This window comes from Amblyraja radiata, chromosome 22 (genome assembly GCF_010909765.2).
Source record: "Amblyraja radiata isolate CabotCenter1 chromosome 22, sAmbRad1.1.pri, whole genome shotgun sequence".
NCBI classification, from domain to species: Eukaryota; Metazoa; Chordata; class Chondrichthyes; order Rajiformes; family Rajidae; genus Amblyraja; species Amblyraja radiata.
In genome coordinates, this window is record NC_045977.1 from 42,861,498 (window position 1) to 43,005,676 (window position 144,179).

The 144,179-nt window shown below is 49.0% G+C and overlaps 4 protein-coding genes across 8 annotated transcripts in view; all 4 read left to right on the forward strand.

The window, feature by feature from the left end:
• LOC116986014 (rho GDP-dissociation inhibitor 2-like) overlaps nucleotides 1-13,474 on the forward strand; it is a 13,637-nt gene extending 163 nt beyond the window's left edge. The window contains exons 1-6 of one of the 5 annotated variants that reach the window (XR_004415392.1): nucleotides 1-30; nucleotides 2,799-2,882; nucleotides 4,893-4,969; nucleotides 5,433-5,496; nucleotides 12,492-12,847; nucleotides 12,918-13,474. The exon at nucleotides 1-30 is cut by the window's left edge and continues 163 nt beyond it. Coding sequence is in view for 1 of the 5 variants with exons in the window: in XM_033041195.1 (XP_032897086.1) it covers nucleotides 1-30; nucleotides 2,799-2,882; nucleotides 4,893-4,969; nucleotides 5,433-5,496; nucleotides 12,492-12,691 (455 nt within the window). In the remaining 4 variants the exon portion in view is untranslated. Of the gene's footprint in view, nucleotides 31-2,798; nucleotides 2,883-4,892; nucleotides 4,970-5,432; nucleotides 5,497-12,491 lie in introns of all 5 variants that reach the window. The other 4 variants (XR_004415393.1, XR_004415391.1, XR_004415394.1 and 1 more) reach the window with 4 other exon arrangements.
• Nucleotides 13,475-19,890: 6,416 nt separating this feature from the next.
• Nucleotides 19,891-38,077, forward strand: LOC116985456 (protein disulfide-isomerase A2-like). The gene is made up of 11 exons (XM_033040246.1): nucleotides 19,891-20,179; nucleotides 23,405-23,611; nucleotides 25,821-25,954; nucleotides 26,496-26,633; nucleotides 28,195-28,311; nucleotides 29,196-29,321; nucleotides 30,906-31,100; nucleotides 32,580-32,700; nucleotides 35,106-35,287; nucleotides 37,779-37,883; nucleotides 37,991-38,077. The coding sequence occupies exons 1-11, from the start codon at nucleotides 19,945-19,947 to the stop codon at nucleotides 38,075-38,077; spliced, it is 1,647 nt and encodes a 548-aa protein (XP_032896137.1). The 5' UTR covers nucleotides 19,891-19,944.
• Nucleotides 38,078-39,408: 1,331 nt separating this feature from the next.
• Nucleotides 39,409-59,933, forward strand: LOC116985457 (protein disulfide-isomerase-like). Its single transcript, XM_033040247.1, has 11 exons — nucleotides 39,409-39,610; nucleotides 42,937-43,143; nucleotides 44,494-44,627; nucleotides 46,375-46,512; nucleotides 49,326-49,442; nucleotides 50,221-50,346; nucleotides 55,119-55,316; nucleotides 56,166-56,286; nucleotides 57,685-57,866; nucleotides 57,958-58,029; nucleotides 59,710-59,933. Exons 1-11 carry the CDS (start codon nucleotides 39,409-39,411, stop codon nucleotides 59,761-59,763), a joined length of 1,551 nt encoding a protein of 516 aa, XP_032896138.1. The 3' UTR covers nucleotides 59,764-59,933.
• Nucleotides 59,934-97,480: 37,547 nt separating this feature from the next.
• On the forward strand, nucleotides 97,481-118,692 carry gpr139 (G protein-coupled receptor 139). Its single transcript, XM_033041196.1, has 2 exons — nucleotides 97,481-97,706; nucleotides 117,277-118,692. The coding sequence occupies exons 1-2, from the start codon at nucleotides 97,580-97,582 to the stop codon at nucleotides 118,209-118,211; spliced, it is 1,062 nt and encodes a 353-aa protein (XP_032897087.1). The 5' UTR covers nucleotides 97,481-97,579; the 3' UTR covers nucleotides 118,212-118,692.
• The last annotated feature ends 25,487 nt before the right edge of the window (nucleotides 118,693-144,179 follow it).

The following is a 144,179-nucleotide window of genomic DNA, read 5'->3' on the forward strand; positions in this document are numbered from 1 at the left end:
CTCTGCTTGGCTGCTCCCCCATGGATCTAGGTTAGTATTCACTCACGCCCCTGCTGCAGTAACGGTGACCCAACCAACTGACCACATCAACACACGCATCTCCTGCCTTGATAAATCTTACTTCGATTTTCTTTCATCAGTACTAGATGGTGTGAGCTACAGGGAGAGGTTGAGTAGGCTGGGACTCTATTCCCTCGATGCGGGGTGATCTTATAGAGGTGTACAAATTCATGAGTAACCATGCAGGTACAACAGGCAGTGAAGAAAGCCAATGTTGGCCTTCATTGCAAGGGGATTTGAGTTTAGGAGCAAGGAGGTCCTTCTGCAGTTGTACAGGGACCTGGTGAGACCGCACCTGGAGTATTGTGTGCAATTTTGGTCTCCTAATTTTAGGAAGGACATTATTGTTATTGAGGTTAATTTACCAGGTTAATTCCCGGGAAAGCCAGGCTGACATAGGATGAAAGAATGGGTCGACTGGGCTTGTATTCACTGGAATTTAGAAGGTTGAGAGGGGATCTTGTAGAGACATGTGAAATTCTTAAAGGATTGGACAGGCTAGATGCAGGAAAAATGTTTCCGATGTTGGGGGAGTCCAGAACCAGGGGCCACAGTTTAAGAATAAGGGGTCGGCCATTTAGGACTGAGATGAGGAAAAACTTTTTCACCCAGAGAGTTGTAAATCTGTGGAATTCTCTGCCACAGAAGGCAGTGGAGGCCAATTCACTGGCTGTTTTCAAGAGAGAGTTAGATTTAGCTCTTCTGACTAAAGGAATCATTTGTTTTTATGAGAGGAATAGATGGGGTAGATGCACAGAGTCTCTTGTCCAGAGTAGGTGAATCTAGAACCAAAGGACATAAGTTTAAAGTGAGGGGGGAAGATTTAATAGGAATCTGAGGGGTATCTTTTCCACACAGAGGGTGGTGGGTGTAAGGAACGAGCTACCAGAGGAGGTAGTTGAGTCTGGGACTATCCCAACGTTTAAGAAACAGTTAGACAGGTACATGGATCAGACAGGTTTGGAGGGATATGGACCAAACGCGGGCAAGTGGGACTAGTGTAGATGGGACATGTTGGCCAGTATGGGCAAGTTGGGCCGAAGGGCCTGTTTCCATTCTGTATCACTCTATGACTCAATGAATTATTTTCCAAGCATGAATGACAAGATGGGGAGTCATAGTCATACAGCATGGAAACAGACCCTTCGGCCCAACCAGTCCATGCCGACCAAGATGCCTCATCTGAGCTATTCCCATTTGCCCGAAGATAGAAACAAAATGCTGGAGTAACTCAGCGTGACAGGCAGCATCTCTGGAGAGAAGAAATGGGCAATGTTTCATTTCGAGACCCTTCTTCAGACTGAGAGTCAGGGGATGAGGGACACATAGAGATATGGAAGGGTAAGGTGTGAAAACGAGACATCAAAGGGGACGAGGGTCGAGGAAATTGTTGACTAGATCTTTGTTAGCTGAGGGGAAGGTGACAACGAGGCAGACAATGTAATATTTAATCAGGAAGACAGTGGAACTAATTGGAGAACCAGGATGGGGAGGGGATAGAGAGAGGGAAAACAAGGGTTACTGGAAGTTAGAGAAGTCAATGTTCATACTACTGGGGTGTAAGCTGCCCAAGTGAAATATGAGGTGCTGTTCCTCCAATTAGCACTGGGCCTCACTCTGATAATGGAGGCTCGGGACAGAAACGGCAGATTGGGAATGGGAGGGGAAGTTAACCCTAACCCTGACCCTAACCCTAACCCTGACCCTAACCCTCATGCAGCAGACCCTGACCCTGACCCTGCCCCTGACCCTGACCCTGACCCTAACCCTAACCCTAACCCTCATGCAGCAGACCCTGCCCCTGACCCTAACCCTGACCCTGACCCTAACCCTAACCCTCATGCAGCAGACCCTGACCCTGACCCTAACCCTCATGCAGCAGACCCTGACCCTGACCCTGACCCTAACCCTAACGCAGCAGACCCTAACCCTCATGCAGCAGACCCTGAACCTGACCCTAACCCTGACCCTAACCCTGACCCTAACCCTAACCCTCATGCAGCAGACCCTGAACCTGACCCTAACCCTGACCCTAACCCTAACCCTCATGCAGCAGACCCTGACCCTGACCCTAACCCTGACCCTAACCCTGACCCTGACCCTAACCCTCATGCAGCAGACCCTGACCCTAACCCTGACCCTGACCCTAACCCTCATGCAGCAGACCCTGACCCTAACCCTGACCCTGACCCTAACCCTCATGCAGCAGACCCTAACCCTAACCCTCGCGGCAGTTCATGGCTGGACGGGCAGCAGACCAGAGTTGGGTTGGAATATTATGCTGATTATGGAGAAATCATTCCATTTTATTTGGAAAAGAATGTGAAAATGTAATTTGAGATTTAATGATCTGGCACTGATGTCTTCTGTAAGGTTCGCTCGCCTCAACTAATATACTTTAAATCGCTAATTATATTCAGCGTCAATGGAAGTTATATTCAGCTGTCGGTGGGGATGTAGGGGTCTTTTTACTGTGGGTGGGGTTATTTTTTGAAACCCCACCCCTCCCCATCTCTCCCACCCACATCCCACCCCATTCCCACCCCATCCCCACCCACCCTACTCTTGTCCTCCCAGCCCACCCCTCCCCCTCCCAGTGCACCCCGTCCCCCCCACACACATCCTCCCCCTCCCCGAACAAGTGTGCTGTGCTGCATTGCTGCGTGCTGCATTGGTGCTGTGCGTTGCTGATTGACACAGCATGGTAACACTACTGTGCCACCTCTGTGTCCATACAGATGCCAGCGTACCCAATGTCCAGGTGACCAGGCTGACGTTGGTCTGCCCCACCGCGCCCGAGCCCATCTTCATGGATTTAACAGGTAACACATTCCCTCTCTGCCCCCGAGTGAGAAGCCATGGGGTCCAATCACAGCTCGGCAGCTCTCAGTGGGAGGGGAGCAGGTCTGGTGGGGGGGGGGGAGTGGGGGGGAGGGTGGTGGTGGGGGGTGGGGAGTGGGGGGGAGGGTGGTGGTGGGGGTGGGGAGTGGGGGGAGGGTGGTGGTGGGGGGAGGGGAGTGGGGGGAGGGGGGTGGGAGTGGGTGGTGGGGAGTTGGGGTGGTGGGGAGTGGGGAGTGTGCAGTTGTGGGTGGGGAGTGGGGGGAGGAGAGTGGGGGGAGGGGGGAGTGAGGTGGGAGGGGGGAGGGGCAGTGGGGGGAAGGTGGGGTGTGGGGGGTGGGGGGGGGTGGAGGGGAAGTGAGTGGTGGGGAGTTGGGGTGTGGAGGGGGTGGGGAGTGGGGGGTGTGGGGAGGGGGTGGAGAGTGGGGGGAGGGGGTGGGGAGTGGGGGAGGGGTGGTGGGGAGCATTAGAGTGTGCAGGGGTGGTGGGCAGCCACAGCTTAGACTCGGTGGTGAAGCAGTTTGACACATCCAGGCGTTATGGAAACACACAGATAAGCTAGTGTACATTGTCTAGAACTGTAGGTCTAAGGATGACATCATCTGTGCCCAGAATCAGACATCAGATCATTGATGAGAAATGATTTCATAAAACGCAATGTGGACTGTGTGTGTGTGTCACTGAAGACAGGCACAGAGTGCTGGAGTAACTCAGCGGGTCAGGCAGCATCTGTGGAGAACATGGATAGGTGACGCTATGGGTCGAGACCGTTCTTCAGACGGATGTGGGGGTGGGGTGGCGGGCGGGAAGAACCGGAGACAGTGGGCTGTGGAAGAGCTGGGAAGGGGAGGGGAAAGAGGGAGGAAGCAGGGACTACCTGAAATCAATGTTCGTACTGCTGGGGTGTAAAATACCCAAGTGAAATATGAGATATGAGGTGCTGCTCCTCCAATTTACGGTGTGGTGGTGTGGAGGCTGCTAGCTGTTGTGTTTTCTAAAGATGAAACATCTTCAGCCTTGTATGAGGTGTGCCCACTTCTCGTTACGTGCAGAAGATTCTGATCCTGATCTTTGTGCACATTTATATTTGGGTGTGTGAGGGACATGTTTACTCTGTTTGGCCTGATCCGTAGAGGATCTGCAGAGGGATATTGTACTGTTGATCTCAGCTGGATTCAATGTCACAAGCTGGAGATGGAAGGGCGGTGATATGGTCCCGGGCCACTGATATGTTCAGTAAAGCTGATGTATAGGGTGGATTTAGGCAGCGTCTCATCTCCAGAAGCAGGTTGATCACATGTTGCTTTTAGTCATTCAATAAAAATCAAACGGTAGCACAGTGCCGTTCAGAGAATCAACGGCTGAGGTGGTGGCTGCAGATTGGCGTCTCGGTGAGGTAGTTGCTGGTTCGGCACTGTGTCTCGGTGAGGTAGTTGCCGGTTCGGCGCTGGGTCTCGGTGAGGTAGTTGCCGGTTCAGCGCTGTGTCTCAGTGAGGTAGTTGCCGATCGCCACTGGGTCTCGGTGAGGTAGTTGCCGGTTCGGCACTGGGTCTCAGTGAGGTAGTTGCCGATCGCCACTGGGTCTCAGTGAGGTAGTTGCCGGTTCGGCACTGGGTCTCGGTGAGGTAGTTGCCGGTGGGCACTGGGTCTCGGTGAGGTAGTTGCCGGTTCGGCACTGGGTCTCGGTGAGGTAGTTGCCGATCGGCACTGGGTCTCGGTGAGGTAGTTGCTGGTGGGCACTGGGTCTCGGTGAGGTAGTTGCCGGTGGGCACTGGGTCTCGGTGAGGTAGTTGCCGGTGGGCACTGGGTCTCGGTGAGGTAGTTGCCGATCGGCACTGGGTCTCGGTGAGGTAGTTGCCGGTGGGCACTGGGTCTCGGTGAGGTAGTTGCCGGTTCGGCACTGGGTCTCGGTGAGGTATTTGCCGGTTCGGCACTCTGTGACCAGTGATGTCCACACCAGCATAAACATCCATGTTTGACCATGTATTTTCCAGGTGACCTGGCAGCGCTGAAGAAGAAAACCTTTGTGCTGAAGGAAGGCGTTGAATACAGATTGAGAATTAACTTCAAGGTAAGGACATTGTCCCAGTGCCGTACGTACAAGCAATGCTGATTACTGAACAGCTACCTCCGAGCCTTGATATCAATGCTTGTGTTTGCAATGTTAGATTCACACAGCACGGAGACAGGCCCTTCGGCCCAACTTGTCCATGCTGACCTGGACCCATGTGCCTGGGTCTGGTCCAGATCCTTCTGCAACTTTCCTGTCTGTCTCCCTATTTGTGCTGCCTGTACTCAATGTCAGCTGATCAACAGCCTGGTGGGATGGGTCAGTCTGTCACCATCTGTGGTCCTGACCCTCACACCCCCATCCCCATCCCCACGTGCAGGCAGGTGGGTCTGATGCAGATGGGACATGATGGGCAAGTTGGGCTGAAGGGCCTGTTTCCACGCTGGTTGACTCTAAATGAACAATTCTCACTTGGAGATAATTGTGGCGTTTACTACAATCAACTTCTTGACTCCTCCCTCAGGTGAACAAGGAGATTGTTTCGGGATTAAAGTATGTCCACTATACTTGCAAGGGCCGTTTACAGGGTAAGTTATGTGTGGCAATTCCACCCTCAACCCCTCATCTAGAATATATCTGCTTCACCTAAATAGGGCAAGCATTCTCTTGAAGCGTTGTAGCAGGGGTAGGCCATTCAGCCCATCAGGTTTGCTCTCCCATTCAACATACTCATGGTGAGGATCCATCACTGCCTTGTTACCCTCTTCATCCCAAAACCTTCAGTCCCTTTTTCTTCCCGAAATATGTCCACCTCCTCATTGAATATGTCCAATAGCTGGCCACCACCAGACGTCACTGGCCTCACAAGGTCATAAGGGATAGGAGTAGAATTAGGCCATTCGGCCCATCAAGTCTACTCTGCCATTCAATCATGGCTGATCCATCTCTCCCTCCTTTGAGTATAGGAGCAGGGAGGTTCTACTGCAGTTGTACAGGGTCTTGGTGAGACCACACCTGGAGTATTGCGTACAGTTTTGGTCTCCGAATCTGAGGAAGGACACTATTGCCATAGAGGGAGTACAGAGAAGGTTCACCAGACTGATTCCTGGGATGTCAGGACTTTCATATGAAGAAAGACTGGATAGACTCGGCTTGTACTCGCTAGAATTTAGGAGATTGAGGGGGGATCTTATAGAAACTTACAAAATTCTTAAGGGGTTGGACAGGCTAGATGCAGGAAGATTGTTCCCGATGTTGGGGAAGTCCAGGACAAGGGGTCACAGCTTAAGGATAGAGGGGAAATCCTTTAAGACCGAGATGAGAAAAACATTTTTTCACACAGAGAGTGGTGAATCTCTGGAACTCTCTGCCACAGAAGGTAGTTGAGGCCAGTTCATTGGCTATATTTAAGAGGGAGTTAGATGTGGCCCTTGTGGCTAAAGGGATCAAGGGGTATGGAGAGAAGGCAGGTACGGGATACTGAGTTGGATGATCAGCCATGATTATATTGAATGGCGGTGCAGGCTCGAAGGGCCGAATGGCCTACTCCTGCACCTATTTTCTATGTATCTATGTATCTAACCCCATTCTCCTGCCTTCTCCCCATAATCTCTGACACCCGCACTAATCAAGAATCTATCTCTGCTTTAAAAACATCCACTGACTTGGCCTCCACAGCCGTCTGAATTCCATGGATTCGCCACCTTCTGGCTATAGAAATGTCTCCTCATCTCCTTCCTAAAAGAACATCCTTTAATTCTGGGGCGGTGATATGGCAGCAGACCTACACCTAGAGAGGGCACCAGATGGGGTCTCCCCCTGCCCACTGCCCCATCGTGATGCCCGTGATACTGTACACAGACTGCCTAGTGGACAACAGAGCGCTGGTCCTGAATACACCCTCCTTGTGGCTGGTGGACAACGCACAGATCTCACACCTCGCCTCGCAACGGGCAAGATGTGTTATAGTCACACCAACCAGGTACAACAATGGAATGTGGACAAAAATGCTGGAGAAACTCAGCGGGTGCGGTAGCATCTATGGAGCAAAGGAAATAGGCAACGCTTCGGCCCGAAACGTTGCCTATTTCCTTCGGACCGAAACGTTGCCTATTTCCTTAGATGCTGCTGCACCCGCTGAGTTTCTCCAGCATTTTTGCCTACCTTTGATTTTCCAGCATCTGCAGTTCCTTCTTGAACATAGAATAATGGAATGCTGGCTTGCTGCATCAGGCCACGATGTGTAAACATGGTATTCTGGAAACTATAAATCAGTAAATACTTCAGCGCGCATATCTACATACACACACACACACGCGCACACACGCACACACACGCGCGCACACACACACACACACACACACGCACACACACGCGCATAAACACACACACACGCGCGCGCACACATAAACACACGCGCGCACACACACACACATACACGCACGCACACGCACACATACATATACACACACATACACACACACACACACATATATATATATGCACACACACACACACACACACACACATACATACACACACACACACACACACACACACACACACACACACACACACACACACACACACACACACACACACACACAAACAATCATTGTGCAAAGAGACAAATCCAATGTCCTCACAGATGTGCTACAGAGGTTATTTGGAGGTTAGTGTTACATAGCCTGATGGCTGCAGGGAAGAAACTTCTCCTCAACTTGTATTTTCTCCATTTAGTCACCATTCCACTACATGACCTCTGTGTTTACACGATCACGTATTCATTCACTGTAAACTGCATCCGTCACGCATTCTCCTATTCACCCAACTTGTCCAATATCACAATGGAGCCCTGCTCAATAGACAATAGGTGCAGGAGTAGGCCATTCGGCCCTTCGAGCCAGCACCGCCATTCACTGTGTTCATGGCTGATCATCCACATTCAGTAGCCTGTTCCTGCCTTCTCCCCATACCATATAACCATATAACAATTACAGCACGGAAACAGGCCATCTCGACCCTTCTAGTCCGTGCCGAACACGTATTCTCCCCTAGTCCCATCTACCTGCGCTCAGACCATAACCCTCCATTCCTTTCCCGTCCATATAACTATCCAATTTATTTTTAAATGATAAAAACGAACCTGCCTCCACCACCTTCACTGGAAGCTCATTCCACACAGCCACCACTCTCTGAGTAAAGAAGTTCCCCCTCATGTTACCCCTAAACTTCTGTCCCTTAATTCTCAAGTCATGTCCCCTTGTTTGAATCTTCCCTACTCTCAGTGGGAAAAGCTTATCCACGTCAACTCTGTCTATCCCTCTCATCATTTTAAAGACCTCTATCAAGTCCCCCCTTAACCTTCTTCGCTCCAAAGAATAAAGCCCTAACTTGTTCAACCTTTCTCTGTAACTTAGTTGCTGAAACCCAGGCAACATTCTAGTAAATCTCCTCTGTACTCTCTCTATTTTGTTGACATCCTTCCTATAATTAGGCGACCAAAATTGTACCCCATACTCCAGAATTGGCCTCACCAATGCCTTGTACAATTTTAACATTACATCCCAACTTCTATACTCAATGCTCTGATTTATAAAGGCCAGCACACCAAAAGCTTTCTTTACCACCCTATCTACATGAGATTCCACTTTCAGGGAACTGTGCACAGTTATTCCAAGATCCCTCTGTTCACCTGCATTCTTCAATTCCCTACCATTTACCATGTACGTCCTATTTTGATTTGTCCTGCCAAGATGTAGCACCTCACACTTATCAGCATTAAACTCCATCTGCCATCTTTCAGCCCACTCTTCCAACCGGCATAAATCTCTCTGTAGCCTTTGAAAATCTACTTCATTATCCACAACCCCACCTATCTTATTATCTGCATACTTACGAATCCAATTTACCACACCATCATCCAGATCATTGATGTACATGACAAACAACAGTGGACCCAACACAGATCCCTGTGGCACCCCACTAGTCACTGGCCTCCAACCTGACAAACAACCATCCACCATTACTCTCTGGCATCTCCCATTCAGCCACTGTTGAATCCATCTTGCTACTCCACCATTAATACCCAACCATTGAACCTTCTTAACCAACCTTCCGTGAGGAACCTTGTCAAAGGCCTTACTGAAGTCCATATATACAACATCCATGGCTTTACCCTCATCAATTTCCCAAGTAACCTCTTCAAAAAATTCAAGAAGATTAGTCAAACATGACCTTCCAGGCACAAATCCATGTTGACTGTTCCTAATCAGACCCTGTTTATCCAGATGCTTATATATATTATCTCTAAGTATCCTTTCCATTAATTTGCCCACCACTGACGTCAAACTAACAGGTCTATAATTGCTAGGTTTACTCTTAGACCCCTTTTTAAACAATGGAACAACATGCGCAGTACGCCAATCCTCCGGCACTATTGCCGTTTCTAATGACATTTGAAATATTTCTGTCATAGCCCCTGCTATTTCTACACTAACTTCCCTCAATGTCCTAGGGAATATCCTGTCCGGACCTGGAGACTTATCCACTTTTATATTTCTCAAAAGTGTCAGTACTTCCTCTTCTTTGAATCTCATAGTTTCCATAGCTACTCTACTTGTTTCCCTTACCTCACATAATTCAATATCCTTCTCCTTGGTGAATACCGAAGAAAATAAATTGTTCAATATCTCCCCCATCTCTTTTGGCTCTGCAGATAGCTGTCCACTCTGACTCTCTAATGGACCAATTTTATCCCTCGTTATCCTTTTGCTATTAATATAGCTGTAGAAACCCTTTGGATTTACTTTCACCTTATTTGCCAAAGCAACCTCATATCTTCTTTTAGCTTTTCTAATTTCTTTCTTAAGACTCTTTTTACATTCTTTATACTCCTCAAGCACCTCATTTACTCCATGCTGCCTATAATTATTGTAGATCTCTCTCTTTTTCCGAACTAAGTGTCCAATTTCCCTTGAAAACCATGGCTCTTTCCAATTTTTACTATTTCCTTTCAACCGAACAGGGACATAAAGATTCTGTACTCTTAAAATTTCACCTTTAAATGTCCTCCATTTCTCTTCCACATCTTTCCCATAAAACAAACTGTCCCAATTTACTCCTTTTAAATCCTTTCGCATCTCCTCAAAGTTAGCCTTTCTCCAATCAAAAATCTCAACCCTAGGTCCAGTTCTGACCCTCTCCATAATTATATTGAAACTAATGGTATTGTGATCACTGGTCCCGAACTGTTCCCCAACGCATATCTCTGCCACCTGACCCGTCTCATTTCCTAACAGGAGGTCCAGCACCGCCCCTTCTCTAGTAGACACTTCTATGTATTGCTGCAAAAAACTATCCTGCACCCATTTTACAAACTCCAACCCATCCAGCCCATTTACAGAATGTGTTTCCCCCTGACTCCGCTATTTTTTTTTTTTTAATATTTTATTTTATTAGAAGTAAGTACAGTCATATGGCACCAAAGTGCCTAATATATATTTTCATAATACATTTTATGTACAACTTCTTTTTTTTTTTTTGTTACATTGAAAAAAGATTAGAATAAGAAAAAGAAGTTAGATAGTAAAGGATAGAAAGATGTGAAATATATAGTGTGTGAAAAAAGAAAACGAGTAAATGAAGAAAGTTGAGAGAGAAAATAGAGAAAATAAAATAAAATAAAATAAAAAAGAAAAGGAGATCATTATTTATAATCTTGACCAACCCTCGTCCAGTCCTGAAACTGTTATGTTTTACAATTGTGTTGCACCATATGATTCCAAAAAAACGACGAATGGAGACCAACTCGTTATGAATTGGTCTGATTTATCCATTAGGAGGAAGACTCCGCTATTTTTAAGAGCCCTATCTAACTATCTCTTGAAAGCATCCAGAAAACATCCTCCACTGCCTTTTGAGGCAGAGAATTCCACAGATTCACAACTCTCTGGGTAAAAAAAAGTTTTTCCTCATCTCCATTCTTAAACTGTGACCCCTGGTTCTGGACTCCCCCAACATCGGGAACATGTTTCCTGCCTCTAGCGTGTCCAAACCTTTAACAATCTTATATGTTTCAATAAGATATCCTCTCATCCTTCTAAATTCAAGCCCAGCCGCTCCCAGTCCCGCCATCCCGGGAATTAACCTGATGAACCTACGCTGCACTCCCTCAATAGCAAGAATGGCCTTCCTCATATTTGGAGACCACAACTGCACACAATAGTCCAGGTGTGGTCTCACTAGGGCCCTGCACAACTGCAGAAGGACCTCTTTGCTCCTATACTCAGCTCCTGTTGTTATGAAGGCCAACATGCCATTCGCTTTCTTCACTGCCTGCTGTACCTGCATGCTTACTTTCAGTGACTGATGAACAAGGACCCCCAGATCTCCTTTTCCCAACTTGACACCATTCAGATAATAATCTGCCTTCCTGTTTTTGCTACCAAAGTGGATAACCTCACATTTATCCACATTAAACTGCATCTGCCCTGCATCTGCCCACTCCCCCAACCTGTCCAAGTCACCCTGTTGTCATAGCATCCTCCTCACAGTTCACACTGCCACCCAGCTTTGTGTCTCCTCACCGCTAACATCCTTCATGGTCTGCCTTCTGACAACTTGGTGAGGCTATTGTTATTTCCCTCACCAATGTTATTGTGATTTGGAATCGTAGAATTGTTCACCACCATGTCCAAGATGCCTCATCTAAACACGTCTCATTCACCCGTGTTTGGCCCATATCCCTCTAAACCTGCCCTATCCACGCACCTGTCCAAATGTCTCTCTAATGTTATTGAAACTGCCTCAATGACCGCCTCTGGCAGCTCGTTCCATCCCCCCACCACCCTCTGTGGAAAGGTTGTCCCTTGGGTTCCTATTAAACCTTTTGCCCTTCTCCTGAAACCTATGTCCACTGGTCCTTGATTCACCTACTCTGGGCAAGGGTCAAGAGAGTTTTATTGTCAGTGTGTCCCTGATAGGACAATGAAATTCTTGCTTGCTGCAGCACAACAGAATATGTAAACATAATACAGAACAGGAGATAAAAGTTCAGTGTGTCTATAGATCATAATCCAGTCATTCCCAAACTGGGGCCATATGGGGCAAATTTCAGGGGGGGCCACAGAAAAATGTTGGGATTTAGGGGGCCACAGGTTCAACGAACTGTTGCCTCCTAAATTTCAGTTCTAATAAATTTAAATCTATGTCGTTGAAATATTTTCGATGTTTGTGGAATAGAATAAAAGTGCAATTAATAGACACTGATATTTTTATGGAAGGTATTATAATATTGAAGTACTTTTTTTCCGCTAATAATGTCATGGGGGGGCCACAGAAAAATTAAAAGATCCCAAGGGGGCCATGAGCTAAAAAAGGTTGGGAACCACTGCCATAGACCATATATACACACAATAAATCAACAGATAAAGTGCAATAATAATAATAGACTGTTATTGTTCAGAGCTTGTTGGTGTCGTGTTTAATAGCCTGATGGACTGTGTGCATCAATATGCCACGATGCAATGTTAAAGCAGTTTCTTTGCCAGCACTAACTCTCTCCCCCCTTTGGTGTGAGCAGCTAGCAAGGACACGTACATGGTGGGCAGCTATGGGCCCAGAGAGGCGGAGTACGAGTTCCTCAGCCCGGTGGAGGAGGCACCAACAGGGTTGATGGTGAGGAGCATGTACACCATGAAGTCTCACTTCACAGACGATGACAAAAGTGACCACCTGCACTGGGAGTGGAAGCTGAGCATAAAGAAGGACTGGCTGGACTAGGATCTGACTCCTGAATGTGGTCTGAGGGATTACTGGCCTGGTACCAAAGTTACCTTACGGCTTTTTATCACCATTACTGTCTGTGTGTGTGTGTCATTCATTGTTCCAATGTAACTTTGTCTGCAGACCCATTTGCTTCTCGTACAAGTGCTTCAGGTGTATGCAGGCGTGTCCAGGCGTGTGCAGGCGTGACCAGGTGTGACCAGGTGTGACCAGGCGTGTGCAGGTGTGACCAGGTGTGTGCAGGCGTGTCCAGGTGTGTGCAGGTGTGACCAGGTGTGTGCAGGTGTGACCAGGTGTGTGCAGGTGTGACCAGGTGTGTGACCAGGTGTGTGCAGGTGTGACCAGGTGTGTGCAGGTGTGGTGTGAATGATGAGACGAAGGTGAGTCTCAGGACTGACATGGATGTGAGGAAGTTTAGACCAATAACTAACTATGCTACACCATTGCTAACGTGAGTGGGAAGCGGATGACCGGTGTGGTCGGTGGAGCAGTGGCCCACAGCCCGGCCTTGCTGCCAGGCACATATTCCATCAATTCTGCTTCTTCATTTACTTTAATCTGGGGTAATGCTGGAGGTGTAACTGGCAATCCACACAGTGGGAATATCCCAGCCTGTAGTTCATTGGAATCTACCATCTATTGATCGCCCTGAATAAGTATTTTCTGCAGTTTACCTCAAACACTCCAAGACAAACCGGTTTGTAGGATAGGCACAAAAATCTGGAGTAACTCAGCGGGACGGGCAGCATCTCTGGAGAGAAGGAATGGGTGACGTTTCGGGTTGAGACCCTTCTTCAATCTGAAGAGATGCTGCCTGTCCCGCTGAGTTACTCCAGCTTTTTGTGTCTATCTTCGCTTTAAACCGGCATCTGCAGTTCCTTCTGACACAGGTCTAATTGGTAATTGGCTTGGTATAAATGTAAATTGTCCCTAGATCGTCAGTTTGAACCCAGACATTAAAGGTAGACAAAAATGCTGGAGAAACTCAGCGGGTGAGGCAGCGTCTATGGATCGAAGGATAGGTGGCGTTTCGGATCGAGACCCTTCCACCTATTTCCTTCGCTCCATAGACGCTGCCTCATCCGCTGAGTTTCTCCAGCATTTTTGTCTACCTTTGATTTTTCCAGCATCTGCAGTTCATTTTTAAACATGAACCCTGACATTAAACACCGCGCCAATGAAGCCCGTGAAGTGGACATCTACGTTTCTAAAGGACGTCACGGGCTGCAGACAACTCCAGCATGTCCCGACCTTGTGTTCCTTGCACCCAGCCTTTTGCCATCCACCTTCTGCTTCACCTGAATTTGCCGTCAGTCCCAAATACAAAATGCCTGTCGATCGCCGAGAGGAATGTGAAATTGTAGCTGTTTATTTGACAGTATTTCACCCTCTCACAGCAGGGTCCTTGATTACATTGTGTTGAGTCTGGCTGCATTCCAGTGATTCTCTCTGCCTTGGACTTTGCCTTCCACTGAGAAGCTTCTTGTGATGGAGGCAGCATGTTAGATAGTATGAAGATGTGTGTTGAGGTCATGTGATAGGAGCAGAATAAGGCCATTCGGCCCATCAAGACTACTCTACTCTGCCATTCAATCATGGCTGATCTATCTCTCCCTCCCTCCTAACCCCATTCTCCCCACAACCCCTGCACAAGAGTGTGATGTAATGGAAATGCTGTACTTCACTCCCAGCCCTGACTGCTTTGCCCTCTCTCCCCTCCCCCCCCCTCTCTCTCTCTCTCTCTCTCTCTCTCTCTCTCTCTCTCCCTCTCTCTCTCTCTCTCTCTCTCTCTCTCTCTCTCTCTCTCTCTCTCACAGCTGACTGTATCAATGACAAATATTGTGCATTTTTGGTCGCCTCCTTCATTCCAAAACGCTTTGTGAAATTTCAGTAAGATTCTTCAAGTGTAATGAGGTGGGCGTGTGATGCCCCTGGACTGTTGCTGCCGCGGTTCACTGTGGCCAGCGACTGGCCCATCCACTCCGCTAGCCCCATCCTATCTCCATGTGAAGCTCTGATGTTCCTGTGACGTGTTTGATGCTTCAAATAAAGATTGGGCATGAGAAGACCAACCATCGTCCTCTTGTTTTATTTACTAACAGAGCCTAGAAAGGTGATATATCCCTCACAAGCCAATCAAAGTTGATCTTGAAGAAACCTTAAGGGCCTGTCCCACATGGTGATTTTTCGGCAACGTCATATCCGTGTCGCCAAAATATTTTGAACATTTCAAATTCCAACGTTGACAAAAAAAAGTAGCGACACTTGAAAAAACGGCGTGCGTCAAACATCGACGACCTGATACGTCAGTCAATGATGCCGACAGTCGCCAAAAACATCGGCAAGTGGGACTGGCCCTTAAAGCAGACACAAATACTGGAGAAACTCAGCGGGTCAGGCAGCATCTATGGAGCGATGGAACAGGTGACGTTTCGGGTCGAGACCCTTCGTCAGACTTCAACAAAACCTGGTTGTTTGTCGCTTGGTGGAGGGTGCGAGTGTGATCCTGCACAGCCGTGCCCACACTGTAGCACCCACACTGTAGCACCCACACTGTAGCACCCACACTGTAGCACCCACACTGTAGCACCCACACACTAGCACCCACACTGTAGCACCCACATACTAGCACCCACACACTAGCACCCACACTGTAGCACCCACACTGTAGCACCCACACACTAGCACCCACACACTAGCACCCACACACTAGCACCCACACACTAGCACCCACACTGCAGCACCCACACTGCAGCACCCACACTGCAGCACCCACACTGCAGCACCCACACTGCAGCACCCACACACTAGCACCCACACTGTAGCACCCACACTGTAGCACCCACACTGTAGCACCCACACTGTAGCACCCACACTGTAGCACCCACACTGTAGCACCCACACTGTAGCACCCACACACTAGCACCCACACTGCAGCACCCACACTGCAGCACCCACACTGCAGCACCCACACTGTAGCACCCACACTGTAACACCCACACTGTAGCACCCACACACTAGCACCCACACTGCAGCACCCACACTGCAGCACCCACACACTAGCACCCACACTGCAGCACCCACACTGCAGCACCCACACTGCAGCACCCACACTGTAGCACCCACACTGCAGCACCCACACTGTAGCACCCACACTGCAGCACCCACACTGTAGCACCCACACTGCAGCACCCACACTGCAGCACCCACACTGTAGCACCCACACACTAGCACCCACACACTAGCACCCACACACTAGCACCCACACACTAGCACCCACACTGTAGCACCCACACACTAGCACCCACTGTAGCACCCACACTGTAGCACCCAGACTGTAGCACCTACACTGTGTTATTTACATATCACACCATTAAACCCAAGTAGAATCAACACTATTGCCAGCTAATCAAAGAAAGAACAATGACACCAAGGGCGGCACGGTGGAGCAGCAGTAGAGTTGCTGCCTCACAGCGCCAGAGACCCGGGTTCGATCCCGACTACGGGTGCTGTCTGTACGGAGTTTGTACGTTCTCCCCGTGACCTGCGTGGGTTTTCTCCGAGATCTTCGGTTTCCTCCCACACTCCAAAGACGTACAGGTTTGTAGGTTAACTGGCTTGGCAAATGTAAATTGTCCCTAGTGTGTGTAGGATAGTGTTAGTGTGTGGGGGTCGGTGCAGACTCGGTGGGCCGAAGGGCCTGTTTCCGTGCTGTATCTCTAAACTAAACTCATTGGCACAAATACCGTGCATAAGCCATGTGGGACTTCAGAGTTGATACCTCTACATTGTTTGTACATCTGACATTATTTACCTTTATTCTATCAGGACAGTTTTCCTTTCACATCTCCACCTTGTGGCGAGGTGGTGAGTTTGAAGAAGGGTTTCGGCCCGAAACGTCGCCTATTTCCTTCGCTCCATAGATGCTGCTGCACCCGCTGAGTTTCCCCAGCAATTTTGTGTACCTGGTGAGTTTGTATGTCAGGTGTGTGTGTGTTTCATCGCCCATAATGGCCACACACAGTGTGATTGTCACAGGATAGTCCATGTGTGGAGTGGCTTTGCTCTTCATTCAAGAAAGGCAGCTTCAAAATGAACACAAACTATCGGCCGTCTGGGTGAACTCATCTTTTACACACAAAGTCCTGGAGTAACTCAGCGGGTCAGGCAGCATCTCTCGACAGAAGGGATGAGTGATGTTTTGGGTCAAGACCCTTCTTCAGAGCCGACCCGAAACGTCACCCATTCCTTCTCTCCAGAGATGCTGCCTGTCCCGCTGAGTTACTCCAGCACTTAGTGTCTATCTTCGGTGTAAACCAGCATCTGCAGTTCCTTCCTACACATTTCATTTAACTCGGTCCTCAGTGCCAGGGGCCACAGTTTAAGAATAAGGAGTAAGCCATTTAGAACGGAGACGAGGAAATACTTTTTCTCACAGAGAGTGGTGAGTTTGTGGAATTCTCTGCCTCGGAGGGCAGTGGAGGCAGGTTCTCTGGATGTTTTCAAGGGAGAGCTAGATAGAGCTCTTAAAGATAGAGGAGTCGGGGGATATGGGGAGAAGGCAGGAACGGGGTACTGATTGTGGGTGATCAGCCGTGATCACATTGAATGGCGGTGCTGGCTCGAAGGGCTGAATGGCCTACTCCTGCACCTATTGTCTATTGTCTCTCTATACATTTTAATAATATTCCCGGCATAATAACCAGTGCTACCATAACGATAATAAGGTTTGTTTTATTTTGTGGGAACTTGCTCATCAAGGTTGGGGAAAGGCAATATTTATACATTGCCGACCCACCAACTGGACTAACGGCCACACCTCAGGCCACAGGCCACAGGCCACAGGCTGGCTGCTTCATTTAAAATCACTCCGTTGTAAAATAATGTTTTATTCCAAGATCTATGATCATTATTGTGGCAATATTATTCATATTTACCTAACCACATTTGAATCATAAAGTCACACAGCGTAGAAACAGGCCCTTCGGCCCAACTAATCCATGCTAACAAAGATGCCCATCTAACCTAGTCCCATCTGCCTGCGTTTGTCCCATGTCCATCCTAAACATTGCCTGTCCATGAACCTGTCCAATGTCTTTTAAATATAGTCCCAGCCTCAACTACCTCCTCTGGCAGCTTATTCCATACCCCCCCCCCCTTCCCGCCAGCTTGTTCCATACACCCCCCCCCCCCCACCCCCCCACCAGCTTGTTCCATACACCCCCCCCCCCCCCCTTCCCGCCAGCTTGTTCCATACACCCACCACACTCTGTGTGAAAAAGTTGCCCATCACCTTACACCTGTATCCTGTAGTTTGTGAAATAAAACAAGTATTTCTAGGTGAATAACCAACAAATATATTGTATGATCTGTTTACCTATGAACGTACTCTGTGCCTAGTCATAACTTTGTTAAAGTCACCCCTAACTTGCTTCATCGGCTGGCAATGTCAACACCGTAGTGGCGCTGTACACCAGGTTCTCCAGTGGGGGAGGTGAGTAAACAGAGGCAGTAACTTGGACCTAACGCCAGTCTACACGTGGCTCTCCACATCTGCTGGGAAGAGACCGTTTCCCAGAGTCAGTGAGCTGTCAGCTGCCGGAGAAATATCAACCTCCAACCACTGCCTCACGGGGCAAGGGCAGCTCATTCTCACATCTAGTTTAACATTTCAACGTATGTGAGGATAGATTGGTCAAACATTGTCGAAACATCAGTTGAAACCCGTACTCTTGTCTCCCCTACTCTGGGCCAAAGTATCTGTGCATTCACACTACCTAGTCCTCTCATGATTTGATACATCTCTATAAACAAGGTCACCCCCCAGCCTCCTGCACTCCAAGGAATAAAGCCCTATCCTGCCCAGTCCCACCCTGTACTGTAGCTCAGGCCCTCGAGTCCTGGCAACATCCTCGTAAATCTGCTCTGAACCCTTTGCAGATTAACGACATCCATCCTGTAGCCGGGAGATCGCAGGCGAGCACAAGAGTGGCCTCAACACCAGACTCCAGGAGTGTCCTCAACTCCAGACTCCAGGAGTGTCCTCAACTCCAGGAGTGGCCTCTACTCCAGACTCCAGGAGTGGCCTCAACTCCAGGAGTGGCCTCTACTCCAGACTCCAGGAGTGGCCTCAACTCCAGGAGTGTCCTCGACTCCAGGAGTGGCCTCGACTCCAGGAGTGGCCTCTACTCCAGACTCCAGGAGTGGCCTCGACTCCAGGAGTGGCCTCGACTCCAGGAGTGTCCTCACCAACATTCCTGTAGCTGATACTTGCGTGGGGGACAGTGTTTTGTTTGACAGGTCTCCCAGGAAAGTCCAGGATAGTTTCCCTGTTTTCGAGCCAACAATCCTGATCCGGCCATTATCATTCCAACCCAGGAGCCACGAGTGTGGGTGGGAAGGAACTGCAGATGCTGGTTTAAACCGAAGATGGAGAGAAGGAATGGTTGACGTTTCGGGTCGAGACAGAAGAAGGGTCAGGCATCCCTTCACTCTAGAGATGCTGCCTGTCCCGCTGAGTTACTCCAGCATTTTGTGTCTACCTTCAGCCAAGAGTGTTTAATGGTCATGTAACCAAAACGGAGCAGTGAGAATCTTCCCCATCAGAAATGGGTGAGAAATCAGTGGGGTGTCACAGTGGCGCAGCGGTAGAGTTGCTGCCTCACAGCGCCAGGACCACGGGTTCGATCCTGACTACGGGTGCTGTCTGTACGGAGTTTGTACGTTCTCCCCGTGACCTGCGTGGGTTTTCTCCGGGATCTTCGGTTTCCTCCCACACTCCAAAGACGTGCAGGTTTGTAGGTTAAATAGCTTTGGTAAATATTGTAAATTGTCCCTAGTGTGTGTAGTGTAGTGCTAGTGTGCGGGGATCGCTGGTCAGCGCAGACTCGGTGGGCCGAAGGGCCTGTTTCCGTGCTGTATCTCTAAACTGAACTAAACTAAAATGGAACAAAGTTTAGAATGAATACTTAATTTTACTGAATTAATGGAACTGAGTTATCAACTGACAGGGTTAACCACATGAATAACTCATTCATCAAACAGGTCAGAAGTTTCTCATTGACAAGTTCACAAACAGGCTGCAATTATATTGGCAGATGCGATACTTCCCACACTGCTGCCCCACCAAGGCCTGGTGTCACTCCACAGGTGGGAGTAATCAGTGAACAGTCCAGTAGCAACGCTCCACGCAGTGCAGTAACTGGCCGTGTCTCTGGCCTTGTCTTTATCAACGCTGCCTCAGTGAGTGTATGGTTCCCATCACCATGTCCCACAGGTACCTGGCCATGCTGCTCCTCACCCTCACCCTCACCACCCTGACCCAGGCTGCCCATGCCCAGCTACAAGAGCACGCCTTGCCACCAGAGCAAGATGCTGAGGAAGTCACCTCGGACGAGATCACGGAAGAGCAGGACGTTTTGGTGCTGAACAAACACAACTTTGTCACAGCGCTGAAGGAGAACAAGTACCTGCTGGTGGAGTTCTGTAAGTAAATAGCCGCAATAACGCGCCCATAACCTTCTCTCCACAGTTTCACCCAACGTTAAATCAAACCTCCTTGACAAACCACACGTACAAATATCAAGTTGCCGTGAGAAGCGGTACATTTCTGAGCACGTTATCCAACAATCAGTCAGTCGAGTCTGGGACACGCTGTAATAACTACATATTCAAACCCAATGTAATGTTGGTGAACAAGGTGACTATGGTCACAAATCAGTCTCCCTTATCCACACACATCTACGTCTATTTCTCAACCTTCACTGGAGGATCTGGAAGTAATTAGTAGATGTTGATCATTGCAAGGAATTACTTTTCTTTGTAATGAAGAATGTACTATAATATAAAGTGTTAAATAATTAAATATACCACAACCAGAGAGCGGTGCTGAGCTACTATCTACCTCATTGGTGACCCTCGGACTATCCTAGATCAGACTTTACTTTCTTTACCTTGCACTAAACGTTATTCCCTTATCGTATCTGTACACTGTGGACGGCTCGATTGTAATCATGTATTGTCTTTCCGCTGACTGGTTAGCACGCAACAAAAGCTTTTCACTGTACCTCGGTACACGTGACAATAAACTAAACTCAACTCAGGAAAATGATGCGTTGGAATAATATAACATTTCAAATTTCTACTACTTACAAAACAAAGTCGCGTACTATTTTGAATCAGGTTAAACATTTTCTTCTGTCCTTCCAGAACAGTACTATTTATTCACAGTATACACTCTAAACGCAGAATAACAACTTGCACAAGTTCCATAATTGCCTGAACAAATGTTGATCTTGTGAATTGATATTTGATGTCGGTGTGAATTTGAGACGGGTCTAGAGAACTTGTTGTTCTGCAGCCCAGATGTAAATCCCAGGTTAAAGGACTCGGTGTCTTCACGGACGTCTGCTCCAGCCATGGGCAGAGATGTCCACAACATGTCATTACTACTGGTGTTAGTACCGCAGTATCTGGCAACGTATATTATCCATAAAGGAGTTATGGAGTCATCCAGCACGGAAACATGCCCTGTAACTGGACCCGTCTATACCGGCCAAATGGCCATCTATAGACTCATCTACTCTAGAACCACCTACTCTAGACCCATCTACTCTAGAACCATCTACTCCAGGCCCATCTACTCTAAGCCCATCTATAGACCCGTCTACTCTAGAACCACCTACTCTAGACTCGTCTGCTCTAGGCACCTCTACTCTAGAACCACCTACTCTAGGCCTGACTATTCTAGGCCCATCTACTGTAGACCCGCCTATAGGCCCATCTACTCTAGAACCACCCACTCTAGGCCCATCTACTGTAGACCCATCTACTGTAGACCCACCTACTCTAGGCCCATCTACTCTAGAACCACATACTCTAGACCCATCTACGCTAGATCCATCTATAGACCCATCTACTCTAGGCCCAAATTTCTCCCAACCTTTTCTATCCATGTATCCGTTATATGTTGAAGGTTCTGGTGGAATATTGTAAGTAAACATAATTAAAGTGACTCAAATTGACTTGCATATGTCATGGGCACATATGGTTAATTGGGGTATTTGGTTATTTGGGGTATTTGGTTATTTGGGGGAATTTGGTTATTTGGGGTATTTGGTTATTTGGGGGTATTTGGTTATTTGGGTTATTGGGTTATTTGGGGTATTGGGTTATTGGGTTATTGGGTTATTTGGGGGTATTTGGTTATTTGGGGTATTGGGTTATTTGGTTATTTGGGGTATTGGGTTATTTGGGGTATTGGGTTATTTGGTTATTTGGGGTATTGGGTTATTTGGGGTATTGGGTTATTTGGGGTATTGGGTTATTTGGTTATTTGGGGTATTGGGTTATTTGGGGTATTGGGTTATTTGGGGTATTTGGTTATTTGGGGTATTTGGTTATTTGGGGTATTTGGTTATTTGGGGTATTGGGTTATTTGGGGTATTTGGTTATTTGGGGTATTTGGTTATTTGGGGTATTGGGTTATTTGGGGTATTGGGTTATTTGGGGTATTGGGTTATTTGGGGTATTGGGTTATTTGGGGGTATTGGGTTATTTGGGGGTATTGGGTTATTTGGGGGTATTGGGTTATTTGGGGTATTGGGTTATTTGGGGTATTGGGTTAGTTGGGGTATTGGGTTATTTGGGGTATTGGGTTAGTTGGGGTATTGGGTTAACATAGAAACATAGAAAGATAGAAAGTAGGTGCGAGAGTAGACCACCAGGTCCGTCGAGCCCGCACCGCCATTCGCTCATGGCTGAACACTAAACAGACACACTTACCCACAAACAGTAGACACAAGACACAGAACACAAGACACTACCCTCCCCTTTATACCGCTATCACCCCTCTCCACCCCAAGAACCTCGTGATCTCCTGGGGGAGGCAAAAAACCGGATAAAAACCCAGGTCCAATTCGGGAAAAAAATCCGGGAAATTCCTCTCCGACCCCAATCCAGGCGATCGACACTTGTCCAGGAGATCACTCAGGTCTTACTATACTAACCATACCTAGGTCCATATCTCTGCCCTCTCCCCGTAGCCCCTTATCCCCTTGGCAGCTAAAAAAACATCTATTTTAGTCTTAAATATATTTAAAGTTTCTGCTTCCACTGCTCCCTGGGGCAGTGAATTCCATAAATTAACCACCCTCTGGATGAAGAAGTTCTTCCTCATCTCAGTTTTAAAAGAGCCCCCCCTTATTCTGCAACTATGTCCCCTAGTTCTAGTTTCCCCGATCATTGGGAACATCCTCGGTGCATCCACCCGATCAAGGCCCCTCACGATCTTATATGTTTCAATGAGATCGCCTCTCATTCTTCTAAACTCCAAAGAGTAGAGTTCCAGCCTACTTAACCTTTCCTCATATGTCAATCCCCTCATTGCAGGAATTAATCTTGTTGGGGTTAGTTGGGGTATTGGGTTATTTGGGGTATTGGGTTATTTGGGGTATTGGGTTATTTGGGGTATTGGGTTAGTTGGGGTATTGGGTTAGTTGAGGGTATTTACTTTGGAGACATTTCTTCAAAGTCCAAACTTTGCATTGGTTTAGATTTTCAGATAACAATCTTTGACAGAGAAACATTTGATCAGATGTATAATGTGTAGAACATTGGAGAACATTTATATTCGGCAGGTGTAGGTGACTTTGCTGGTGTCCAGAGTTGAAGGTGGTTATTGATGTTCATTCTCTCTGTCCCTTGCTGAAGATGCCCCCTGGTGTGGCCACTGTCAGAGTCTGGCTCCAGAATATTCCAGAGCTGCCGAGCAGCTGAGGAATGAGTCTGTGGAGGTCAGCCTGGCCAAGGTCAATGCCATTGAAGAGCCGGAGTTGGCTGCAGAGTTCCAGGTCAACAGCTACCCCACCCTGAAGCTGTTTAAGGAGGGCCACCGAGATGCTCCAGTTGACTACACAGGTAATGTGGTTCCTACACCCTGCGGGAAATGCAAAGTAGTCGGTCACATGGATAAGCAGGGAATGGAGGGATGTGGATCACGTGACCAAAGGGGGTGTCCAATGTTGGAGCCACTCAGGGTGAGAGGAAACTCCAGCTCTTCCTGGTGGGAATCCCATCAGGCAAGAGGTACAGAAGTGTGAACACACACACCTCCAGATTTAGGGACAGTTTCTTCCCAGCTGTTACCAGGCAACTGAACCATCCTACCACAACTAGAGAGCGGTCCTGAACTACTATCTACCTCATTGGTGACCCTCGGACTATCCTTGATCGGGTTTTGCTGGCTTTACCTTGCACTAAATATTATTCCCTTATCATGTATCTGTACATTGTAAATGGATCGATTGTAATCACATTAACTAGTTAGCACACAACAAAAGTTTATCACTGTACCTCAGTACACGTGACAATAAACTAAACTGATACTGAACTCTTGTCTGAAGAGAGCGTGTGTGACGGCCAGCTGCTCTTCACTGTATGAAATGGAGAGATTGCTGTTAAACTGAGATATTAAAAAGTGAGGGCATAAACAGAGTGTGCAGTTAAATCAGCAGAGAACTCACTGATGGTGAAATAGATTCAAGAAATTAATGAGCTTAGCCCAATACACTTGTAGCAATGTTCATTACAACGTGCTAATGCCTGCAGCTATTCAATGTTTAATGATCGAACTCTCTCTGGGTCGAGTCTGATGAAATGATATTCATGTCAATAATTCCCTGATGATGGAATATCCTGACAGAAGTAATGAACTGACACAGGTCCCATTTACATTGATCGATGTCTGCACTGTGATATTAGTCAGTCACGTGTGTCCCCACCCCAGTTACAGCTGCAATTTGTTCCACTTTACAGAGTCTTTCACCAACTATTTCCTACTTGGACTGATGCAAGTGCATTTACTTTACCTTTAGACTTCAGAGATACAGCGCGGAAACAGGCCCTTCAGCCCACCGAGTTCGTGCCGACCAGCGATCCCCGCACACTAACACTACCCTACACACACTAGGGATAATTTACATTTATACCAAAGCCAATTAACCTACTAACCTACATGTCTTTGGAGTGTGGGAGGAAACTGGAGCTCCCGAACAAAACCCACATGGTCACAGCGAGAACGTGCAAACTCCGTACAGACAGCACCCGGGTCTCTGACACTGTAAAATCTCCGAGTTCGAATCAGAGCAAACTCGGGAGAACTCTTGAATGAACTCCTACAGTGGGACAGGCTGGAAGGCAGAAACTCTACCACTGCGCCACATGTATTTAATATTTTAAACATCATAGTTAAATAAACTGTGACATAGACACAGGCACTAATGGCCCTGGGCTCATGAACCACATGCTCCATTTGTAAGGCCAGCCAAAAACGTTGAAGTCTAGGTTTTCAAATTTGTAGAATTTGACTTTAACTTTATACTTTTCAGTTATTAGTTTATAAAAAACAGAAGTTAATTATTCACAAAATCACAACAGGATAGGGCGGGAATATTGTTCAAGAAGGAACTGCAGATGCTGGAATCTTGCGTAGAACACAAACTGCTGGAGTAACTCAGCGGGTCAGGCAGCATCTGTGGAGAACATGGATAGGGACCCTGAGTTTAGTTTAGTTTAAAGATACAGCGTGGAAACAGGCCCTTCGGCCCATTGAGTCTGTGCCGACCAGCGATCCCTGTATACTAGCACTATCCTACACATTAGACAATTTAACATAGCCAATTAATCTACAAACCTGCATGTCTTTGGAATGTGGGAGGAAACCAGAGCACCCGGAGAAAATCCATGTGGTCACGGGGAGAACTTGCAAACTCCGTACAGACAGCACCCGTAGTCAGGATGGAACCCGGGTCTCTGGCGCTGTGAGGCAGCAGCTCTACCCGCTGCACCACCGTGCTGTCCCACTGTCTGTGGTGGTGGGGAGAAAGCTGGGAAAGAGATGGTGGGGTGGGGGGGGGGGGAAGCCTGGAGCTAGATTGTGAGTTGATGCTGGACCAAGTGGGACGTGTTGAGCCCCGGCCCCCAATCCGAGGCGGGGGGGAGGTGGGGGGGCTTGATATCATGCCGGCACCTTCCTTGTGTTAAACGTTAGGCATGGCCCGTCTATGAATGAAGCACTGGGTGATCTACAACACACACTGACGTTTACCTGATGTGTTCTGGTTTGAAGGCAAGAGGACCGCGAGTGGCATTGTGGGCTGGCTGAAGCGGAGAGTTGCTGCCAGTTACCTGATCATCCACTCTGCTGCTGAACTGCAAGCGTTCATTGATGCCGCACAGGTGGCCGTTGTTGGCTTCTTCAAGGTACTGATTACAGCTGAACTCATTCAACACCTCGCTAAATAAACCATCAGTTTAATAGAGAACATTCAGCCGATACGTAAACTCTGAACCGTGGAGACTTGGGGGCTTTGCTTTGTTGTCTTTGCACTGACACACTTACTCACGCATTCGCACACACATGTATATATACTGACGTTGCTGCTTATTGTCGTGTTTACACGCGTGTCGTGTTTACACGTGTGTGGTGTTTACACGTGTGTCGTATTTACACATGCGTAGTGTTTACACGTGCATCGTGTTTACATGCGTGTAGTGTTTACACGCGTGTCGTATTTACGCGTGTCATGTTTACACGTGCATTGTGTTTACACGCGTGTCCTGTTTACATGTGTGTCGTGTTTACACGTGCGTTGTGTTTACACGCGTGTTGTGCTGCTGGAATGTCACGGTTGTGTTTGTGGCGTGTGACAATCTACGCTGGCATGGTGAGCTGAGTGACTGGTGATGAGTCCTTGTTGCTCTGGGTGAAGCTGCCCGGCTGATTCTGTTTTTCTGTATCGAGGATGTTGAAGATGATGATGTGAAAGTGTTTGTGGAGGTGGCGGAGGAAGCTGTGGACATCCCGTTTGGCCTGAGCAGCAGTGCGGAGATCCTGGCTCAGTACGGGCTCACCAGGAACACCATCTGCATGTTCAAACAGGTGAGTGTGAGCAGTGTTGCTGCTGTCATTGGATGGCCTTCTGACATTAGCTGGTGCTTGGTATAGATGTACAATTCACAGTCGGTCCCCGCCTGAATTGTGGGATTAACCCCCCCCCCCCCCCCTCCCCAACAATGCACAGGCATTGAACGACAGAACATCAACAGTGCATTCTGATCAAATCATGGAGTCATATGGCCCTTCAGCCCTACTCGCCCATGCTGACCAACATGCCCCATCTAAGCAAGTCCAATCTGCTTGCGTTTGACCCGTAGCCCTCTAAACCTATCCTATCCATGTACGTGTCCAAGAGTCTTTTAAATGGTGTTATAGTCCCTGCCTCAACTGGCAGCTCGTTCCACACACCCACCTCCCTGTGTGTGCCTCGTTTAGTTTAGTTTAGAGATACAGCACGGAAACAGGCCCTTCGGCCCACCGAGTCCGCACTGACCAGCGATCCCCGCACATTAACACTATCCTACAAACACTAGGGACAATTTACATTTACACCAAGCCAATTAACCTACAAACTCACACGTCTTTGGAGTGTGGGAGGAAACCAGAGCACCCGGGAAAAAACCCACGCGTTCACAGGGAGAACGTGCAAACTCCACACAGACAGCATCCGAGGTCGGGATGGAACCCGGGTCTCTGGCGCTGTGAGGCAGCAGCTCTACCCACTGCGCCACCGTGCTGAATGCTAAGTTTTATTCAATGTTGAATTCTATTTGATATTCACTTCTGGTGACTTTTCCATGGTGTTAAAGATGCCAGATTTGAATCAGTAATGTATTCTAAAAGGCGTTTGCTTTCTCCTGCCTGTGTAGGAACTAAAGCACCAGGGATGTATTAGTGGGCAATGTGTGTGAGCTCCAGACATGGGTCTATAGTGAGCTCCAGACATGGGTCTATAGAGAGCTGCAGACAGTTCATCGCTGTCCACGATAAACACTACGTTATCACATGGCCACTGCTCTATAACACGGGCAGTGATTGCTACAAATCCACTCAGTGCTAATGATATCAGCAAGGATTCCCTTCCCTAACACCCACCCCGACTGTTTATCCTAACCTGCTCTCACCTGCATGCTGTGAGGCAATTATCTGGATTATGTCATTAAAAAAACATGTTTAATTGGATGCCAATTACAGAAAGCGAGCTCTGGATATTCCTCAGCTGGGTCTTGGTGACCCAGTTGTTTATAATTGTTTCTTTATCAATAGACAATAGACAATAGGTGCAGGAGTAGGCCACTCGGCCCTTCGAGCCAGCACCGCCATTCATTGTGGTCATGGTTGATCATCCACAATTCCCCCCCCCCGACATCAGTCTGAAGAAGGATCTTGACCCAAATCCATAGATGCTGCCTCATCCGCTGAGTTTCTCCAGCATTTTGTGTCTACTTTCTAATTGTGGGAACAGCTCCGTACTGTAAAGATGATGAGCACAATGTCTGCATCTGACCGGCAGAGACTCTGCTGAATATACTGAGCTCATCGTCTGTATGTGACTGGGACAGACGCTGATGAATATACAATTAACTTGTGATTTCTCCTGCAGTTTGATGATCGCAGAACAGACTTTGAGATCGATCATCAGTCGGGATTGGTTAAGGACAAACTGAGTAAATTTATCAGAATTAATGAAATGCACCTGGTTACGGAGTTTACCAAAGAGGTACGGCCAATAACTCTGTCTCCTGATAGACACAGGCACATTGATAAGGACCAGTTCTTGCCGCGTTGGAGGCTGAGGATTGGTCTTATGGAGGTGAATAATATCATGGGAAATAGATGGGCTCACAGTCTGCTTCTGCTTCTGGTTCTGGTGACGACTGCGCAAACACCTCACCAGTGGTTATCTCAAGCAGCGCGTGTGTTGGGCGGTAACATCTTCCAGTCAAAGTCAATCTCATTCGTCACTAACACCCGAAGATGCAGTGATATGAATTTGCCAGCAGCGATACACTTAAAAAGAACACACAATACACAATAGAATTTAACACAAACATCCACCACAGCATTCTTCACTGGGGTGGAAGGCACAAAGTTCAGCCAGTCCTCCTTATTGTCCTTGGGTAAAGGGAATATTGGCAACCACGTCTATTGAAATGTAGCCAGTTGACGATGTAGGGACCGTTATTTTGTCGAGTTTCATGGCAGTCGGTGCTCAGGGAGGACGGGGAGATTTGATGGCGTGATTTGTGAATCTCCTTGTAAATTGCAAGAAGTCTTTGCCTGATTTTGCTTTCCCCCAGGAGTAGGGGAACAGAGAACTAGAGGGTGAGAGGGGAAAGACCATGCGGGGTGGGGGGGGAAGGGAACATTCGAGACACTGCGATAACAGCAGGAGATGGAGCAGACACGGGCTGTGGGGAGAGATTCAACAGGAAATGTTAAATATTAATAAAATCCTTCCATAATTGCCATGGAGTGAAGAGTGGTCGATGGGCCGAATGGCCTAATTCTGCTCCTATCACCCATGAACCTATGACCTTATGACTGTAATTGTACCATGGCTTGTACAGTCTGTATTTCACAATCCATCTTTTAATTTTGCAGACTAACCCAAAGATTTTTGAAGCTAAAATTGACAACCACATCCTGATGTTTATCAACAAGACGATGGAGGACCAGAGTCAGCTTTTGGAGAAGTTTCGAGAGGCAGCGGCCTTCTTCAGAGGCCAGGTAGAGGCACCACAGCTCAGGTCCAGCAAACTCTGCAGCTGGGTGTATGGAACCAGCTACGAGAGGAGAGGGGTGGGGGAACTCAGGTGGGAAAGGTTTAGAGGGAACTCAACTATGCCAACCAACATACCCCATCTACACTAGTCCCACCCTGACCAACATGCCCCATCTACACTAGTCCCACCCCGACCAACATGCCCCATCTACACTAGTCCCACCCCGACCAACATGCCCCATCTACACTAGTCCCACCCCGACCAACATGCCCCATCTACACTAGTCCCACCCCGACCAACATGCCCCAACTACACTAGTCCCACCCCGACCAACATGCCCCATCTACACTAGTCCCACCCCGACCAACATGCCCCATCTACACTAGTCCCACCCTGACCAACATGCCCCATCTACACTAGTCCCACCCCGACCAACATGCACCATCTACACTAGTCCCACCCCGACCAACATGCCCCATCTACACTAGTCCCACCCCGACCAACATGCCCCATCTACACTAGTCCCACCCCGACCAACATGCCCCAGCTACACTAGTCCCACCCCGACCAACATGCCCCATCTACACTAGTCCCACCCCGACCAACATGCCCCATCAACACTAGTCCCACCGCGACCAACATGCCCCGTCTACACTAGTCCCACCCCGACCAACATGCCCCGTCTACACTAGTCCCACCCAGACCAACATGCACCATCTACACTAGTCCCACCCTGACCAACATGCCCCATCTACACTAGTCCCACACTGACCAACATGCCCCATCTACACTAGTCCCACCCCGACCAACATGCCCCATCTACACTAGTCCCACCCCGACCAACATGCCCCATCTACACTAGTCCCACCCCAACCAACATGCACCGTCTACACTAGTCCCACCCCGACCAACATGCCCCATCTACACTAGTCCCACCCCGACCAACATGCCCCATCTACACTAGTCCCACCCCGACCAACATGCCCCATCTACACTAGTCCCACCCCAACCAACATGCACCGTCTACACTAGTCCCACCCCGACCAACATGCCCCATCTACACTAGCCCCACCCCGCCCAACATGCCCCATCTACACTAGTCCCACCCCGACCAACATGCCCCATCTACACTAGTCCCACCCCGACCAACATGCCCCAACTACACTAGTCCCACCCTGACCAACATGCCCCATCTACACTAGTCCCACCCCGACCAACATGCCCCATCTACACTAGTCCCACCCCGACCAACATGCCCCATCTACACTAGTCCCACCCCGACCAACATACCCCATCTACACTAGTCCCACCTTGCTGTGTTTGGCCCATATCCCTCCACACCTGTCCTATCCATGTACCTGTCCAAGTGTCTCTTCAATGTAGGCATAGTCCCTGCCTCAACGACCTCCTCTGGCAATCTCTAGTTGACATAATCATCAGTCCTGTCTAACTTTGGTAATGCAATGAAAGTACGGAGAGACAGCGTGAATGTAGAGGCGATCTTCATGAAGAGCGGACGTGTGGAGATGAGGATGAGGGGAAGCCAAGGCTGGAGATTGTCCTCAGTGTCGGCATGCTATTGTTTCAGGTGCTGTTTATTTATGTGGACATGGACCATGACAATGACCACGTGCTGGACTACTTCTCCGTGAAGAGAGAGGACGCTCCCACTATCCGACTGATCGACATCAGCGGCATGAAGAAGTACAAGTTCCCCTTTGATGAGATTACGGCCAGTAATGTCCAGAGCTTCTGTCAACATTGTCTGGATGATCAGCTCCAGGTACTGCCCACAGTGTCACTCTGCTGCTAGAGGTCAAGAGAGGAGGTTACTAAATATTACAACAAGCCCATTCTCTGCATCATTCCTAGTATTTGATAATCACCATATGGCGGTTTGTGTCTTCAGTATTTTTCAAGAGCTTTATTGTGAAAATGTTGTGAAGCTTGAAGCAGAAATCCACCACAGTGCACACTGTGGTACCCGCAGTGCTGGAGTAACTCAGTGGGTCAGGCAGCATCTGTGGAGAACATGGATAGGTGACGTTTCACAGAGTGCTGGAGTAACTCAGCGGGTCAGGCAGCATCTGTGGAGAACGTGGATAGATGACGTTTCACAGAGTGCTGGAGTAACTCAGCGGGTCAGGCAGCATCTGTGGAGAACATGGATAGGTGACGTTTCACAGAGTGCTGGAGTAACTCAGTGGGTCAGGCAGCATCTGTGGAGAACATGGATAGGTGACGTTTCACAGAGTGCTGGAGTAACTCAGCGGGTCAGGCAGCATCTATGGAGCTAAGGAAATAGGCAACGTTTCGGGTCGAAACCCTTCCGGGTTTCGGCCCGAAACGTTGCCTATTTCCAGAAGGGTTTCAGCTCGAAACGTTGCCTATTTCCTTCACTCCATAGATGCTGCTGCACCATAACTCAGCGGGTCAGGCAGCATCTGTGGAGAACATGGATAGGTGACGTTTCACAGAGTGCTGGAGTTACTCAGCGGGTCAGGCAGCATCTGTGGAGAACATGGATAGGTGACGTTTCTTCACTCTGGGGTCTCTCTCTGCCTGGTCCACTGAGTAAATCAGGGTCTACAGTTCCTTGTTCCAGGATACAACACAACATCCCATCCTACAATCAATGCTGCTGTAACACCAGGGCCATCGTGTCACAACAACACATGCCGTTTGGATGTGATTGTATTGAGAAGTTTTCGAAGCTCTCGGGAAGGTGGGCGTTCCCCGCTGCCATGTGGGTCGTCAACTTTAGGCTGTGTTTTTAGTCTTGACCTTTGAGCGGCACAATGGTGCAGCGGGTAGAGCTGATGCCTCACGGTACCAGAGACCCGGGTTCGATCCTGACCTCGGGTGCTGTCTGAGTGGAGTTCGTACGTTCTCCCTGTGACCTCGTGGGTTTTCTCCGAGTGCTCCGGTTTCCTCCCACATCCCAAAGGCGTGCGGGTTTGTAGGTTAATTGGCTTCTGTAAATTGTCCCTAGTGTGTAGGTGGGCATGTAGGATAAAGTAGAACTGGTATGAACCAGTGATCGCTGGTCGGCATGGACTCGGTGGGCCGAAGGGTCTGTTTCCACGCTGTATCTCTGCACTAAAAGGCAAAGCCCTTTCCTTCAGCCAACTGGTCTGTGTGGGTCACTGAAGGAGAGTCTTGGCATCATGGACATTATGGGCCGAAGGGCCTGTTCCAATGCTGAAATGTGCTACATCCCCATTCTATCCATTGTAACAAGAATTTCTTCCATCATTTCAAGCCTTATTTAAAGAGTAAAGATATTCCGGCCGATTGGGACAAGAATCCGGTGAAAGTTCTGGTGGGGAAGAACTTTGAAGAAGTTGCCTTTGACGAGATGAAGAATGTGTTTGTGCAGTTCTGTAAGTATTGATGGGACACGCTACTAGTGTATATGTTACTGCTGTGGATTCACACAACACGGTACAGTATTGATGGGACATGCTGCTAGTGTATATGTTACTGCTGTGGATTCACACAACACGGTTCAGTATTGATGGGACATGCTACTAGTGTATATGTTACTGCTGTGGATTCACACAACACGGTTCAGTATTGATGGGACACGCTACTAGTGTATATGTTACTGCTGTGGATTCACACAACACGGTACAGTATTGATGGGACATGCTGCTAGTGTATATGTTACTGCTGTGGATTCACACAACTCTACTTCTGCCTCACAGTGACAGAGATCCCGGGTTCCATCCTGACCACGGGTGCTGTCTGTACGGAGTTTGCACGTTCTCCCCGTGACCTGCGTGGGTTTTCTCTGGGTGCTCTGGTTTCCTCCCACACTCCAAAGACACACAGATTTGTAGGTTCATTGGCTTGGTGTAAATGTAAATTGTTCCTACTGTGCGTGTAGGATAGCGTTAGTGTGCGGGGATCGCTGGTCGGTGCAGACTCGGTGGGCCGAAGGGCCTGTTTCCGCAATGTATCTCTAAACTTAACTAAACTAAACACGATATTTAGTTAAAGTTAGCCCTCAGTTTAAGGTGTCCAGTGGGTTCAGTCTGATGGGCTGGTCCACATCCCCTCACCCACATACCAACGAGTGGTCCACATCCCCTCACCCACATACCAACGAGTGGTCCACATCCCCTCACCCACATACCAACGAGTGGTCCACACACCCTCACCCAGACACCAACGAGTGTGTTGACTGGCCATCGCTCATGTGTCTAGTTGTGCTTCTTCCACTAAACCCTGCACACTGCCTCGTTTCAACAAGAACAAAGCTGGAACTATCGGCTCCAAGCATGTTAAATATTGTATTATGAGACAATATTGTGTGAGATATGAAGTCACTTCACACAGGCGGCTTTATGTTTAGCACACCGCTGGTCACTGTGTTTAACAGACAAGTTTCACCTGGAACTTCCTTCAACTTCCCCCAGTCCTTGAATGTCCACCTCGTCTACAACCAGGGAGAGCAAATCACAATCTAGCTACGGACAAAGATTTAATTTGCCTCAATCATTTCCTGACTCCAATATTGTTGCTGCCAATAGAACAGCGTCTAACTGGGTCCAGAATCACCCATCGTGCGATGATTCATTGAAGAGATGGTCAACATCCTGTCCGAGACGATCCTCATCCTTTGTGTATTGTGTTGGGTTGGCACCTCCCCCCCCCCCCCCCCCCCCCACCCGCGCCCAGGGACGCCCCTCCCCCAGAGTGACCAGCAATCGCCCCTCACCCAGAGTGACCAGCGATCGCCCCTCCCCCCCAGTGACCAGCAATCGCACCTCACCCAGAGTAACCAGCGATCGCACCTCACCTAGAGTGACCAGCAATCGCCCCTCCCCCCCAGTGACCAGCAATCGCCCTCACCCAGAGTGACCAGCGATCGCCCCTCCCCCCCAGTGACCAGCAATCGCCCCTCCCCCCCAGTGACCAGCGATCGCCCCTCCCCCCCCAGTGACCAGCGATCGCCCCTCACCCAGAGTGACCAGCGATCGTCCCTCACCCAGAGTGACCAGCGATCGCCCCTCACCCAGAGTAACCAGCGATCGCACCTCACCAGTCCCCGCTTCCCTTCAATGTCACTCCCACTGGGAATCACACACTCCCATTCCCAAACAAAAGCAGCACGGTGACCATCCCGACTGCCCCAGAGATTGGTCATCTGCTGGTCCTCCCAACCCCTACATCACTGGTCCTCCAGACAGTGGTCCTCCAGACCCCTACATCACTGGTCCTCCAGACAGTGGTCCTCCAGACCCCTACATCACTGGTCCTCCAGACAGTGGTCCTCCCCAGACCCCTACATCACTGGTCCTCCAGACAGTGGTCCTCCAGACCCCTACATCACTGGTCCTCCAGACAGTGGTCCTCCAGACCCCTACATCACTGGTCCTCCAGACCCCTACATCACTGGTCCTCCAGACCCCTACATCACTGGTCCTCCAGACCCCTACATCACTGGTCCTCCAGACACTGGTCCTCCAGACCCCTACACCACTGGTCCTCCAGACACTGGTCCTCCAGACCCCTACATCACAGGTCCTCCCAACCCCTACATCACTGGTCCTCCAGACAGTGGTCCTCCAGACCCCTACATCACTGGTCCTCCAGACAGTGGTCCTCCAGACCCCTAGAAGGCTGGTCCTCCAGGGTGGTGAATCTGTGGAACTCATTGCCACAGAAGGCTGTGGAGGCCAAGTCAATGGATATTTTATAAGGCAGAGATAGATAGATAGATTCTTGTATTGTATTGCCGTGCAGGGGGTGAGTGTTGTTGCCATGTTGTTGTGTCCGGTAGATGCCCCCTGGTGCAGTCACTGTAAAGAGTTGTCTCCCGTGTGGGACGCGCTGGGAGAGAAGTACGAAGACCACGCCAACATTGTCATCGCCAAGATGGATGCCACGGTCAACGAGGTGGAGGCGCTCACTATCCAGGGATTCCCAACCATCAAGTACTTCCCCGCTGGCCCAGAGAGAACGGTATGTTGATGCTCCCACTCTGACCACTGTTCAAGCAACTGGAGTCATTGTCATAGAGACATCCAGCACACAATCAGGCCCTTCGGCCCAACTCCTCCATTCTGACCTCGTTACCTAACCGAGCTAGCCCGATCTTTCTCATCCATGCACCTGTCCAAGAGTCTCTTAAATGTTGTAACTGTACCTGGTTTTACCTGCTTGTTCCATACACACACCACCCTCTGTGTAGAAAGGTTGCCCCTTAGCTTCCTATTCCCCTTTCCCCTTTCACCGTACACTTATGCCCTCTATTTGAAGCCTTGCCACCTGCTCACAGAGAAGACCGTGTTCATCTCTCAGGCCCCTCTATCCTCTCTAGCCCATCCCCACCGCCTGCATTTGGCCCATAGCCACTGAACCCAAAGGTGGATGACTTCAAGAAGATGATCGAGAAGGCACAGTCACTCCTTTCCATTGGTCAAAGGTTACGTGGAGAATGCAGGAGAATAGTGTTAAGAGGGATTCAGATTCAGATTCAGATTCAGATTCAGATTCAGATTCAGATTCAACTTTAATTGTCATTGTCAGTGTACAGTACAGAGACAACGAAATGCAGTTAGCATCTTTCTGGAAGAGCGACATAGAATATGATTTCAATAAATAAATCTATTTACATGCATACAGTCATAGTGATTTTCCTGTGGGAGGAGTGTCGGGGGGGTGGGGGGGATTGGCAGTCACCGAGGTACGTTGTTGAGTAGAGTGACAGCCGCCGGGAAGAAGCAGTTCCTGGACCTGCTGATTCGGCAACGGAGAGACCTGTAGCGCCTCCCGGATGGTAGGAGGGTAAACAGTCCATGGTTGGGGTGAGAGCAGTCCTTGGCGATGCTGAGCGCCCTCCGCAGACAACGCTTGCTTTGGACAGACTCAATGGAGGGGAGCGAGGAACCGGTGATGCGTTGGGCAATTTTCACCACCCTCTGCAATGCCTTCCGGTCGGAGACAGAGCAGTTGCCATACCATACTGTGATGCAGTTGGTAAGGATGCTCTCGATGGTGCAGCGGTAGAAGTTCACCAGGATCTGAGGAGACAGATGGACCTTCTTCAGTCTCCTCAGGAAGAAGAGACGCTGGTGAGCCTTCTTGATCAGAGTTGAGGTATTGTGGGTCCAAGAGAGGTCATCGGAGATGTTGACTCCCAGGAACCTGAAGCTAGAAACACGTTCCACCTCCGTCCCGTTAATGTGGATGGGGTGTGCGTGCCGCCCCTGGACTTCCTGAAGTCTACAATGAGCTCCTTGGTCTTCTTGGAGTTAAGGGCCAGGTTGTTGTCAGCGCACCATGCTGCTAGTAGCTGGACCTCCTCCCTGTAGGCCGACTCATCGTTGTTGCTGATGAGGCCAATCACCGTTGTATCATCTGCATACTTGATGATGGTGTTAGTACCATGTACAGGTGTGCAGTCGTAGGTGAAGAGGGAGTAGAGGAGGGGGCTCAGCACACAGCCCTGTGGAACGCCGGTGTTCAGGGTGAGGGTTGAAGAGGTGTGCTTGTCTAACCTAACAGACTGGGGTCTGTTGGTTAGAAAGTCCAGTATCCAGTTGCAGAGGGAGGGGTCGATGCCCAGGTTACCGAGTTTGGTGATCAGTTTAGATGGTATAATGGTGTTGAATGCTGAGCTGTAATCGATGAACAGCATTCTTACGTAAGTGTCTCTGTTGTCGAGGTGGGAGAGGGCGGAGTGAAGTGCCGTTGAGATGGCATCCTCCGTACTCCCGTTCTTGCAGTAGGCAAACTGATAGGGATCCAGTGTGGGGGGTAGGCAGCTTTTGAGGTGTGCCAGGACCAGCCTCTCGAAGCACTTGGTGATGATGGGGGTAAGTGCAACTGGGCGGAAGTCGTTGAGGCTTGCCGCAGTGGAGTGTTTTGGCACTGGCACGATGGAGGTGGTTTTAAGGCACGTGGGGACAACTGCTTGGGCAAGTGACAGGTTGAAGATGTCAGTCCAGACGTCTGTCAGCTGCGCAGCACAGGCCCTGAGCACGCACCCGGGGATGCCGTCAGGGCCATGATAGATCAGCCATGATTGAACGGTGGATTCCTTCATAAAGATATTGCTTCACATCCCAACATGTTACTTACTTTAGATTCCAATCTAAGACACAGAGTGCTGGAGTAACTCAGCGGGTCAGGCAGCATCTGTGGAGCTAAGGAAATAGGCAACGTTTCGGGTCGAAACCCTTCCGGGTTTCGGCCCGAAACGTTGCCTATTTCCAGAAGGGTTTCAGCTCGAAACGTTGCCTATTTCCTTCACTCCATAGATGCTGCTGCACCATAACTCAGCGGGTCAGGCAGCATCTGTGGAGAACATGGATAGGTGACGTTTCACAGAGTGCTGGAGTAACTCAGCGGGTCAGGCAGCATCTGTGGAGAACATGGATAGGTGACGTTTGGGGTGGGGATGGCAATATGTTGGATGCAGTAACTAACCTGCCCGTGGTTTGTGTGGCAGATTGTGGAGTACTCTGGTGCCAGGGATCTGGAAACGTTGACAAGGTTTCTGGAGAACGGAGGAGTTCTCCGTGAGGAAGGTGACACAGATGACCATGGTGGCACGGTGAGTGCGTTCTGTCTGTCATCTGCACGGGGTGACCACGTCCCGTCTTCTACTCCCACACACATTCCCTGTGTCCTGGTGAGTAACTAGCTGCCTGGATGTTGCAGGTCATGGATGAGGTTCTCCTGGGGAAGACCAACATCACCACGGGCCGAGCGACAGCAGATGAGGACGAGGTGAAGGATGAGTTGTAGTCTCGCCGGCAAGGTGGCGTCGAGCAGACCCGGACAACAGGAGCCCACTCACTCTGATGGATGGATGGCGTCCACGATGGGGGCATCGGTGGCTCTGTGTGTGTGTGTGTGTGTGATACCCTGCTCCTGTGGTGTAGCCCTGGTCATGTAAACACACTCTCCACATCGCCTCACGCTGGCAACCAGTGGAAATAGCAACTTACACAAGAACAATAAATCCTCTCTGACACCATTACCTTCATTCTAGGGCTTCTGTGTTTTGGATTCATTCGACCTGGGGCGTTTGGTTCATAAGTTCACAAGTTGCAGGAGTAGAATTAGGCCATTTGGGTGGGGGAGGGGCTGGTACGGGTGGGGGGGAGGGGCTGTTGGGGGGGGGGAGGGGAAGAGGTGGGTGGGAGGGGCTGGTAGGGGTGGGGGGGAGGGGCTGGTAGGGGTGGGGGGGAGGGGAAGAGGTGGGTGGGAGGGGCTGGTGGGGGTGGGGGGGAGGGGCTGTTGGGGGGGGGAGGGGCTGGTGGGGGGGAGGGGCTGGTAGGGGTGGGGGAGAGGGGCTGGTAGGGGTGGGGGGGAGGGGAAGAGGTGGGTGGGAGGGGCTGGTGGGGCGGGGGGTGTGGGGGGGTGGTGAGGTGGGGGACCACAAAGGAACTGACTCAATGAGTCACCAGTAGTCGGTGTGTACCATTGCTATAGGCTGAGCTGTAATATTTCTGAAGCATTTACTGATGCTGAGTTTCTCCAGCCCTCTCACCTTCAAGCTTTGCCCTGTAATCTTTGATATTTCTATCCCAGGATAAATACTCTGACTGTCGGCCCTATTTATGTACACGGAGTCTTTGTGTCAAACTGTCCTTGACACCACATCCTCCATCCCTCTGTGTAGGAAGGAACTGCAGATGCAGGTTTACACTGAATGGAGACACAAAGTGCTGGAGTAACTCAGCGGGACAAGCAGCATCTCTAGAGAGAAGGAATGGGTGATGTTTCGGATGGAGACCTTTCTTCAGATTGAGAGTCAGAGTCAGGTCTGAAACGTCCCCCATTCCTTCTCTCCAGAGACGCTGCCTGTCCCGCTGAGTTACTCCGCCATTACTGCTCTAGTGCCAATAAAGTGAAGAGAAACTCCAATCCAATTCACCTGTGGGGAAGGGTAACCTTGTGTTGTTGGCAAGGTTGAATCACCTTGATTACAGGTGTTTACACAGGTATTTTGCAAGTTGAGGTGCCCAGGTGCATGAGCTGTTTGTTCTGCTTATCTGCAAGCTGCTCTGAAGGTTTCACCGCAGTGACAAATGTGGAGACATTGAATGGCGAGCTCCGGTCTCAGCCACACAATGAGGTTCCTGCTCCAGGCGCTGCTGCTGACAGCTGTTATGTCCACCATCGCGGCTGAGCTTAGCGCCAAAGACAAGAAGGCAAAAGCTGGCCGGAAGGCAGCGCGACAGAAGATTAAAGAAGACAACGGCATCCTCGCGATAACCAAAGAAAACCTTGACCAAGCGCTCAGTGAAAACAATGTCCTCCTGCTCCAATTTCGTAAGTTTATTCAGTCTCATTTGGATGAAGGGATTCAAAGTAACATTAGCAAATTTGCAGATGACACAAAGCTGGGTGGCCAGTGTGAACTGTGAGGAGAATGCTATGAGAATGCAGGGTGACTTGGACAGGTTGGGGGGAGTGGGCAGATGCATGGCAGATGAAGTTTAATGTGGATAAATGTGAGGTTATCCACTTTGGTAGCAAAAACAGGAAGGCAGATTATTATCTAAATGGCATCAAGTTGGGAAAAGGGGAAGTACAACGGGATCTGGGGGTCCTTGTACATCAGTCTATGAAAGTAAGCATGCAGGTACGGCAGGCAGTGAAGAAAGCGAATGGCATGTTGGCTTTTATAACAAGAGGAATCGAATATAGGAGCAAAGAGGTCCTTCTGCAGTTGTACAGGCCCCTAATGAGACCACACCTGGAGTATTGTGTGCAGTTTTGGTCCCCTAATTTGAGGAAGGACATTCTTGCTATTGAGGGAGTGCAGCGTAGGTTTACAAGGTTAATTCCCGGGATGGTGGGACTGTTATATGCTGAGAGAATGGAGCGGCTGGGCTTGTACACTCTGGAGTTTAGAAGGATGAGAGGGTATCTCATTGAAACATATAAGATTGTTAAGGGTTTGGACACGCTAGAGGCAGGAAACATGTTCCCGATGTTGGGGGAGTCTAGAATCAAGGGCCACAGTTTAAGAATAAGGAGTAAGCCATTTAGAACGAAGACGAGGAAACACTTTTTCACACAGAGAGTGGTGAGTCTGTGGAATTCTCTGCCTCAGAGGGCGGTGGAGGCAGGTTGTCTGGATGATTTCAAGAGAGAGCTAGATAGGGCTCTTAAAAATAGCGGAGTCAGGGGATATGGGGAGAAGGCAGGAACGGGGTACTGATTGGGGATGATCAGCCATGATCACATTGAATGGCGGTGCTGGCTCGAAGGGCCGAATGGCCTACTCCTGCACCTATTGTCTATTGTCTATTGAAACTAAGGTGTAGAGTGTGTGGTGTTCTAGTGTGGATGACCACCAGGTGAGTCTACAGGTAAGCCCAGCTCCTACCTGGTGTGTTGCCGCGTGCAGGACTGATACAAGGCAACATGGTCTAGTCATCTTGTGCATTCTAACCTGTGGCAATGAATGGGACATCGTGCGGGGTTGGGTTGAGGCTCACCTGCCCGCTCCACCTCCACCTGGCTGGTCCGGGGAACTCTGAACCCTTTCTGTAAAGGGCTCAGTGATTCTTCACATCGTCTTGTCTACCCCATCCCTCCCTCCACCCCTCCACCACGCTCGCACCTTTCTCTTCCTGCAGTTCCTGCTCCAGCGTGGTACAACTGCCTCGATCAGTACGGATGTCGGGGGTAATGGGGAGAAGGCAGGAGAATGGGGTTGAGAGGGAGACATAAAGGGAAAGTGGACATGAGGGGCCGAATGGCCTAATTCCGTTGGTGGAACTTGTGAAGATGAGCTTGCTGATGTGGAAAGGCCTGATGTCCGTGTCGGGGCAGTGGACATCTGACCATCACCACCCCGCTCCATTCTAGAGGTGACCGCTCAGACCTGGCCCCTACCTTGTGCTTCAGCTGCCCCATAACATAGAACAGTACAGCACAGGAACAGGCCCTTTGGCCCACAGTGTCTGTGCTGTACATGATGCCAAGTTAAACCTATCCCCTCTGCCTGCACGTGATCCCTATCCCTCCACTCCCCGCATATCCACGTGCCTGTCTAAAAGCCTCTTCAACTGTACTGCAGTTGTACAGGGTCTTGGTGAGACCACACCTGGAGTATTGCGTACAGTTTTGGTCTCCAAATCTGAGGAAGGACATTATTGCCATAGAGGGAGTGCAGAGAAGGTTCACCAGACTGATTCCTGGGATGTCAGGACTGTCTTATGAAGAAAGACTGGATAGACTTGGTTTATACTCTCTAGAATTTAGGAGATTGAGAGGGGATCTTATAGAAACTTACAAAATTCTTAAGGGGTTGGACAGGCTAGATGCAGGAAGATTGCTCCCGATGTTGGGGAAGTCCAGGACAAGGGGTCACAGCTTAAGGATAAGGGGGAAATCCTTTAAAACCGAGATGAGAAGAACTTTTTTCACACAGAGAGTGGTGAATCTCTGGAACTCTCTGCCACAGAGGGTAGTCGAGGCCAGTTAATTGGCTATATTTAAGAGGGAGTTAGATGTGGCCCTTGTGGCTAAGGGGATCAGAGGGTATGGAGAGAAGGCAGGTACGGGATACTGAGTTGGATGATCAGCCATGATCATATTGAATGGCGGTGCAGGCTCGAAGGGCCGAATAGCCTACCTATTTCCAGAAGGGTTTCAGCTCGAAACGTTGCCTATTTCCTTCACTCCATAGATGCTGCTGCACCATAACTCAGCGGGTCAGGCAGCATCTGTGGAGAACATGGATAGGTGACGTTTCACAGAGTGCTGGAGTAACTCAGCGGGTCAGGCAGCATCTGTGGAGAACATGGATAGGTGATGTTTCACAGAGTGCCGGAGTAACTCAGCGGGTCAGGCAGCATCTGTGGAGAGAAGGAATAGATGACGAAGGTGACTTGTGTCCTAAGGCAGAGAGCGCGTGTCAGGAGCCAGGAGGGTTTATTGTCCAATGTCCCGACACAGAATAATGAAACTCTTCTTTGTGGCAGAGCAGCAGACACGTAAACATATGTCACTTCCTGCCTGATTCACCACCAACGGAATACAAACTGCAGCGGGTGGAGCTGCGGCTCACAGCACCAGAGACCTGTGTTCAACCCTGATATAGAAATCATAGAAAACATACAATAGAAAATAGGCGCAGGAGGTGGCCATTCGGCCCTTCGAGCCAGCACCGCCACTCAATATGACCATGGCTGATCATCCAAAATCAGTACCCCATTCCTGCTTTCTCCCCATATCCCTTGATTCCTTTAGCCCAAAGAGCTAAATCTAACTCTCTCTTGAAAACATCCAGTGAATTGGCCTCCACCGCCTTCTGTGGCAGAGAATTCCACAGATTCACAACTCTCTGGGTGAAAAGGTTTTTCCTCATCTCAGTCCTAAATGGCCGACCCCTTATTCTTAAACTGTGACCCCTGGTTCTGGACTCCCCCAACATGGGGAACATGTTTCCTGCATCTAGCCTGTCCAATCCTTTAAGAATTTTATATGTTTCTATAAGATCCTCGGGTGCTGTCTGTACGGAGTTTGCACGTTTCTCTGGGTTCTCCTAAAGGCGTGCGTGCGTGCGTGCGTGTGTGGGGGTTTGTGGGTTAATGGAGCAACAGAGCATATTGTGCAGCGATACTGTTGTTCACTTTGTACAGACGCCCCTCTCTCTGGGGCCTCACATGAGCTGCTGAGTGAGTTTGGGAAAGCGGCAGAACATCTGAAGAAGGAGAACTACGGAGCGGCGCTGGGCCTGGTGGATGTCCCGACACAGAAGGAGCTAGTACAGGAATTCAACGTCCAGGACTATCCCACGCTGAAGTACTTTGTCAATGGAGACAGGAGGAACCCTCTCAACTGCACAGGTCAGTGCATCACTGACCCCGACTCTCCCTAGCCCACTCCTCCTCCCCCTAGCCCCCTCCCCCTCCCCCTAGCCCCCTCCCCCTAGCCACTCCCCCTCCCCCTAGCCCCCTCCCCCTCCCCACTCCCCCTCCCCCTAGCCCACTCCCCCTCCCCCTAGCCCCCTCCCCCTAGCCCACTCCCCCTCCCCCTAGCCCACTCCCCCTAGCCACTCCCCCTAGCCACTCCCCCTAGCCCACCCCCCTAGCCCACTCCCCCTAGCCACTCTCCCCTAGCCACTCCCCCTAGCCCACCCCCCTAGCCACTCCCCCTAGCCACTCCCCCTAGCCCACCCCCCCTAGCCACTCCCCCTAGCCACTCCCCTAGCCCACTCTCCCTAGCCCACTCTCCCTAGCCCACTCCCCCTAGCCCACTCCCACTTCCCCCTAGCCACTCCCCCTAGACCACTCTCCCTAGCCCACTCCCCCTAGCCCACTCCCACTCCCCCTAGCCCACTCCCCCTAGCCCACTCTCCCTAGCCCACTCCCCATAGCCCACTCTCCCTAGCCCACTCCCACTCCCCCTAGCCACTCCCCCTAGCCCACCCCCCTAGCCCACTCCCCCTAGCCCACTCTCCCTAGCCCACTCCCCATAGCCCACTCCCCATAGCCCACTCTCCCTAGCCCACTCCCACTCCCCCTAGCCCACCCCCCTAGCCCACTCCCCCTAGCCCACTCCCACTCCCCCTAGCCACTCCCCCTAGCCCACCCCCCTAGCCACTCCCCCTAGCCCACCCCCCTAGCCCACTCTCCCTAGCCCACTCCCCCTAGCCCACCCCCCTAGCCACTCCCCCTAGCCCACCCCCCTAGCCCACTCCCACCCCTTCCACCCCACCCCCAACCCCCCCACACACCCCCACCCCCCTCCCAGCACAGATTACACGCTACACACGCATCACGTTTACATTCATTCATGAAATATGTTATAAAATGTTAAGATGTTTTATAACGTACACAATTATCTAGCGATGTTTACTCTGGTGTGACAGTAATTCACTGACATTTAAAGCAGCTTTTAATAATATTGATTTTTGAACTCTATCAAGTTGATGAATTGGGAGGTTGTCAGATTAGATTGAGCCTGATCGATCTCTTACAGTAGTGTGGGTAGTAGTGGACTCGATGGGCCGAATGGCCCAATTCTATTCCTCTAACTTGTGAATTTGTGAATCTCAATGACATACATGTTTGCAGGTTAATTGGCTTCTGTAAATTGTCAATTGTCCTATGAATGTAGGATAGAACCAGATTGTTGGTCAGTGGGCCGAAGGGTCTTTATCTCTCCAGTGGAAGGTTCTGAATGCTTTCTTTCAGGAGTAAGGACGGGCTCTTCCATCGTGACGTGGCTAAAGAGGAGGACGGGGGTGAGTGCCGATCTACTGACCAGCCTGCCTCACCTCCATACCTTCATTGACTCTGGCGATGTGGTGGTCATCGGTTTCTTCAAGGTAGTCTCTGTCAGCCATGTTTAACGGTGTTGGTGTGATGAGCATGTGTTGTGCTTTGTGTCTGTAATGAATCATCGTGTGGCTGTTGTGTTGTGAACCACAGCCATGGTTATACAGCTCAGAAACAGGCCCTTCGGCCCAACCCATCCCTGCCCACCAACAAGCCCCATCCACACTCATCCCATTTGCCCGTCTTTGGTCGATCTCTGCACCTTCACCAAGGAAACCTTTCTCTGCTGCTCCCCAGGTGAGGTCACGTCAATGCCCAGCGCCTCGACACAATCTCTCTGCCAACAACTTGTAACTTTACCATCCAACTCTGATTCATGTCAATGAATCAGATCAATACTTCCCTGCCGCTCATCCCGAACCACAGCCTTCGGTATTCCATATCCACCCATCATTCCCTGCAGCTCATCCCGAACCACAGCCTTCAGTATTCCATATCCACGCGTTCTTCAGGCACCGCAACCATCTTCCAATCCACAACTGTTGTGTGAGCCTCCAGATTAGTTCCCCACCACACGCGGCTATTTTACTGAATCAGGTCCCCGCACAATCACTCACCCCTGACCCTGATAGCAGGTCGACCCGGCCTGAAACGTCACCTATCCATGTTCTCCACAGATGCTGCCTGACCCGCTGAGTTACTCCAGCACTGTGTCCTTTTGTGAATGAACCAGCACAGTAGATCTTTGTTCCTCTCTAGGATGAGGATCTATGTGGATCTGTGCATCGAGCTGCTGAAGGTGAAAGCCGTGAGATTGTGGAAACCAGGGGCATCTTCTGGGAAATATTGGAGTGGCCAATACCGAGAATATTCTCTGTTCACAAGGAGGCGGTTGTGGAAACTGAGAAAGACAGATCACAATGACAAGCAAATGGCATTGTCACATAGCAATTAAACATGGGCTAGTGAGAAGAAATGCAATTCAAAGTAATGATAACATACACTAAACCAATGGCAACTGGATGTATTAATGAGAAGCGGTGGCGAGAGAGAGCAGGTGGGACAGGTGGGAGTTGGGTGGGGGTGTGGGGGTGGGTGGGACAGTTTGGGCTGGCCAATGAAACAGGCAACTCTGTACGACATGAATTTGACTTTAATTACAACATTTAAAAACTTGGTTCAAATATTTTTAAGGAACGTTAACGTCATTTTAACTGCACTCTATCAATACATTTAAAAATGAACATTATTGAAAATGCTTATAAACGGATTATTTAATCAAAAACCTTAGCGCATTTGACTTAACATTGAGACAGAGAATCACCTCTGACAGGAAGAATAACAAAATAGAATAAAATATGTGCAGGAAGGAACTGCAGATGCTGGTTTAAACCGAAGATAGACACAAAACACTGGAGTAACTCAGAGGGACAGGCAGCATCTCTGGAGAGAATGAGCGGGTGACGTTTTGGTTGACTGGTCTGAAGAAGGGTCTCGACCTGAAACACCAGCCACTCCTTCTCTCCACAGATGCTGCCTGACCCGCTGAGTTACTCCAGCGTTTAGTGTGTATAATGAAATTGATGTGTGGTGGAGAATCTAGGATCCCTCATATATCGGGTAGTTACATTCTGATGGAACTCAAACTGCTAATAGCATGATGTTGTTTAGTGCATGGGTTTTATTTGTAACTGCACCCCGCTAGTTTCTGTTATCAATTTTCTGTGTTATAATTTAAAAAAAATAATATGAGCTTATTATTTATAAAGTATTAAAGAAGACTTTACTTCCAACTAGGATGTGAAAAGTAAAGGCACTGAGGCATTCTATGAAGCTGCCAAGGATGTCCCCGATCTACCATTTGGTGTCACGGACAATGTGAAGCACTTTGCCAAGTACAACATCACCAGGGACACTGTTGCACTGTTCCGCAAGGTACTGATCTCAGACCAATACTAACACTCCTCACATCCAGAATTAGTGACATCGTCTGATGTTATTGAAGAGCTAAAGTGATTGTGTGAAAGATCGCAGGATCTTGTTTCATAGACGGCTGTGGAGGCCAAGTCAGTGGATATTTTTGAGGCAGAGATAGATAGATTCTTGATTAGTACGGGTGTCAGGGGTTACGGGAAGAAGGCAGGAGACTGGGGTTAGGAGGGAGAGATAGATCAGCCATGATTGAATGGTGGAGTAGACATGATGGCCCGAATGGCCTAATTCTACTCCAATTATTTATTTCGATAGTAATCCGCCTTGAACAGGTTGGGGCAGTGGGCAGATGCATGGCAGATGCAGTTTAATGTGGATAAATGTGAGGTTATCCACTTTGGTAGCAAAAACAGGAAGGCAGATTATTATCTGAATGGTGTCAGATTAGGAAAAGGGGAAGTACAACGGGATCTGGGGGTCCTTGTTCATCAGTCACTGAAAGTAAACATGCAGGTACAGCAGACAGTGAAGAAAGCAAATGGCATGTTGGCCTTTATTACAAGAGAAGTTGAGTATAGGAGCAAAGAGGTCCTTCTACAGTTGTATAGGGCCCTAGTGAGACCACGCCTGGAGTATTGTGTGCAGTTTTGGTCCCCTAATTTGAGGAAGGACATTCTTGTAATTGAGGGAGTGCAGCGTAGGTTTACAAGGTTAATTCCCGGGATGGCGAAACTGTCATATGCTGAGAGAATGGAGCGGCTGGGCTTGTACACTCTGGAGTTTAAAAGGATGAGGGGGTATCTTATAGAAACATATAAAGTTATTACAGGATTGGGTACGCTAGAGGCAGGAAACATGTTCCCGATGTTGGGGGAGTCCAGAACCAGGGGCCACAGTTTAAGAATAAGGGGTAGGCCATTTAGAACTGAGATGAGGAAAAACCTTTTCACCCAGAGAGTTGTGAATCTATGGCGGTGGAGGCTGATTCACTGGATACTTTCAAGAGAGCTAGATAGGGCTCTTAAAGATAGCGGAGTCAGGGGATATGGGGAGAAGACAGGAACGGGGTACTGATTGTGGATGATCAGCCATGATCACATTGAATGGCGGTGCTGGCTCGAAGGGCCGAATGGCCTACTCCTGCACCTGTTGTCGATGTTTCTATGTACAGTGGCTTGCAAAAGTATTCATACCCCTTGAACTTTTCCACATTTTGTCACGTTACAACCACAAACGTAAATGTATTTTATTGGGAATTTATGTGATAGACCAACACAAAGTGGTGCATAATTGTGAAGTGGAAGGAAAATTATACATGGTTTTCAAATCTTTTTACAAATAAAAAACTGAAAAGTGTGGCGTGCAAAAGTATTCAGCCCCCCTGAGTCAATACTTTGTAGAACCACCTTTCGCTGCAATTACAGCTGCAAGTCTTTTGGGGTATGTCTCTACCAGCTTTGCACATCTAGAGACTGAGATTTTTGCCCATTCTTCTTTGCAAAATAGCTCAAGCTCAGTCAGATTGGATGGAGAGCGTCTGTGAACAGCAATTTTCAAGTCTTGCCAGAGATTCTCAATTGGATTTAGGTCTGGTCTTTGACTGGGCCATTCTAACACATGAATATGCTTTGATCTAAACCATTCCATTGTAGCTCTGGCTGTATGTTTAGGGTCGTTGTCCTGCTGGAAGGTGAACCTCCGCCCCAGTCTCAAGTCTTTTGCAGACCCTAACAGGTTTTCTTCCAAGATTGCCCTGTATTTGGCTCCATCCATCTTCCCATCAACTCTGACCAGCTTCCCTGTCCCTGCTGAAGAAAAGCATCCCCACAGCATGATGCTGCCACCACCATGTTTCACAGTGGGGATGGTGTGTTCAGGGTGATGTGCAGTGTTAGTTTTCCGCCACACATAGCGTTTTGCATTTAGGCCAAAAACTTCAATTTTGGTCTCATCTGACCAGAGCACCTTCCTCCACATGTTTGCTGTGTCCCCCACATGGCTTGTGGCAAACTGCAAACGGGACTTCTTATGGCTTTTTTTCAACAATGGCTTTCTTCTTGCCACTCTTCCATAAAGGCCCGATTTGTGGAGTGCACGACTAATAGTTGTCCTGTGGACAGATTCTCCCACCTGAGCTGTGAATCTTTGCAGCTCCTCCAGAGTTACCATGGGCCTCTTGGCTGCTTCTCTGATCAATGCTCTCCTTGCCCGGCCTGTCAGTTTAGGTGGACGGCCATGTCTTGGTAGGTTTGCAGTTGTGCCATACTATTTCCATTTTCGGATGATGGATTGAACAGTGCTCCGTGAGATGTTCAAAGCTTGGGATATTTTTTTATAACCTAACGCTGCTTTAAACTTCTCCACAACTTTGTCCCTGACCTGTCTGGTGTGTTCCTTGGGCTTCATGATGCTGTTTGTTCACTAATGTTCTCTAACAAACCTCTGAGGCCTTCACAGAACAGCTGTATTTATACTGAGATTAGATTACACACAAGTGGACTCTATTTACTAATTAGGTGACTTCTGAAGGCAATTGGTTGCACTGGATTTTATTTAGGGGTATCAGAGTAAAGGGGGCTGAATACTTTTGCACGCCACACTTTTCAGTTTTTGTAAAAAAAATTGAAAACCATGTATCATTTTCCTTCCACTTCACAATTATGCGCCACTTTGTGTTGGTCTATCACATAAAATCCCAATAAAATACATTTACGTTTGTGGTTGTAACGTGACAAAATGTGGAAACGTTCAAGGGGTATGAATACTTTTGCAAGCCACTGTATCTATAATGGTTGCATGTTTCTGCTTGGTTATAGTTTGATGAAAGACGAGTGGACTACGAGCTTGCTGACGGACATGAAATGCAGAAAAACCCTCTTGTTAAATTCATCAAAGTCAACGCGCTGCCATCAGTCACCGAATACAATCACGTGGTACTGTTTCATTACTTTAATGAAATATCATTCACAGTTTCAAGTTATTTCTTCCGTTACATTGACCGGATAAGATTTTAATGGTTAGTTTATCTAGGAGTCCCACTGATTTCAAGATGTCACTGGTTCATTCCATTATTTTGTGTTACTACACAGTCCCTCTGAGTAGAAATGAATGAAGTGAGATTGAGACTTCACACATGACTGGCCCACCGTAAAATCAAGGCATTCATTCGTAGAGTTCATATTGTTTTAAATTGAAGTAGAATTCTTAAATAAAAGTTATTTCTGTAAAGTAAAATCTCAAAACCATCTTTGTTTCTAAAGTATTCAAATGTGAGAAATTAATTTGCTTGGAAACATAGAAACATAGACAACAGGTGCAGGAGTAGGCCATTCGGCCCTTCGAGCTAGCACCGCCATTCACTGTGATCATGGCTGATCATCCCCAATCAGTAACCCGTTCCTGCTTTTTCCCCATATCCCTTGATTCCGCTAGCCCTAATCGCTAAATCTAACTCTCTCTTGAAAACATCCAGTGAATTGGCCTCCACTGCCGTCTGTGGCAGAGAATTCCACAGATTCACAACTCTCTGGGTGAAAAAGTTCATCCTCATCTCAGTCCTAAATGGCTGACCCCTTATTCTTAAACTATGACCCCTGGTTCTGGACTCCCCCAACATGGGGAACATGTTTCCTGCCTCTAGCCTGTCCAATCCTGTGAGAACTGTATATGTTTCTATGCTTTGTATTTGTATTTGTTTCCTCTATTCCCCAGAACTCGAGGAAAACATTTGATGTGGGGATCGACAGCCACCTCCTGCTCTTCACAGACAAGACTGTGGAGCAGTTTGATGCCGTCTACAAAGCCTTTCACACAACAGCTGCTGACTTCAAGGGCCAGGTCTGCTTCACTGCCACCACTTTTAAATAAATTAGTTCATCTCTCCCTGACATCTAAAGCTGCACCAGTACAATCAACCAACAAATAGGTTTTTATTGAAACATGCATCTCTTGACATTTACTTTTTATTGCAACTTTTTCACTTTTAACTTTGATTTAACTTGAATTTTACACCTGCACTAGTTCATGGTTTTCCGAGACTCAAGAGATTCAAGAGAGTTTTATTGTCATATGTCCCGGACGAGACAATTAAATTCTTACTTGCTGCAGCGCAACAGAATATGTGAATATGTAAATGTTATACATAACGGGGAAGAGAAAACAAACGAACGCTTCAAACGTTCAAGCTGGAAAGGGCGCGGAGAAGATTTACGAGGATGTTGCCGGGACTCAAGGGCGTGAGCTACAGGGAGAGGTTGAGTAAACTGGGTCTCTATTCCTTGGAGCACAGGAGGATGAGGGGTGATCTTATAGAGGTGTATAGAATCATGAGGGGAATAGATCGGGTAGATGCACAGAGTCTCTTGCCCAGAGTAGGGGAATCAAGGACTAGAAAACATAGATTCAAGGTGAAGGGGAAAAGATTTAATAGGAATCCAAGAGACAGTGGGGAATGAGTTGCCAGAGGAGGAAGTTGAGGCCGCGACAATAACAACATTCACCAGACATTTGGACAGGTACATGACAGGTTTACAGATATGGACCAAACGCAGTGTAGATGGGGCATGTTGGCCGGTGTGGACAAGATGGGCTGAAGGGCCTGTTTCCACGCTGTATGACTGCACTACTCACCAAAGGGACTGTCCCACTGCGGTGACCTAATCCGTGAGTTAAGAAGAGTGTCTTCGTCCTTGGGAAAGCGGGGGAGCGATGTCTGAAATTCACACCCACGATGAAGAGGAAGGTAAAAGACGGCTGCACAGTGTACGGTAAATCCTTCAGCGAGAGAGGGGGGAGAGGAGGGGGGAGAGGAGGGGGGAGAGGAGGGGGGAGAGGAGGGGGGAGAGGAGGGGGGAGAGGAGGGGGGAGAGGAGGGGGGAGAGGAGGGGGGAGAGGAGGGGGGAGAGGAGGGGGAGAAGGAGTTTTAAAATAATTTTTAACACTTTTAAGAAGTCAGACAACGATTAATAAAGTTTAGCGGGCATCTAACCTACCGGTCAGTTTTCCTTGGTCCTGAAAACTCCAAAGAGCCAATTTAAATGCTCGGTCAGCGAAGGAGATTGCCTACGGCTGCCCTCGACTGCCTGTAACTACATAGCGACCCCACTCCACTCCACTACGAGTTAAAAAGCGAATGGTATGTTAGCTTTCATAGCAAAAGGATTTGAGCATAGGAGCAGGGAGGTTCTACTGCATTTGTACAGGGTCTTGGTGAGACCACACCTGGAGTATTGCGTACAGATTTGGTCTCCAAATCTGAGGAGGGAGTGCAGAGAAGGTTCACCAGACTGATTCCTGGGATGTCAGGACTTTCATATGAAGAAAGACTGGATAGACTTGGCTTATACTCGCTAGAATTTAGGAGATTGAGAGGGGATCATATAGAAACTTACAAAATTCTTATGGGGTTGGACAGGCTAGATGCAGGAAGATTGTTCCCGATGTTGGGGAAGTCCAGGACAAGGGGTCACAGCTTAAGGATAAGGGGGAAATCCTTTAGGACCGAGATGAGAAGAAACTTTTTCACACAGAGAGTTGTGAATCACTGGAACTCTCTGCCACAGAGGGTAGTCGAGGCCAGTTCATTGGCTATATTTAAGAGGGAGTTAGATGTGGCCCTTGTGGCTAAAGGGATCAGAGGGTATGGAGAGAAGGCAGGTACAGGATACTGAGTTGGATGATCAGCCATGATCATATTGAATGGCGGTGCAGGCTCGAAGGGCCGAATGGCCTCCTCCTGCACCTAATTTCTATGTATCTATTTTCTATGTAAAAAGAACCACGCCGTCCAATTTTTACTCGTGGAAAATGTTTCAAAATGCTGAAAATATTTCCGCGGCCTAGTTGTGGCCACGAGTATTCGGGAACTTCCCTCGAGCATGAAGGAGAGTTCCGGTGACCTCCTGGGACCACGTGTCGACCATGTTGCGAGTTTGAGTCGAGGGCAAACTCGTCTAAACTCGCAGATTAGGTCGCCGCAGTGGGACAGCCTCTCATTGGAATAATGATGACACATCTAATGTAACATGTGGACCAGAACTTGTAAACAAAATAACTCGGAGTGTTTATACTCACTTACAAATGTCTAAGATGAGAAGTAATATAATTCAGCTGTTACTGAAGTCCCAGAAATTAAATCAGTGAAGACATGAAATATACACTTTATCCTTTACACTGCCTCAAGTATTACAACATCGTTGCTGCTTTGTACACCAGTCTTTGATGATGAAATTGAAACATCAGTCTGGTTTCTCTCCCTGACGGCCATTTGCAACTTCTCACCACGCACAATAGAATCAACATTTCTTTCATGTGAATCATCCATTTGATTCTGATCGCGGCGTGAGATTTTATCACAACCCAGTTCCTATTCATTCGATTTATCTTTATCTTGTTTCCTATCAAACGTGAAGAGATTACATCCAGAACTTCAATCACACACGTTTCACAGCATTTTTTAAATTTATTTTTATAACCAAAAATAATTTATTCACCTATTTACAATAATATGTACAATATTATTTATTCAAAGCAAACCCAGCACCACAATGCAAGCAATACAAATATACTAAATAAACTATAATAGACAATAGGTGCAGGAGGAGGCCATTCGGCCCTTCGGCCCTTCGAGCCAGCACCGCCATTCAATGTGATCATGGCTGATCATCCCCAATCAGTACCCTGTTCCTGCCTTCTCCCCACATCCCCTGACTCTGCTATCTTTAAGAGCCCTACCTAGCTCTCTCTTGAAAGTATCCAGAGAACCAGCCTCCACCGCCCTCTGAGGCAGAGAATTCCACAGATTCACAACCCTCTGGGTGAAAAAGTGTTTCCTCATCTCAGTTCTAAATGGCTTACCCCTTATTCTTAAACTGTGGCCCCTGGTTCTGACTCCCCCAACATTGGGAACATGTTTCCTGCCTCTAGCGTGTCCAAACCCTTCATAATCTTATATGTTTCAATGAGATTCCCTCTCATCCTTCTAAACTCTAGAGTGTACAAGCCCAGCCGCTCCATTCTCTATACAACTATATTAAGAATACATCCCACCCCCCCGCGGTGCCCAGCGATCCCGGAACTCCCCCAGGGTGCCCGTGGACAGTGTGCAGTCCCTCTCTAACCCCACCCGGACACGGCCATAACCCCGGGGAAGGGGCGGGCAGCCGGCTCGGGTACAGGTCTCCACCGCCTGGCACCGTGACTCACGGATGGCCAGCTTGGCCAGGACATTTCATGGTGTTACCGTTCACCCTCCTCAGTCAGAGGCAAGCTGCTCTCTCTCACAAACCTGCAAACATTCCCATTCGTCAATCACATCCAGTAAATTGTTTAATTTGACGGGATGATTATATTTGTGGAGATCAAACAATAATTTGTAATGTCGTTACATTGGAGCTGCTTTAGTTCAATTAGTTGGCTACTCGATGTCTTGTCAGATGGAAGTGGTCGTTAGGGTCAGCTGGTCACTGGGGTTGGCTGCAGGGGAGAGGGGAGGCCAGTGCTGAACCTCCACAATTATCAATCATAAATTAATAACCAGTGGTACTTTGTAACCAGTCCATTATATTGCAAAACTGAAAATGCCTGAGTCAACTTGAGCTTGGTTATCCCAATGTAAACACAATGAGTTATTCTGTAAGTGTAACGGGTCTGTCCCACTTGGCCATGTTTTCGGTGACTGCCGGCATCATTGACTGACGTATCAGGTCACCGTATAATTCGCGGCGTGATGACGTATAGACGCGCGGTGTTGTTTCCAAGTGTCGCGACATTTTTTTTGTCGCCGCTGGATTTTGAAATGTTCACCCTGATATGACGCCGACAGTCGCCGAAAAAATCGTCAAGTGGGACAGGCCCTTAACGCTACAAGACTGTGACTCTGTTCGCTGGGATGTTACTCTGTGCACGGCTTGTTGTGCACGCGTGTGGTCTGGTCAGATCGAACTGGACGGCTCGCAAACCAAAGCATCTGACTGTGTCTTGGTCCATGTGACAGTCAAACACCAAGACTAATAGTTTCTTCCTAAGATGGACACAAAATGCTAGAGTAACTCAGCGGGACAGGCAGCATCTCTGGAGAGAAGGAATGGGTGATGTTTCTGGTTGAGACCATTCTTCAGACTGAGGACCTCAACCCGAAACGTCACCCATTCCTTCTCTCCAGAGATGCTGCCCGTCCCGCTGAGTTACTCCAGCATTTTGTGTCTATCTACGGTTTAAACCGGCATCTGCAGTTCCTTCCCAGATGTTTCTGCTCACCGCTCTGTGCTGGAACATGACCCGGCAAGGTTCAGTTTTGGGGGGAGTAGTGCATTGAACAAGCTGCAGCTGGTCGATACATCAGCAATCGATCATCAATCCTCAACTGCAAGGGCCAGGAAGCGAGTGGGCAAGATCATCTCTGACCCCTCTCACCCTGGCCACAAACTCTTTGAATCACTTCCCTCTGGAAGGCGACTCCGGATTGTCAAAGCTGCCACTAGCCGGTACACCAGTACTCGTTCATCAATCAAAAACACAGAATATTGACTTCCAATGATAATGTTGTAGGTTGAAGTCGCTCTCTACGCTGCCAGCTGTCCTGATGTCAATCTCTCTTGTTGAAACCACAGATCATCTTTATTTTGGTCGACTCCATTGATACTCGGAATGGCCGTATCCGGGAGTTTTTCCACATCCGGGACCTGGACATCCCGGCAGTGCGAATGATCAACGTCACGGGGACGGTGACCTACAGGATGGAGGGTGACAGGGTCACAGCTCAGACCGTGGGGGCATTCTGCCGAGCGTACCTCACCGGGATGGCAAAGGTAGCCAGCGCTCACACACAGTAAACACACAACACAGGCACTGGTTGGTAATAACCCCGCCCCCCCACAGTGAATATCCACCCCCCCCACACAGTGAATACCCCTGTGAATAAACCCCCCCCCTGTGAATAACCCCCCCCGTGAATAACCCCCCCTTCCGTGAATAACCCCCCCCCGTGAATAACCCCCCCCCCCGTGAATAACCCCCCCCCCCGTGAATAACCCCCCCTGTGAATAACCCCCCCCTGTGAATAACCCCCCCTGTGAATAACCCCCCTCCTTCAGCCTCGACTACCCCCCTGGAGTACACACAGCAGGAGATGCCCCTCACTGCCTCAGGCAGCAACTCTGGAGGATGCCGCTGGTATGTGGGATGTCCCTCACTGCCCTGCACGGGCCCATTCCCAGCAGAGCGACAAGGTGGCGCAGCGGGTACAGCTGCTGCCTCACAACGCCAGAGACCCGGGTTCCATCCTGACCTCGGGTGCTGTCTGCGTGGAGTTTGCACGTTCTCCCTGTGACCGTGTGTGTTTTCTCCGGGTGCTCTGGTTTCCACCCCATCACGTTTATACATTAATTGGCTTCTGTAAATTGCCCCTCGTGTGTAGGGAGTGGATGGGAAAGTTGGGATAACACAGAACTGGTGTCAACTGGTGATCGCTGGTCAGCATGGGCTCAGTGGGCTGAAGGGCCTGTTTCCATGCTGTACCTCTCTGAAGCAAAGAGATGGAGGTGGCATCTCCCCGATGGTGCCGGGCGGTTGGTCAACAGGGTGCGGTGGAGGCAAGGCAGCGTTGCGGTGGGCATCGGCCCTTTAAACGATGATGACCATGTCCACTCTGTCCACAGACGCATCAGTCCAGTGAAGAACTTGCAGATGATTGGAACACAAATCCTGTCAAGGTTCTGGTGGGAAGAAACTTTGAAGAAGTCGTGTTCAACTCCACAAGGGACGTCTTTGTCCTGTTTTGTAAGTAACGCCATCTTCACAAATCCTACAATCATATTATTATTATTTACATGTTCATAAAAACTTCCAAACCTTTTGAAAACTGTTCCGTCTTCTGTGATTTATTTGTGTTTCCTTGCGTTTCAATGGTTCGAAACCACATGGCACTGCATGTACCAAGGTACCGCGAGATTCCGTTATTATGTACCGTTCAGTAAAAACGTTACTATCCATCCCCAAGCACAATCGTAGCTCAGTACAAGTACGTAGGAGTAGTGTACACACAGTATACAGTAGTGTACAGCAGTGTAGAGTAGTGTACACACAGTATACAGTAGTGTACAGCATTGTAGAGTAGTGTACACACAGTATACACTAGTGTAGAGTAGTGTACACACAGTATACAGTAGTGTACAGGCTGTGTGTGTAGAGTAGTGTACACACAGTATACAGTAGTGTACAGCAGTGTAGAGTAGTGTACACACAGTATACACTAGTGTACAGGCTGTGTAGAGTAGTGTACACACAGTATACAGTAGTGTACAGCATTGTAGAGTAGTGTACACACAGTATACACTAGTGTAGAGTAGTGTACACACAGTATACACTAGTGTACAGGCTGTGTAGAGTAGTGTACACACAGTATACACTAGTGTACACACAGTATACACTAGTGTACAGGCTGTGTAGAGTAGTGTACACACAGTATACACTAGTGTACAGCAGTGTAGAGTAGTGTACACACAGTATACACTAGTGTACAGCAGTGTAGAGTAGTGTACACACAGTATACACTAGTGTAGAGTAGTGTACACACAGTATACACTAGTGTACAGGCTGTGTAGAGTAGTGTACACACAGTATACACTAGTGTACACACAGTATACACTAGTGTACAGCAGTGTAGAGTAGTGTACAGCAATATACACTGAGACAGTATACAAGAGTCGCCATGTACTGATGCGATGATTCACGATTGGCCTGAAGGTTGGCATAAATGGAGGGTTCTGAGCCTGGCCACAAAGGCCCGTTGTCCTGGCGACCACACAGGATCGGCCTGGCCAAGCTGTATGGATCAGTAAAGCTGCAGCAATGAAGATTGTCTGCAATCCATCACCTGTACGTGTGACAATTAAACACTCTTGACTCTTAAAGACAGACACAAAATGCTGGAGTAACTCAGCGGGACAGGCAGGAGAGAAGGAATGCGTGACGTCTCGGGTCGAGACCCTTCTTCTTCTCCAGATGTTACTCAGAGTTACTCCAGATGTTACTCAGAGTTACTACAACTGTTACTCAGAGTTACTTGCTGAGTTACTCCAGCATTTTGCATCTATCTTCAATTCAAACCAGCATCTGCAGTTCTTTCCTACACCTACTAAGTTGTTCAGTAACAAGGACTAACCCTCTACTCTGCAGGTGCTCCGTGGGCTGAACGATGCAAGGATATTCATTCCCTCTGGGATCAGCTTGGGATGAAATACGCGGCTTTGGAAAGTCTTGTCATAGCTAAGATAGACATCACAGCAAATGAAGTTGACTCTGTGATAGTGGATCAGTTCCCCAATGTGAAGTATTTCCCTGCTGACGAGGATAGAAAGGTGAGTAGACAGAACCCTCCGTGTCCATTCCCAGTGTTGGCCTGCCTGCCTTGTGGTCACTTGCTGATCCCCGCCTCCTGTTTCCACACAGATTCAACACTACACCGCAGCTCACACCCTGCAAGCTTGGTCTCAATTTCTGGACAAGGAAGAAGAAATGAAGGTATGTGGCCAGCCAAAGACAGACACAGAGTGCTGGAGTAACTCAGCAGGTCAGGCAGCATCTGTGGGGAACATGGATAGGTGACGTTTCACAGAGTGCTGGAGTAACTCAGCGGGTCAGGCAGCATCTGTGGGGAACATGGATAGGTGACGTTTCGGGTCGGGACCCTTCTTCAGACTGATCCAGCCAGTTGTATTTTGGGAAAGAAGGTTTAGCAGCAGAAGTTGTACATATTTTACTTTCCCTACCAAGGAGGCAAAGTGCTGTTTAACATGCGTGCCGCATATTTTACCAAATCTACTTTTTAAAATTTAAAGCCTGGTTGCTTTGTAGATTGGGAGGATTGTGAGCTTGTTGGCTGGTGACCCGTGGTCATGTGACCCATGTGACCCGTGGCCGTGTGACCCTTGGCCATGTGACCCATGTGACCAGTGACCCATGTGACCAGTGACCCGTGTGGCCCGTGGCCATGTGACCCGTGTCCCATGTGACCGTGACCCATGTGACCAGTGACCCGTGTGACCAGTGACCCATGTGACCAGTGACCCATGTGACCAGTGACCCATGTGACCAGTGACCCATGTGACCCGTGGTCATGTGACCCATGTGACCAGTGACCCGTGGCCATGTGACCCGTGGACATGTGACCCGTGGCCATGTGACCCGTGGCCATGTGACCCATGTGACCAGTGACCCGTGGCCATGTGACCCTTGGCCATGTGACCAGTGACCCATGTGACCAGTGACCCATATGACCCGTGGCCATGTGACCCGTGACCCATGTGACCCTTGGCCATGTGACCCGTGGTCATGTGACCCGTGGCCATGTGACCCGTGGCCATGTGACCCGTGGCCATGTGACCCATGACCCATGTGACCCTTGGCCATGTGACCCGTGGTCATGTGGCCCGTGGCCATGTGACCTGTGCTGGGATGTGAGGGAGTGTGGCAGAGTGATGGACCATGTTCCACCCTGGCCATTCCATCCTCCCCTCGCCCCGCGGTCAGTAGGACACACGCCTGAAAGCCCGTACCACCAGACTGAGGGGCAGCTTCTTATTAGCCTGTACCATTATTAGCCTACTGAACGCTATCTCCATTAGGCAACAGGTGCAGGAGGAGGCCATTCGGCCCTTTGAACCAGCACCGCCATTCAATGTGATCATGGCTGATCATCCCCAATCTGTACCCCGTTCCTGCCTTCTCCCCATATCCCCTGACTCCGCTATCTTTAAGAGCCCTATCTAGCTCTCTCTTGAAAGTATCCAGAGAACTGGCCTCCACCGCCCTCTGAGGTAGAGAATTCCACAGACTCACAACTCTCTGTATGAAAAAGTGTTTCCTCGTCTCCTCAAAATGGCCGTCCCCTTATTCTTAAGGATGGTGTCGTTCTCATGAACGATCTAGCAAGAGGCAGCAGAGACTGATGCTGCTCGAGTGTTGTCCCGATCCTCCGACCTACCTGAATGCAGACCTTGCACTTTTTCCTCTGTTGACACTTCAAGTGTCACCACGGGGCATTGCCACCGTTCAGCGCGCTGGTGCGTTTGTCTTTGTCGTTCACACCTGTTGTACCTGCGTGAGGCGTGACTGTCCTCGTGTGCGGCCTGACCTGACTGGTTAGGGCACAGACAGTTGACGTGAGGGTATAACCCAATACCAACGCTGTTCTTCCTGCAGAAACTTCGTCACGGTTCAGATGTCGCCGATGAGGGAACAAAGGACGAGCTTTGATGCCTCTACGAGAGGTCCCCGCCGTGAGGCATCAGTCTCTACTGCCTCTTCATAGAACGTTCATGAGAACAACACCATCCATCTTTGTCAGCTCATCCCCACAACATCAATATCAGTCAATCAATGCAACTGTTCAACTGACCAGCGCACAATACAAGGTGGGCTAAAAACAGCTGGAGGAACTCAGCGGGTGAGGCAGCATCTTTGGAGCGAAGGAACAGGTGACGTTTTGGGATACTCAGTAGGTGAGGCAGCATCTATGGAGCGAAGGAATAGGTGACGTTTCGGGTCGAGACCCTGAAGGGTCTCGATCCGAAACGTTACCTATTCCTTCGCTCCATAGATGCTGCCTCACCCGCTGAGTTTCCAGAAGGGTCTCGACCCGAAACATTACTTATTCCTTCCCTCCATAGATGCTGCCTCACCCGCTGAGTTCCTCCAGCATTTTTGTCTACCTTCGAATTTTGCCAGCACCTGCAGTTCTTTCTTAAACATACAATAAACCTTCACATTGAATATGGGATCATTACATGGTGTTGTGGTTATTAAAAAAGGATGGTTTAAGCCGTTTATTAACTGTGGCGTATTGTAGCACAGAAATCTCCAGTGGAAACTCGTCTTGAATTTGATGAAAAATTTATAATAAACCAATGATCACAATCAGAGTAAAAATCCCCCTGGATTTATAATGAAACAATGAGGAACAATGGTAAATTCTGTGCCTAACCAGAGGGACATCTTCGTAACCCCAACATGTCCACAGAAGTATTAAAACATCGCTACCATGACGAGGGTGACAGACATTCGCCACAGTGACGTTAGTGCTACATTCACTAACCAAAGATGGACACAAAAAGCTGGAGTAACTCAGCGGGCCGAGCGGCATCTGTGGAGAGAAGGAATGGGTGATGTTTTGGGACGAGGCCCTTCTTCAGGCTGATTAAATAATGTGCAATAGATTCTGTCTGAAGAAACGTCACCCATTCCTTCTCTCCAGAGTTGCTGCCTGGCCCGCTGAAATATTCCAGCATACTGCGGCTATCTTCGTTGTAAACCAGCATCTGCAGTTCCTTCCTGCACATGAAGTAATAGCATGTGGACAACTCTGCTCCCAGTCCCTCCCCTCTCTCTCCCCCTTCACTCCGAGGCCAGAACCATCGGCCGCAGCCTCACCAACAGCCCAGCAGGGGGCAGCCACACCCAGAAACAGAGTGCTGGAGTAACTCAGCGGGTCAGGCAGCATCTGTGGAGAACATGGATAGGTGACGTTTCGGGTCGGGACCCTTCTTCAGACTGATCCAGCCAGTTGTATTTTGGGAAAGAAGGTTTAGCAGCAGAAGTTGTACATATTTTACTTTCCCTACCAAGGAGGCAAAGTGCTGTTTAACATGCGTGCCGCATATTTTACCAAATCTACTTTTTAAAATTTAAAGCCTGGTTGCTTTGTAGATTGGGAGGATTGGGAGCTTGTTGGCTGGTGACCCGTGGTCATGTGACACGTGGTCATGTGACCCATGTGACCCGTGGTCATGTGACCCGTGGCCTTGTGACCCGTGGCCATGTGACCCATGTGACCCGTGGCCTTGTGACCCGTGGCCATGTGACCCATGTGACCCTTGGCCATGTGACCCTTGGCCGTGTGACCCTTGGCCGTGTGACCCTTGGCCATGTGACCCTTGGCCATGTGACCCTTGGCCATGTGACCCATGTGACCCGTGGCCGTGTGACCCTTGGCCATGTGACCCGTGGCCATGTGACCCGTGGTCATGTGACCCGTGACCCTTGGCCATGTGACCAGTGACCCATGTGACCAGTGACCCATGTGACCCATGGCCATGTGACCCGTGGTCATGTGACCGTGACCCATGTGACCAGTGACCCATGTGACCTGTGACCCATGTGACCAGTGACCCATGTGACCAGTGACCCATGTGACCCTTGGCCATGTGACCAGTGACCCATGTGACCAGTGACCCATGTGACCCTTGGCCATGTGACCAGTGACCCATGTGACCAGTGACCCATGTGACCCATGGCCATGTGACCAGTGACCCATGTGACCAGTGACCCATGTGACCCTTGGCCGTGTGACCAGTGACCCATGTGACTGGTGACCCATGTGACCCATGGCCATGTGACCGTGACCCATGTGACCGTGACCCATGTGACCAGTGACCCATGTGACCTGTGACCCATGTGACCAGTGACCCATGTGACCAGTGACCCATGTGACCCTTGGCCATGTGACCAGTGACCCATGTGACCAGTGACCCATGTGACCCATGGCCATGTGACCAGTGACCCATGTGACCAGTGACCCATGTGACCCTTGGCCGTGTGACCCTTGGCCATGTGACCCATGTGACCCGTGGCCATGTGACCCGTGGCCATGTGACCCGACCCATGTGACCCGTGGCCATGTGACCAGTGACCCATGTGACCAGTGACCCATATGACCCATGGCCATGTGACCCGTGACCCATGTGACCCATGGCCATGTGACCCGTGGCCGTGTGACCCTTGGCCATGTGACCCATGTGACCCGTGGCCATGTGACCCGTGGCCATGTGACCCGTGGCCATGTGACCCGTGGCCATGTGACCCGTGGCCATGTGACCCGTGAACCATGTGACCAGTGACCCATGTGACCCGTGGCCATGTGACCGTGGCCATGTGACCCGTGGCCATGTGACCCGTGGCCATGTGACCCGTGGCCATGTGACCCGTGGCCATGTGACCCGTGGCCATGTGACCCGTGGTCATGTGACCCTTGGCCATGTGACCCGTGGTCATGTGGCCCGTGGCCATGTGACCTGTGCTGGGATGTGAGGGGGTGTGGCAGAGTGATGGACCATGTTCCACCCTGGCCATTCCATCCTCCCCTCGCCCCGCGGTCAGTAGGACACACGCCTGAAAGCCCGTACCACCAGACTGAGGGGCAGCTTCTTATTAGCCTGTACCATTATTAGCCTACTGAACGCTATCTCCATTAGGCAACAGGTGCAGGAGGAGGCCATTCGGCCCTTTGAACCAGCACCGCCATTCAATGTGATCATGGCTGATCATCCCCAATCTGTACCCCATTCCTGCCTTCTCCCCATATCCCCTGACACCGCTATCTTTAAGAGCCCTATCTAGCTCTCTCTTGAAAGTATCCAGAGAACCGGCCTCCACCGCCCTCTGAGGTAGAGAATTCCACAGACTCACAACTCTCTGTGTTAAAAAGTGTTTCCTCATCTCCTCAAAATGGCCGTCCCCTTATTCTTAAGGATGGTGTTGTTCTCATGAACGATCTAGCAAGAGGCAGCAGAGACTGATGCTGCTCGGGTGTTGTCCCGATCCTCCGACCTACCTGAATGCAGACCTTGCACTTTTTCCTCTGTTGACACTTCAAGTGTCACCACGGGGCATTGCCACCGTTCAGCACGCTGGTGCGTTTGTCTTTGTCGCTCACACCTGTTGTACCTGCGTGAGGCATGACTGTCCTCGTGTGCGGCCTGACATGACTGGTTAGGGCACAGACAGTTGACGTGAGGATATAACCCAATACCAACGCTGTTCTTCCTGCAGAAACTTCGTCACGGTTCAGATGTCGCCGATGAGGGGACAAAGGACGAGCTTTGATGCCTCTACGAGAGGTCCCCGCCGTGAGGCATCAGTCTCTACTGCCTCTTCATAGAACGTTCATGAGAACAACACCATCCATCTTTGTCAGCTCATCCCCACAACATCAATATCAGTCAATCAATGCAACTGTTCAACTGACCAGCGCACAATACAAGGTGGGCTAAAAACAGCTGGAGGAACTCAGCGGGTGAGGCAGCATCTTTGGAGCGAAGGAACAGGTGACGTTTTGGGATACTCAGTAGGTGAGGCAGCATCTATGGAGCGAAGGAATAGGTGACGTTTCGGGTCGAGACCCTGAAGGGTCTCGTCCCGAAACGTTACCTATTCCTTCGCTCCATAGATGCTGCCTCACCCGCTGAGTTTCCAGAAGGGTCTCGACCCGAAACATTACTTATTCCTTCCCTCCATAGATGCTGCCTCACCCGTTGAGTTCCTCCAGCATTTTTGTCTACCTTCGAATTTTGCCAGCACCTGCAGTTCTTTCTTAAACATACAATAAACCTTCACATTGAATATGGGATCATTACATGGTGTTGTGGTTTTTGTTAAAGTATTAAAAAAGGATGGTTTAAGCCGTTTATTAACTGTGGCGTATTGTAGCACAGAAATCTCCAGTGGCAACTCGTCTTGAATTTGATGAAAAATTTATAATAAACCAATGATCACAATCGGAGTAAAAATCCCCCTGGATTTATAATGAAACAATGAGGAACAATGGTAAATTCTGTGCCTAACCAGAGGGACATCTTCGTAACCCCAACATGTCCACAGAAGTATTAAAACATCGCTACCATGACGAGGGTGACAGACATTCGCCACAGTGACGTTAGTGCTACATTCACTAACCAAAGATGGACACAAAAAGCTGGAGTAACTCAGCGGGCCGAGCGGCATCTGTGGAGAGGAGGAATGGGTGACGTTTTGGGTCGAGGCCCTTCTTCAGGCTGATTAAATGAGGTGCAATAGATTCTGTCTGAAGAAACGTCACCCATTCCTTCTCTCCAGAGTTGCTGCCTGGCCCGCTGAAATATTCCAGCATACTGCGCCTATCTTCGTTGTAAACCAGCATCTGCAGCTCCTTCCTGCACATGAAGTAATAGCATGTGGACAACTCTGCTCCCAGTCCCTCCCCTCTCTCTCCCCCTCACCAACAGCCCAGCAGGGGGCAGCCACACCCAGAAACAGAGTGCTGGAGTAACTCAACGGGTCAGGCAGCATCTGTGGAGAACATGGATAGGTGACGTTTCACAGAGTGCTGAAGTAACTCAGCGGGTCAGGCAGCATCTGTGGAGAACATGGATAGGTGACGTTTCACAGAGTGCTGGAGTAACTCAGCGGGTCAGGCAGCATCTGTGGAGAACATGGATAGGTGACGTTTCACAGAGTGCTGGAGTAACTCAGTGGGTCAGGCAGCATCTGTGGAGAACATGGATAGGTGACGTTTCGGGGCAAGACCCTTCCTACACGCATCCATTTGCAAACGGTGTCTCACACAATGGGTCAAAAGCTCATTGGGCCTGACAGAAGATGAGTTGGTTTGGCAGATAGACTAGTATAAATTAAAAATCAGTTTCTAATTTCTTCAGGAATGAGAATATTCATCTCAGCTCAGACAGGGATTGGTGATATATCGAGTTGTCGCTGAAGGTGATTGATGCCAACAATAATGACCTGAAAGTGACTCCCAATCCCATTCTTAATTGGCACAGAAGTATTACATAAATCCATAACTCTCAGGCTATAGTTCCAGCCAATCCTCTTCAATATTCGGTGAAGCTTTGTTCCTGTCAGCGTAGCTCGTCTCGGAGTTTGTCACTCGAACCTGTGATGCTGCTTTATGGATAGTTCCACTGAGGGCAGAGTGTTGTGGGGGGGTGGGGGGGGGGGAAGACAGTCTCTGTCTCAGTCTACCCCACGACACAAGGGGGAGGAGTTGTACAGTTTGATAGCCACAGGGAAGAAGGATCTCCTGTGGCATTCTCCAAGCTAATCTGGCTGTGAGCTGCATTATATTCAATAACGAAGCAGTCTAGATTCAAGGGGATTCCTGACCAAGGGCTTTGTGACCAGGCAGATGCTGTAATGATCTATATTGTGTTGGGTCCAACATGTGGCCATGTGTCAGGTCAAAGCCTGAATCATGTGATCAGACTGACAATCACAAGTGACTTGCACTCTGACATTTTTGCATTTCCGCTGGATCGCATGTATAACTGTTTTGGTAAGTATTTCATAAATTCATAAGATAGGAGCAGAATTAGGCCATTCAGCCAATCAATGGTGCGCAGCATAGTGGCGCAGCGGTAGAGTTGCTACCGTACAGTGAATGCAGTGCCGGAGACCCGGGTTCGATCCCGACTACGGGCGCTGTCTATACGGAGTTTGCACGTTCTCCCCGTGACCTGCGTGGGTTTCTCCGAGATCTTCGGTTTCCTCCCACACTCCAAAGACGTGCAGTTTTGTAGGTTAATTGGCTTGGTAAATGTAAAATTGTCCCTGGTGTGTGTAGGATAGTGTTAGTGTGCGGGGGGATCGCTGGTCGGTGTGGACCCAGTGGGCCGAAGGGCCTGTTTCCGCGCTGTATCTCTAAACTAAACCAAACTAAAAACTGAAAAAAGTCTACTCTCCCACCTAACCCCATTCTCCTGCCTTCTCCCCATAACCCCTGTCTCCTGTACTAATAAAGAATCTATCTATTTCTGCTTTAAAAATATCCATTGACTTGGCCTCCACATCCTTCTGTGGCAAAGAATCCCACAGATTCACCCACCACTGACAAAGTAACCTCCGTTACATCTCAGTCCATGAACTGATGGGTCGTGTCCCTTCCACCACGTGGAGCTGCTCAGGAGAAGAGGGCGAAGATGTGCAGCACGAGAAGGAACAAGTCCAAATGCCTTGTGGGAGGGGACGGTTCACATACACACAGGAAGTCGCCCAAATCTCTACTGGACGACCGGAGACACAGGGAACTGCAGGTGCTGGAGTCTTGAGCAAACGCAGAGTGCTGAAGGAACTCAGCGGGTCAGGCATCATCTGTGGAGGGAATGGACAGGCAACGTTTTGTGTCCAGACCCTTCTTCAGACCAACTGATGGTGTTTAGCCTCAATCCATCCGGAGACGGTTCCATTCCCTCCACAGATGCTGCCTGACCCGCTGAGTTACTCCAGCACTCTGTGAAACGTCACCTATCCATGTTCTCCACAGATGCTGCCTGACCCGCTGAGTTACTCCAGCACTCTGTGAAACGTCACCTATCCATGTTCTCCACAGATGCTGCCTGACCCGCTGAGTTACTCCAGCACTCTGTGAAACGTCACCTATCCATGTTCTCCACAGATGCTGCCTGACCCGCTGAGTTACTCCAGCACTCTGTGAAACGTCACCTATCCATGTTCTCCACAGATGCTGCCTGACCCGCTGAGTTCTTTACTCCTGATATCAACGTGTTATTGTGAGCAGCAACCAGGAATATGATTGGATCTGACGTTGATGTAGTCAGGCCTGGGCAGGAATGGTGTGATGTTGCGGGTTAAAAGAATAATGTATTGGATATTTTTGTGTTTAAATGTGGGATATTTGTGGAGCGTTAATCACCCACGTTCCTCCTTTGTTTCCCAAATGATCATTAAATGGAACATTATCCGAAACGGAACATTAGAAAACATACCATCCTCTGTTGAAAAGCAACTCTTCGTCATCTAGACCTAAAATATTATTTACAGTGAATAGGAAGGAACTGCAGATGCTGATTTATACAGAAGAAAGACACAAAGTGCTGGAGTAACTCAGCAAGTCAGGCAGCATGTCTGGAGAACATGGATAGGTGACGTTTTGGGTTGGATGCAAGGGTCTTGACCTGAAACGTCGCCCATTCCTTCTCTCCAGAGATGCTGCCTGTCCCGCTGAGTTACTCCAGCATTTTGTGTCTACCTTCTGTGTTATGTACTGTCAGGTCTGGCTGTCCAACTGTTTCACAAACTCACCTCATCTAGACATGACCACTGTGGCTACATGAGGCAGGATGCTACATCACAAAGTGACCGGCTTCACTGTATTATTGAATCACAGTGAAGTGAGAAATATATTCTTCTACTCTATAATATTAAGCCAGAGTAATGTTTGCTCGGTCCTCTGCTATTATGCTAATGGAATTACTTTAATAACATCAGACCAACATAAGTCTTGAGAAAGATCTGATTTCCTGCAGATTTTGTTCAGAGTTCTGACTTCAAGGAGGAAATAATTCCACTTTTACTGGATTTAGCGAGTTCACCGTGCAAGAGATGAAACCATCAGACCAGATATTATTGCTGTGATTTATTTTAAAAGACACAAAGTGCTGGAGTAGCTCAGCACCTCTGGAGAACATGGACGTCCCAATCCAGAACATCACCTATCCATGTTCTCCACAGATGCTGCCTGACCCGCTGAGTTACTCCAGCACTCTGTGAAACGTCACCTATCCATGTTCTCCACAGATGCTGCCTGACCCGCTGAGTTACTCCAGCACTCTGTGAAACGTCACCTATCCATGTTCTCCACAGATGCTGCCTGACCCGCTGAGTTACTCCAGCACTCTGTGAAACGTCACCTATCCATGTTCTCCACAGATGCTGCCTGACCCGCTGAGTTATGGTGCAGCAGCATCTATGGAGTGAAGGAAATAGGCAACGTTTCGAGCTGAAACCCTTCTGGAAATAGGCAACGTTTCGGGCCGAAACCCGGAAGGGTTTCGACCCGAAACGTTGCCTATTTCCTTAGCTCCATAGATGCTGCCTGACCCGCTGAGTTACTCCAGCACTCTGTGAAACGTCACCTATCCATGGTCTCCACAGATGCTGCCTGACCCCCTGAGTTACTCCAGCACTCTGTGTCTACATTCTCTGTCACCTATCCTCTGCTCCCAAGGGAAACAGTGAAACATTTAACACTTTGAACTGGACATAATCTGAATGGAGATTCCAAACCCAGGTCACGTTTCACGGTGACCAGTTCTTCCTTTCATCTGCTTATCGGTTGATTCGGATAAAATACCTTGTTTTACAGTCTGGCCCCGAGTCACAGAATGAATCCATGAAGCATGTCAGCCATGATTCAGCCAATAATACAGTGGCATTGAGTCAGTTTGTTGTGTGTTCACGGTGTGAGTGACTGAGCGCTGGAGAACAGACACATCAGCGGGGGACGGACACACCATGGAACGTTCCTTCAGCATGGAGATGAGGAGGAATTTCTTTAGTCAGACGCTGGTGAATGTGGAGACCAAGTCCTTATTCTTAAACTGTGACCCCTGGTTCTGGACTCCCCCAACATCGGGAACATTTTTCCTGCATCTAGCCTGTCCAATCCCTTAAGAATTTTATATGTTTCTATAAGATCCCCTCTCATCTTTCTAAATTCCAGTGAATACAAGCCTAGCCGTTCCATTCTTTCATCATATGTCAGTATGGAAGGCCAGCTGTAATTGCTATTAGTACTGGCAGTAACTAAATGTGAATAATTGATCGGGATCATATTCAGTATTACGGGAGCCTCAAGCGATGCAATTAAGAAATTAATTTGAATTCAAAACTGGCAGAAAATATGGAATGAGTTTTTTAACATATTAATATATTTTACAGAGAAAGAGATTACAGAAATATACAGAGTGCTGGAGTAACTCAGCGGGTCAGGCAGCATCTGTGGAGAACATGGATAGGTGACGTTTCACAGAGTGCTGGAGTAACTCAGCGGGTCAGGCAGCATCTGTGGAGAACATGGATAGGTGATGTTTCACAGAGTGCTGGAGTAACTCAGCGGGTCAGGCAGCATCTGTGGAGAACATGGATAGGTGACGTTTCACAGAGTGCTGGAGTAACTCAGCGGGTCAGGCAGCATCTGTGGAGAGAAGGAATTGGCGACGTTTCGGGTGGAGACTCCTCTTCAGACTGGAGACAGCTTGATTTTTTTTTTAATAATCTTTTTATTAGAGGCAGGTACATATCATATTAAAAACATTACATGTATATCATTCCTACATTACTAATGTTATCGATTGATATTAACTCTGCTTTAGTATTTTTTTAATATATAGATAGAAAATAAGAAAGAGAAATAAAAAAAAGGAAAAAGCATGATAAAGAAGAATGGAATAATTTACTAAAAATACAACTATGATTCTGTGCATCTAGCCGATCTATTCCTCTCATGATTTTGTACACCTCTATAGGATCACCCCTCATTCTCCCGCGCTCCATGGAATAGAGACCCAGCCTACTCAACCTCTCCCTGTAGCTCACACCCTCTAGTCCTGGCAACATCCTCGTGACATTCATGGTCTGCTGGATGCAACATTGGCTTGATGGTGAGTTTGTGTTTCACACGGGAGGCAGGGCACGTGTGTGACCACGGGGGTCAGGGCTGGGACACGTGTGTGACCACGGGGGTCAGGGCTGGGACACGTGTGTGACCACGGGGGTCAGGGCTGGGACACGTGTGTGACCACGGGGTAGACACGTGTGTGACCACGGGGGTCAGGGCTGGGGCAAACTCTCCAGAGTAGACATGAGTTGGAAAATAAAGTTTAAAAAGAGAACAGACTGTGAAGGTTAGATGTACAGCTGATGTCCATCATTAATTATTAACGAGCTGCCCTATCCCACAAAGCTGCTCCCATTTCTCAAATGTCAGGCCCGCTTTGAGCTCAACATGTGGTCGATCAATCAGCTCCTTCACACGCCGCCATGTCAGCGAGCGAGCGGTCACGCACAACGTCCAGGGTCAGCTTCAGCCCATCAGCAGCCAGCGTCAGGGTGAGGGTCAGGGCCAGGGTCAGGGGTGAGGGGTCAGGGGTGAGGGGTCAGTGTGAGGGTCAGGGTCAGGGTCAGGGTGGGGTCAGGGTGGGGTCAGGGTGAGGGGTGAGGGGTCAGTGTGAGGGTCAGGGTGAGGGTCAGGGTCAGGCTGGGGTCAGGGTGAGGGTCAGGGTCAGGCTGGGGTCAGGCTGGGGTCAGGGTGAGTGTGGGGATGTCCACGTGCGTTTGCTCGGGGATGGATAGTGTTTGAGTGGCGTTCAGCAGCTGTCGTTCCCAGATCACACTTTGCTCTCTACACCACTGCATACATTCAGAGGCAGCTGACATTATTACTGAACAACGAAAGGTTAACGTGATGTACGGTCCACGTGCCCACCCACTCCGGCAGCTTCACCACCGCTCACCTGTCTCCACCGTACAGACAATACAGATTTTGGCCAATTCCCATCAGTAAAATCAACATTGGCTTCCCACCCGCTATTGTAGCAGGACTTACAACTAATCTCTCAATATGATTTAGAAGGATATGGGCCACACACAGGCAGGTGGGACCAGTGCCTGGGATGGCACGGGCAAGTTGGGCCGAAGGGCCTGTTTCTGTGACCACAACAATCACAGCGAGAGTCAGAGTCACTCAGCCTTTCATTCCAACCAAGATGCCCAATCTGTGCCCGTCCCACCTGCCTCGAAACCCTTCCCATCCACGTTAAACTATTCTCTGCACTTGGACACCCGGCCTTAACATGAGGAATAAGAGACTGCTCATCTCCCGGGGCCAAGGTTGGACGTTTCAGAGACGAGGAAGTTGCAAGATGGCGCTGGAACGTGGCGACTCTCTGCGTGACAGACATTCGCCACAGTGACGTTAGTGGTACATTCACTAACCAAAGATGGACACAAAAAGCTGGAGTAACTCAGCGGGCCGAGCGGCATCTGTGGAGAGAAGGAATGGGTGACGTTTTGGGTCAAGGCCCTTCTTCAGGCTGATTAAATAATGTCATAATCTCTACTTTATACCAAAGGTCCCACACTGCTGGCTTTGAACAGTGATAAGGGACTTGATCAAACAGAACGCGAGCCTCTTGGAGATCACCCTCTGTCTCACTAGATTATGTGGTCACCTCTCTCTGGATGCGCATTGGAGGTGTTAGTTTCCATCTCAGAAATTGTCTCCAGGATATTTGCATTTCCTTCACAATAAACTCTGATTGGATTGGCAATGTGCTGGACCTGCGGCCGAGTCTATATTGACCATCGACCCCCCGTCCACAGTTGTCTAGCTAACGTTACTGTACCATTCTACTGTTTCCTTGTTCTTTCCTCCCACAATATGTAATATGTGAATATGTGATTCTGTTCATCCAGCCTCCCCCCCACACTGGACCCCCATCAGTTTGCCTACCGGGCCAACAGGTCTACAGAGGATGCCATAGCGGCGGCCCTACACTCTGCCCTGACCCACCTGGACAACAACAACTCCTACATCAGGTTGCTGTTCATTGATTTCAGCTCCGCTTTCAACACTGTCATCCCCGCCAGCTTGATCACCAAACTCAGCGGGCTTGGCATCTCCACCTCCCTCTGCAACTGGACACTGGATTTCCTCACCAACAGACCACAGTCTGTTAGGGTCAACAACCTCAACTCCACCACTATAACACTGAACACCGGCGTGCCACAGGGCTGTGTGCTCAGCCCTCTCCTCTACTCCCTCTTCACCCACGACTGCATCCCTAAGTACGGATCCAACGCCATCATTAAGTTCGCTGACGACACCACGGTGGTAGGACTGATCAGTGACAACGATGAGTCAGCCTACCGAGAGGAGGTCCAGCACCTGACAACCTGGTGTGCCAATAATAACCTCGTCCTCAACTCCAAGAAGACGAAGGAACTTATTGTCGACTTCAGGAAGGTCAGAGGGGGCAGACATACCCCCATCCACATAAACGGGACTGAGGTGGAGCGCGTCTCCAGCTACAAATTCCTCGGGGTACACATCTCGGAGGATTTGTCCTGGTCCCTCAACACCTCCAAGCTGGTCAAAAAGGCACAGCAACGCCTTTACTTCCTGAGGAGGCTCAAGAAAGCCCACCTGTCCCCCCAGATCCTGACCAACTTCTACAGGTGTACCATCGAGAGCATCCTGACCGCCTGCTTCACGGTATGGTACAGCAGCTGCACTGTTGCGGACAGGAAGGCACTACAACGGGTGGTGAAAACCGCGCAGCACATCATCGGCGCCCCGCTCCCTGCCATGGATGCCCTCCACCGAAAACGGTGTCTGAAACGAGCTGGGAAGATCATTAAAGACCCCTCCCACCCCAATCATGGACTGTTTGCCCTCCTCCCATCAGGGAGGCGGTACAGGAGCCTCAGGTCTCGTACCAGTAGGATGAGGAACAGCTTCTACAATCATACCATCGCATTGCTGAACTCGGAGTCCCGCCGATAGATTCCTCCGGTCCCTCCGTCCCCATTGTTTAATTATTTTGCATTTTCTATTGTTCTGTATCCTCTTTTAAAAAATTTCTATATTGCACTACTACGGACTGACGCAAAACTGCATTTCGTTGTACCCATACTCAGTATTTGTGCAATGACATTAAAGTTGAATTGAATTGAATTGAATTGAATTGTTCCATTCTGTCTGTAGTTTGTTTGTTTGTTTGTGTGTTTGTTGTTGCACAAAGTCCGCGAGCATTTGCCACTTTTCATTTCACTGCACATCTCGTATGTGTATGTGACAAATAAACTTGCCTTGACTTGTGGTGAGAATGTTAATAAAAGTGCGTCACGGTGGGGCAGCGATAAAGTTGCTGCCTCACGGCGCCAGAGACCCGGGTTCGATCCCGACTACGGGTGCTGTCTGTACGGAGTTTGCACGTTCTCCCCGTGACCCGCGTGCGTTTTCTCCGAGATCTTCGGTTTCCTCCCACACTCCAAAGACGTACAGGTTTGTAGGTTAATTGGCTTGGTAAATGTGTAAATGGTTCCTAGTTAGTGTGCAGAGTCAGTGCGGACTCGGTGGGCCGAAGGGCCTGTTTTCGTGCTGTATCTCTAAACAAAACAAGAGCCTAAATTATTGAAAAAACATGCAATATGTGGCAGAAAGAAAGAAGGAACTGCCTTAATCAGTGTTGTTTCTCAAAGCTGAGTTGCCAGAAACAGCAGGTACTCTTTCCTGACAAATACGTAAATAATGACTGTCTTGCCCTCGTGCTAGTATACCGGCCGATGGGCCGAGCGGTGGTAATGACACCGCATCATCCGCACTCCAAGACGAGAGAGATTCAATAATTACTAAACATGAGAGCTGAATTAATTGCAGGAGATTGCTTTGAATTTTAATTTTCCATTTTAAGTGGATGTAAATGTAAATCGCTTGCCTGCTGAGTTGCTGAGCAGTTGAGACCCAACTTGTGCCAGGCGCTAATTAAGCTCCATCACACCACGTAATTCCTCACTGCTGTGCATTGATTGTAACGCCATGCCATGATGGCTTCATTTCTCATGAATCCTCATCGGGCCGAGTGTGAAAGGATTTTGTTGGAAGGTGCGAGTTGGAGAGAGATTAACTTTGAGGAAGTTAGTTTACAATGTCCTTCACTCAGTCCAGTTTAGTTTATTGTCACGTGTACCGAGGTACAGTGAAAAGCTTCTGTTGCGTGCTAACCAGTCAGCGGAAAGACAATACATGATTACAATCGATCAATTAACAGTGTACAGATACATGATAAGGGAATAACGTTTAGTGCAAGGTAAAGCCAGTAAAGTCCGATCAAGTGTTCAAGAAGGAACTGCAGATGCTGGAAGATCGAAGGTACACAAAAATGCTGGAGAAACTCAGCGGGTGCAGCAGCATCTATGGAGCGAAGGAAATAGGCGATGTTTCGGGCCGAAACCCTTCTTCAGACTGATGGGGGGTGGGGGGGCGAAGGAAGGAAAAAGGGAGGAGGAGGAGCCCGAGGGCGGGGGGATGGGAGGGTGGGAGGAGACAGCTCGAGGGTTAAGGAAGGGGAGGAGACAGCAAGGGCTAGCAAAACTGGGAGAATTCAACGTTCATGCCATCCGGACGCAAGCAACCCAGGCGGAATATGAGGTGCTGTTCCTCCAATTTCCGGTGTTGCTCACTCTGGCAATGGAGGAGACCCAGGACAGAGAGGTCGGATTGGGAATGGGAGGGGGAGTTGAAGTGCTGAGCCACCGGGTGTTCAGATAGGTTATTGCGGACTGAACGGAGGTGTTCGGCGAAACGATCGCCGAACGATCAAGGATAGTCCGAGGGTCTCCAATGAGGTAGATAGTAGTTCAGGACCGCTCTCTGGTTGTTGTAGGATGGTTCAGTTGCCTGATAACAGCTGGGAAGAAACTGCCCCTGAATCTGGAGGTGTGCGTTTTCACACTTTTGCCTGATGGGGGAGGGGAGAAGAGGGAGTGGGCAGGGTGAGGCTGGTCCTTGATGATGCTGCTGGCCTTGCCGAGGCAGCGTGAGGTATATTTGTTAATTATCTTATGTACAGGCAATAGAACAATGGAATTGTTACTTGCTGCAGCTTCACAGACTGGTGAACACAATAACACACAGATCAACACATCATAATAAATAATACGATAAATAAATAAATAACTCATTAATCTAAACCTTTTGTTCAGACAAACTATCCCAGAGCCCCATCACACACTCTGTGTGAGTAAGAACACTGCAACTCATCACCTCCTCCGTGCACTGATATTGTTCTCAGATGAGATATTAATCCGGGGGCATTGAACGACAATATTGATTTCTGAAGCATCAACTCTGAAACAAGGCAACTAGATTACAGCTGCAGCTCGACTCAAAGCAATAGCAATGTATCCCTATCTCAACCCGGAACGTCACCGATCCATGTTCTCCACAGATGCTGTCTGACCCGCTGAGTTACTCCAGCACTCTGTGAAACGTCACCTATCCATGTTCTCCACAGATGCTGCCTGACCCTCTGAGTTACTCCAGCACTCTGTGAAACGTCATCTATCCTTGTTCTCCACAGATGCTGCCTGACCCGCTGAGTTTAGTTTGGTTTAGAGATACAGCATGGAAACAGGCCCTTCAGCCCACCGAGTCCATGCCAACCATCAACCACCCAACCGTTCACACTAGTTCTATCTTTCACTCACCAGAGGCAATTTACAGAAGACAATTAACCTGCACGTTTTGAGGATGTGGGAGGAAACCGGAGAACCTGGAGAAAACCCACGTGATCACAGCAAGAAGGTACAAACTCCCGCAGTCAGGATCGAACCCAGCAAAGTGGGAGTGGGGAAACTTCTGGAATTCTTTATACAAGAGGGTTGTGGAATATTCCCACTTCCTAAAGTTTATTCAGGATTGAGAGATTTGAGATTTTAAGATAATCGAGGAATATGAGTTTAATATATATATATATATTATATACTAGACTAAGTGGGAGGGCTGGTCACCTACGGGAGAGCCCTCCCGGGAGAGCATCACACGGGAGGGCTGGTCACCTACGCAATATTCCACCTCTCCACCAATTCCAATACTGCTCACCAATGGGGCGGGGGGGGGGGGGGGGGGGGCGGTGGAGGCTGTCGGTTGCGCTAGTATGGGTGCTGCGGGCTGAAGGTACTGGTTTCCAGAGGGCTAGTATAGACATTGTGGGCCGTATGGATGCTTGGGCAGGCATCCAACCGTTGCAATGATTTTAAAAGCCAAGCCAAGGCAAACAATTGGGCTGCAGCCACCCGACAACCAAAATTCACTTTGTGAACACAAACTTGTTAAAAAGGGCTGCAGCCACTTTACAGCCGCATCGAGGGGACTCACCGTGGAGTCGACTGCGTTCAGTGTTATTCGCAGCTCAGAGAGCCGTGATCCTCTCGCTTCCTGGGTCTGGCAGAGACTGAGTGAGGCACGACACTTCCTGGTTTTATAGTCCCTCCCCCTGCCACCAGCGGGGGCAGCAGAGAGAATGGGGAATTTTGTAAAAACATTAATATCTCTCTCATTTGTCATCGACGGAAAAAATCCTCCGCACTCATACAGCAGAGGGGGGCTCTGAGCGAGATGGCCAAAACTGACGGCCGTAGGTGGCGGCGTTCTCTCGGAAATCGCAGCAAAGTCGGCCAAAAGCGGTTAAGATCAGAGATTTAGTAATATAGATTCCTGTTCCTGCACTGTACTGTTCTATGAGGTTACCACAGGGTAGGTGGACAGAGGCATGAAAGGTACAGCAGCTTGTGGGCCGAATGGCCTACTCCTGCTCCTCTATTGTGATTCTGTTCAACCAGTGCTTTCACCCTGGGCTTTCATGTTTAACACGGTGAAAATCCACAGACAATTTTAATGGGGTTTTGGCAGAACTCTAAACAATTTCACAGAGCTGCTCGTGTTTGAAGTCCAGTCCACAAATGATTACGTCCAGTTAGTTTTCTCTACTTGAGGCAATAGAAGAGGCTTAAATCATTTTAAATTGAATAACTGTAATTGTGTTTCCCAGAAGACTGAATTTCAATGAGTTGGAAGGTGACTGGCAACATCTGGTGTGTGTTTGTGATCCGCCTCACATGGCCACGCACATCGTAGAGTGAGTCTCGGCACAGACACATCGTAGAGTGAGTCTCGGCACAGACACACCGTAGAGTGAGCCTCGGCACAGACACACCGTAGAGTGAGCCTCGGCAGCCACTCATTCATGCTGACAACACCCCCGAAAGGAACAATGGGGACCCGGCGTTGGGGTACTACTGTGAGGGAGGGGGGTCAATGGGGACCTGACATGGGGGTACTCTGTAACTTTGTCACCGCCCTTTGTGTGGCGACTATTTGCATACCTTGGTACACAAGCACAGAATTTCACTGTGACTTGTCACATGTGACCATAGAGTATTCATTCACTCATCCCCCCCCGCACGGTCTCTCACTTTCACGTTTTATGCATTAATTCGATTGTTACTGCGGCAGTTCAGCTTTGTGTCTCTCCACCGCTGAGGAGCAGAGACCACGTGAACCTGGTTAAGGTGCAGATCCAACTGTGAACCTGACTATGGAGCAGATCCAGGTCACGGTCACTGATGATCACATGATCACCAGTAGCTTCAAGGAGAAGCTTCTAGATGCTGACAACAACCACATTACATCTAGACAAATGACAGAGAGTCAGAGCTTGAGTTCCGTGTGACGATACAGCGAGTTGTTCACTTACAAATCTCCAGGTCCCGTGAAAGATTGAATAGGAACCTGAGGGGCACCGTTATCACACAGAGGGTGGTGGGCGTATGCAACGAGCTGTCGGAGGAGGTCGTTGAGGCAGGGACTGTAACAACATTTAAGACAGGTACATGGATAGGACAGGTTTGGAGGGATATGGGCCAAACGCGGGCAGGTGGGACTAGTGTAGATGGGGCATGTCGGTCGGGGTGGGACTAGTGTAGATGGGGCATGTTGGTCGGGGTGGGACTAGTGTACATGGGGCATGTTGGTCGGGGTGGGACTAGTGTAGATGAGGCATGTTGGTCCCACTGCTAACCCCAATCCCTCTTCTTTCCTCCTGTCCCGCTGAGTTACTCCAGCGTTACTCTGGGTCTCTCCCACTTTGAAATGTTTCCCCTGTTAAAGCCTCCTGCCCATTCTGCCCTGGTCCACACAGTGATTGTGTGAAACACAACAGCCTGTCGACTCTGGGCTCTTTGCCAGAACTCGAGCAATATCATCTTCTCTTTACCCTCTCCTCCATGATAGACTACTGAATAGTGAAAGATGCACACACCAACTGGGAAACGCATCTGATACCAACAATGCAGGGACAGCACCCATGCCAGTAATGCAGAGAACAGGAAGCAACAGGCAGGAATACCCCATGCCATTGCTTGGTACATAAGTGCACTCTGTAATTCAAACTGTACATAAATATGCTGCCTTTACATTGTAGCTTTTGTGAAGTATTTTTACGTGAGGCCAGAAATGGGAATAAGACAAATAATAGCAACGAGAACCATTGTTTTTTTAGAAAAAAATGTCATTCACGGTTTAAAGTTGTGAATTATATTTCAAGTTTGCAGCCACTGATTAATCTCTGTAATATAATTAATCAGTTGTATCTTTCATTAATATAACAGAATCATTTGGCTCATTGATTTCCACAATACGGGAATCCTGAAGCATGTTTGATCTAAATTAATCCACGCTGATCATTGGAACATCAACAAATGACAACAGTTCCAATGATTTGATTTGATTCTTTCCGCCCCCCCCCCCCCCCACCCCCACCCCAACATCAGTCTGAAGAAGGGTCTCAACCCGAAACATCACCTATTTCCTTCGCTCCATAGATGCTGCCTCACCCGCTGAGTTTCTCCAACATTGTTGTCTCCCAGTGATTTGGTGCGTGACCTGTCTCCATGGCGTTCCTCTCCAATCTCCATCTTTGGTTGGTTCACACACTTCAGTTTTCACACTATTATTGCGAGCTGGCATTACAATGATTAGTCTGTGACATTGTTGATTATTGTAGATTATCATTGTGTTATAGGCTGCGTTAAACTGCAGCAAGAATGAATGGCATTGTTCTGTTGTCAGCCCACATGACAAGGTGGAGCATGGAAACAGGCCCTTCGGCCCATCGAGTCCAAGCCGACCAGCGATCGAGCCTTCACTCGCTCTACATTATCCCACTTTTGGATTCATTTCTTCGAGGGGAGATTTACAGAATGAATCCAGTGGACCCGGAGGAAACCCACGCGGTCATGGGGGAGAACGTGCAAACTCCACACGCACCTGAGATCAGGATGGAACCCGGGTCTCTGGCGCCATGATGCAGTGATGGCCCACCGCGCCACCCAGATATGTTATAAGTAAATCTTATCAACTTCAGGCACGGTTTATCCTGTAACAATTCATAAGCTGTCCCAACAGCTAACTTTTTAATGAGTAAAAAATGAGGAGATCTATGCTTCTGAGGACAGAATGTTCCGGTGTTTCATGCCAAGATGATTGATGATTGTTACTTAAGCTGAAGACAAGGCAGCGATTGGCGACCTTACCCCTGTCTAATTCACAGATGCAGGGCGCAGGCAGGGCCCCTTTAAGGCGGTTAGTTCAACAACACTCACTTCATAAAGTCCAGCGCTGCAAGGACAATGTGTAGCGAACACTTTTATTGCCACCTGTATTGATGTGGATACCTACAGTGATTCAGTGTTGAGGAATGCCAAGGGCTCACATCTTATGGTGAATGTAAAATGTGATTTGATAAACTGGTGCCCAGCTGTAGCAGGTAACATAGAGAGTTCCCACCCAACTGCCCGATGTCCCAATTACAACATTAGCAACTGCAGCTGCTGGAATATGGAGCAAAACACAAAGTGCTGGAGGAACTCAGTGGGTCAGGCAGCATCTGTGGTGTGAATGGACAGACTTTGTTTCAGCTCAGGATCCATCTTCACATATTTTTAACAATGTTTTGATGCCTGTTTCCTGTATCTGGGAGGGGGGGGGAGGAGGGAGAGGGGGAGGGGTGAGAGGGGGCGAGGGTGAGGGGGCGAGGGTGAGGGGGCGAGGGTGAGGGGGCGAGGGTGAGGGGGCGAGGGGGATATGCAGCCACAGCACAGAGCCATGGTCCTGGGGGATTGGACCACGTTCACCCTTCACTCTGGGCTGCCACCATCAACACAAACTGTTCAGTGACTCCGACCCTGAATCTTTCACAACCAGTTCCTGCCTCTACTGCTTCCTAAACCGACCTGGTTACGTTGTGGAGCTGGGTCACTGGCTCAAACAGCCAGGTACAACATGGTCTACATTGGCCGCTGACCCCCCACCCTCACTGAGTGGCACTGAAACCACCCTGACCCACACCACACTGACCCACACCACCCTGACCCACACCACCCTGACCCACACCACCCTGACCCACACCACCCTGACCCACACCACCCTGACCCACACCACCCTGACCCACACCACCCTGACCCACACCACCCTGACCCACACCACCCTGACCCACACCACCCTGACCCACACCACCCTGACCCACACCACCCTGACCCACACCACCCTGACCCACACCACCCTGACCCACACCACCCTGACCCACACCACCCTGACCCACACCACCCTGACCTGACCCACACCACCCTGACCCACACCACCCTGACCCACACCACCCTGACCTGACCCACACCACCCTGACCCACACCACCCTGGCCACGCTCTCATCTCGCTGCTACCACGGGGAAGAAGGTACAGGAGCCTGAAAACCGTGACCTCCAGGTTCAAGAACAGCTTCTTCCCAACAACCATCAGGCTGTTGAACGCAGCACAACACTGACCTCAGCGACTGTGATCTTCTACGGACCGTGTCTTTGGTTGCAATATGGACTTGGGCTTTGCACTGTTATAGGTCATCTAGTATTAGGGTTATTTATTTATTTATTTATCAGTGATTAGTACATATTGATCTGTATGTTATTATGTTTACCGGGCTGTTAAGCTGAGCATGTAAGAATGTCACAGTCCTGTTGTCGATACAGGTGACAATTAAACACTCGACGCTAACCGCAGTCAACCGGAGCCTTCACTCTGGGATTGGACAGGCAGGGCAAGGACTGGAGTGTAAATAGACACAGAGTGCTGGAGTAACTCAGCGGGTCAGGCAGCATCTATGGAGCTAAGGAAATAGGCAACGTTTCGGGTCGAAACCCTTCCAGGTTTCGGCCCGAAACGTTGCCTATTTCCAGAAGGGTTTCAGCTCAAAACGTTGCCTATTTCCTTCACTCCATAGATGCTGCTGCACCATAACTCAGCGGGTCAGGCAGCATCTGTGGAGAACATGGATAGGTGACGTTTCACAGAGAGCTGGAGTAACTCAGCGGGTCAGGCAGCATCTGTGGAGAACATGGATAGGTGACGTTTCAGGTCGGGACGTCTGGACTATAGTGTGTCAGGCGGGGGGCAGAGAAGGGGACTGCTGTACAAGGAGGGTGTGTGGAAACTGCGGGCATTGATGTAAGGCCATTGGCCTGAACCTTGCAGCCTCCTCTGTCCACAGACGGTCATGTCCACATCAGTATTTCCAGCACTTTCTCTTCATGATTCTAATTCCCAGCAGAGTTGATCTTGTTCCTGAGCTGTGAGAAGATGCAGGATATTATTTCCATGTGTGGGTGATCACACCTCTGCTGCCATGTCCTTGTCCCAGTGGTACGCTGGCAGTCACTCTGCTGAAGCAGCTTCCTATTTGTCTGCAAATTGATGCCATTTTTTGGGACTTTGAGCTGCTAACAGGCGATATTTCACCACCCACCACGTGACTGAAAACTCATTTACAATCTACCTTTCATCAGTTACAGAGTGATGGAATTTCATTCACCGTTCACCGTAGCCTCCGGCTGTCCATCACTCAATGTGCGGGAGGTGTGAGGCCACAATCTGACACTTTAGTAATTGGATCCATCATCTCCCTGTTTCCATGGCCACATTCTCCACAGAGGCGTCTGGATCTGGATCTGGATCTGGGCCGGCACATCCCTGGGCACCTCACATCACCAGGAGATGGCTACGTGCTTCCATTGCCATTCACAGGACCCTCCTCTGGCAACCAACACGCACCTAAACATGTGTCCCACATGCAACTAAACATGTGTCCCACACGCAAATAAACATGTGTCCCACACGCAAATAAACATGTGTCCCACACGCACCTAAACATGTGTCCCACACGCACCTAAACATGTGTCCCACGCGCAAATAAACTTGTGTCCCACACGCACCTAAACATGTGTCCCAAACGCAACTAAACATGTGTCCCACACGCAACTAAACATGCGTCTACACGCAACTAAACATGCGTCCCACATGCAACTAGACATGCATCCCACACGCAACTAAACATGTGTCCCACACACAACTAAACATGTGTCCCACACGTGTCCATGACATGTTTACTTTGTGAATACAGTAACTGGAAGCTGGCCTTGGTCAGTTTGCTTTGTCTAAGCCCAATGCAAAAGACACAAGTGCACTTTAAAGAGATAAATGGAAAGACTCGTTAGGTTAAATAAAGTCACCAAAATCAAGTGTGTGACTAATCTTGCAATCTAACACGACTTGTGGGTGAAAGCTTTCAATCAGCAGAATTACAGGAAGGTTGATCATGTCTATGTTTACGCTGTTATAGTTGCACACACACACACGTTCTCCCTTCCCCACGCTGCCTGCTTCCATGAGACATGGTTGCGTTTCCTCGCTGTTCTTGCTCACGTGGCAATTACTACAAACACTGGCGACGGCTCGTGGTTTGTTTATGTGGGGTCAAGTTGGGAAAAGGGGAAGTACAACGGGAAAAGGGGAGATGCAACGAGACCTGGGTGTCATGGTACACCAGTCATTTGAAAGTAGGCATGCAGGTGCAGCAGGCAGTGAAGAAAGCGAATGGTATGTTAGCATTCATAGCAAAAGGATTTGATTATAGGAGCAGGGAGGTTCTACTGCAGTTGTACAGGGTCTTGGTGAGACCACACCTGGAGTATTGCGTACAGTTTTGGTCTCCAAATCTGAGGAAAGACATTCTTGCCATAGAGGGAGTACAGAGAAGGTTCACCAGACTGATTCCAGGGATGTCAGGACTTTCATATGAAGAAAGACTGGATAGACTCTGCTTGTACTCGCTAGAATTTAGAAGATTAAGGGGGGATCTTATAGAAACTTACAAAATTCATAAGGGGTTGGAAAGGTTAGATGCAGGAAGATTGTTCCCGATGTTGGGGAAGTCCAGAACAAGGGGTCACAGTTTAAGGATAAGGGGGAAATCTTTTAGGACCGAGATGAGAAAAACATTTTTCACACAGAGAGTGGTGAATCTCTGGAATTCTCTGCCACAGAAGGTAGTTGAGGCCAGTTCATTGGCTATATTTAAGAGGCAGTTAGATGTGGCCCTTGTGGCTTAAGGTATCAGGGGGTATGGAGAGAAGGCAGGTACAGGATACTGAGTTGGATGATCAGCCATGATCATATTGAATGGCGGTGCAGGCTTGAAGGGCCGAATGGCCTACTCCTGCACCTATTTTCTATGTTTCTATGTATGGGATCTGGGGGTCCTTGTTCATCAGTCTATGAAAGTAAGCATGCAGGTACAGCAGGCAGTGAAGAAAGCGAATGGCATGTTGGCCTTTATATAGGAGCAAAGAGGTCCTTCTGCAGTTGTACAGGGCCCTAGTGAGACCACAGCTGTAGTATTGTGTGCAGTTGTGGTCCCCTAATTTGAGGAAGGACATTCTTGCTATTGAGGGAGTGGAACTTAGGTTTACAAGGTTAATTCCCGGGATGGCGGGACTGTCATATGCTGAGAGAATGGAGCGGCTGGGCTTGTACACTCTGGAGTTTAGAAGGATGAGAGGGATCTCATTGAAACATATAAGATTGTTAAGGGTTTGGACACGCTAGAGGCAGGAAACATGTTCCCAATGTTGGGGCAGTCCAGAACCAGGGGCCACAGTTTAAGAATAAGGAGTAAGCCATTTAGAACGGAGATGAGGAAACACTTTTTCTCACAGAGAGTAGTGAGTCTGTGGAGTTCTCTGCCTCAGAGGGCAGTGGAGGCAGGTTCTCTGGATGCTTTCAAGAGAGAGCTGGATAGGGCTCTTAAAGATATGGGGAGAAGGCAGGAACGGGGTACTGATTGTGGATGATCAGCCATGATCACATTGAATGGCGGTGCTGGCTCGAAGGGCTGAATGGCCTACTCCTGCACCTATTGTCTATTGTCTGTTGTCACAGAACTGGAGAGCAGTTTTCTGCCACCATCTCTCCGTGACATTGTGCGATAAAGTCTCTTGAGGCAAACCTGCGAAGTCTCTGCTTTTCATTTCCCTGTAAATTAATTTCTTCCACATTAAGGAACTGACGCTGCTGGTCATCGATCCTCCCCGAGCTATTCCACTTCATGAGCTTCTCATACTCAGCTCTGCCATTCCAATCCCACTAACGTGCTCAGGTGATCCATTAGCATCGAACATTTTTGGATTAAAGGTGCAATTTGAGTTTTTCAATGTATTTGAAATGTGCACTTTAATGGAACAAGACTCAGCATGTGGACACATGAGGAGAGAACTCGGGCAGGCAGGAGGGAGTGGGAACAGTGACGGGAGATTGTAGGGGTGGTGAGGCAGCGGAGGCACTGGGAGGAAGTCTTGTGTTACTCGCGGGGAAGAGGAACCTCATCATTGTGGAGGACAAGCCTTCACTCGGACCCAGGCAGAGAGGCTGACGAGATCAGAAACACATCAGCAGCCTGACGGCGAACCTGGGCCCGGAAAATCAGGACAACTAACTGTGGAATCTACAAAATAGATATTTAATATTTGACCTGCCAGTTCAGTTAATTGTCACGTGTACCGAGCTACAGTGATGAGCTTTGTTGCATTGCACCAGTAGAAAGTATACATGATTACAATCCAGCCATTCACAGTGTGCAGATACATGATAGGGGAATAATGTCACTTTCATCTCTAGTCTCTGTCCCACTTAGACTGCCGGCAGTCGCCTGAAAAACAGCGAGCTGGAACGGCGACTGTCAGAGTGGAACACATACACACACACACACACACATACGCACGCACAAGCGCACGCACACACATGCACACACACACGCACGTGCACACACACACACACACATACGCACGCACACACATACGCACGCACACGTGCACGCACGCACACACATGCACACACACACACCACACACGCACGTGCACACACACACACACACACACACACACACACACATACGCACGCACACGTGCACGCACGCACACACATGCACACACACACACCACACACGCACGTGCACACACACACGCACGCACGCACACACACACACACACACATACGCACGCACACGCGCACGCACACACACATGCACACCCACACACCACACACGCACGTGCACACATACACGCACGCACGCACACACACACACACACACATACGCACGCACACGCGCACGCACACACACATGCACACACACACACCACACACACACACACACACACGCACGCACGCACGCACGCACGCACGCACGCACACACACACACACACACACACATACGCACGCACACGCGCACGCACACACGCACATGCACACACACACACCACACACGCACGTGCACACACACGCGCACGCACGCACGCACACACACACACACACATGCACACACACACACACGCACACGCGCACGCACACACACATGCACACACACACCACACACACACACACACACACACGCACGCACGCACACACGTGCACACACACACACACATACGCACGCACACGCGCACGCACACACGCACATGCACACACACACACCACACACGCACGTGCACACACACGCGCACGCACGCACGCACACACACACACATGCACACACCACACACGCATGCACGCACACACACACACACATCACTTCCTTCACCAGCCAGTGGGAATTTTTTAGACAGTGCTCCCCTACTTGCCCTGTCTAAATAATTCACACGGTGCAAAGCCAAGGTGATACAGACACACACCGCGATGAACAGGAAGGTTGGCGCTGTAAAGAGATGGCTAAAGTCCTTTAAAAGAGGGGGGGGGGAGAAGGAGTGGAGAAGGAGTGGAGACAACTTTTAAGAAGCTAGAGATCCACGGATGTGAAGCTCGGCGGACATTAACATTATCGGTCGGTTATCCTTGGTTCTGAAAACTGCTGTTTACGTTTTTTTTCCCAATGAGCCAATGAAATTTACCGGTCAGCACCGGCTACAACCTCTGACCTCGTGGTGACCCACCAACGGCACGAGAATTCTTGCTACTCTCCATGGCGGCTTCATTCTAATCGCCGCCATTTTGTTCGACGTTGTAAAATTCGCTGCGACCATATTGAGGCCGCAACTAGTTCCCAGAACGCGGGAACTCCTCACAACCATGAAGGCGACTCCCCGGCAACCACCCGGCAACCACCCGGCGACCACCCGGCGACCACCCGGCGACCACCCGGCAACCACCCGGCGACCACCCGGCGACCACCCGCAAACAAGTGGCGACCGCATAGTTTCCTGCAGTCGCCTAAAAGCCAGGTTTTATCTCACCCCCACCCCTCTTTTCCAGCCTGAAGAAGGGTCTCGACTCAAAACGTCATCTGTCCATTCACTCCACTGATGTTGCGGGACCTATCAGTTCCTCCAGCACTTTGTGTTTTTCTCGTGGTTGCAGCACCTGCGGTTCCCCGTGTCCCTGTGCTGCGCTGTATATACTGTGCGCTTCATTGGAGCCACTGTCCCCCACAGTGCACCACGTTTATTGTGTGCCCCCCCCCCCCGGTGACAAACACTAAACATTTGCTCAACACCTCCGACAGGAAGCACAGCTTGTTGCTGAGCAGCCATGAATACCAACGGCATCGCTCCCAGTTAAACCATCCACACGCATCCTCCCACACAAACCTCCCACCGCAACACAGCAGGCAAAGATAGACAGAGTGCTGGAGTAACTCACACACTCAGGCTACATCTCTGTCTGAGGAAGTGTCCCAACCCCAGGCATCACCTATCCATGTTCTCCACAGATGCTGCCTGACCCGCTGAGTTACTCCAGCACTCTGTGAAACGTCACCTATCCATGTTCTCCACAGATGCTGCCTGACCCGCTGAGTTACTCCAGCACTCTGTGAAACGTCACCTATCCATGTTCTCCACAGATGCTGCCTGACCCGCTGAGTTATGGTGCAGCAGCATCTATGGAGTGAAGGAAATAGGCAACGTTTCGAGCTGAAACCCTTCTGGAAATAGGCAACGTTTCGGGCCGAAACCCGGAAGGGTTTCGACCCGAAACTTTGCCTATTTCCTTAGCTCCATAGATGCTGCCTGACCCGCTGAGTTACTCCAGCACTCTGTGTGTATCTTTACTATAAATCAGCATCTGCATTGTTTGTTTCTACATTACACAAACCAACCTTCCATCAACTCCATCTACACCTCACGCTGCCTCGGCAAGGCCAGCAGCATCATCAAGGACCAGTCTCACCCCGGCCACTCCCTATTCTCCCCTCTCCCATCGGGCAAGAGGTACAGAAGTGTGAAAACGCACACCTCCAGATTCAGGGGCAGTTTCTTCCCGGCTGTTATCAGGAAACTGAACCACAACCAGAGAGCAGTCCTGAACTACTATCTACCTCATTGGTGGCCACTGATCCATCTTTAAGCAGACATAAGCTGGGACAATTTGAGATAATGGAAGTAACCTACTCACACACACACACACACACACACACACACACACACACACACACACACACACACACACACACACACACACACACACACACACACACACACACATATGCATATATGTGTGTGTACATATATATAGGGCAATACTGCAGCCTGCAACAGGACGAGGCCAATGCAACAGGACTACATATATCTATATATATATCAGATTGAGCAGCTAAGTGGGTCAGGCATTGACCATGCTGAGCAGGAGATGTAACGCTGAGGCAATCCATTCACCGTGCTGTCTCCACATAATGAGAGTGTGGTTACAAAGACAATAAGACGGTGGGTGGGCTGCATGAGTGATCAGTTTCTCATTTTCTTCACGGTTTGGGTGCGGCCCAGTCCCCAGAATGAGCTCCTCACTGCGGCCTGAGTGGGCTGTAATGTTGTAGTCCTGTTCCACTGGGCTAAACCTGTTGCAGGCTGCAGTGTTGGTGTGTTGCAGGCTGCAGTGTTGGTGTGTTGCAGGCTGCAGTGTTGGTGTGTTGCAGGCTGCAGTGTTGGTGTGTTGCAGGCTGCAGTGTTGGTGTGTTGCAGGCTGCAGTGCGCTGATTTTGAGTTCAATTCAGTTTATTGTCACATGTACCAATGATAAGCTTTTGTTGCGTGCTTGCCAGTCAGTATTGCTCTGTTGCATGTTGCAGTATTGACATGTTGCATGTTGCAGTACTGTCATGTTGCATGTTGCAGTATTGTCATGTTGCATGTTGCAGTACTGTCATGTTGCATGTTGCAGTACTGTCATGTTGCATGTTGCAGTATTGACATGTTGCATGTTGCAGTACTGTCATGTTGCATGTTGCAGTACTGTCATGTTGCATGTTGCAGTACTGTCATGTTGCATGTTGCAGTATTGTCATGTTGCATGTTGCAGTATTGTCATGTTGCAGTATTGTCATGTTGCATGTTACAGTACTGTCATGTTGCATGTTGCAGTACTGTCATGTTGCATGTTGCAGTACTGTCATGTTGCATGTTGCAGTACTGTCATGTTGCATGTTACAGTATTGTCATGTTGCATGTTGCAGTACTGTCATGTTGCATGTTGCAGTATTGTCATGTTGCATGTTGCAGTATTGTCATGTTGCAGTATTGTCATGTTGCATGTTGCAGTACTGTCATGTTGCATGTTGCTGTACTGTCATGTTGCATGTTGCAGTACTGTCATGTTGCATGTTGCAGTATTGTCATGTTGCATGTTGCAGTACTGTCATGTTGCATGTTGCAGTATTGTCATGTTGCATGTTGCAGTACTGTCATGTTGCATGTTGCAGTACTGTCATGTTGCATGTTGCAGTACTGTCATGTTGCATGTTACAGTATTGTCATGTTGCATGTTGCAGTACTGTCATGTTGCATGTTGCAGTATTGTCATGTTGCATGTTGCAGTACTGTCATGTTGCATGTTGCAGTATTGTCATGTTGCATGTTGCAGTATTGTCATGTTGCATGTTGCAGTATTGTCATGTTGCCGTATTGTCATGTTGCAGTATTGTCATGTTGCAGTATTGTCATGTTGCATGCTGCAGTATTGTCATGTTGCAGTATTGTCATGTTGCAGTATTGTCATGTTGCAGGCTGCAGTATTGCAATGCTGCATGCTGCAGTATTGCACTGTTGCATGTTACAGTAGTGCACTGTTGCAGGCTGCAGTATTGCACGGTTGCAGGCTGCAGTATTGCACTGTTGCATGTTACAGTATTGCACTGTTGCAGGCTGCAGTATTGCACTGTTGCAGGCTGCAGTATTGTCATGGTGCAGGCTGCAGTATTGTCATGGTGCATGTTGCAGTATTGCACTGTTGCAGGCTGCAGTTTACCCCACGGTCCCGGTGATGTACAGCACAGTGTGCAAGGGTCTCCCACACACCACACGGTTTAACAAGCAGCGCGCGTGGACATTGCTAGTGCTGCATTGAAAAGCGAGGCAGATTTTTTTTTTAAACCAAAAATACATTTATTTAATTATTACAATAATATTAAACAATCCAAACATTCAATCATGGCTGATCTATCTCTCCCTCCTAACCCCATTCTCCTGCCTTCTCCCCGTAACCCCGACACCTCTCAGCTTCCACACTCTCATGAACACCGTCCCAGCCATCTCCTGGGAACGGGAGCATGTGGGATCCAAGCTGTACATGTTTACAGTGTGGTCACTAGTGAGTTGCTACAGGAGACACCACAATACGACAAACCGGGCCCTGATCATCATCACACACACAAGGAAGTGTGCAAGAAAACCTCTTCATTCACCAACTAACGCAGAATATTATTGTAAAGTCGTACATAAAGCAGAGCACTGTCCGATGTGCCTGAGTGGAAGTGATTCTAGAAGCTACAGATACGGCCACCAATGAAGCAAAGACCACACTGTGAGGATTAGAAGATTAAAATGGATCAAGTGAAGATTATTGAAGATTATTACTGGATGAAATGTGTCATCATGATGAGGGATCAGACTGAGGCAGCAACTAGTTGGCAACGGGTGAAGACTGGGTGGTGTGGAGAACACGGGCTGGTCAACACCCACACGTCTCCTCACTCTGGGCCAGTCTACACGCAGCAGGGGTAGAACATGGGACATGGAACATGGAACATGGAACATGGAACATGGAACATGGAACATAGAACATGGAACATGGAACATGGGACATGGAACCTAGGACATGGAACCTAGGACATGGAACATTAGACATAGAACATGGAACATGGAATATAGAACGGAACATGGGACATGGAACATGGAACCTAGGACATGGGACATGGAACATGGGACATGGAACATGGAACATGGAATATAGAACATGGGACATGGAACATGGAACCTAGGACATGGAACATGGAACCTAGAACATGGGACATGGAACATGGAATACAGAATGGAACATGGAACCTAGGACATGGAACATGGGACATGGAACATGGAACCTAGGACATGTGACATGGGACATGGGACATGGAACATGGAATACAGAATGGGACATGGGACATGGGACATGGAACCTAGGACATGGAACATGGGACATGGAACATGGAACCTAGGACATGGAACATGGAACATGGAACATGGAATATAGAACATGGAACATGGAACATAGGACATAGAACATGGGATGGAACATGGGACAGTAGAGCAGGAACAGGCCCTTCGGCCCACAATGCCCGTGCTGAGCATGATGCCAAGACTATCTCTGATCCAGCTGTATGTGATCCACACCGCTCCATTCCATCTGCCAATCCAAAAACTGGTTAAATGCCATTAAAATGAATACAGATATAAATGATTTTGGTATTTTGAAACAGAGACTGGCAATAAAAATTAAAATGTGGGCTAATTCCGGGCTCCTTATGGAAGCGATGTAAAGGTGTACATTGGAGAGAGCATCAGTTTGTGACTGACTCAGGACACGGGCGTTTCATTGTCCAGGGCCTGATATGGACCAATGTTACAGCAGCACAGACATGTGAGCATGGTACTCTGTAAAACATGCATGACATGCGCCCGTGTTTAGTGCTGCACTGCTGTATTGCCCATTGCGGAGAGATTGGTTATTTTTCATTGGTGTGAAGCAAGAGATATCCCCCCTGTCTGTCTCCACTCTGTGATCTGTGCACTGTAGATGGCTTGATTGTAACCACAAACATTCTTTCCTTGAACAGGATAAGATACAGAGGCTTTTCACTTTACCTCGGTGAACTTGACAATGGAAAACCAAACGAGTAGATTAATACACTTGAATTAAAGATCATTTTATTTGAAATCAATTTCTTGTCATGTGTACCAAAGCTTAATAACATATCTATGGAAACATAGAAACATAGAAAATAGGTGCAGGAGTAGGCCATTCAGCCCTTCAAGCCAGCACCGCCATTCAATATCATCATGGCTGATCATCCACAATCAGTACCACATTCCTTCTTTCTCCCCATATCCCTGCATTCCCTTAGCCCTAAGAGCTAAATTTAACACTCTGTTGAAAACATCCAGTGAATTGGCTTTTGGGAATATTTTTCCTGCATTTAGCCTGTCCAATCCCTTAAGAATGTTACATGTTTCTACAAGATCCCCTCTCATCTTCCAGTGAATACAAGCCTAGTCGCTCCATTCTTTCATCATATGTCAGTATGGAAGGCCAGCTGTAATCAGTGGCGTAGCGTGGGGGGGGCCAGAGGGGCAGTTGCCACCCGACGCCACTGGCTGTAATTACTACACTGCCCTAATTTGACAAAAGTAAGCAACTGACAACGTTGTCAAAATGGAGTTCTTGCTTGTTGTAGGGTATTTGAGATTTGCTCTACACAATGGTGAACAAAATAAATCTTCTCTGAGTACAATTTGAAAATATTTATACCAGGGAAGTAAGAAATTCCATCACAGAGAGCTGAAAGAAAAACACGTTTTCCTCATTTACAAGAAAACGCCTTTCTGTCAGTTGCTTCCTTTTAGGGCAGTATTGGCCTCCACCGCCTTCTGTGGCAGAACATTCTACAGATTCACAACTCTCTGGGTGAAGGAAGTTTCTCCCTCATCTCAGTCCTAAATGGCCGACCCCTTATTCTTAAACTGTGTGACCCCTGGTTCTGGACTCCCCCAACATGGGGAACACAGTGGGTCAGAGAGAAACGCTGCTGAACATACAAGGCAGGATATTTGTACAGAAGATGTGATATTGGACTCCTGGCAGCCTGGGTGTAATAGACAATGGATTCTGCCGTGTGTCTGGCAGTTCTGTGCCGTATACATTGATGGCAGTGTGTGAATGTGAATGACTGGTGCAGGATGCTGATTGTGCCAATGAATTCAGTGCGACTTCCAGAGCAAATATCAACAACTATCAAAACAGGAAGCCATGTCTGCTACCATCACATTATTCATTTATCACAAGTTCAACGTGGTGGAATGTAAAAATGCACGGTGAATTTAAATTAAACGTGGCTGTCACGGATTTGCCCAACCTCTGGCTTTGCCTGGTCAACAGGCAGAATTATATCATTCTAAACCGTCCCCAGTGGCTAACATTACACTGGGTCCCCACCTGAAACGTCACCTATCCATGTTCTCCATTGATGCTGCCTGACCCGCTGAGTTACTCCAGCACTCTGTGAAACGTCACCTATCCATGTTCTCCACAGATGCTGCCTGACCCGCTGAGTTACTCCAGCACTCTGTGAAACGTCACCTATCCATGTTCTCCACAGATGCTGCCTGACCCGCTGAGTTACTCCAGCACTCTGTGAAACGTCACCTATCCATGTTCTCCACAGATGCTGCCTGACCTACTGAGTTACTTCAGCACTCTGTGAAACGTCACCTATACATGGCACGTCAATAATATAATAAACAAGAGAAAATAGTACAATGTGTGTATACACACACATATACACACGCATATACACACGCATGCACACACACCCATATACACACACATATACACACACATGCACACACACCCATATACACACATATACACACACGCATATACACACACATATACACACACATGTACGCACACATGCACACACACCTATACACACATATACACACACACATGTACACACACATGCACACACACCCATATACACACACACATGCATATACACACATGTACACACACATATACACACGCATATACACACACACATGTACACACACATATACACACACACATATACACACACATATACACACACATGTACACACACATATACACACACATATACACATATACACACACACATACACACACGCATATACACACACATGTACACACACATATACACACACACATGTACACACACATATACACACACACATATACACACACATGTACACACACATGCACACACACCCATATACACACACATGCACACACATGCATATACACACATGTACACACATACATGTACACACACATTTAAATACATGTACACATACATATATATACACACATCTGTGACCATCCTTGCCTCTTGCTCTCTCTCCCATGACAGCACTGGAGGTAAAGTCTGGTTACTCTTAGACTCACACAGACACAGAGCTGTAGACAGAAGCAGGCCCTTCGGCCCACCTTGTCCATGCCAACTAAGTTGGTAAACTGGGCCACGAAATGCTGGAGTAACTCAGCGGGACAGGCAGCATCTCTGGAGCGAAGGAATGGGTGACGTTTCGGGTTGAGACCCTTCTTAATCCGCTGACTGGTTAGCAGCAACAAAAGCTTTTCACTGTACCTCACTACAGGTGACAATCACCTGAAGTGAAGAGAAGTGAAGTAGCTCGGGTTTTGATCGTCTGAGTCACCAATGCCACAGTTTAATGATGACGTTAACCTATAGAAGACCTTTGCAAACAGGGAGTGACACACACACAGGTAATTCTTCACGTTTATTATTCTCACACGATTTGTAAAACCGTTCTAGACTGGGAAAGATCAAGTCCAGTTATTTGTTCCTGAACTCCCATCTCTTCCTGTTCACTCACGAGGGACATCGTGTGATCATTGATCACGAGCGGGTCATTCATTCCAATGCAGCACAAAATTAGCAAAATGACAAGCGATCTCATGCATTATTTAAACCCTGTCCCCGTCTAGAGTCCATGAATCAACTAACTATGCGATCAAAAGCTGAAACATTGTGGTTTCTACTGCAGCAGGTGCTGGAGTTATTGTCCAAGTGGTGAGTTAGGGACAAGTGTGAAATGTCACGTTAGCTCTCACTGGGCAAATGTGGCACCATTCTGCTCAGGGTTACTGATACACGGGGGGGAGAGAGAGGGGAGAGGGGGGGAAGAGAGAGGGAGAGAGGGAGAGGGAGAGGGGAGGAGAGAGGGAGGGGGAAGAGAGGGGGGAGAGAGGATGGAGAGAGGAGGAAGAGAGAGGGAGAGAGGTTTTAGCTTATTCTATCTTTCTCTTTTTCTCTCTCTTCCCCTCTCGCTTCCTTCCTTTTTCTCTCTTTCTTCTTTCTTCTTTTTCCGCTCTGTTTTCTCTCTTTTTCCTCTGCTCTTTCCTCCGTCTTTTGTGTTTTTTGTTGGTTTTTTTGTTTTGTTTTTTTTTCCATTTTTTCGTTTTTTGTTCTGTTTGGCTGTCTCGGATCCCACTACCCATCATCAGGTCACTGCCGCATCACGGATGGAGGAATCCACTCGTTTGTGAATTAATCTCAATAGGAAGACGTTCTGATCTGGGCCACAGTAATGTTTAACAAATACACCTCACGTTGATTGTTCATTTCACCACCTGGTTCTGCAGCTCCAGCAGCAGAGTAGAAGCTGCAGGCAAGATTCAATCCCTGAGCCAGACTGACCCGACCACACATGCAGCACCAAGCCCCCCACCCCCACCCCCACCCACACCCTGCCTGCGGTCCACGCATCTCTCCCCCCTCCACCACCTCTCTCCCTCCACACCCCCTCTCTCTCCCCCCCACTCTCCCCCTCTCTCTCTAGGAGTTGCTCTGGCCGACAACCAGCATGGGCATGATGGGCAGAAGGGCCAGTGTCCATGCTGTGTGCGTCTATGATTGGGTTTGTGAAGCAGAGATGTCTACATGCACTACAGTGACCAGGGCAGATGTCCAGGCGGGAGCACCCACATCCCCGTGGCATTCGAAGCCTCTGCCGCTCAGGTCCAGGAAGGCCGAAGGTGAGGGGGGAAAGATAGAATGGAAACTGTGGAGACAAGAGTGAGGTGTCACTGTTTGGCCACGGGTCGGAGATAGTGTGGGGCAGAGGCAGTGGGGATTGGGGTATTGGGGCATTGGGGTATTGGGGCATTGGGTATTGGGGTATTGGGGTATTGGGGTATTGGGTATTGGGGGATTGGGTATTGGGTATTGGGGCATTGGGGTATTGGGTATTGGGGTATTGGGGTATTGGGGTATTGGGGTGGGTATTGGGGTATTGGGGTATTGGGTATTGGGGGATTGGGTATTGGGGTATTGGGTATTGGGGTATTGGGGTATTGGGTATTGGGGTATTGAGTATTGGGGTATTGGGTATTGGGGTATTGGGGTATTGGGTATTGGGGTATTGAGTATTGGGGTATTGGGGTATTGGGGTATTGGGGTATTGGGGTATTGGGGTATTGGGGCATTGGGGCATTGGGGTATTGGGGTATTGGGGCATTGGGGTATTGGGGTATTGAGTATTGGGAGATTTGGGTATTGGGTATTGGGGTATTGGGGCATTGGGGTATTGGGGTATTGGGTATTGGGGTATTGGGTATTGGGGGATTGGGGTATTGGGGTATTGGGGTATTGGGGCATTGGGTAGTAAACTGGCAGGGTGGGCAATGGGCAAAGTCTGGGCCAGCACACTCAGCACAAACCCACCACCATATAACCCATTTACAAGCCAGCCTGATGACTTATATGAAAGGAAGGTGTTCGAGAAACCGAGCCAGGTTCAGCCCTATATCACGAGCACGAAAGCAGCACAAGTCCACACACGCCGTTTGAAATATATCCCTTCCTTTGTTCCATTGGACATTTACTGTTACATGTAGCCTTGGAGACTCCACTCAGTCTGAAGAAGGGTCTCGACGCTAAACATCACCCACTCCTTCTCTCCAGAGATGCTGCCTGTCTGTCCCGCTGTGTTACTCCAGCATCTTCAGCCTTTGGGAGATTCCTGCACATTTCTAAAGTGGCAAATTATAAATTGTCTTTAAATTTAAGATGTTTTGATTCATTGAATCTGTCTGATTAACATTGACCCCAACATTAGATCTCCATCAGGCACACACAGTATCGTGACTATGCATGGTTATTCTATACGTCTAGTTATTCTATACGTGTCAGGTTATTCTATACGTCTAGTTATTCTATATGTCAGATTATTCTATAGGTCCAGTTATTCTATATGTCAGGTTATTCTATAGGTCCAGTTATTCTATATGTGTCAGGTTATTCTATAGGTCTAGTTATTCTATATGTATGTCAGATTATTCTATATATCCTATAGTGTATTGTGTCTTTTTTTCTTCTTTGTTATTTTATATGGATGTATGGTAATCTAATGTTTTCTCTGTAAAGCACTTTGGTTTCAACATTTGATTTAAAAGTGCTATATAAATAAAAATTACTTACTATATGTTCAGTTATTCTATATGCACATCAGATTATTCTATACGTGTAGTTATTCTATATGTCAGACTATTCTATACGCCAGGCGAATCTATATGTATGTCAGATTATTCTATACTAGTTATTCTATATGTGTCCGATTATTCTATACGTTTAGTTATTCTATATGTGTCCGATTATTCTATAGATGTAATTATTCTATATGTGTCCGATTATTCTATAGGTCTAGTTATTCTATATGTGTCCGATTATTCTATACGTCTAGTTATTCTATATGTGTCCGATTATTCTATACGTCTAGTTATTCTATACGTGTCTGCTTGTGCTGTACATCCAGACTACAGACAGGGGGGGGGGCAGGTAGTTTCTCGCCCACTGCCACAACATGCTCTGTCTATTCCACGTCACCACAGCATTTCATGCTGGCATTCTGCAAACATTCGTCACACGAACAGGCAACACTTGACAGAACTCTCTGCTGCTCTCGGCTATGTACAACAACCGGCAATCTGCACAAAGAGTTATTTTATTTCACTGCTTTGAAGTCAAGATGGTTATTGTGTTGTAGACACACAGTGCCGGCTCCACTGCCTCAAGGTAAGTGCTTCAGATAACAGCATTTGATGCAACAAAGGGAATGAATGACAACGGCTTTTCCACTCACTCTATGCTGCAGCTTTGTAAGCAGCCAGGCAGTTCGTGCAAGGGGCAGCTCGGTGGGAATTATTCTCCAGAGATGCCGCAAGGTGCCTGGAGATCATCACATTTTAATTTATTAATGTACCTACTTTAATGAAACTTCAGCGCGGTTCCCCGTAAGAACGAGGCAGCTTATTCATTGCACTGTCTGTTCATTATGCCATCCTACAGCAAGCAGCAGGGGCAAGAATCCAAGGACAGGCATGTGGTGAAGGAGAGAGGTGGAGACTGCATCAGCCTGATCCAGACTGCTGGCATTCCCCGTCCTTGCTCATCTGCTGCTGGTCCCAGCGCACCCGCAAAGTCCATGGAACACAATCACATCTTCACCCTCAATAGGACTCTCCTCTCCCTCCATGGGGGCCAGCGTGGATGTGGCTTGGAATATATCCGCCTGGTCTACTACAGTTTGCTGCTGGCTCTGGGCTTACCAGGTGAGTCCACATTTCCATCTGATTGGGGAGAGAATCTCTGCTGAAGAACTTTCTTGTTTAACCCGATAACCCTGTGAATTAATGGACATGGTCGTTACAATTATCAATTCATTATTTTACATAAGGTCTTCAATAGAGATGTCTGTCTGTCTGTCTGTCTGTCGCAAGGTTTGCCAATCTATTTAGTTTCTAAATTACAAATGTGTGCAAATCGTTACGTGGGTAATGTTCAGAAAATTATTTGCCTCATTTTCAATTAAATCGTAAGTGAAAAATGAAGAGAAGGATCTGGCCAAAGGTCCAGCTGAACGGCTGCAGTTCCCCGTAAACCTCTCAAAATCACAAGCCTCTGCTTGATTTACATTTACATTTATTGGTCCCATTTTTTGTTTTAATTATTGTTTTAAAGCAATGGAATGAGTGAATGAGTACTTGAGATCGCGAGCTAACTAACTGGGCAATCGCTCAGCAAGAGGTGTTTCATAATTGATATTAATATCATTGATATTTGCCACAATGCTGGGCATTTTTCGGTAGCACGAGGGGCCCGTTTACACGCATGGAAAGCAACGAATATAAAAGTAATTTTATATTTTATGAGAGTCCGGGCATCACTGCAAAATGGTTCAGTGATTCTATCTCCGTCAGATGGGAATGTAAGCTGCTGATGGAAGCACATTGTTCATCCCAGCAATCCATCTAACCTTCTCCTCACTCAAACCCAGAGCTGAAATGTCATTCATATTATTTAAACCATCATCTTGTTGAGAGAATGGTGTTCCCACAACAGAATATGATCTGTGGAAACCAGTACTGGCTGAGACTCTGCAGCATGGGAAGGTCAGTCTACAATTAACGCTGGGTTTTGCATTTACATCAGTGGCAAGTCATTAATTTGACAGTAGGTAGCAATACTGCTCTTCAATGAAACTCCATTCTTGGCAGATCAGACATTCTGCAGTTAAGGGAAGTATTCGTTCACTCTGACAGCTGGCTGACTAATCTTGTCAGCAGCAGGAGCTGACAGTTCCTTTTTACACCGGTATTCTGGATTCAGAAGGGACTGGCGTAGGACAGAGAATACACAGTAATTGGGGCCTTCCATGAGGTAGAGGTCAGCCAGTTCAAGCTGACAACCAACTGAGGAGCGTGAGAAAGCAAGGCAGAATAAATGGGAGCGGCTGCAGGTGCTAGTACAGAACTGATGGGCTGAATGGTGCTCTGCAATGCTGCGTTATTCAAGGTCATAAGGTCATAAGTGATAAGGAGCAAAATTAGGTCATTCGGCCCATCAAGTCTACTCCGCCATTCAATCACGGCTGATCTATCTCTCCCTCCTAGCCCCATTCTCCTGCCTTCTCCCCGTAACCCCTGACACCCGTACTAATCAAGAATCTATCTTTCCTTAAAAATACCCACTGAGTTGGTCTCCACCGCCGTCAGTGGCAACGAATCCCACAGATTCACCACATTCCGTCATTCAGCGCTGGCCACGGGAGGGTTTGGTTCATCACATGGAGCAAACCTCGTTAACGCACGTCCCACCCTCAGCGAGCAAGTGTAGGTCTCTGCAGAAGGTGGGGGTCACACTGTGGCACCTTGGGACTGGGAGGGGGGGGGGGGGGGGGGCAGGAGAATTGTGTCAAAGTTTATGGGGAGAAGGCAGGTAAATGGGATTAGGAGGCAGAGTGGACTCGATGGGTCGAATGGCCAAATACTGCTGCTATAATGTGTGAATTTGTGAATTGCTGAAGCACCTTTGGACTGGGGAGGTGTGGGGGTGTGGGGGGGGGGGGTGTGGGGAGTGTGGGGGGGGGGGGGGGGGGGGAGGGGAATCTCTGGGTCATCTCCTCAATAATGTTGGATCCTAGAGGTGCAGAGACTACACTACTCCAGTACAGAGGATGGTCCATAGAAATCATCCTGTGATTTACCTCCCCTTTGCCGAGCTCGGTCTACAGAATATGATCTGTGGAAACCAGTACTGGCTGAGACTCTGCAGCGGAGTGTACTGAGGTACACAGTGTTCAGCAGGTGATTAAAAACTGTTTGAGAGCGCTCAGAGCAGCACAAATCCAACCCTGATCCCCCTCGATTCCTCCGGCTCACTGCTAATTACAAACAAGTTAGAAGGAAGCGATGTCTTAACTTTGTTGGCCCGACATAGGCACATATAATCCAGTCGGTATTTGTCAGTTCTAATCTACAGGTGACATATGTACAATGTGTTTAAGAAAGAACTGCAGATGCTGGAAAAATCGAAGGCAGATAAAAATGCTGGAGAAACTCAGCGGGTGAGGCAGCATCTATGGAGCGAAGGAATAGGTGACGTTTTGGGTCGAGACCCTTCTGGAAACTCAATTGGTGAGGCAGCATCTATGGAGCGAAGGAATAGGCGACGTTTCGGGTCGAGACCCTTCCGGGTCTCGACCCGAAACGTCACCTATTCCTTCGCTCCATAGATGCTGCCTCACCCCCTGAGATTCTCCAGCATTTTTGTCCATGTACAATATGCAGTTGTTACAGGTTAATATCCTGGTGCCGCAGCCACCCAGGCAACAACTGGTAGGTTGAAATTCAGATTTCCCAGAGGGTTGGCTCACATTCAGTCACAGTTTTGCGAGACAAGATATTTCCCAATGCTCTCACCAAAATGTGGATATGATTTTCAAAGCTTTTCCAAAGTTGAGACATATATAATTTTGCTTGGTTGTTCAAAAGAGAAGGGTCTCGACCCGAAACGTCACCTATTCCTTCGCTCCATAGACGCTGCCTCACCCGCTGAGTTTCTCCAGCATTTTTGTCTGCCTGAAACCTTTAGGGAATTACATCCACTAGTGTCTGGTGGGATTTTAATAATTTCTACCTGTACGTTGTATTGAATCTTCCCGTTGAACTGTTCACATGAAATAAACGGCTTCAGGACCAATATTTCAGGTCAAAGGAGAGGCCCTCACTGACCCCAATACTGGGCCTGGCCCGGGCAGAGGTGAAAGGTCACCTGTTGGACAGAGGTGAAAGGTCACCGGTTGGACAGAGGTGAAAAGTCACCGGTTGGACAGAGGTGACAGGTCACTTGTTGGACAGTGGTGAAAGGTCACAGGTTGGACAGAGGTGACAGGTCACCTGTTGGACAGAGGTGAAAGGTCACCTGTTGGACAGAGGTGAAAGGTCACTTGTTGGACGGTGGTGAAAGGTCACCAGTTGGATAGAGGTGAAAGGTCACTTGTTGGATGGTGGTGAAAGGTCACTTGTTGGATGGAGGGTGAAAGGTCGACACAAAATGCTGGAGTAACTCAGCGGGTGAGCCAGGCAGCATCTCTGGAGAGAAGGAATGGGCGACGTTTCGGGTCGAGACGTCCTGTACAGAGATGCTGCCCCACCCGCTGAGTTACTCCAGCATTTTGTGTCGACCTTCGATTTAAACCAGCATCTGCAGTTCTTTCTTACACACGAGGGTGAAAGGCCATTGGTTGGACGGAGGTGAAAGGTCGCTGGTTGAATGAGAGTCAGGTGGGATTAAATGACAGGTGATTGAATAAAATGACAAGATTAGATTGACATGGAACGGATAAGGTTAGAGTGCTCTGGGCCATATGCAGGCCAATAGGACTAGCCCACTATACAAACCTGGTCAGCATGGGCAAGACGGGCCAAAGGGCCTGTTTCTGACTCAAAGGGAGATGTAAATGGAGTCATCGAATGTCCGAGGAGTTGAGGCACAATGTATACGTAGCAGAGAGAAGTCTCCCATTTGACAAAGGCCCCAATGGATGTAAACCACCCAACCCCAGTGACTAAACCAGACACTTCCCCTTCCCAGTGGATCTCTCAGTACCTGTGGTGCTGGCTCAAAGGGCCGAATGGCCTACTCCTGTGCCTAATGTCTATTGCTGTCTGTAGGTGGACAGGGGGTAGAGGTAGGGGGGTTAGGGACAGGGGAGTGGAGTCAACACTTCATGTTGAAGACCCATTGTTCACCCACTAACACCGCTACTCACTTCCCGGATGCTGCCCGACCTGCTGAGTATCCTGGCATATTCAGTTTCTTTTTCAGATTTCCAGCATTCTAACGAGTTCAATATTCATCCCCAATGATCTTCTCGTTCATCTTTGTGTTGGATCGACCAGGTTCCCCTGTCAGGGGCTTCTTCTGTCAAGGTGGAAATTGCAATGTGGACTCATTTGTGTTCAGACAATTAAGTGAAGCCATTAGCAGCCCATTAGCAACATGGGTGACTAATGAAAAGTCTGGATGATAATGAGGTTGCTGGCAGGGCAGGCTCGTGATGTAATGAGGCCGGGAATGAAGGTGATCGAGGGGAGGGAGAAGTGGTGCAGGAGCACACAATGTTACCCCAGGGCTAGGCAGAGGAACACAACAGATCATCACCGCTTACAGAGATTTAAATTCATTCAATGCAAGGAAATTGAGGAAATATTCTTTCAGCCATGGAGTTCGCGCGGAGATCATTAATAAACGGGGTTTTAGAAACTGTTCAAGAAGGAACTGCAGATGCTGGAAAATCAAAGGTACACAAAAATGCTGGAGAAACTCAGTGGATGCAGCAGCATCTATGGAGCGAAGGAAATAGGTAACGTTTCGGGCCGAAACCCTTCTTCAGACTGATAGGGGGTGGCGGGGAGAAGGAAGGAAAAAAGGAGGAGGAGGAGCCCGAGGGCTGGGGGATGGGAGGAGACAGCTCGAGGGCTAAGGAAGGGGAGGAGACAGCAAGGGCTAACAAAATTGGGAGAATACAATGTTCATGCCCGCAGGATGCAGACTCCCCAAGCGGAATATGAGGTGCTGTTCCTCCAATTTCCGGTGTTGCTCACTCTGGCCATGGAGGAGACCCAGGACAGAGAGGTCAGATTGGGAGTGGGAGGGGGAGTTGAAGTGCTGAGCCACCGGGAGGTTAGGTAGGTTCTTGCGGACTGAGCGGAGGTGTTCGGCGAAACGATCGCCCAACCTCCGCTTGGTCTCACCGATGTAGATCAGCTGACATCTAGAGCAGCGGATGCAGTAGATGAGGTTGGAGGAGATACAGGTGAACCTCTGTCGCACCTGGAACGACTGCTTGGGTCCTTGAATGGAGTCGAGGGGGGAGGTAAAGGGACAGGTGTTGCATTTCACCTGGCACCACCAGGTCACAGTTTAAGAATAAGGGGTAGGTCATTTAGAACTGAGATAAGGAAAACAATTTCACCCAGAGAGTTGTGAATCAGTGGAATTCTCTGCCTCAGAAGCAGTGGAGGCCAATTCACTGGATGCGTTCAAAAGAGAGTTAGATTTAGCTCTTAGGGCTAACGGAATCAAGGGATATGGGAGGAAGGCAGGAACGGGGTTCTGATTCAGGATGATCAGCCGTGATCACATTGAATGGCGGTGCTGGCTCGAAGGGCCGAATGGCCTACTCCTGTACCTATTTCATATGTATCTATGTATCTAAGTTCAACTGCTCTGGGAGAATATAAAATTATTAGCAATGATGAGAGAAAAAATAAAATGGAATAATTTAGCATTTAATTTTCACACTTCCTCAAGAAAGAGCAGAAAATGTGAAACGTTGACAGGTTTAAATAAAACAAGTGCTGGGTTTACAATTAATTTACTTTATGGTGGAAGCAGATTTCAAGGAAAGAGGCAAATACTGACACAGAGTGCTGGAGTAACTCAGCGGGTCAGGCAGCATCTGTGGAGAACATGGATAGGTGATGTTTCACAGAGTGCTGGAGTAACTCAGCGGGTCAGGCAGCATCTGTGGAGAACATGGATAGGTGACGTTTCACAGAGTGCTGGAGTAACTCAGCGGGTCAGGCAGCATCTGTGGAGAACATGGATGTGTGGGGGTGGAAGATCGATGTGACTTCAATGCTCTCCATGTCAGTCTCATACAGATAGTTCCTCAACTTCACAGAAATAAAATAAATCTTCTTGTCCGTTGTGAACCAGATGAAGAGGGGTCATGATTCAGGTGCTTTTAAGGGAATAATGATGTAAAATAACATCTCTGCCAACATGCAATGACAAATACTGAGCTCTGGATCCACCTGAAGCCACGGGAATAAATGATTGGATGGCAGGGGTGGGCAGCAGCAAGAACAAAAGGTCAGAGCGGAAAGCAAATGATTGAAGCGTGTAACCGCTGTCAACTTGGATCATGCAGGTGGAAGGAAGGAGGTTGCTCACGTTGAACTTTGATCACAGCACTAGGCAGGCTACATACAAAACCGTGTGTCTCTCAAGGGATGAGAGGTAGAAGGTGTCTGTGGTCGGAGACACTTGATACTGTAGCGTGCAGGTTGATTCTCTGTCTCTACAGAGACCATGATGAATATCAGGTTGACACAGTGAGCGAAGTCTATTAGAGCAGCATCATCGAATGCACAGACATTGATCAGGTTGGATCACCAGCGTTACACACCTGTGTCTGTGAGGTGAGGTGGGCACCTGTGTGATGTGAGGTGGGCACCTGTGTGAGGTGAGGTGGGCACCTGTGTGAGGTGAGGTTGGCACCTGTGTGAGGTGAGGTTGGCACCTGTGTGAGGTGAGGTGGGCACCTGTGTGAGGTGAGGTTGGCACCTGTGTGAGGTGACGTGGGCACCTGTGTGAGGTGAGGTTGGCACCTGTGTGAGGTGACGTGGGCACCTGTGTGAGGTGAGGTTGGCACCTGTGTGAGGTGAGGTGGGCACCTGTGCGAGGTGAGGTGGGCACCTGTGTGAGGTGAGGTGGGCACCTGTGTGAGGTGAGGTGGGCACCTGTGCGAGGTGAGGTGGGCACCTGTGTGAGGTGAGGTGGGCACCTGTGCGAGGTGAGGTGGGCACCTGTGTGAGGTGAGGTGGGCACCTGTGTGAGGTGAGGTGGGCACCTGTGCGAGGTGAGGTGGGCACCTGTGTGAGGTGAGGTTGGCACCTGTGTGAGGTGAGGTGGGCACCTGTGTGAGGTGAGGTGGGCACCTGTGCGAGGTGAGGTGGGCACCTGTGTGAGGTGAGGTGGGCACCTGTGTGAGGTGAGGTTGGCACCTGTGTGAGGTGAGGTGGGCACCTGTAACGCAGCCAGGTGCAGGTTGATGCTGACGGTGATGCTGCTGTTGGAGGAAGTCTGAGTTAAATTGTCTTCATTTTTGTTTTGTCGATGGATCTCAAGAAATAAAAAACATTCATTCAGACCGGACCACTCATCGAGCTACTTCTGTTCAGCACCTCATCCTTTATCCTGTCCTCATGTGGTCAATGTGATCACCACACTCCAACTACCTCCTCACCCCTGACCCCACCCACACTCCCTCACCACTGACCTCATCTCCCCGACCCCTGACCCCATCTCCCTGACCCCTGACCCCAACCCCACCCACACTCCCTCACCACTGACCTCAGCTCCCTGACCCCATCTCCCTGACCCCAACCCGACCCCTCCCCACTGACCCCATGCCGACCCACACTCCCTGACCCCTGACCCCATCTCCCTGACCCCAACCCGACCCCTGCCCCCTGAGCCCATCCCCATCTATCCCCCACCCCCAATCTCACCCCTACAGCTTAGACCTCCATCCTATCTACCTCATCAACTGACACCCCCATCCCACATAGCCATCATGGCCCCGCCCAACACTGTCACTCCCTCTCCACCCCTCCCCTTCCCCTCCTCCCCCCTCTCCTCCCCTCCCCTCCCCTCCCCTTCCCCCCTTCCCTCCCCACCCTCAGCCCTGACACAGCTCTCGACCTGAAACGTCGACAAGCCCCCCCCAGGGCCTCCAGCACTGTGTGTGTTGCCCGCCCTCTCCACTGGGGAGATATTGTCCATTCGTCTGCTCTCTGGTGCAACATCGTTTCCCCACGAGTTATTCAACATATTTAACAGTTCCTGTGCTAGATATTCTCTGGACTCTTTGACCACAGAGATGAAATCTGTCTGGACAAATAAGTGAATCCAGCGTGAATCTGCTGATTTATTCCATGTTATTGGCGGTGGGATAACAATGACCTGGTGTGAAGGGGTGATGGATGGTTGGCGTTGGCTCGCTGGGGAAGAGGAGCGCTCTCTCTGCTGAATCTAAATACCAAACGCTGCTCGTTCACTCACTGACAGCTACATCTAATTAAAGTGAAGAAGCAACTGAATGCAAGAGTTGAAGTGTCACAAGGAGAGTTTCAGAGCAGAGGATTAGTCTGTGAGCAGGGTTCCCTTTGTGAAGGGACACTGACAGCTGTAGTGTGTGAGACACAGAGTGATTACCACCACTACCTCCAGCTCGTTAGCTGCCCAGAGCACTGGCGAAGAAGTGAGGCACAGAGAACATGTTGTTCCAGTGAGTTCCAGTCTTCTGCAGGAAAGCGCAGTCGGCTGTCGTTTAGCTGTAGAGATGAACAGCTAGGTCGAAGTATGGAGACTAGAGGGCACAGCTTTAAGGTGAGAGGGGCAACGTTTAAAGGAGATGTGCGGGGCAGGTGTTTTACACAGAGGGTGGAGGGTGCCTGGAACGTGCTGCCATGGGTGGTGGTGGAGGCAGATACCATAGTGGCGTTTGTCCTCCAATACAGGTGATAGACTTCTGACCGACATCCACTATAAACCCACTGACTCCCATAGCTATCTGGACTACACTTCTTCCCACCCTGCTTCTTGTAAGGTCTCTATCCCCTACTCCAAATTCCTCCGTCTACGCCGCATCTGCTCCCAGGATGAGGTGTTCCACACCAGGGCATCTGAAATGTCCTCATTCTTCAGGGAACGAGGGTTCCCCACCCCTACCAATAATGAGGCTGTCACCAGGGTTTCTTCAATACCCCGTAACTCTGCTATCACTCCCCATCCCCCCACTTGTAACAAGGGTAGAGTCCCACTTGTCCTCACCTTCCAACCCACCAGCCGTCACATACAACAGATAATCCAACATTTTCGCCACCTCCAACGTGACCCCACCACTGGCCACATCTTCCCATCTCCTCCGCTTTCGGCTTTCCGCAGAGACCGCTCCCTCCGTGACTCCCTGATCAATTTGTCCCTTCACACCCAAACCACCCCCTCTCCTGGCAACCGCAGGAAATGCTACACTTGTCGCTTTACCTCCCCCCTTGACTCCATTCAAGGCCCAAATAGTATTTCCAGGTGCGGCAGAGGTTCACCTGCACCTCCTCCAACCTCATCTATTGCATCCACTGCTCTAGGTGTCAGCTGATCTACATCGGTGAGACCAAGCGTAGGCTTGGCGATCGCTTCGCCCAACACCTCCGCTCGGTTTGCAATAACCAACCTGACCTCCCGGTGGCTCAGCACTTCAACTCCCCCTCCCATTCCGAATCCAACCTTTCTGACCTGGGCCTCCTCCATGGCCAGAGTGAGTCCCACCCATTTCGCGTGGGTAGTTTACACCCCAGCGGTATGAACATTGACTTCTCCAATTTCAGGTAGTCCTTGCTTTCTCCCTCCTTCCCCTCCCCTCCCCAGCTCTCCCACAGCCCACTGTCTCCGCCTCTTCCCGCCCCCCCCACCCCCACATCCGTCTGAAGGGTCTGGACCCGAAACGTCGCCTATTCCTTCGCTCCATAGATGCTGCCTCACCCGCTGAGTTTCTCCAGCATTTTTGTCTACCTTCGATTTTCCAGCATCTGCAGTTCCTTCTTAAACATTGTGGGGTTAAAATATTTTTGGATAGGATCATGGGCATGCAATGAATGGAGGGATATGGGTTTGTGCAGGTCGCTAAGTGATGGTGTTGTCCAGCACAGACACTGTGGGCCGAAGGGCCTGTTCCTGTACTGTACTGTTCTATGTTGTCTGTTATTTGACAGAATCTGAGCGACGTTACAGCGGTTCGATTGGCACCAACACGACCACTCACAGTTAATCGCTTGAACAAGTCGACATTGGCACACATTATAACACCATGCTTCTTGCTCTCTGTCACAAACCGAGAGTTGTGGGATATTTCATTCCATGGACAAACAATGAACCAATTCAGAGACGTGTTTACATGTGTGTGTTGGGAAGGAAAACTACAGGAAGTATTATGGACTCATTAGAACAGCTTTAACGGGGGACAGGTTTGGAGGGATATGGACCAAACACGGGCAGGTGGGACGAGTGTAGCTGGGACATGTTGGCCGGTGTGGGCAAGTTGGGCCGAAGGGCCTGTTTGTGTCTCTGTGACTCTGTGTTTGTGTGACTGTGTCTCTGTGTCTCTGTGTCTCTGTGTCTCTGTGTCTCTGTGACCCTGTGTCTCTGTGTCTGTGACTCTGTGACCGTGTGACTCTGTGTCTCTGTGTCTCTGTGACTGTGTCTCTGTGTCTCTGTGTCTCTGTGTCTCTGTGTCTCTGTGACTGTGTCTCTGTGTCTCTGTGTCTCTGTGTCTCTGTGTCTCTGTGTCTCTGTGACTGTGTCTCTGTGACTCTGTGTCTGTGTGACCCTGTGTCTCTGTGTCTCTGTGTCTCTGTGACTGTGTCTGTGACTGTGTCTCTGTGACTGTGTCTGTGACTGTGTCTCTGTGACTGTGTCTCTGTGACTCTGTGTCTGTGTGACCCTGTGTCTCTGTGACTCTGTGTCTCTGTGACTGTGTCTGTGACTGTGTCTCTGTGACTGTGTCTGTGACTGTCTCTCTGTGTCTCTGTGTCCCTGTGTGACTGTGACCCTGTGACTCTGTGTCTCTGTGTCTGTGTGTCTCTGTGTCTCTGTGTCTCTGTGACTCTGTGACCCTGTGACTCTGTGTCTCTGTGACTGTGTCTGTGTCTGTGACCCTGTGTCTCTGTGTCTCTGTGACTCTGTGACCCTGTGTGACTGTGACCCTGTGACTCTGTGTCTCTGTGTCTGTGTGTCTCTGTGTCTCTGTGTCTCTGTGACTCTGTGACCCTGTGACTCTGTGTCTCTGTGTCTGTGTGACCCTGTGACCCTGTGTCTCTGTGTCTGTGACTCTGTGACCCTGTGTGACTGTGACCCTGTGACCCTGTGTCTCTGTGACTGTGTCTGTGACTGTGTCTCTGTGACTGTGTCTGTGACTGTCTCTCTGTGTCTCTGTGTCCCTGTGACTCTGTGACTGTGTCTGTACTCCACTGCTGTTATTGCCGTGTGTCTGCCTCCCTCTAATGCCTTCCTCTTGCATCCCAGTGTGACTAATAACAAGGGTGCTGACCAATTCAGCACTTGTGCTGAGCCACAGACTCTCGATCAACAATCCACTTCCTGGAAAAGCTTGGCTCTCTCCACAGGCTCCGTAACCCGTCCCAACACCATCAGTTCACAAGCGAGTGTGGCCGTGGCCGGAGTAGAAGCTGCAGCTGGTCATCAGCATCTTGCAGTAAAGGACATCCTTGTGGCGTTGTACCAGAGTCTACTCCACGCTGCCCAGCTCAGGCAATCACCTGACCCACAGCACCTGATGTGTTCACCTTGTCTGTTGACTCACGGACATGCTGCCAGGGTGGATTTGGCATCGAGATCAGGCTGCTGTTCCAAGGCAGAGATTACCACTCGGCCCCACTAGCTGCTAGCCTTCACTAAAATCAGAGTATGTGCGGGAAGAAACTGCAGATGCTGCTTTACACCAAAGGTAGACATAAAAAGCTGGAGTAACTCAGCGGGACAGGCAGCATCTCTGGAGAGAAGGAATAGGTGACGTTTCAGGTCGGGTCTGAGGAAACATTCCTTCGCTCCTTAGACGCTGCCTGTCCCGCTGAGTTACTCCATCATTTTGTGTGTATCTTCGTGGGTTAATTCAGTGTTTATACCCCTGGCACGTTTTGCTAAATTGATTTTGTGATACTTTGTTTTATATTTTCATCCATATTCAAATGTATAAATTACTCTTACGTCTCACAGAGTGATAGAAACATAGAAACATAGAAATTAGGTGCAGGACTAGGCCATTCGGCCCTTCGAGCCTGCACCGCCATTCAATATGATCATGGCTGATCATCCAACTCAGTATCCCGTCCCTGCCTTCTCTCCATACCCTCTGATCCCCTTAGCCACAATGGCCACATCTAACTCCCTCTTAAATATAGCCAATGAACTGGCCTCGACTACCCTCTGTGGCAGGGAGTTCCAGAGATTCACCACTCCCTGTGTGAAAAAAGTTCTTCTCATCTCGGTTTTAAAGGATTTCCCCCTTATCCTTAAGCTGTGACCCCTTGTCCTGGACTTCCCCAACATCGGGAGCAATCTTCCTGCATCTAGCCTGTCCAACCCCTTAAGAATTTTGTAAGTTTCTATAAGATCCCCTCTCAATCTCCTAAATTCTAGAGAGTATAAACCAAGTCTATCCAGTCTTTCTTCATAAGACAGTCCTGACATCCCAGGAATCAGTCTGGTGAACCTTCTCTGCACTCCCTCTATGGCAATAATGTCCTTCCTCAGATTTGGAGACCAAAACTGTACGCAATACTCCAGGTGTGGTCTCACCAAGACCCTGTACAACTGCAGTAGAACCTCCCTGCTCCTATACTCAAATCCTTTTGCTATGAAAGCTAACATACCATTCGCTTTCTTCACTGCCTGCTGCACCTGCATGCCCACTTTCAATGACTGGTGTACCATGACACCCAGGTCTCGCTGCATCTCCCCTTTTCCTAGTCGGCCACCATTTAGATAATAGTCTGCTTTCCTGTTTTTGCCACCAAAATGGATAACCTCGCATTTATCCACATTATACTGCATCTGCCAAACATTTGCCCACTCACCCAGCCTATCCAAGTCACCTTGCAGTCTCCTAGCATCCTCCTCACAGCTAACACTGCCCCCCAGCTTAGTGTCATCCGCAAACTTGGAGATATTGCCTTCAATTCCCTCATCCAGATCATTAATATATATTGTAAATAGCTGGGGTCCCAGCACTGAGCCTTGCGGTACCCCACTAGTCACTGCCTGCCATTGTGAAAAGGACCCGTTTACTCCTACTCTTTGCTTCCTGTTTGCCAGCCAGTTCTCTATCCACATCAATACTGAACCCCCAATGCCGTGTGCTTTAAGTTTGTAAACTGATCTCTTATGTGGGACCTTGTCGAAAGCCTTCTGGAAGTCCAGATACACCACATCCACTGGTTCTCCCCTATCCACGCTACTAGTTACATCCTCGAAAAATTCTATAAGATTCGTCAGACATGATTACCTTTTGTAAATCCATGCTGACTTTGTCCAATGATTTCACCACTTTCCAAATGTGCTGCTATCCCATCTTTAATAGAAACAGGCCCTTCGGCCCATCGTGCCCATGCCAACCAAGAACCAAGTGGTCCATGGCAGCTGGTCCCATTTGCCCAGGTTTGGCCCATATCTCTCGTAAATCTTCCCAGCTCTGTCCTCCCTGTGATTGGAACGTCACTCTTCAACCTGCTGAGCTCCAAGGAATAATGTCCAATGGGGGATAAATATTGACCAGAGCAATAAGAATGGTTCCTCACCCCCCTTCAATAGGGTGAATGATTCCGTCTGAAGAAGGGTCTCAACATTATCGTCACCTATCCATGTTCTCCACAGATGCTGCCTGACCCGCTGAGTTACTCCAGCACTCTGTGAAACGTCACCTATCCATGTTCTCCACAGATGCTGCCTGACCCGCTGAGTTACTCCAGCACTCTGTGAAACGTCACCTATCCATGTTCTCCACAGATGCTGCCTGACCCACTGAGTTACTCCAGCACGCTGTGAAACGTCACCTATCCATGTTCTCCATAGATGCTGCCTGACCCACTGAGTTACTCCAGCACTCTGTGAAACGTCACCTATCCATGTTCTCCACAGATGCTGCCTGACCCGCTGAGTTACTCCAGCACTCTGAAACGTCACCTATCCATGTTCTCCACAGATGCTGCCTGACCCGCTGAGTAACTCCAGCATTTTTGTCTACCTTCGATTTTCCAGCATTTGCAGTTCCTTCTTAAAAAGGTCATGAATGTAGTGATCTGTTGTCAAGTGGCTGGAAGACACAAGGTGAGATTGCCACCTACTCCCTAATCCATCCAATAACAGCAAGTGTGAACATCATCGGTGTCCAGACCAGCGATGCATGCGTGGGGAAGAGATCTCTTTGAGACGATCTTCACACATGCTCTCCACATGGGCTGGATATTTCACACCCTGACTGATGCTGGAACCAAGCCCGACGTAATCCACAATAGATCAAGTTATTTAAAACTTGTGAAAGGAAGATGGTGTAACATTGAAATCATGACTTTATTACTTATTCTCTTAAGAGGAATCAACATTAAAAAGTTATTGAATGAATACATTATTCTGAGATAAATTATAACTATAAATGTGAGTGGATATCCTCTATTAATGAGGAGGTAGCTGGGTTCAATCTGCCAACGTTCAATTGACAAGTTCAATGCTTTGGCCTAACGTGCTATGTTTACACACCAGTTATACAGGTCAACAATGCAGATGTACTGGAATTAGTATGCAAAGTAGCTGATGAATTAAGCACATCGACAATCACTTATATATTTCAAATCACCACTTAATCCAGTGCTTCTTAAACTGGTGAATGGTTCAACCAAGGGTGAATGGAATTATTTTGGGGTGAATTAAACTAGAGGGGTGAATGGAGAGTGAATGACTTAATTTATTCAGATATTTATATATTTTTCCATTAAAGTGGTGAGTGAGCTCTCATTGGTTTTAATGGCAGTGGAGCTGGAAATTTCATGTTTTTTTCTCTCCTAGTTGTCTTTACATATTTTTAGGATGTTTAAAAAGTTCAATAAAACAAACACTTACTTCATGTTTTTTGCTCATGTGACAAAATAAATTAGATGTAAAATTATACACGAGGGAGAATAAGACGAAAATTACCAAAAAACATCAGAAAATTTAGTCGACGGGGAATGAAATTTTGTGATAAAGACTCAAGGGTGAATGACACGGAAATATTTAAGCAGCACTGACTTAATGCATGGATGTCTTGTTGACCGTTCCAGCATTGGCCAGCTTGCTTTATTTCCAATCTGTATTCTGCCTGGTCGTCATTACCATTTCAGTTGGCACCCCCCTCACCTCCATCGGGAAGTCTAAGTCCCCATACAGTCACTAAGTCCCCATACAGTCACTAAGTCCCCATACAGTCACTAAGTCCCCATACATTCACTAAGTCCCCATACAGTCACTAAGTCCCCATACAGTCACTAAGTCCCCGTACAGTCACTAAGTCCCCATACAGTCACTAAGTCCCCATACATTCACTAAGTCCCCGTACAGTCACTAAGTCCCCATACAGTCACTAAGTCCCCGTACATTCACTAAGTCCCCATACATTCACTAAGTCCCCATACAGTCACTAAGTCCCCATACAGTCACTAAGTCCCCATACAGTCACTAAGTCCCCGTACAGTCACTGCCCCCATACAGTCACTAAGTCCCCATACAGTCACTAAGTCCCCATACAGTCACTGCCCCCATACAGTCACTAAGTCCCCATACAGTCACTGTCCCCATACAGTCACTAAGTCCCCGTACAGTCACTAAGTCCCCATACAGTCACTAAGTCCCCGTACAGTCACTAAGTCCCCATACAGTCACTGCCCCCATACAGTCACTAAGTCCCCATACAGTCACTGTCCCCATACAGTCACTAAGTCCCCGTACATTCACTAAGTCCATATGCAGACACTATGGAATGTTTTGGTTCTCCATTGCACGGAGGTGGGCACGTTAATGTTTATTAAACTGAGATTTCGACCACCGCACAGGTATGTGTAATATCCCCATCGCTTGGCCTCATTGCCAGCATTTAGTCACAGAGAGGAGAGTCACAGAGTGATACAGTGTGGAAACAGGCCCTTCAGCCCAACTTGCCCACACCAGACAACATGACCCAGCTACACTAGTCCCACCTGCCTATGTTTGGTCCGTATCCCACCAAACCTGTCCTCCATGTACCTGTCTAAATGTTTCTTAAACGTTGAGATAGTCCCTGTGACCACCTGGGATCCTCTGGGTGCTCCATATATATATATATATATATATATATATACGGGTGGGAAAGATGTACAGGGCTACGTCACAAATGCAGGCAAATGGGGCTAGCACAATATGCCAACTTGGTCAGCATGGACATAGTGGGCCGAAGGGCCTGTTTCCGTGCTGTACAGCTCTATGACTCTATGAATATTGAACTAACTGAATAGTACTCCATTTATACTTCACAGCAACTTGGTTTAAAATTAAAAAAACAGAACAAAGCAAAAATGTCTAAAATCAATCAACATTTGAAAAGGGAAATATTACACAGATGCAATGGAATTAGCATGTTAATTAATCCGGTTTCCTGCCACACTTCAAAGACGTACAAGCCTGTAGGTTAATTGGCTTCGGATTAATTGTAAATTGTCCCTAGTGTGTGTAGGACAGTGTTGGTGTGCAGGGATCGCTGGTCGGTACGGGCACGGTGGGCACGGACTCACGTTCCAGCTCTGTATCTCTAAACTGAACTAATGGAGTCTGTAGAAGGGTCTCGACCCGAAACATAACCTATTCCTTCTCTCCGGAGATGCTGCCTGTCCCGCTGAGTTACTGCAGCTGTTTGTGTCTGCTGATGGAGGGGATTGGATAGCTTGGTTAGCAGTAGATTCGGGAGATTGAGCTGTCTCTGCTTGCATTATTGATCTGAGCTGCTCCATGCAAGGAGCAGTGAGAGGCTGATGTGGGGGAGTGCTGCAACGTGCATGGTCTAACGTACAGAGCAGACACACGCTGCAAACTGGCCATCTGTTTGTCCATGTCCTGTGGGGGGGGGGGGGGGGGGGGAAGGAGCAATGTGCAAACTGTTCCCACTGATAACATTAACTCAGCCCCTCCAGCACTGCACCAAGGCTCAACACTGCCCATCCACAGTATTGATCTGTCCTGTCCACACTGGGATGCGGGGCATGCACACTCATTAACCTGGCCAGAGTTATGAGCCACGGCTAGTCAAGAGAGGTCACAATGTAGACAACTAGATCACAACTAGACTGGCAACACGACAGACAGCTTCATTTTAGTTTTATTTATCTTAATTTTATTTTTAAGATGTGATTTCAAATAGACTCAGTGAAAACGTTTCATAAGTTGACGAATTCTTAAGTGATAGGAGCATAATTAGGCCATTCGGCCCATCAAGTCTACTCTGCCATTCAATCATGGCTGATCTATCTCTCCCTCCTAACCCCATTCTCCTGCCTTCTCCCCGTAACCCCAGACACCCGTACTGATCCACAATGCCCAGATACAGAGTCGTGACTTGGTGAAGATTGTCCTAAACAAGTGTTGATCACCTCTCTAGACAGGTCAGCAGTTACCGGCTTCATGTAGCAGAGCTAGTACGTGGCCAATGACAAGCTTTCAATTCTTTCAAATACTTTGAATGTTTACGAATGATTCAATGTTCTTAATTATATTGCTCCTAATAAAACATTATTCTAATTCAAAACATTTTATTGCTAGAGTATTCTGATATTTAGATTATTTGGTCCCCACTCAATACCTTATCTGTCCACTACCTCCACAGATGCTGCCTGACCCGCCGGGTTCCTCCAGCACGTTGTGCTTTGTTTTGTAAACCAGCATCTGCAGTTCCTTTTGTCTCTGTCTTACTTTTGACACTAAAATGAATGCGTTTGAAGAAGGGTCCTGACCCAAAACATCATTTGTACATTCCCTCCACAGATGCTGCCTGACCCACTGAGTTCCTCCAACACTTTGTGCTTTGTGTCTAGACTACTGTCATTGTGATTTCTTCATCAACAAAGCAGGGAATATGTTGGAACCGGAGACAAACCCAACATCAAATCACATCAGAAATTAATTGATGGCCATAGGCAGCACAAATTGACTGAATGGCCAATAGTGGCACAGGATGGCGGGGGCACCATCTCCCCCCCCCCCCCCCCCCCCCCCCCCCCCCCCCCCAGTTGTTATGTAGGGGGGACATACGTGGGAGATGTGAATAACTGCCACTTCAGCTGTGGACGTGAATCCATTTCCGACAGACGACCTCTCTCTGTATGGAGCTCGACAAACTGCAGGAACCAGGGGCTGGATCTTTGATAAATTGTCATATTCCCACAACATTCTACCAGAGCAATGGCCATGTTAGCACCATCACTAATCCCACAGTGACTACAGGAGGGGCAAGTGTATGGACAGCACACCTGGGAGCTGAACCCTGCACAGATATGATGCAGGTGAATGTCTCACTGCCCGTGATTTATGAGCCAGTGTGAACAGCTCAACCAAGCTGCTGCCTTGGCTACAAATCTCCCTCCCTCCTTCCCCGCCTACAAATCATCCACAGCACTTTGGTTCCGCACTGGCTTGACGTTTTTATGGAGCCATTTTGCAGCAGTTGGCAATTATGTTGGGCTGGCAGCTCATTTGTCTGTGTCCGCATTCCCCGCCCACGTCCACTCAACCTAATCCTACAAAAGCAGGTCATGTGTGGACAGAGGCAGCGTTACAGGATCAAGAACTGGGAAAGAGAGAAGAGAAACACGAGTGTATTCTCACTTGATGCCGTGTTACTGGCCCAATAAATAAATAAATGTGTGATCTGCAACAAGACAATAAAGAGAAGATAGACACAGAGTGCTGGAGTAACTCAGCGGGTCAGGCAGCATCTGTGGAGAGAAGGAATGGGTGACGTTTCGGGTGGAGATCCTTCTTCAGACTCTAAAGAGAAGCTCAGTGGGTTACCTAGTACTAATCTAGGTACAATACATTCATACTAGATAGCCAGACCGTATTGCAACCATAAGATTCCACGTTAGGTCACAGTTGCTGAGGTCAGTGTTGTGCTGTGTTCAAGAGCCTGGTGGTTGTTGGGAAGAAGCTGTGGTTGGGGCTGGAGGTCCTGGTTCTCAGCCTCTCGACCTTCTTCCCAAAGTGTCCAAACAAGGGGAATAACTCCACCAATCCTCCTTCAGCTTTCTGTTTCTAACTCCTCACTCATTGTTTAGTGGGTGAGGGAGGAGGATGGCTCCAGGTGGCAGCGAGACCAGACCCGCCACGACCAGACCCGCCACGACCACCAGGCTGAGCAGAAACATGAGGGCAGCCCCCAATAAGGGAAAGGCCAATAGGTCAGGACACTCACAATGCCAGTCCCACCGAATGCCACTGAAGCTGCCAACCAGCACACACACCAGTGCCACTGTTGCAGTCTGTGTAATTCCAGATGATAACAGTGATGAACACGGTTATTTCGACTTTATTGACCACTGTGAGACAATAGATATCCACTATTTTTGACATGACTTGTCCGAGCGGATGGAACGTAACCATTGCATCCTCTGTGCTGGAGGGTGACCAGTAATCTCTCTGGAGACTAACGCATTCGACACTAACCAGGCATCACAGATTCCGCTTCTGAAGGAGCAGAGTGAAGTGTCACATGCCCACACCCTGACTTTGATGCCCTCTCCTACCCCTTCCATTCCTCCTCAGTTAGAGTCATACAGCATGAAACAGGCCCTTCAGCCCAACTCGTCCCTGCCAACCCATCTACGCTTGTCCCAATAGCCAGTGAAGAGTAATGACAGTGCGGGAATAATGCTTTGTGTAGCAGGATATGAACGCCTGAATGACCTGTCTTTCTCTCACCAGCTAACATCCTGACCGTGATCATCTTGTCTCGGCTGGTGGCTCGGAGACAGAAGTCCTCCTACAACTATTTGCTGGCTCTGGCTGCTGCCGACATCTTCATCCTTTTCTTCATTGTCTTCCTGGACTTCCTGCTGGAAGACTTCATCCTGGGACAGCAGATGCCACAGGTCGTGGATAAGATCATCGGAGTGCTGGAGTTCTCATCCAATCACACATCTATCTGGATCACGGTCCCACTGACCATCGACAGGTATATCGCGGTGTGTCACCCGCTGAAATACCACACGGTCTCGTATCCAGCGCGCACACGCAAGGTGATCATCAGTGTGTACATCACCTGTTTCATCACCAGCATCCCTTACTACTGGTGGCCAAATATATGGACGGACAACTATGCCAGTACTTCCATGCATCAGATTCTGATCTGGCTTCACTGTTTCACTGTCTACCTGGTACCATGTTCCATATTCTTTGTTTTGAATTCAATAATTATCCACAAGCTGAAGAGGAAAAGCAGCTTCTGTATGCGTGGCTACTCGCGGGGGAAGACCACGGCAATCCTGCTCACCATCACCACCATCTTTGCGATACTCTGGGCCCCCAGGATGGTGATGATTCTCTACCACCTTTACGGTTTGCCCATCAACAACGGCTGGTTGGTGCATGTGGTCTCAGACGTGGCCAACATGCTGGCCTTCCTCAACACCGCCATTAACTTCTTCCTCTACTGCTTCATCAGCAAACGCTTCCGCACAATGGCGGTGGGAACGCTGAGAGCCTTCGTCAAATGCCAGAAGCAGCCCGTGCAGTTTTACACAAACCACAACTTCTCCATCACCAGCAGCCCATGGATCTCACCGGCCAACTCACACTGTATCAAGATGCTGGTGTATCAGAACGACAAGGACGGAAAGCCTCTGAAGATATCTCCCTGAGATGAAGATCTTGCCAAAATAGGAAGGCTGTTTCGTGGCTGAATTATTATCTGAAGGTCAACTTGCCCAATCATTTAACATCCAAATGATTGCATATTTTAACGTGTGCCTGCCTCTTCCGCCGTTTGGACACCACTTTGTGCATTTGTCAGCTGTTAATAACCTACACATACGGCATTAATAACGCCTTTTCCAAAAGAGCAAATTGGCATTGCGAGCCGATCACTGTGACCTTTGAATGTGTGAAGGGGCAGCAAATAGTGAGTGGAAGAGGTAGCAACATCACAGACAATCCATAACGGACTGCAGCAAATAAAATGACTTAGATTTTAATGATAAATATGTACCAAAAGATTGTATGCTATGTATTCTCTAGGTTTATAGTACTGAGGATTTAAACTGATCCAAGTTGTCGTGATCTTACACTGCAGATTTAAGAGAATGTTTTCTGCAGACTTATTATCGAGTGTTTGTAAGGGATGCTCTCAGGTGAACTGTTTGAGTACATTTAGATGTTGCCTGGTCTGTTTCCATTAGAATGTTTAAACGTGTATGTTCTGCAGACTGAGGGGATTCTCTGCAACAATTAATGATATTAAGTTGCACAGCCCTTTACAATTTGTGTTGGGGAAGGCTGAACTTGTTAGTAACAGTTGCAAGCAGCAATTTATTTAACCCTCAACTCACAAAGAGAACAGACTCGTGCCCAGAGAATGCATTTTACGCCTCGTGTCCACTTTGTCGACAGAAGCAGAGAGGTTGTCTTTGATTGTTTATCCTGAATATGGGAGTTTATTGAACGTTTATGTGACAATCAATGAGCAGCAGCATGTGAGCAAACGGATCGCATGCGGAATCTTTAGGCAAGATTGTTCTGTTAGCATCACCTCAGACGGTGGCTGAGCACACGCATTGTAAATGTGTGTTAGTAACACAAGTGTGATATTCAGTTGTTAGTGTGCGTTTAACAATGAGCCAGCAAGGGAGCAGAGCATTGGTTCAAGCAACATCCACTCAAAGCACACATCACTAATCTTATCTTTCAAAGGTTGAAGTGGTGCGGACTGAATATTGAAAAGATCATATTTTACCCCTTACTCATATCACGATGGGAATCAGACTTTAAACACTAGTTTGTAACAAAGTACATCATGATTGTATTGTGAATAACACTATTATCCCTGCTTGTGAGAATTTGCACAATCAATTGGTGAGAATCCCAGCTGAATCCCAGATTTCATACATTCACTGATTGGTCATCTTTTATCCAGTGGCTAATATTAGCCAATTGAATGCTTTTATTGCCTTCATTATAAACAATTTTCATCTGGAAATGTCATGATATTGTGAGTTCCAGAAACACCAAAGCTTGCAGTTTCCACAGAACACGCCCACTCACAGTAAACGCCTCTGTTTGCCGAGATTTCTCTCACACTTATATCTAATCAAAAGTAAATCTCTTGAGTTTGTGTTTTGACTTTTATCATTCAATTCCAGCTGGCATCCAAACTTGCCCACTATTCAATGTACTCTCTCAACTGGCTATTAAGTTTATCCAGAAAATCTGTTGTTTTTTCAGTATTTCTGCGGTCACTTGGGTCTCTGCAGGCCAACAAGTGAAAGCACCAAATTTAGTCTTGCTGACTAAAATACTTTGTTCTAAATTCCCATCTCTTTATGGGATGCAATATCAGGCCTAGGTCTAATGGTTGCCATATTTTATACGATGGAACGAATGTGGAAAGCCTAGCATTGAACTGCGAAATTTATAAGCACTAACAAAGGTCTATCCAGTTGTTGTCAAAAGAGTTTATTAAAAAATAAAATATTGTAAAAATATGATTGCGAACATATTCAGCAGAAATTCAGCTGCAGAGAGGATATGAGTGATAAGACTGATGGTGACATCAGGTGAGGATACCTGTATATATTCTAATAGACACACAGAGCAATCAAACATTATTCCCTTTATCCTGTATCTGTACACTGTGAATGGCTCGATTGTAATCATGTATTGTCTTTCTGCTGACAGGTTAGCACGCAACAGTAGCTTTTCACTGTACCTCGGTACACGGGACAATAAACTAGACTCAACATTTGTCGACAACTTGTCCATCAATAAGCCCCACTATTACATTTTGATTTTGTCCCCAATCAACTCATTTAATGAACCAATCACCATAATGTAAATTAAAACACTAAAGATTTGAACCAATGTAGAGATGTCACTGAAGCATTGAGCAACACTCAGCCAGTCACAGCAACGATATCCAGACCAGACATCCAACAAGGTGATGCTCTCCACACTTGTAAGCCTCAGTATAGGAGCAGGGAGGTTCTACTGCAGTTGTACAGGGTCTTGGTGAGACCACACCTGGAGTATTGCGTACAGTTTTGGTCTCCAAATCTGAGGAAGGACATTATTGCCATAGAGGGAGTGCAGAGAAGGTTCACCAGACTGATTCCTGGGATGTCAGGACTGTCTTATGAAGAAAGACTGGATATACTTGGTTTATACTCTCTAGAATTTAGGAGATTGAGAGGGGATCTTATAGAAACTTACAAAATTCTTAAGGGGTTGGACAGGCTAGATGCAGGAAGATTGCTCCCGATGTTGGGGAAGTCCAGGACAAGGGGTCACAGCTTAAGGATAAGGGGGAAATCCTTTAAAACCGAGATGAGAAGAACTTTTTTCACACAGAGAGTGGTGAATCTCTGGAACTCTCTGCCACAGAGGGTAGTTGAGGCCAGTTCATTGGCTATATTTAAGAGGGAGTTAGATGTGGCCCTTGTGGCTAAGGGGATCAGAGGGTATGGAGAGAAGGCAGGTACAGGATACTGAGTTGGATGATCAGCCATGATCATATTGAATGGCGGTGCAGGCTCGAAGGGCCGAATGGCCTACTCCTGCACCTAATTTCTATGTTTCTATGTAAGATCCATAACAAGGCAATGTGGGCAGAATGTCCACAATGTACATCTCTGCCTCACCTTCATCATAGAAACATAGAAGGAGCAGCAGTAGGCCATTCGGCCCTTCGAGCCAACACCGCCCCCCATTCAATATGATCATGGCTGATCATCCTAAATCAGTACCCCTGTTCCTGCTTTCTTCTCATATCCTTGGATTCCATTAGCCCTAAGAGCTAAATCTAACTCTCACTTGAAAACATCCAGTGAATTGGCCTCCACTGCCTTCTGAGGCAGAGAATTCCACAGATTCACAACTCTGGGTGAAAAATATTTTTCTCATCTCAGTTTTAAATGGCCTACCCCTTATTTTTAGACTGTGGCCCCTGGTTCTGGACTTCCCAACATTGGGAACATTTTTCCTGCATCTAGCGGGTCCAGTCCTTTTATAATTTTATACGTTTCTGTAAGATCCCCTCACATCTAATTATCACACAATGTTCTGAACAAGAACACACACAAATGTACCAATTGAAATGTTGTCGGTTGACTATTTAAGATAAGGGGCTTGTGCATTACACAGAATGTATAAATGTTTAATATTGAATTTATCTAAATTATGAATACTATATTTGACAGCTGTACATGTCATTAATCTTCTGTATTTTACAGTGTAGAATATATGGATATTGTTTTTTATAAAAAATAAAGTGTTGGAAAGGTTGAATGGACTTGGCTGTTCTGTACAACACTGTTCCAGGAATGAGTGGGTTAACCTATGATGAGCGTTTGACGGCACTGGGCCGCTACTCGCTGAAGAGGGTTGAGGGGGGACCTCAATGAAGCATAACGAATAAGTAAGTTTATTGGCCAAGTATTCACATACAAGGAATTTGCCTTGGTGCTCCGCCCACAAGTAACAACATGACACAGTGACAGTTACGAATGACTCAGAAAGCACTAAACATTAATAATAATAAGACATTAATGATAAAACACCATTGATCAAGCATGTGAACCAACAAAATACCAGATCAAAGGGAGGCTACAGATTTTTTGGCTGTTGAGTAGAGCAACTACTCGTGGATAAAAACAGTTTTTATGTCTGGCTGTGGCAGCTTTGACAGTCCGGAGTCGCCTTCCAGAGGGAAGTGATTCAAAGAGTTTGTGGCCAGGGTGAGAGGGGTCAGAGATGATCTTGCCCGCTCGCTTCCTGGCCCTTGCAGTGTACAGTTCATCAATGGAGTGAAAGGCTTGGATCGAGAGGATGTTTCCACTGGTGGGAGAGTCTAGGACCAGAGGTCACAGCCTCAGAATTAAAGGGCGCTCATTTAGAAATGAGTTGAGAAAGAATTTGTTTAGTCAGAGGGTGGTGAATCTGTGGAACCCATTGCTACAGACGGCTGTGGAGGCCAAGTCAGTGGATATATTTAAGGCAGAGATAGATAGATTCTTAATTAGAACGGGTATCAAGGGTTATGGGGAGAAGGCAGGAAAATAGGATTAGGAGGCAGAGATCAGCCATGATTGAATGGCGGAATAGACTCGATGGGCCGAATGGCCTAATTCTACTCCTCTGTGAACTTGTTGATGGTGTCAGGGCAGCCGGAGCTGGAGTTTAGTGACAGGGTTAATGTGAACTGCGAGTGTGAACACATCAGGTCCCTGCAGGGCCATTGCCCACATGTCGTCTCGTTTAGGACCCTAGTCAGTAAGTCTTTGTGAAGTTGTCAGCTGCACCCGACTCTGTTCTCGCCAACTGGCCACCCAGGTACATGGATGTTCGTCACACTAGTCAGGACAATCGATCATCGGTGATACCAAGCCTAGACTTATGACTGTTTCACCAAACACTTGTGCTCGGTCCACAAAGGCCCGCTGCATCCGCCGGTCCCTAACCGCTAATTCCCCCTCACATTCTCACACTGACCTTTCTGTCCTGGGCCTCCTCCATTGTCAGAGTGAGGCCCAGCGCAAGTTGGAGGAACAGCACCTCATATTCCGCTTGGGCAGCTTACACCCCATCGGTATGAACATTGACTTCTCCAACTTCAGGTAGCAACACTACTGAAAACCTGGCCCTTGCTCCACCCACGCTCTCCCCCACTTGCCAGCGGCCCACCTGGACTGATTTACACTCCTTTCCTCCGGCTTCACAAGTCGAGCCTCTTCTATCCTTACCTCACTCACACTTTTGGGGTTGTCCCACTGTAGGAGCTAATTCAAGAGTTCTCCCGAGTTTCCCCTGATTCGAACTCGGAGATTTACGGTAATGGCCGCTCGTGGGTACCCGGGGATCTCGTGGACATTTTTCAACATGTTGAAAAATCTTCACGAGTCTTCCCGAGCTTACCGCATTTCCCGAGTACCTGCCGTTAGCGTTACGAGCCGCTAAGAGACGTCCCCGAGCTCCGACGTACCCGCTACGTATGCGCTCGTACAGTGGGACAGCCCCTTTGTCTTTCCACCTCTGGCCTCTGTCTACACATCTGCCAATCAAAACTACTCTCGCCTGTATCCACCTATCACTCGCCAGTCTTGCCCCTCCCCTCCTCCAGCTTCCCCCACCACAATCTGAAGAAGAGTCCCCACCCAAAACGTCACCTATCCACGTTCTCCACAGATGCTGCCTGACCCGCTGAGTTACTCCAGCACTCTGTGAAACGTCACCTATCCATGTTCTCCACAGATGCTGCCTGACCCGCTGAGTTACTCCAGCACTCTGTGAAACGTCACCTGTCCATGTTCTCCACAGATGCTGCCTGACCCGCTGAGTTACTCCAGCACTCTGTGAATCGTCACCTATCCATGTTCTCCACAGATGCTGCCTGACCCGCTGAGTTACTCCAGCACTCTGTGAAACGTCACCTATCCATGTTCTCCACAGATGCTGCCTGACCCGCTGAGTTACTCCAGCGTTACTCTGTGTGTTCACCCTGTTGTGCTGTGGATTGTCACTGTGATCTCCAGGTTTGGCCCAAGTGCTGGGATGACATTAGTCAGGAGCTGCCGCTGCAGGTGTACTGTGTGGTGCGGAGAAGGGGAGTGGAGATTCCACATCTAACATCGATCACCTCCTCCGCTGTGACAATATTGATGGAGACAGGCAGGCCAGGAGATTGGATGTGGACCGCTGTATAGATGAAATACATCCTTGGAAATCACCTTTTGAAATGAAAATGAGCTTGTCACTCGACATTAGTGATGTATGCTGTCACCATTCACAGTACATTCTAGGCAGTGTCGTTATATTCAACATTCATTATCCTGACACTCTGATTCAGCTGACTGAGAGATGTTCCCATTCTCACCCGCAGAGTTGCATCCTCACACACGGGTCCAACCTGCTTGCAGGGATATGGGGAGAAGGCAGGAACGGATGATCAGTCATGCTCACATTGAATGGCGGTGCTGGCTCGAAGGGCCAAATGGCCTACTCCTGCACCTATTATTTATTGTCTATTGTGTGCAGCATAGGTTCACCAGGTTAATTCCCTGGGTGGTGGGACTGATATATGATGAAAGAATGGATCGACTGAGCTTGTATTCATTGGAATATAGAAGGATGAGAGGTTATCTTATTAAAACATATAAGATTATTAAGGGTTTGGACACGCTAGAGGCAGGAAACATGTTCCCGATGTTGGGGGAGTCCAGAACCAGGGGCCGCATTTCAAGAACAAGGGGTAAACCATTTAGAACGGAGATGTGGAAACACTTTTTAACCCAGAGGGTTGTGAATCTGTGGAATTCTCTGCCTCAGAAGGCAGTGGAGGCCGATTCCCTGGATACTTTCAAAAGAGAGTTAGATAGAGCTCTTAGGGCTAACGGAATCAAGGGATATGGGGAGAAGGCAGGAACGGGGTACTGATTGTGGATGATCAGCAATGATCCCAGTGAATGGCGGTGCTGGCTCGAGGGACCAAATGGCCTACTCCTGCACCTATTGTCTATTGTTTATTATCTCTAAAGTAAACGAGATGTTGGATTATAGATTGACCGGTGGGACAGAGCTGAATGTATCGGCAGTGGAACATAGCAGTACGTTGGAAGGAGGAGACTTCTGTCTTGCCATTGGTGAACACTCAATATGTGATTCAAGTAACGAGTTGGGTTCATTTCCTTTAATATTGAGAATCTATGGGATCAGGAGACAGGTTATTACTGCTTCACATTTAAACTCTGCTTTTTCTGTAATCAGACTCTGGCATTATCAGTGACTGCAGCAGCTGAAGAGAGACCATTGCCTTCATATTGAACCTCACCTAGAGCCAGGATATTGCAACGTGCTTCACAGCTAATCAAGTACCGTTCCAGGGTTATTCTCCGCCTGCAGGCCACTGTAGCAAAGCTGTAAACGGTCAAACGCCACAGACAGCACAAAGATCGTCAGTCTGGGGCACAGGAGGACCACATTGTAGCTGTTCACTTCAGTTTATTGTCACGTGTACCGAGGTATAGTGAAACGCTTTTTGCTGGTGCCAACCAGTCAGCGGAAAGACAATAAATGATTACAATCGAGCCGTGTACAGGTACATGATAAAGGGAATAATGTTTGATGCAAGATAAGGCCCAGTAAAGTCTGCAGCACCTGGCATTTCCTCGCCTCCAGCTCTCCGCCCCCCCCCCCCCGTATCTGGTTTCCTCATCGGCTAATTGACATGTGATGGCACCTCTGTTTCTGGCCATTCAGATGATCCACAACCCTCGGCTCTTCCAAAAGAGCACTATAGCAGTTGCTGGAGGATGTCAGCATGTCAGGCAGCATCTTTGGAAGGGGAAACAGGGGCAACATTTTAATCAATAGCCAATCATCCAAAGATCATCCTGGTCTGATCTGCCGCCTGCTTCCAACATTCCCTGTTCACATCTTAACCTTTTCCAGAATATAGACACAAAAAGCCGGAGTAACTCAGCGGGTCAGGCAGGCAGCATCTCTGGAGAGAAGGAATGGGCGACGTTTCGGGTCGTGACCAGACTGGTTAGGGATAAGAGAAACAAGAGATATAGATGATGATGTAGACAGATAAAGAACATTTCATGAATGATATGAAAACAAGTTACGATGATAAAGGAACCAGGCCGTTGTTCGCTGCTTGTTGGGTGAGAACAAGAAGCTGGTGCGAGGGATAGAGACAATAGACGCGGGAGAGGGAGAGGGAGAGGGAGAGGGAGAGGGAGAGGGAGAGGGAGAGGGAGAGGGAGAGGGAGAGGGAGAGGGAGAGGGAGAGAGAGAGGGAGAGGGAGAGGGAGAGGAGAGGGAGAGGGAGAGGGAGAGGGAGAGGGAGAGGGAGAGGGAGAGGGAGAGGGAGAGGGAGAGGGAGAGGGAGAGGGAGAGGGAGAGGGAGAGGGAGAGGGAGAGGGAGAGGGAGAGGGAGAGGGAGAGGGAGAGGGAGAGGGAGAGGGAGAGGGAGAGGGAGAGGGAGAGGGAGAGGGAGAGGGAGAGGGAGAGGGAGAGGGAGAGGGAGAGAGAGAGAGAGAATGCCGGGGCGACCTGGACTGGCCTTTTCCAGCAATGATTGAGTTATTGCAGCTGCCCGGTGTATAGTGTAGCATTTATTGCCACGTTTTCCCTATTGCTGAGTACATGTGGCCACCCACTTCACCACGACCGACTGCTGCCAGGCACACAGCCACGTACGTATCTCACCACTTCATCAGCTGTTGAATTCCAATTTCCTCTCTGCTGTACTGCTGGGTATAATAACAGTGTCAATGACCACGTCTGCGGTCCACACTTGTGTGTACAGCCACACAGCTCCTTCAGCTATTTAATCACCATCTCTGAGAGTAACATAAAGAGCAAGTCTCAAACATGTCTGTTGTCCCCACAGAGTACTTCCCTGGATTAATTTTTAAAAGTGCAGGTTATTCGAGGTAGAATTGCAGCGTAATGACTTTACATCCAACTTTAATCAAAGTCTCTGCCATTTTACTCACAGGGAAATTATTGACGGCTCATATTTTATGTTCCCAGTTTTTTTTTTTAAAGAGGGATCCTGACGCTCGAGACTAATTTTTAAATCACAGCCTGGTGAAATATTGGCAAAGTCTCATCGATTTTCATTTCTGCAGAAGTAGTTTCCTGAGTCGGCAGAAAAAACCCTTGCTTCAGTTCATCTTGTGCAGAAATCAGATGCAGTGCTGGGGCAGTGAAACCTCTGCACTCTCTCTGGAACGATTACCAGCATAGCTTGTAGACAAACATACTGGAGAATCTCAGCAGGTCAGGCAGCATCTATGGAGCAAAGGAACAGGTAACGTTTCAGGTCGAGACGTCCATAGATGCTGCCTCACCCGCTGAGTTTCTCCAACATTTCTGGTCGACCGTCGATTTTTCCAGCATCTGCAGTTCTTTCTTAAACCAACATAACTTCATCAATTCCTGAAGTTCACCTTCAATGAGAGATGCTGAGTTGTGGAGTTAGTGTAAACAGTTGTTCTCCATCTGTGTTGGAGGTTTTCTGTAATCTATGAGGGATGTAAGCGTATTGTGTAACCAATAGAAATGGAATGGTCTTGGAATCCTGGAGAAGTACAGCATGGAAACAGGCCCTTCGGCCCACAGAGTCCATGCTGACCAGCGATCACCCATACACACTAGTTCCACGTGATTCACTCCCTACACACTAGGGGCAATTTACAGAGGGCCGATTAACCTACGTCTTTGGGACGTGGGAGGAAACCTGAGCACCCGGAGAAACCCACACAGCTACAGGGAGAACGTGCAAACTCCACACAGACAGCACCCAAGGTCAGGATCGAACCCGGTTTCTGGCGCTGTGAGGCAGCAGCTCTACCCGCTGCACCACCGTGCTGCCCTAACACTGATTTTATTCTCGATCCCTATCTCGAGGAATACGCGGTCACTGGGAGAACGTACAAACTCCGTACAGACAGCATCTAGTCGGGATCGAACCTGGGTCTCCAGCGCTGCATTGACTGTAAGGCACCAACTCTACCGCCGCTCATAGTTAGTTCTCCCAGAAATCGCTTTTTCCATTCTATGATAAGAACCAATTAATTTGAAACTAAAACCCCCAAGTTTCTTTAACCGGAGGTTTCTGGTAGAGACAGTGATGAGCTGGACGTGTGGCCCTCACCCTGACCACCCGAGCACTCCCCCCCCCCCCATCACCACCCACACCACCCACCCACCCTCACCCTCACCCTGACCACCTGAGCACTCCCTCCCTCACCCTCACCCTCACCCCCCCACACTCACCCCCCACACTCACCCTCACCACCCTCACCCCCTCCCCCCATCACCACCCACCCACCCACCCTCACACTCACCCTCCCCACCCACCCTCACCCTCACCACCCGAGCACTCCCTCCCTCACCCTCACCCCACCCCCATCACCCACCATCACCACCCACTCACCCTCACCACCCACACTCACCACCCACCCTCACCCACCCTCACCCCCCCTACACCCACCCTCACCCCCCACCCCCCCCATCACCACCCACCACCCACCCTCACCACCCACACCCTCACCCTCAGTCACCAGTCAATTTGTCTAATGGTCATGCACCAACAACGGGACAATTAACTTCTTACTGGCTTCATTTCTAAAGCCCCACAAACAGATAATCAATAATCAATAACACAATCGATTGATCACCAGTACTAGTGCGATCATGATTGGTGCTCTGGACTGTGATCTAGACTATTAACCACAACATCTAACCTCTTGTGGCCCCTTTAACTCAAAGCTGTCGAGTAAATTCAACACTGAAACCTTCAACACAGGAGTAAATTAATATTAATGAAATTTTAATTCTGAATAGAAAAAAGATCATCCAACAAACCGCCGTCAGGCTGACTGCTGTACATTTGACATCTCATCATCTATCAAGTCACAGAATCTGACGTGGAGATTACAGCAAATATTAATATTTAAAACCAGCTGAACATTGACTGCTGCTGCCGATTCGTCCACATACCCTGAACAATCGCATAGACTAAACCTCCAACACTTGGCAGAGAATACTTGCTTCTACTGTACATTGTAATCCGTTTGTGAAACTGCTTTTCAGACAGCAATGGAAATGAGTTCATGTTTGTGAAATAAAAAGGCAATAATTCAGAGTGGAACTAAAAACCAGGGAAGGAAATCCAGAAAACAATGTTTTAGATTATATTACGAGATTAAAAATTAAAATCATGCTTCGATTGCTAAGCTTTCTCCCGAAAAGACAAGAATTATTTGTTCATAACACAGAATTTTCAAGGTGCTTCATGGTGCAAAATGAATTGATTTCTTCACAATCCTGCTCCACAATTTGCACCTTAATTCTCTGGATGCCTGCACTGCTAAAGGCATCGCAAGGTCACCCAGTAAATAACGAGACCCACTCAGTATCTCAAATAGAATAAGCATCAAGAGATGAGTTTAATATAGTCGTGTTCACAGATCATCCCATCTTAGCCCAAGGAGATGTGCGGTTTCTCATTTCCTGCCACACTACTGCCCACACCCACACCGCCCACACCCACCCACACCGCCCACACCCACACCGCCCACACCCACACCGCCCACACCCACACTGCCCACACCGCCCACACGCACACCGCCCACACCCACACCGCCCACACCCACACCGCCCACACCCACACCGCCCACACCCACACCGCCCACACCCACACCGCCCACACCCACACCGCCCACACCCACACCGCCCACACGCACACCCACACCTCCCACACCCACACCGCCCACACCCACACCGCCCACACCGCCCACACCCCCCACACCCACACGCACACCCACACCGCCCACACCCACACCCACACCGCCCACACCCACACCCCCCACACCCACACCGCCCACACCCACACCCCCCACACCCCCCACCGCCCACACCGCCCACACCGCCCACACGCACACCCACCACCCCCCACACCCCCACACCCACACCGCCCACACCCACACCCCCCCCCCCCCCCCCCCCCCCCCCCCCCCACCCCCCCCCCCCCCACCCCCCCCCCCCCCCCCCCCCCCCCCCCCCCACCCCCCCCCCCACCCCCCCCCCCCCCCCCCCCCCCCCCCACCCCCCCCCCCCCCCCCCCCCACCCCCCCCCCCCCCCCCCCCCCCCCCCCCCACCCCCCCCCCCCCCCCACCCCCCCCCCCCCCCCCCCCCCCCCCACCCCCCCACCCCCCCCCCCCCCCCCCCCCCCCCCCCCCCCCCCCCCCCCCCACCCCCCCCCCCCCCCCCCACCCCCCCCCCCCCCCCCCACCCCCCCCCCCCACCCCCCCCCCCCCCCCCCCCCCCACCCCCCCCCCCCCCCCCCCCCCCACCCCCCCCCCCCCCCCACCCCCCCCCCCCCCCCCCCCCCCCCCCCCCCCCACCCCCCCCCCCCCCCCCCCCCCCCCCCCCACCCCCCCCACCCCCCAACCCCCCCCCCCCCCCCCCCCCCCCCCCCCCCCCCCCCCCCCCCCCCCCCCCCCCCCCCCCCCCCCCCCCCCCCCACCCCCCCCCCCCACCCCCCACCCCCCCCCCCCCCCCCCCCCCCCCCCCCCCACCCCCCCCCCCCCCCCCCCCCCCCCCCCCCCACCCCCCCCCCACCCCCTCCCCCCCCCCCCCCCCCCCCCCCCCCCCCCCCCGCACCCCCCCCCCCCCCCCCCCCACCCCCCCCCCCCCCCCCACCCACCCCCCCCCCCCCACCCCCCCCCCCCCACCCCCCCCCCCCCCCCACCCCCCCCCCCCCCCGCCCCCCCCCCCCCCCCCACCCCCCCCCCCCCCCACACCCCCCACACGCCCACACCGCCCACACCCACACCTCCCACACCGCCCACACGCACACCGCCCACACGCACACCGCCCACACCCCCCACACCCACACCCACACCGCCCACACCGCCCACACCCACACCGCCCACACGCACACCGCCCACACGCACACCGCCCACACCCACCACACCCCCCACACCGCCCACACCGCCCACACCGCCCACACCCACACCGCCCACACCCCCCACACGCACACCGCCCACACCCACACCCACACCCACACCCCCCACACCCACACCGCCCACCCCCACCACACCCACACCCCCCACACCCCCCCACACCCACACCGCCCACACCCACACCCCCACACCACTGCCCACACCCACACCACTGCCCACACCACACCACCCACACCGCCCACCCCCACACCCACACCACCCACCACTGCCCAACTACTGCCCACAATCACCACCCAACAGCCCGTGTGAATTGGAGCTTTGTTTAGCTCCAGCATTCCCAAAACCAATTCTAACAAACAGGCAAATTGACTGAAATGATGTTATTCACGGAGGGCAAATCATGGCTTTGCGTCAAATTGAAAATTGGTCATTTGTGAAATGATTCACATTCATTTAATTTTGGGCATTCAGATTGTATTTGTCTAATTTCTTTGTTTTACAAATGAGTGCCATTGACCTAATAATGTGATTGGATGCCAACTGTTGCAGTCACCGTGCCAGCTGTAATATGAAACATATCACCAACCCGCTGCAGCATAAATATCTACAAGTGGCCAATGCCAACGGTGTCATACATCATTCATCCTCCTACACTCTCCCTGCAACAGTGCCCAGCATGGGTCAGTAACACACACAGCACCAGGGTTGGCAAACCCAGGTGAATACCTCCTACACTCTCCCTGCAACAGTGCCCAGCATGGGTCAGTAACACACACAGCATCAGGGTTGGCAAACCCAGGTGAACTCTGAACATTTGCCACACGTGTACCATCGGCACCACTGTGAAGATAGTACACGTCTCAGTCTGAAGAAGGGTCTCCACCCAAACCATCACCCATCCCTTCTCCACAGAGATGCCGCCTGTCCCGCTGAGTTACTCCAGCACTTTGTGTCTATCTTCGGTGTAAACCAGCATCTGCAGTTCCCTCCTACCCGTTGTGAAGGGCCGTGCAGTACAGTGTTATATTGTGTTCTGACATTAAAGAATAGTTTCATTATCACGTTAGTTAAACCATTCCACTGGGAAATGAAACCAGCTCTTTAATCAATGGCCATTTTTAAGTTGTGTGTAGCACAAAATCAATTTGCTCAAAAACCTTTCATATCTTTTCATTAATTAACTGTCGAGGGGAAAATATATGAATTATCCGGGTTTAATCAACCAGATCAGAATGGGACATTGTTGATCCCATCCCATCTGCAGAGCCTGTGTCAGCGGTGATCAATATGTGTAGATGTTTCTACAATGCAGGGTGGTTCCAGTCCCCTTGCACCCACTCACCCTGCAGCTGACCGACTACATCCCCATATTTAAATACATTAACGTTTTACAGTCATGATGAATTGATTACATATAGTGCAGCGCTGGAAACATTCTGAGATACCGTCCAACCAGGCGGTCTCAGTCAAGCAGCTCTCTGCAGCCAATGGAGATGCATTCATAATTTAACATTCTTATCAGCCTCAACATCCTCCAGCAGCTCCTCACGGCTGAGGGAGGGTTGAGCTTCTCTGAGCCAAAGGCAGACAAATGGGACGAGGCACTGGTCCAACTTGGTCGACAAGGGCAAGGTATCTAGGTGTTTACAAGAGAGAGTTAGATAGGGCTCAGGGTTAACGGATTCAAGGGATATTTCCACCCAGAGAGTTGTGAATCTGTGGAATTCTCTGCCACAGAAGGCAGTGGAGGCCAATTCACAGGATGTTTTCAAGAGAGAGTTAGATTTAGCTCTTGGGGTTAAAGGAATCAAAGGATATGGGGAGAAGGCAGGAACGGGGTACTGATTGTGGATGATCAGCCATGATCATATTGAATGGCAGTGCTGGCTCGAAGGGCCGAATGGCCTACTCCTGCACCTGTTTCAGTGTTTCTAACGACCCGTTTCCCAGCTGTGGAACTGACCCATTACTAGATGAAAGCCATTGTCTAGGGGTATGCTCCACATCACATCACTGAGCCTCAGCAAAAAGACACAGAAAAATCAACAAGAATATAATTCCTCATGATTATAATTCCCTTTATCAGCCACTGGAACACCGTGGAACCGCTAGCACACTAGCACACTGCCTGCTCGAACTGAAGTGGAATGAGTTGGGCTTAAGCATGTTGTGGAGAGGGGGCATGTAAATCCTTGTGGTTTATGCTGGGCCTGGTGTTTAGAGAGACGCTCACATCTTCCCACACACACCTGCCCTGACCCCAGCAATGCAGGGAAGGCAGCACCTGCTGGAGTTCGGCTTCAAACTCACATTACACCAAGCATGAGAGGGAGACCACCATGGGGGGCTTCACTGTGGGATGGAGAAACGCACACACACGTGCACGCACATGCACGCACATGAAGACACACACGCACAGGCACACGCGCATGCACACACGGGCACATGCATGCGCACACGGGCACATGCGTGCACACACGGGCACATGCATGCGCACACAGGCACATGCATGCGCACACACATGCACACACAGGCACATGCCTGCACACACGCACAAACCTTTGTATCACCTTTACACAGACATTCCTGCTGGTTTAAAATAACAGATCTAATGACAGCAACTTAAATAGTGTTGCACAGCATGGAAACAGGCCCTTCAGCCCAACTTGCCCATGTTTGCTAAGGTGTCTCATCAAAGCTAGTTCCACCTGCCATCGTTTGGCCCAGATCCCTCTAAAACTTTCCTATCCATGTACCTGTCCAAATGTCTTCAATGTTATAGTCACAGCCTCAACAACCTCCTCTGGCAGCTTGCTCCATACACCCACCACCCTCTGTGTGGAAAATGTCGCCCCTCAGGTTCCTATTACATCTCTCCCCCCCCCCCTCCTTAAAACTGTGCCACCTGGTTCATGATCCCTCTACCTTGGGTTGAAAGGTGAGTGCATTCAGCACCTGCAGTTATGTTGCCTGTCCCGCTGAGTTACTCCAGCATTTTGTGTCTAAACCATCACCTGCAGTTCCTTCCTACTTATTTATTCCCTATTTGTTCCCCATCACACAGCTCTGTACATTCACCGCCAGCCTCCTGCTCTCCAAGGTATAAAGTCCCAGCCGGCCCAACCTTGTTAGATTTGAAATCCAAAAGGCTACAACTTAAAGTAAAATGAATGAATGAATACGTTTATTGGCCAAGTATTCACATACAAGGAATTTGCCTTGGTGCTCCGCCCGCAAGTGACAACATGACATAGTGACAGATGGGAATGACACATAAAACATTAAACATTCATAATAAAACATTGTTGATTAAACATGTGAACCATAAAGTCATGCCTCGAATAATACAATTATAACCTCAATGTAAACATCTACAGCCACTGAACGAAACCACAGCTAGTTAGTTTCACCATGTCCCAGGTATAAAACAGCAAAGTGATTTCGTTTGACTCGGGATCGATTCCAATTCATCTTCATAACTCACAATAATATCGTCACGTCACAGGATATCAAAAAGAATCCTAAAAAGTAGAAGAGCCTTCAACATATAAATAATAACACAATGTGGCCCCTTGTGTTCAATCTCCCCATGTGGCAGCTGACACATCCAAGCTTGTGAATCCGTTCACTCCAACTGTTCAGACGCTAGAATAGAACAAAACTCTGGGGATTGTAATTATCACAAAGGTCTCTGGTTACCAAAGTGGGGCCCAATATTGATGGGGGCTGCATCCTTCACCAGCCCAGCCCGTGTTCACAAGTGTGAAGGAGGCATGTGGGGAAATCCAATCAGTAAAGCATGGGCGGATCGAACCAATTTGCACCCCACTAATAGCCGTAGACAACAAGTCTGTGCGGACGGATCAGTTTGTACAGATCCTGTGCCCTGGTATCACAGTGTCTTGGAGCTGGATGCTGATCAAATCTACATCCAGACTGTCACAGCTAAATTGCACAAATCACAATTTGTTCCTTTAGAGTCGTGCACAATAGAGACAGGATCTTGTTGCAGGGATCAGGTGCACAGAATGGAATTAATTAGGAGCAGAGGGCAAGGGGACATTCAATCACAGGGCAAGGTGGTCATCGGAACCAGTCCCATCATCAGCTGTAGAGGCTGCAGCTCTGGGTCAGTGGGAACTAGGGGTCACTGGTACGTTCCTGCCACACACACACACACACACCTAGCCAAGTCTCCACCTCACTACTGCCCAGAGAGAGAGGAACTGAATCACTGGTCAATGTTGACAACTTCATCAAACCTCCACTGGACAGTTCTAATGAAACGTGTGTTATAAGATTGTTAAGGGCTTGGACACGATGTTGGGGGAGTCCAGAAACAGGGGCCACAGTTTCAGAATAAGGGGTAGGCCATTTAGAACAGAGATGAGGAAACAATTCTTCAAACAGAGAGTTGTGAGTCTGTGGAATTCTCTGCCTCAGAGGGCGGTGGAGGCCAGTTCTCTGGATGCTTTCAAGAGAGAGCTAGAAAGGTCTCTTAAAAATAGCAGAGTCAGGGGATATGGGGAGAAGGCAGGAACGGGGTACTGATTGGGGATGATCAGCCATGATCACATTGAATGGCGGTGCTGGCTCGAAGGGTCGAATGGCCTACTCCTGCACCTATTGTTATTGTCTATTGCCACCAAGCTGGGGGGGGGGGTGGGAGTGGGGACACGCCCGCCCCCTCTGCCTTCAGCCCGTGGCTGACAGTGAGAAAGGTCAAAGCTGTCAGAGTGAAGCCTTCTCTCTCACACATCACATTGTGCTGCTGCTGCTGCTGCTGCTGCTGCTGCTGCTCTGGGCCCTCAATACATCCAACACAATACTCAGAGGCTTTCCCTCACCCTAACCCGCACCAGAGGGTGTGAGCTATAGAGAGATCTTATAGAGGTGTATAAAATCATGAGAGGAATAGATCGGGTAGATGCACAGAATCTCTTGCCCAGAGTAGGGGAATCGAGGACCAGAGGACATAGGTTCAAGGTGAAGGGGAAAAGATTTAATAGGAAACTGAGGGGCAACTTTTCCCACACAGAAGGAGGTGGGTGTATGGAACAAGCTGCCAGAGGAGGTAGTTGAGGCTGGGACTATCCCAACGTTTAAGAAACAGTTAGACAGGTACATGGATAGGACATGTTTGGAGGGATATGGACCAAACGTGGGCAGGTGGGACTAGTGTAGCTGGGACATGTTGGTCGGTGTGGGGCAAGTTGGGCCGCAGGGCCTGTTCCCACACTGTATCACTCTATGATGCTGTGCCGTGGGGAGAGTAGCAGTGAACACTGACCACACTTCATGTATGTAGCACATTGAACATGTTAACTGTCTACATGTTGGTATGGATGAAAGATAAGCAACTGCACAGCACCACTAGTTTGCCCAGGGATGACCAGTGGGGGGAGGGTGGTCAGTGATGTCCAGTCACGGCACATTCTGCGGCCCACAGCATGCAGTGGACATTACCCAGGGTGTGAGTGAGCAGAATCATTGCAACACCGGCTGTAACACCACACTTGGTACTTTACTCGATCCCAAACAAAGCCCTTGCAGAAACACACCAGAGGGGACTGAATAAATCAGCCAGTGTACAATCAGGAGGGGGGGGGGGACTGGGGGGGACACTGGGGGGGGGGGGGGGGACACTGGGGGGGGGACACTGGGGGGGGGGGGGGGGGGGGACACTGGGGGGGGACACTGGGGGGGGACACTGGGGGGGGGACACTGGGGGGGGGACACTGGGGGGGGGGGGCACTGGGGGGGGGGCACTGGGGGGGGACACTGGGGGGGGGGCACTGGAGGTACATGGGCCTCTGAGTGTACAGGTAGCACTAACTGGTTAACACACAACAAAGGCTTTTCACTGTACCTCGGTACACGTGACATTAAACTAAACGCAACTCATGCCTTCCCCCGCCCACAAAGATGGGTGTAGGGAACCTCTAAAACCATCATGCCTCCTACCTTTGGCAAGCACAGCTGGGGCGAGGGTCCCGCAAGTCATCCTGTGACTCCATCTGTTTTAAATTCAAAACACCAACATTGAACAGTTGCCAGGAGTATCCAAGATAAAGTATTCAAGCGAAAAGCATCTTGTTCGTTGACCAAAGAAACAAACTGTTTAACTGGAAGTGTTTAAGAAGGAACTGCAGATGGTGGAAAATCGAAGGTAGACAAAAATGCTGGAGAAACTCAGCGGGTGCAGCAGCATCTATGGAGCGAAGGAAATAGGTAACGTTTCGGGCCGAAACCCCGAAGGGAAATAGGTAACGTTTCGGGCCGAAACCCCTTGGGTTTCGACCCGAAACGTTGCCTATTTCCTTCGCTCCATAGATGCTGCTGCACCCGCTGCGTTTCTCCAGCACTTCTGTTTACCTGGAAGTCGGGTCCAGTAAACCTGCCAAATGGAGACGATTATTTTCTATAAATACATAATAATCAAGAGTGCAAACAGCAAATGATGGGTCATTTTTAAACAGATCGTGTGTTTCTGGAATATACAATACAACGTCAGCATTCATGAACGAAAATGTTAGGTTTATTGGCCAAGTACTCACATACAAGGAATTTGCCTTGGTGCTCCGCCCGCAAGTGACAACATGACATGCAGTGACAGCTCTCTCTCACGGTGGTGCTCCCAACACACAAGGCATCTGCTACAACTATTCACCAACAACATCCCTGTAGACATGGACAATGCACCGTTCCAGCAAGATTGGTTTTCAATCTAAAGGAGTTAAAACACTAACAGAATGTATTTAGAGATTCTGCATTACAACTGTCTTCATGTTCACAGTATCTTGTGGCTTAAGCTGGCTGCCCAGTCCCACACATACAGAGGGCAGCATCATCTGATCCACAACTCCTTACTCCTTCACGAGGCTAGTGCAAGTTTCCACGCACCACCATTTGTTAAGGAGACTTCTAGCATTACTTCATTGGGCGTTATTTAGGGTTGGTAAGGATTTTGATGCTTAAAAGATTAGTTTTTACACTATTTTGCACTATACACAAACTAGACAACACACTCCACCATTACTAATATGACAGAAAGAGAGCTAGATAGGGCTCTTAAAGATAGCGGAGTCAGGGGATATGGGGAGAAGGCAGGAACGGGGTACTGATTGGGGATGATCAGCCATGATCACATTAAATGGCGGTGCTGGCTCGAAGGGCCGAATGGCCTACTCCTGCACCTATTGTCTATTGACATATTCAGAAGGAGTTAACTGCGTATTGCAAGTTTTTAAATCTGGGCTATAATTCAATCATTGTTTAGGATTCATCAAGTGAAGTTGATGATTCCACCCGGCATCTACAGCACCAAGGATGAGATGAGGAAAGAGATCTCCAGAGGGTCACAGCCACAGAGCAGGCACACAAACACCTTCAGCTTTGGATCAGAAACCAATGTTACTTTACTTGTGTCGGAAGGAACTGCAGATAGACACAAAATGCTGGAGTAACTCAGCGGGTCAGGCAGCATCTATGGAGAGAATGAATAGGCAACGTTTTGGATCTGAAGAAGGGTCTCGACCAGAAATGTCAACTCTTGGGATTGTTAATCTCTTTCAGTATGTTTTCAATGAATCAAGGCACAGTTTAGTACACTGGTGACAGTTCCATGTGCTTGAAACAGCTCCTGAGATGAAACACTTGCAGAACCGTGGAAGCAATGGCGATGGAACACGATTTAAATGTCAACGTTCACCAGCATCAAAGGGAATCTGATTTAGGATTAAATGGGAGCAAATAGATAACAGGGAGGACGTTAGATTTGCTAAAAGCTAGCTCATTAAAAGATATTTTGTCGTGAGTTACAGCTGGAAAATGTCACCTTTGAAACCGATTCAGCATTAATTTCCCTAAAAATAACTTTCTTGTGCGGTTTGATGAATCATCTGGCATTATAAGGGGCATCTCCATTGGTGTTGAGAGAATCAGCGATGCTTCTCTCTCCCACTCTGCACAAGATGAGCAATCTGTCATATGGTAAACATGCCTGACTTTCTAAACCACTTGAGAACATTCGCTGCCCTGTGATGGTGGCTCATCTCCACATCCTGGGCACCATCTTCTGCTCTCCTGGTGGTCAAGTCAACAGCAATGCCCCTGTGCTATAATCAGAGTCACCCAGCACAGAAACAGGCCCTTCAGCCCACTTGTCCATGCTGACCAACATGCCCCATCTACACTAGTCCCACCCCGACCAACATGCCCCATCTACACTAGTCCCACCCCGACCAACATGCCCCATCTACACTAGTCCCAGCCCGACCAACATACCCCATCTACACTAGCCCCACCCCGACCAACATGCCCCATCTACACTAGTCCCACCCCGACCAACGTGCCCCATCTACACTAGTCCCACCCCGACCAACATGCCCCATCTACACTAGTCCCACCTGCCCGCGTTTGGCCCATATCTCTCCAAACCTGTCCTATCCATGTCCAATGCCATTACAGAAAAAGTATAACACAGCAAAGATGAGCGGGAAGTCAGATGATTGGCAAATTTTAAAGAGCAACAGAAGATAACCAAAAAGGCAATACAGGGAGAAAAGATGAGGTACGAAGGTAAGCTAGCCAAGAATATACAGGAGGATAGTAAAAGCTTCTTTAAGTATGTGAAAAAGAAAAAATTAGTTGGACCCTTGAAGACAGAAACAGACAAATTTATTATGGGGAACAAGGAAATGGCAGGAGTTGAACAGGTACTTAGGATCCGTCTTCACAAAGGAAGACTCCTGCACCTATTGTCTATTGTCAGTCCCAGCCTCAATCTAGCTTGTTCCACACACCACCCTCAGTGTGGAAAAGTTGCTCCTCAGGTTCCTATTAAATCTTTCCTCTCTCACCTTAAGCCTGTGTCCTCTGGTATTTGATTCCCCTGCTCTGGGTAAAAGACTGTGTTCAGCCCATCAGATCCCCTCATGATTTCATACACCTCACCAAGATCACCTCATCCTCCTGCACTCCAGGGAATAAAGTCCTAGCCTGCCCAACCTATCCTGTAGCTCAGACCCTCGTGTCCTGGCAACATCCCCATATATCGTCATCACTTGAGGGCGGAGCACCAAGGCAAATTCCTTGTATGGGAATACTTGGCCAATAAACTTATACATTCATTCACATATTCTCGGCACTTCCCGCTTAATGACACCCTTCCGCAAATCATCATTCTTGCCGTAGAGGGAGTACAGAGAAGGTTCACCAGCCTGATTCCTGGGATGTCAGGACTTTCATATAGGGATAGACTCGGCTTGCACTCGCTAGAATTTAGAAGATTGAGGGGGGATCTTATAGAAACTTACAATATACTTAAGGCTAGATGCAGGAAGATTATTCCCAATGTTGGGGAAGTCCAGAACAAGGGGTCACAGTTTAAGGATACGGGGGAAATCTTTTAGGACCGATATGAGAAAACCATTTTTTTTTACACAGAGAGTGGTGAATCTGTGGAATTCTCTGCCACAGAAGGTAGTTGAGGCCAGTTCATTGGCTATATTTAAGAGGGAGCTAGATGTGGCCCTTGTGGCTAAAGGGATCAGGGGGTATGGAGAGAAGGCAGGTACACGATACTGAGTTGGATGGTCAGCCATGATATTGAATGGCGGTGCAGGCTCGAAGGGCCGAATGGCCTACTCCTGCACCTATTGTCTATGTCTATCAGTGATCACCACACCTTGTACAATTATCACATAACATCCCAACTTCTACACTGAAAAACTTCTAAACTGACCGATGAAGTCCAATGGACCAAAATCCTTCTTGACTACCTTATCTACCTGTGACTCCGCCTTCAAGGAACCATGCACCTGTACTCCTAGATCCCTCTGCCCCAGAGCCCTGCCGTTCACTGTGAAAGTCAAAAGTGCAACACATCACACCTTTGTCTGAAGAGTTGGGAGATATCCACCCGTCCTAACCCTGCCGGCTGTTGAATGGCCTCTCATGCTTTCCCCTATAATGGCCACAAAGCCACAGGTCCCACTGCAGTCTGATCACTCACACTGTGTGCAGAGACTTCCCTCTGCTGGACACACATTTCATGAAACTTCAACCAGAGTCAAACAAGGACACCAGACGTGATATTAACTTCACCGTCACAACCAAAGATCCTATAGCGGAGCAAGATAGGATCTTTGGTCACAACCCCTCACCTCACGGGGGGGGGGGGGGGGGGGGGGGGAAGAGGGGAGCAATAGGGGGCCATCCAGGTGGGGAACAGGGGATGGGAAAAGACAGGTGCTTAGGGGCAAAAGGTGTGTGAAGGGGGGGTGTTAGAGTTGATCTAAAATTGTAGAATTCACTGTTCCTACCGCTGGGTTGTGAGCTGCTGCCCAGGTGGATCACGGGGTACTGATGCTGCACTCTGACAGTGGAGGAGGCCCAGGACAGTGAGGTGTGAATCCTGCTGGAGGCGATGGAAATGTCAGAGGATGATGTGTTGGATGTGGAGGCTGGAGTGGTGAAAGGTGAGGACCAGGGGATAGAGAGAGCGAGGGCAGAACCACATGACATGGGGGAGGGCATGTATAGCAGCAGGACTGTGCTGGACTTCCCCAGGTGGTGACTCTGCTCACTAAGTGGACCACAGTGGTGCAGAATGTGTGGACGTCAGAGTGATACAGCACAGAAACAGGCCCTTCAGTCCACCTTGCCCCCACCAGCCAACATGCCCCATCTACACTAGTCCCACCTGCCCACCTTTGGTCTATATCCCTCCACACCTGTCCTATCCATGTACCTGCCCAAGTGTTGTTTTTTTCAATGTTATAGTACCTGCCTCAACTACATCCTCTGGCAGCTCGTTCTGTACACCCACCTCCCTCTGTGTGAAAGTGCCCCCGCTGGGCAGAATGATACAAGGAATACGCCGGCCGAGTTTCCAGGGCCACGCAGCTCCCACACCCCCTGGGGTCGGCAGCTGAGCTGAACCAAGCCAGTCCTGAGCTGCTGCAATACCGCTCACGGCCATCAGAGGCCCTCGCCGAGCCGTGCAAAGGCAGGCAAATAGACAGGATGCTGGAGTACTGGAGTACTGGAGTAACTCAGTGGGTCAGGCAGCATCTGTGGAGAGAAGGAATGGGTGATGTTTCAGGGGCCGAGAGCAGACAGAGTCAGGGAAGAGGGAGAATGGTCCGAGAAAAGATACCTGTAACACCAACATAGAGATGTACAGCAGGGGAACAGGCCCTTCGGCCCACCTTGTCCATGCTGACCAAGGTGGCATATTGGGCCACGCCCATTTGGCCCAGATCCATCTTAGCCCTTCTGATCCTTACACTTGTCCCAATGTCTTTTAAAAGTAGGACACAAAGTTCTGGAGTAACTCAGCGGGTCAGGCAGCATCTGTGGAGAGCATGGATAGGTGGGGTGGGGGGAGTCAGTCTCAGTCTACCCCACGACAGAAGGGGGAGGAGTTGTACAGTTTGATAGCCACAGGGAAGAAGGATCTCCTGTGACGTTCTGTGCTGCATCTTGGTGGAACCAGTCTGTTGTTGAAGGTGCTCCTCAGGTTGACCAGTGTGTCATGGAGGGTGTGAGCTGTGTTGTCCAAGACCATCCCCCATGAATCCAACTCCACCAACTTCAGTAACCCCATTGTGAATATAGTTGCTTCCAAGGATGGAAAGGAAATCCCCATTTTACATCGACCTCGGGCGGGCGGGAAGAAGGGTTTCGGCCCGAAACGTCGCCTATTTCCTTCGCTCCATAGATGCTGCTGCACCCGCTGAGTTTCCCCAGCAATTTTGTGTACCGGGCGGGCGGGCGACCTGTTCAGTCTGTGGGTCCCAGTGAAGAGATGGCCAGGCACTGAGTTCCACAGTGTTTCCCTCCACATCTCCACGGGCCAGACTCGAGTATGTTAAACACCAACGTATCCCTAGTTTGAACGACAACATGACGGTAACACACGGATTTCCCAGTTACCTGCTGCCTTCCTAGTTCTGGCAACTTCTTTGCAGAGATTTGCTGCGGAGTTCTCGTGATGTTGCTAAAGGCCTGACCACGGCGGCATCTATCTCCCCGCCATGTCCACGCTCTCACCCAATTATACAATCAGCTGAACGGAATCACCCACCTGTGGCAGACTTCTACCAACCCCTCTAATAAACCAGAACCAGTGTGTTTCTGCGCGTTAGAAGCAGTGACAACAGTGACATTTCAGTTACAGTTTGTCTCTGATAGTCGATGATGCCACAGTTCGACAATTAAATCATTACATCCTGTCTTGATCCAAGACCACACCCCCAACTCCTGAAACATTACATCAAAATAGTTCAAGGCTTTGCTCATTCACACAAATGCAGCTGTCGCTGTGCCCATAGTTGCCGACAGACAGTTAAATAATCCGCTGCAAAAAGACACAGAGTGCTGGAGTAACTCAGCGGGTCAGGCAGCATCTGTGGAGAACATGGATAGGTGACGTTTCACAGAGTGCTGGAGTAACTCAGCGGGTCAGGCAGCATCTGTGGAGAACATGGATAGGTGACGTTTTGGGTCGGGACCTTTCTTCAGACTTCTTCACGAGCCTGAAGAATGGTCTCAGCCTGAAACATCATATCCTAACCATATTCTCCAGAGATGCTGCCTGACCCGCTGAGTTACTCCAGCACCTGCCCTGAATCAAGAAAACATTGGAAAATTATCACCGATGCGTCCACGTTTTCTAGAGCCACCTCCTTAAGTACCTGGGATGCAGACCTCAGGCCCTGGGGATTTATCATCCTTCAGTCCCATCAGTCTATGCAACACCATTTCCTGTCTAATGTGAGTTTCCTTCAGTTCCTCTGTCACCCTAGATCATCTGGCCACTACTATATCAGGAAGATTGTTTGTGTCCTCCTTAGTGAAGACAGATCCAAAGTACCTGTTCAACTTGTCTGCCATTTCCTTGTTCCCCATAATAAATTAACCCTTTTCTGTCTTCAAGGGGCCCACATTTGTTTTAACTAATTTTTTCCTCTTCACATACCTAAAGAAGCTTTTACTATCCTTGTTTATATTCTTGGCTAGCTTACCTTCGCACCTCATCTTTTCTCCCCGTATTGTCTTTTTAGTTACCTTCTGTTGTTCTTTAAACATTACCCAATCCTCTGGCTTCCTGCTCATCTTTGCTATGTTGTACT

Bases quoted from the DNA above. Each gene is read 5' to 3' on its own strand.
- LOC116985456 (XM_033040246.1), top strand. From the start codon at position 19,945: ATGGTTCCCATCACCATGTCCCACAGGTACCTGGCCATGCTGCTCCTC. The intron at 26,634-28,194 runs GTGAGTGTGAGC...TTTCTCCTGCAG, and splicing joins CCATCTGCATGTTCAAACAG to TTTGATGATCGCAGAACAGA. The intron at 28,312-29,195 runs GTACGGCCAATA...TTAATTTTGCAG, and splicing joins TTACGGAGTTTACCAAAGAG to ACTAACCCAAAGATTTTTGA.
- LOC116985457 (XM_033040247.1), top strand. From the start codon at position 39,409: ATGAGGTTCCTGCTCCAGGCGCTGCTGCTGACAGCTGTTATGTCCACC. The intron at 46,513-49,325 runs GTACTGATCTCA...GCTTGGTTATAG, and splicing joins CTGTTGCACTGTTCCGCAAG to TTTGATGAAAGACGAGTGGA. The intron at 56,287-57,684 runs GTAAGTAACGCC...TCTACTCTGCAG, and splicing joins GGACGTCTTTGTCCTGTTTT to GTGCTCCGTGGGCTGAACGA.
- gpr139 (XM_033041196.1), top strand. From the start codon at position 97,580: ATGGAACACAATCACATCTTCACCCTCAATAGGACTCTCCTCTCCCTC. The intron at 97,707-117,276 runs GTGAGTCCACAT...TTCTCTCACCAG, and splicing joins GCTGGCTCTGGGCTTACCAG to CTAACATCCTGACCGTGATC.